The 109,454-nt window shown below is 46.0% G+C and overlaps 3 protein-coding genes and 4 long non-coding RNA genes across 9 annotated transcripts; 3 read left to right on the top strand and 4 right to left on the bottom strand.

Moving 5' to 3' along the window:
• The first annotated feature begins 1,152 nt into the window (after positions 1-1,152).
• LOC101833813 (cytochrome P450 2B1-like) lies at positions 1,153-12,101 on the top strand. The gene is made up of 9 exons (XM_040734577.1): positions 1,153-1,323; positions 2,925-3,087; positions 3,216-3,365; positions 4,545-4,705; positions 5,349-5,525; positions 5,963-6,104; positions 7,921-8,108; positions 8,282-8,423; positions 11,761-12,101. The coding sequence occupies exons 1-9, from the start codon at positions 1,153-1,155 to the stop codon at positions 11,940-11,942; spliced, it is 1,476 nt and encodes a 491-aa protein (XP_040590511.1). The 3' UTR covers positions 11,943-12,101.
• LOC121135552 lies at positions 11,483-20,970 on the bottom strand. Of its 2 annotated transcripts, XR_005872653.1 has the most exons (4): positions 19,766-20,970; positions 17,067-17,184; positions 14,742-14,978; positions 13,462-13,641 (listed from the first exon to the last, which is right to left on the bottom strand). It is a non-coding gene; the product is annotated as an uncharacterized LOC121135552 (long non-coding RNA). The 2 variants fall into 2 exon arrangements; XR_005872654.1 differs by lacking the exons at positions 17,067-17,184; positions 19,766-20,970 and adding an exon at positions 11,483-12,010 and having other exon boundaries at positions 13,496-13,641; positions 14,742-16,497.
• A 13,335-nt stretch (positions 20,971-34,305) lies between these two features.
• On the bottom strand, positions 34,306-51,348 carry LOC121135504. The gene is made up of 5 exons (XR_005872609.1): positions 50,648-51,348; positions 41,647-41,916; positions 41,331-41,379; positions 38,602-38,825; positions 34,306-35,301 (listed from the first exon to the last, which is right to left on the bottom strand). It is a non-coding gene; the product is annotated as an uncharacterized LOC121135504 (long non-coding RNA).
• A 2,362-nt stretch (positions 51,349-53,710) lies between these two features.
• Positions 53,711-66,275, top strand: LOC101827556 (cytochrome P450 2G1). The gene is made up of 9 exons (XM_005086588.4): positions 53,711-53,941; positions 54,590-54,752; positions 56,388-56,537; positions 60,189-60,349; positions 60,720-60,896; positions 62,573-62,714; positions 64,105-64,292; positions 64,402-64,543; positions 65,733-66,275. Exons 1-9 carry the CDS (start codon positions 53,762-53,764, stop codon positions 65,912-65,914), a joined length of 1,485 nt encoding a protein of 494 aa, XP_005086645.1. The 5' UTR covers positions 53,711-53,761; the 3' UTR covers positions 65,915-66,275.
• LOC121135503 lies at positions 58,785-80,935 on the bottom strand. Of its 2 annotated transcripts, XR_005872608.1 has the most exons (4): positions 70,963-80,935; positions 61,386-61,716; positions 60,215-60,955; positions 58,785-59,090 (listed from the first exon to the last, which is right to left on the bottom strand). It is a non-coding gene; the product is annotated as an uncharacterized LOC121135503 (long non-coding RNA). The 2 variants fall into 2 exon arrangements; XR_005872607.1 differs by lacking the exon at positions 61,386-61,716.
• A 166-nt stretch (positions 80,936-81,101) lies between these two features.
• On the top strand, positions 81,102-88,614 carry LOC101826941 (cytochrome P450 2A3-like). The gene is given in 9 exon segments (NM_001281610.1): positions 81,102-81,297; positions 81,520-81,682; positions 82,846-82,995; positions 83,309-83,469; positions 84,805-84,981; positions 86,080-86,221; positions 86,636-86,823; positions 87,252-87,393; positions 88,217-88,614. Coding segments are annotated over 9 exon segments (1,485 nt in total). The 5' UTR covers positions 81,102-81,117; the 3' UTR covers positions 88,399-88,614.
• Positions 88,608-96,811, bottom strand: LOC121135505. Its single transcript, XR_005872610.1, has 3 exons — positions 96,586-96,811; positions 95,912-96,026; positions 88,608-89,595 (listed from the first exon to the last, which is right to left on the bottom strand). It is a non-coding gene; the product is annotated as an uncharacterized LOC121135505 (long non-coding RNA).
• Positions 96,812-109,454: the final 12,643 nt, after the last annotated feature.

The following is a 109,454-nucleotide window of genomic DNA, read 5'->3' as shown; positions in this document are numbered from 1 at the left end:
ACCCGAGAAACTAAGCATACAGAGTACTCCCACAATGCAAGAGTGTACTTATGAACCACAGGTGGTGGCTCACACCTTTAATCTCAATATTCAGGAGGCAGGGGCAGGCAGTTCTCAGAGTTTAAGGCATGTCTAGTCTATAGAGTAACTTCCAGAACATCCGTGGCTACACAGAGAAATCCTTTCTTGGAAAACCAACAAATACAGACACACTCACACAACCACAACACACACACACACACACACACACACATACACGCATGCACGCACACACACACACAAATCTAGAGGAACATACAAACATAATAAATGTCCCTGCACAGGACTGATGAGCAAAGGGGTTAAGACTGGGCTGGTTTAACCCCCAGAAACAGCTGACCTGACAAAGGTTAACTCTTCAATCCCAGACCGATGCCTGGGAATCCAGCATGGGACTGATCAAGACCCCCTGAATGTGGGTGTCAGTGAGAAGGCCTAGGTAATCTATTGAGCCTTGGGTAGTAGATCAACATTTATCCCGGGTATACAAATGGACTTTGGTCACCCATCCAACAATGAGAGATGCACTCTCACCCTGGACTCTTGGGGGAGGGTCTAGGCCCTGCCCTGGATGAAATGAAAGACTATGGACACCCCCATGGTGGGCCTCACCCTCCCTGGGGAAATGAGTGGATATTGGGGGGTTGGTGGGAGGGTGTGGGAGGAGGGGAAGGAAAGGGAGAGGGACCTGGAATTGACATATGAAGCAACCTTGTTTCTAATTTAAATTTAAATTTAAAAATAAAAGTAATAAAATAATTAAAAAAAGAAATGTCCCTGCACATATGCAGCACACACAGAGATCCGTGCCTGAGTCAATAAACAGACAAAACTGAGCTGACAAGTGCACACTCACCCCCAGAAGTCAAGATGCAACACTCCCGATGTCCTCTTGTCTTGTGTATCCGTTTCCTTGTCCTTGCCAACATCTATGGAATAAGGAGTGAGCAAGTCACCGTCCTCCCAAGCAGGAAGTATGGTGCTCACACTCCTGGACAGTGATGAGACAGGAGGCGGGAACGGCTGAAGTTTCTCAACTGAGTGGAGAGGCGGATTCAGCATAAAATGACCTGCTGGAGTGTGCCCTGAAGTGGACGGTGACCAGATCGGACCATGGAACCCAGTGTCCTGCTCCTCCTCGTGCTCCTTGTTGGCTTCTTGCTGCTCCTAGTCAAGGGCCACACAAATGCCCATGGCCACCTCCCACCAGGACCCCGTCCCCTGCCCCTCTTGGGGAACCTCCTGCAGATGAACAGAAGAGGCCTCCTCAACTCCTTCATGCAGGTGAGGCATGCGCAGGCCCTGTGTCCTATGGCTCAGCCCCATATTTGCTCTTGGAGATCACTCAGCTGGGTAAACAAGGGACCCCTTCCAGGTCACTGGTTCCCATGGGAAGGCTGCTCAGCAAAAGGCGAGACGGTGATTGGTGATGGATGGTGCTCAGGTCATCAGGTGTGTCCTTGCTATGTTGGAATCATGTAGGGCACTATGCTTGGAGTGTGAAAGAGGCCGGGTATTGAAGTGTGCCTAAGGGTTTACAATTTTCCTCTTTAATGCTTCTTTGTTCCATAAGAGAAAGAACAATGGCAAAGTCATCAACAGCTAGGGTTTGCTTCTGCCAGCACAGGGGATCAGCCTGCTGCGTTCTGGAACAAAGGGAAGGAGAGGCAGGTCAGGAGGTGGGGTGGTAGGGAGCGCTTATCAGTTATAAACACCACGGACCATCCAAGCAGCCGGCCCTGGTACCATCTTTATCAGTCTTCACCAGTGATATTTCATGTTCAATAACTACTTGTGTATTAACAATCAGTCAGCATACTCAACCCCACCTCCCATTTAGACAGCTGACATACTGACAACAATGCCGACTTCCTGCTACTTCTTTGTTTTTAATGTATTCTTACCTGGACCAATTCTGTATTCATATATTTTATTTGGCTTTTGATACAAGACTGTCCTTGTTAATGTCAAACTTATGATCCTCCTACAAGTTTCATATAACATCTTTGATCTGCTCTGTAGCTTGTTAGTTCATTGTTGCATAAGATTCGATGGTGTAACCCAGCCTGAAAACATAAGTAGGTCAATATGAAACTTGTAGAACTTTTTCTTAGCATTGTCTCCTAAACAACATTGGGCACTGACCATTGTCATAGCATTTCCTTTCTGTTAGGTACATTGCAATCTAGAGTAAGTTAAAGGTTCCATGGGTGGGTTATGTGCAAACATTGCACCATTCTCTTCCAGGGCTTTTAGTACCTATTCCCTGTAGATACGTAGATGGTGGCACTGTCAGATATTTTCCCAACTGTCTGTACTGTAGTCATGACTCACATTTGGGATCACTAAACAGGTGACTATCACTTCCTCTGCCATGTAACCCATTGGGTGTGTCAAGGCCATTCTCTCTGAATGTTGTCAGCATGGTTCTTGATGGAGATGCTAGAGACAGATGCCCAGACTGAATGGTAAGAGCAAGGTCCTGGATCTATATCTGAATCAGTATCCATATCTATACCTAGATCCACATCTGCTCATTTTCTTTTGAGATATGGCCTTAGGTAGCCCAGGCTGACCTCTAACTAGATAGATACCCAAACATGAATACTGGTTCTGTGGCCTCTATGTGCCCAAGGCTAGGATTATAGTCATGTGTTTACAGCCCCACCCCCCAGCTCTACTGTTCTGATATACTGATTAGAATATCCAAACCATCAGTGTAGACCCTGCATCAGTGATTAATTAACCCTTGAATTCTTAGGTCCCCAGAAGGGGAAGGGTGGCCAGAGGAGGTGTTTCTATTCATCAGTCTGTATATAAGTAAACAGTGTAAAAACAACATCTGTACTGACTAACCACAAACCTGGTGCCTTTATGCTTGGCAGTTTCGAGAAAAATATGGAGAAGTGTTCACAGTGCACCTAGGACCGAGACCTGTGGTCATGCTGTGTGGGACAGGGGCCATAAGGGAGGCTCTGGTGGACCAAGCTGAGGCTTTCTCTGGCCGGGGGACAGTTGCTGTGATTGAGCCAACTGTACAGGGATATGGTGAGATACGGCACAGGGTGGAAAGGGATGTGGTCCAGGGAGGTGAGAGGTGGAGTCCAAGCTGTGGGGAAGGACTCGGGTTCTTTGAACTCTCATTGCAAGCCTTCCATGCTGCCCTACTTTCTTAGGTGTGATCTTTGCCAATGGGGAACGCTGGAAGGTCCTTCGGCGATTCTCTGTGGCCGCCATGAGAGACTTTGGGATGGGGAAACAGAGTGTGGAGGAGCAGATGCAGGAGGAGGCCCGGTGTCTGGTGGAGGAGCTGCAGAAATCCCAGGGTGAGGCTCTGAGAGTGGGCATAGAGGAGATGGTGATACAGGGACCTGAGTTCACAGTCAAAGGAAGAGAAAGAGACACACAAGGTTAGAGAAACAGCCAGCCAGTCACCCAGAGAGGCAGACAGACAGACACACATACACACACACGCAGAGAGAGAGACAGACAGACAGACACACACAGAGAGAGAGAGAATTAGAGACAGAAAAGTGATGTGGGGTGTGTGTTTGTGTGTGTGTGTGTGTGTGTGTGTGTGTAGACTAGTATGTATAAAGGTGTGGATAGAGAAATACGCAGACAGATAAAGAAATGTGGGGTTGATTTTGTGCACAAATAACTCAGAGTCATAGATTTATCATGGTGGTCACTTTTGTTCAGAAAAAAAATCAATAGTGGATTAATTTTCTATGCCAGTTGGGCACGGCAGTGCACACTGGTCCTCTTGGAAACAAGAAAAGGTGGTCATTAATTCAAGGGAAGTCCTGTCTACGTTGTGAGGAAGAGAAGCGACCTCTAAGTCTGAAAGTGAAGCTGAGGCACCCCAAGAAAACATCTACATGGGATCAGAGACCACAGACAAGCTCAACCTGAGGGGCAACAGTGGCGCAACACTGTTGGACTAACATCAGCCCTCCAACCATCAGGGTCCATGACTGAACCTGACACACAAGGGCAGCAGGCAGCAGGTGCTGCTGAGGGCTTCTGGAACACCACAGAGTCCAGAAGTCAGAGAAGGGATGGAGGAAGACTGGCAGATGGGTGTGAATTCTCACCGCAATCCCTGAATCAATCCTGCCAACGGGGGTTAGCTACCAGCTCAGAGTCAGAACGTTGTCCTGGGAGGAGGTGCAGGTGGAGACTGACTACATACACTTTACCTCTCTATCCTAGTCCTAGTCCCAGCCATGATTAGCTGAGTTGCCTTGGTGAAGCTAGCCTCCTTTTCTGTGTGTATGAATATCACCCCCTACTCTTTACAGTATGGAGAGAACCTAAATAAAGCATGCATTTCCAAGTGAAGGGTGTAGGCTGATTGTGCATCTCACGTGCAAATTTGGTAGTAGCTGTTGCTGTTTCTTGAGTACTGAGTGATGACGACAGCTTTACAGAGATGGGGATGCAGCCAAATATTCACCTAGTTGCATGCCCCCTGACCCCTGTCCTGCATCCTCATCTTCCAGGAGCCCCCCTGGACCCCACCTTCCTCTTCCAGTGCATCACCGCCAACATCATCTGCTCCATTGTCTTTGGAGAGCGCTTTGACTACAAAGACGGCCAGTTCCTGCGCCTGCTGGACCTGTTCTATCAGACCTTCTCACTCATCAGCTCATTCTCCAGCCAGGTCAGTGTGTGGGGAGAGAGGAGCATCCAGGGCAGAGGAAGGGGAAGATGCTCTGTGGGTGCAGAAGGGCGTGTCATAGTGTGGACAAAAAGCAGAGACAACGTGGAGAGGCAAGGATGTTGAGAGACAGCTGGTAATAAGGGCAGAGACCTGAATGTAGACATACAGAGCCATCGAGACACGAGAAAATAATGGCCTGGGTGATTCAGCTGTGCGTTAGAGGACATCATGTTTCATATATGAGGCTGTGACCTCGTGCCCAGGATGTGGTGTTACCCAACACATGAATTTCCAGCATTTTGAAAGTGTATCAGAAATTTGGGGTGATTCTTGGCTACATATTGAGTTTAAAGCCAGTCTGGCATAAATGTGTCCAAAATGCAATATCCCATAATTTAAAACAAATGAAGACAAAACATCAAGGATGATTGGGAGAAAGGGCATTGAAGAGGAAAAGAGAGATATAGAGAATGTAAAACAAAGGTTAGAGACAGATTTAGAGACACTGTTCAAAAGCATGCATGTGTACAGTGTATATGTATGAGGTGTGTGTTCCTTCATGAAATCTGTGGGTCTAGGAGCACTGCTTATGTCCTGTAACCCAATAGCTCTAGGTGACCGACTGGGTTCTTCTTTCTTACAGATGTTTGAGCTCTTCTCTGGCTTCCTGAAGTACTTTCCTGGTACCCACAAACAAATCTCCAAAAACCTGCAGGAAGTCCTTGACTACATTGGCCACAGCGTGGAGAAGCACCAGGAGACCTTGGACCCCAGCAATCCAAGAGACTTCATCGACACCTACCTTCTACGCATGGAGAAGGTAAGTCCCACGTGAATGACAGAGGGGATGAATGAGGGTGAAGCCTGAGGATGTGAGCAGAGGAAATGAGGCTAGGGGATGGGAAGGAGAGACAAGAAATGGAGTGGAGGAGATGTAGAAGATTCTAGAAAATGAAGAATAGAGAATGGGAGAACATGAAATATGGAGAAAGAAGCCCGTGGAAGAAACACAGGGCAAGGAAAAAAAGCAGAAAAGACCTCAGAGGAAGAAGGATCCTGGGTCACAAACTATGATAAACTATCAGAAAGCAGTGCAGAGAGAGAAGACAGAACACACAGAAACCAGGTGACATTGTCAAGGACTGAGAAATGTCATGTGGTCCAGAGTGAGACTGAAGGACAGTGCCCAGAATGTGTGTCATCTCCCTGCAAGGCTGCAGTCACCCTGACCCTCCCTTCTCCCCTCTCTGGAACCAGGAGAAGTCCAACCCACACACGGAGTTCCATCACCAGAACCTCATGATCTCCGTGCTTACTCTCTTCTTTGCTGGCACCCAGACCAACAGCACCACGCTCCGCTATGGCTTCCTGCTCATGCTCAAGTACCCCCATGTTGCAGGTGCGCCCCCAGGCAGCCAGTTGGGGGATCTTCTAGCTCCCTTTAGTCTGTGGAGGTTTGTGTGAATAAGAGAGACCTGGGCCTCTTCCACCTGGAAATCTGAAGGCTTGGTCTGCTTCTAAACTAGGGCAGTGCTCTTGGTGGTGTGTGAATAAACACTCAGCTGACCTCTCCCCTTTTTTTACTATAATTTAAAGGTTGATCCACCCATCCTTCTATCCATCCATCCATCCATCCATCCAGTTATCCATTTTTCTATCCATCCATCTATATGCCTATTCACCCACTCATGTAGTCATCTGCCCATCTTCTGTAGATTTGTAAATTATTATTCCTTGATTCTTTCATCTCTGCCTCGTCTAAGGACACACATTTCATTCATTTATTTGGATTAATTGGCTTGTGAGTTTTATTATTTTATCAGGGCTAGTTGAGTGAGACATCTGTCATTGACTCATTGGTTCATTCATATATAAATCTCTTCATTCCTTAATCCTTCCAATAGACTTTGAATTCTCCCTTCATGTGGCCATCAATTCCTTCGTGTGTCCATTTAATCACTCACTCACTTACCTGTGACTTATCTGTCACTCAGTACACCTGCCTGTGTATTCCTATAGTGACTCGTTTATTCTTTCGCATGCTCCTTTGCTAAACTGACCATTCACTTGATTATTGGTTAGTTGTGCCCACTGATTTATTTGTGTGTGAACCATTTGTTGATTCATTAATTGATTAATATAATGAGTGAGAATGGAAGATATCCATTCAGTTTTAGTTCATTTCATTCGCTCAGCAGTCTTTCCTGTCATTCAGTGGCTCACCCATTGCTTGGCTGACTTACATACTCGCATTACTTTTAAAACAATGTGATGCTATTGTGAATATGCTTGCCCCAGCTCCTGTGTGGAGGTGCGAGGACAACTTTGTGTAGCTGGGTCTCTCCTCCACCTTCATGGACTCTGGATGTCAAAGTCAGGCTGTCTGAATGCTAGCCAAGTGCAATTACTGAATGAGCCATTTCATTGGCCCACATAGTCACCATCGTATTCATATTTAGTATTCATTTATACATGGATTAATTTACTTCCCTTTATTCCTGAGCATGTAACCTCCGATTCTTAGCCTTGATTATCTTCACATTTATTTTTGGTTAATGCACATTGTTGTTTTGCCTGCATATATGTTGGCGTGAGGCTGTCGGATTCCCTGGACCTGGAGTCACAGACAGCGTGAGGCACCATGCTGGTGCTGGGAATTGAACTCAGATCTTATAAAAGAGTGGTCAGTTCTCTTAACCATTGAACCACCTCTCTAGTGCCTTGGATTTTTAAATATAGTTTTGGTTGTGATCCTAGCTTTTAACCACTGAGCCATCACTCCAGCCCATGGATTTTTAAATATAAATTCCATGCAAAGATGTCTGTCTGTCTGTGTCTCTTTGTGTGTGTGTGTTATGTAAGAATGCAATTTATAACATTATATTTCAAATGGGGAGAATTCTTACTGTCTCCTCCCCACAGCCCTCAGTTCAGATTGACAGATGACAATAGCTCTTTGCTTTAGGCTTTCCTTTTCTGTCTTTCACAAGCAAGGTTGGAATTTTGAGAGACACTCTATGCTCTAAGCGTGACTGGGGAGGCAGGTGCCTGAGAGAAACACAGGTGTGGTGTCTAAGAGTGCACTGTGTCTTTCTCAACAGAGTCGCCTGCTCTGCACTGTTCCTAGGTTATGGGCTCTCAGAAAACAGGGTCACTGTGCATTGCCTCTGTGAAAGGGGGAGAGGCACTGTTTGTTGTCTCCCATTTCTGTGCAGAGAAAGTCCAAAAGGAGATCGATCAGGTGATCGGCTCACACCGACTCCCAACACTTGATGACCGCACCAAAATGCCATACACCGAGGCCGCCATCCAAGAGATTCAGAGATTTTCAGATCTTGCTCCAATTGGTATTCCACACAAAGTCACCAAAGACACTTTGTTCCGAGGGTACCTGCTCCCCAAGGTGAGACTGGCTGTCACTCCACATCTCTACTCCATGAGCCTCCTGCATTCTCCTTGATCCCAGGACCAGCATGGTGTTCATTTCCCAGAATTCCTGCTGTCTTAGTGATGGTTTGACTCTGCATATGTGAGTCAGGGAATGCTAACACCCTTGTATCTCATAATGTCTCCTAGGACACTGAAGTGTACCCCATCCTGAGCTCAGCTCTCCATGACCCACAGTACTTTGAACAACCAGACACCTTCAATCCTGACCACTTCCTGGATGCCAATGGGGCACTGAAGAAAATTGAAGCTTTCATGCCCTTTTCAACAGGTGAGACTCACCTGTGCTCCCTTTCCCAGTCACTAGAGGGCAGGCTCATCCTCCAGGACACAGACAAGACTAGGTCCATGTTTTGAGTCTATTCCAGCTGCTCTGCCTGAACCGTCCCATTCACCCTGGCTACAGCCCCACAAGAGACTCTTGAACTAAAGGAGCTTCCTGGTCATGAGGACTTTGGGGACGTATTTAAAAGCCTCTAAACCTGAGCAAATCATTTTCTTTTTAAGAAACAGCAGCATGGACAACTGACATCATCTATGAACACTGTCATGAGTTGGGTAGGGTATTGATGGTTGGGGAGGCATTGACTTTAGCTGCGAGCACTGGGACATGTCTTGACACGTTTGCAGTAAATACCCTGGTTTGTTAAATTTTAAGAGAGATCAAAATTACTAGCATCTGTTTGAACCAAGAAACCACCTATGATAGATAAAATCCTAAACCAGAGAAAATTCAATTAGTAGTTTAGGTAGGAGGTAAGCCATATGGCACTAGGCATGCAGATACAATTTGACTTGAGCCAACTCTACTATCCTCTTACCTGGCCATGCTGTAGTAATTGGCATCCTGGAATTGGATCACTGCTGTGTTTGACTCTGACCCAGTTACTTGCTGGAAGAATAAGCTACTTGCTGGCACAATATAATCCTACTGCTAATGAAGTGACTTTTGTTGTGTATGGGCAGCCTTATGCCAAATTGAATTCATTTTAATAATCTCTAGCCATGAAAACCTTCATTCATGTAGATTGATTCCTTATCTTTGGGAAGAAGGAAAGTCAAAGAAAGGACTCCTTAGAACTTTTTGTAGGGCTTAGTAAATGTTAGGCAGGGACTCTACCACTGAGTCATGCTCCCAGCCCCTCATTGGGGGATTCTAGGCAGGGCCTCTACCACTGAGCCATACCCTAGTCCCTCAGTGGGGGATTCTAGGCAGGGACTCTACCCCAGTCCCTCACTGGAGAATTCTAGGCAGAGGCTCTACCCCTGAGCCACACCCCCAGCCCCTCACTGGGGGATTCTAGGCAGGGGCTCTACCCCTGAGCCACACCCCCAGCCCCTCACTGGGGGATTCTAGGCAGGGGCTCTACCCCTGAGCTACACCCCCAGCCCCTCACTGGGGGATTCTAGGCAGGGACTCTACCACTAAACCATATATCCCCAGGCAAAAACTATCTAGAGTTGAGTGTCATAGTGACTTCAGTATGGGGACATGTAAAGCAGTGGGATAAAAGGGCATTTCTCCATCCCATAGTTGTAAGTTTAGAGTGCAGCAGGAATGTGGAGAATTAAGTCTAGAAACATCTAGGAGATGGAGAGATAATAGAATTGAAACGGAGATCTTAACAAAGAGAGGCGCAGTGAGACTAGAACAAAACGTACTATTGAGTGTTAAGTGTCAACATGACAGTCTGGAATCTCCTGGGAAGAGGGTTTCAGTTGAGACATTGCTTATCTTAGGATGGTCTGCGGAAGGCTTTCTTCATTGGTAATTGATGTGGGAAGACCCAGCCCATTGTGGGTGGTGTTACTCCTTGTTTGGGGTCCAGACCCACGTAAGAGACTTGAGGTCTAAGCTGAGCTCCAGGGAAGTAGGCAGCATGCTCTTCCTGTGGATGCGAGTTGACCAGTTGTCTCCAGCTCTTGTTTCCTTCACTCCTCTGGCAGGAGAGTCAGTAATCAGGATGTGTCAGTCAAAGAGATGCCCTTTCCTCAACTCTGCTGCTTTTTTTTGTCTGGAGTTTTGTCACAACAGCAGGACTGAACTCAGGACACAGGAAGACCGAGAAGGAAGAGACATTTTCTGAGAGATGGAGAGTGAAATGAGGCAGCAGAAGAAGGGGAGGGAGAAAAAGTATAAGAGCAGGAGAGAGGGGGTGGTGGGAAATGAAGAGGGAGAGGACCAGAATAAGAAATAGATCAAAGGGACATAAAGAGGAAACTACTGAACGGACAAGGGGAGGAGAGGAGTAAGAGAGAGACAGAGACAGAGACAGAGACAGAGAGAAGGGAAGGGGAAAGGGGAAGGGAAAGAGAAGAGATAAACAATAAAGAATTTAGACACCAATAAGAAGGAAAGGAAGAAAGTGAAAGAAAAGAAGTGTCTGGTGGGTAAAAAGACACAAATTGACAGCCATGATGAACAAGGGGGAAAACTTGAGCCCCAAAGTGTTAAAGTCAAAGAGACATGAACAATCTCCATCACAGCTGCAGGCTTGGGGACTTCGTGCTCAGAGTGAGATGAGCTATTAAAAGCTGCTCTGGAAAATGTGGGTTGCAAAACCAGTTCTAGGTGGACCATCTCAGAGAGCTACTCCGTGGATTTCTAAGATCGTGCCATCTAAGTTCTGCAAAGGAGGTGCCCAAGGGGTAGGGTGCTTCCCCTGAATACTCCCACGGGCACCATTTCCCAACAACTGGTGAGCACAGGTGTGGCTGGGAAATCCCTCCTCCACTGGAGGCTCCTGGCAGATTAAGAATCACTGCAGTACAGGGCAGGAGGCAGAGCCTCCGCCTGGGTTTTCAGGTTCCCACTGCTCTGTGGTGCTCCATGCCTGAGGTGGCAAGCCAACAAGGAGTCCGGTGGGTGCTGTAGACCACTCACCATGTGCCCCTGCCCATTCTCAACCGTATGGACACATGTGTTCAGGAGTTCATTCATCTAGGGCTAAGACCAGAAATGGGTGGGGAGACCCAGAACATCTTCCTCCTCCTTCCCCTCCTCTCTCGCCCTCCCTTCTTTCCTCTTCCTCCCCCACCCTTCCTTCTCCTCCTGTTGGTTTCTAAGATGGGGTCTTGCTATGCAGCCCGGGCAGTTTTGAACTCATGATCCACCTGCATCAACGTCTTACATGCTGGGATTGTAGTCACGCACCGTCATGCCTGGCTCAGTAGAATTAGTAATATCAGCCAGGAGCCAACTGAAGAATCATTACAAACATTGACTTTGTGCTCATAATAACCTTATGAGGTGGGTGTCATTGTCCTCATGAGAGAAATTAAGAATACTAACAATATCGTGTTATAAATGTATACACACACACACACCTATCCATACCCAACTCCAACATGATCTTTACTTCCTCTGGGACAACAGGTGCTTTGGAAATCCAACTCTGTCACAAGTGAATACAGGCCATCCACCTAGTATTTACACCCATTTTTTTGAGGTATGGAGGACTTTTTTATAGTCTGTTAGAACTGCAAGCTAAGAGTCAAACACAAACTTATTCATTGCAATGGGCAGAGTTGTCTGGGTTTAGGGATGGGACAGTCTGAAGGTTGTTTACTGCCCTGGGGCTCACATGTCTCATCCTCTGTGCCTACAGGAAAGCGCATGTGTCTTGGAGAAGGCATCGCCAGCAACGAATTGTTCCTTTTCTTCACCACCATCCTCCAGAACTTCTCTGTGTCCAGTCCCGTGGATCCTAAGGACATTGACATCAGTCCCAAGGAGAGTGGTGTAAGCAAAATCCCACCAAAGTACCAGATTCTCTTTCTGCCCCGCTGAATGGGCGGAGGGAAGAGGGTCAACGGATTTCAATGCTCTCACTTCTGTCTGTGGTGTCATGTTCTCCCCTATGAACGGAATTGACAAAGAAAAGGAAAAACCAGTCCAGTGCCTTTCTTGAAGTATGAACAGAGAGACTTCTGGAGACCCCAGCTTGTTCTGAGTCACATCTCTCATGCATTAACTGCCACGGGCCAGCTGATGCACACTCTGTACTCCACCATCTGTGCTAAGGGACTGCATATGGTCTCTCTGGAGTCCTCTCCATCACATTCTCATGCATTGTGTTTAGGGTCACGGTCCCCTCTACTGGAGTAGCAGACACCATGCGGCAAGTGGGGGGGGGGGAGCAAGGTGGCACCGTGAGTCCAGAGAAAACTCTGCTGTGGCAGCTCCCCTCTCGCACGCACGTTAATTGAGATGAAACTTGTGCAACAAAATTGACCAATTGTTTAGTTTAGTATCTCGAGACAGAGTCTCACGTAGCTCAGATGGCCTCCTCAAAATCCTATATGCATCCAAAGATGACTTGTACTCCAGACCTTACGTTCCTCCATTTCCCAAGTGCTGGCATTATAGGCACATGGACCTACACCCAGGTTTTAAACTGACTGTATTTTAATGTCTACATTATAATGTCTTTTCATTTATTCACTACACTGTACAATTACAGTATCTAATTCCAGGCATTTTGTCACACTTAATGCCTCCAGACCCGATCTTTGGAGAAATTCTGCTCATATCCCCTGCAGAAGCTGATTTATGCATCAATGGGTTTGCTTGACTTGCGTGTCTCATAGAAATGAAACCAACAATGTGTCATCTTTTATGGCGGGTGTCTTTTATGCTACACCATGTCTTCCAGGTTTCTGTATGTTTCTGGGTACAGCCATACACATTCCTAGGCCGTCCCCAATCTCTTCCTTGGTATCACCTTCCTGTATCTTCTCTGTACGAAAGGACCTCCTCAACCTACAACTCTGGGCTGTGGGAGTCTACTTAGATTCTATTACATTTCCCTTTAAGAACTCCAAGGATCTCATAAACACACAAAGCCATGTCTCTGCTGTGTGTGTGTGTGTGAGGGAGGTCCTTGTTGTGTTTTGTTTTGGGGTGTGGGTTGCTTGTTTGTTTGTTGAGACAGGGTCTCACTATATGGCACTGGCTGGCCTTGAACTCATTAAAAACCATCTTCCTCAGTCTCCTGAGTGGTGGGATTAAAGGTTTGTGTCACCACATCCTCTTTAAACACTGCTTAGCTTTTTGTTTTGTTTTGTTGTTTGTTGTTGTTTTAGTGTGTGTGTGTGTGTGTGTGTGTGTGTGTTGGTGTTTTGTCTGCATGTATGTCTGTACAATATATGAGTGTCTCATGCCCATGGAAACTAGAAAGGGCATCTAATCCCTTGGGACTGGAGTTACAGATGGTTGTGAATACGGGATCTGGGCATTGAACCCATGTTCCCTAGAAAATCGGGAAGAGCAGCCAGTGCTCGTAATCACTGAGACATCTCTCCATCTGTGTTTTTGTATGTAACCTGTTTATTCTCAGATACCTAGGGATTTTTCCAGAAGGTCTTTCGTTGAGAAGGTCTCCGTCACAGCCGTGCCAGGCTTGCGAAGGGTCAACATGCTGCTTTGTTCACTGCTGTATTGTAAACTCTTGGAACAACAAGTGACTAATGCCGGATGTTCTAAATATCTGCCAAGGAAGGAATAGGTAAATACATAATGAAGCGACAAAACAGGCGTGTATTCAACTCACCGTGCATGGTGCATGGCCAGACCTATCTCCAGTCTGTCTCACTTTCTCAAGATGCCCAGAATTAATCCTTGTTCCCAAAGGGTCCAGGTTTGGCACGGTTCCTCAATCCGTTTACTCTTGATCCCTCTTGTCACTTTCTGACAGAGGTGGCCAGGAGCCACACGTTCATTGGAACCAACTGAAACTCTCAGCCTCCATACACCACACTGCTGGGACCCACAGGTTCCCTTGCAGGAAATCCTGTAGTCAGAAGTGCGTGTTCCACCTGGCCCCACAGCTGTGTAGCCCCAAACAAACACATAGAGACTTAGATTAATTAGAAACTGTTTGGCCGATGGCTTGGGCTTCTTACTGGCTAGCTCTCTCTTAATTACTAACCCATAACTACTAACCTATGTATTTACACATGGTCTTATCTTATTGGAGAACACCCGGCATCCTATCTTTCCTATCTCTCTCTCTGGTGGTTTCTCTCTCCTTCCTCTCCCCAGAGTTCTTGTCCGGAATCCCGCCTATACCTCCTGCCTGGCTACTGGCCAATCAGTGTTTTATTCATCAGCCAACGAGAGGAACACACATACAGAACTTTTGTTTAACATCCACAATATGATGACATTGCCACTCTGGCACTGGCCAATGGGTAGCTGGCTTTCAGCCTTAAAGGCAAGATACTAAATTTCTGCCTGGGCTCCTTGTAGCGCAGGAGTTACTAGGAGCTTTGTCGAGGTAGATTCCTGGCACACCGTCCTCCACCAGTCACAGAAATAAAACAACAGAGAAGGCTGCCCTTCAAGAAAAATAAGGGAATGTAAGAGGGAGAGCCATAAAGCTCCGGGTTCTCCTTTTTAAAATTGCCTTTTTACTTTTCGAGATTGTATTTGTATCATTTACACCCTTCCCTATTCTCCCTCCAAACCCTCCCATGTGCCCCCCTTGTTCAATTTTTTTCATTAATTGTTGTTACTTGCATATGTTTATGCATACACACACATATATACACACACATATATATATATTTCTAAATACATAACTCCAACCTTCTCTGTCTGTATAATGTCGCTTGTCTGTATGTGCTCAGGACTGGCCATTTGGCATTGGATGACTTGGTGTGCTCTTCCGTGGGAAGGCTACTTCTCCAGCTTCAGCGTTCCTCAGCTGCCTGTAGCTCTTCCTGCAGGGCTGAGACGTGTGGGTTTCCCCCCTTCCGCTATGGCACATCTGCTGATGTCCTTGTTCATGTTGGTGAGGCAGTATAGGTGTAGCTTCTGACGTTCCTTGGAGACACAATTTCACAGCAAGCTCCTCAAACCTCTGACTCTTAGGGTGTCCCCACCCCATCTTCCACAGTGTCCCCATGGCTTCTCCTTCTCAGTCTCCCTCCTGGGCATCTGGCTAGTCTGAACCTGGGGTGGCTCCAGCTCAAGGGGCCGTCTCTCTCAGGGACAGTGGCTTCTGCCTTTGCTGGAAACCACCTTCCAAACAGTTCCCACAAGCGTATGCAAATGCTTTCAAGGGGTGAGATGTGGAGGGGGTAGGGGTGAGGAGGCCGGAGGTAGAGATCGTGGCGAGGAGGCCGGAAGTAGAGATCGGGGTGAGGAGGCAGGAGGTGAAGGAAGGAAGAGATCCTCAGGCAACAAGGAGTTGCAAGTCCGTGGTTCAACAGGTGTCTCCAGGTCAGGTTGGGAATTTTCTTCCAGCCACGGTGTGGCAATAGAGAAGCTTCTAGAATTCTTAAGAGAACACGCAGTGGGAAGGGAGGGAGGGAGATGGGTTCTGGTAGAGGTCTCCACTGTGGAGAGCAGCACTTGCATGTGTGGAGTCTGTGAAACTCACGAGTCCAAGGCTGCGAAATTCTCAGCATAGCTGGGAGCAGGGCCCTCAGCGAATGGTATGTGAGAGATGGTCATGAGTTTGAAACCACAGAGCTCACGTTGGGATTCTTCCCTGACGAGACCCAGACACCATCAGAGAGAATGATCCAGTGAGAGGAAGGACCCATCACTAGAGGCAGCTTTTGAGGTCTGGGCCTTGACTCTGCGGCTGAGGGGGAGATACCGTCACAGTCTACGTGGGACCCCAGTATATTCTATTCCTGAGTGTATGTGAGCCGATACAGGAAGCCCTCGTGGGTCGTGCAGGCACTTTCCCTGGATACGGTCTAGCATTGCCATTTGTCCCGTCTTCCAGAAAAGCAGTGAGTGGGGGCACAGGACCTGTAGCTGCAGAAGGCAAACTAATGTGAGTCCTGGTGACCTTCCTGCTGTGCCAGGCCAGTCAAGTTTGCTCCTCAGCGGTGGAAAGCCTTGGGAGGCCCTTGAGCATGTCTGTCTGAGGGCCATGAAGGGTTTGGGATGGAGAAATGGAGTGCGGAGCAGTGAATCAGGAGGAAGATTGAGTTTGGTGGAGGAGCTTCAGAGTCTGGGCAAAGAGTTGGCAGGGGCACGGAGACAGAGAAGAGGGCTGGTAAAGACCCAGGCTGAGAAATACAGACAGCTGCTGTGACCCATTGCCTGTGGCTTTTCCTGTTGTTCCCATCCCTTCAGGGATGTCCTCTGCGCCTAGGGAGGGGGTGTGTGATAGAGATGTCCCATTTAGGGCTGAGCACTCCTCAGTCTCTTATTTTCTGCATCTCAGCCATTTGTCTGTCACTGTCAATTACCATCTACTACAAAACTTAAGCATCTCTTATCTATCCATCATCTATCTATTATCTGTCTCCATCCATCCATCTATCTATCTATCCATCATCTATTATCTGTCTCCATCCATCCATCCATCTATCTATCTATCCATCATCTATTATCTGTCTCTATCCATCTATCTATCTATCTATCATCTATCTATTTACTTACTCATTGTTATTGTTGCTGGTTTGTTTTGTTGAGGCATGGCCTCTCTACATAGCCCTGACTGTTCTGGAACTCCCACTGTAGACAAGACTGGTCTCTGACTCACAGAGATCCACCTGCCTCTGCCTCCCAATTACTGGGATTGAAGCAGTGGGCCACCATGACTAGCTAAGAAGCATCTCTCATGGCAGAGGGGAGACACTCTCATATGGGACTATACAAACAAATCTTTAGGAGTGGGTATAATACTATATCCAGTCAGAAGAACAGTGGTAGGTTCTCTCCTGGGCTCTTGGCATTCTTAATGGTGGTAGGCATGGGCTCTATCTTATGAAGTGGACCTTAAATCCAACCCAGAAAGTGTTCCAACCCTCCCAGCCACTCCCATGGCATTAGCTTTCCTGTTGTGCAGTTGGCATGTCTTTCCAGGCTGGTCATGGCTGTTGCACACAGATTCACAGCTGAGTAAGACTGATGATGACATTTCTCCTCCAGCAATGTGCACAGTAGTACCTCCGTCTGGTCAGTGTGCGTGAGGCATCCTGGTCAGTTCATACCAGCTTGATTCCTCCACGCTCTACGACGCTAATGTGGAGTGTCTTCAGCAGTAGGGTCTTACCATCCATCAAGCCTGGAGATTAACCAAGAGCAGCGGCAATAGCCTGCAATGTTTGGGGGTCTGTGGGACCCTTCTGGTCAAAGACTCAGAGAGATAACCCAATCTCATCACTTGGTGACATGGTTAGTGTTCTATTTCTGTGAGAAGACACCATGGCAAAAATTATAAAACATTTAATTGGACTGGCTTACAGTTTCAGGGGTTTAGTCCGTTATTATCATGGCGGGGGGCATGGTGACTCACAGGCAGACAGAGTAGCTGAGAGTTCTGCATCAGATCTGAAACTCTGGGCCTGGCATGGGCTTGTAAAACCTCAAGGCCATACTTCCTCCAACAAGGCTATACCTCCTAATCTTTTCAAATAGTGCCGCTTCTGTAGAGTTCAAATACTTGAGCCTACGGGGCCATTCCTATTCAAACTTAGCTTTTTATTTGATAGCCCGTGGTAGGGGCGTCATCTCCACTTAAGTGCTTTAGAAATGTATATATACTTCAGAAAGCTTCCTCTACACTGGTTGTGGCTTTTCTGGAGGCCTGCAGTGTTAATCGTACCTCTGTGTACCTCCTCCGTCCCCTGCTCTGACAGACCCCACTTGGCTGTAATCCTCCATGCTCCACTCCTCTGCAGTCTGCCACCACGCAGCCTGCGATGTCTCCACTGTCAGAGTCTGTGCTGCCTGTAAGCGGGGTCCTCAGATGGTAGGGTCCGCGACAGCAGATGGACTGTGCTACTTCATGAGGTGCAGTGACTGACAATGTGTTCCGGAAGTGAGGGCTTAGGTCAGCAGTTGAGCAGACAGACATGAGTGAGGTGCGCTGCTCTTTGATGCCCCCTGGTGGCAGGAACTGGGGTTTGCGGGAGAGCATTGGGTAGCCCAGAGGCAGAGGTGAAGAGATTTTTAAAGCAAAGGAGGGAAGGAATCCACGGAAGCCCCTCAGCTCCTTGATTTTCGCTCTTGATTGCGTAAAGTCTTCTCTATCCAGCCTAACGCTGTTCCCAGATCCCTCGGGACTGACCCCACCACGGCTGGCCGAGGAAGAAACCTGTAGGATTTCAGGGCTGAGAAACACTTCCATGGGCTCAGTGTTGGCACCTCCATTGCCATTAGCAATTCGGGGCTGGAGAGACAGCTCAGAAGGGAACCCTTGCTGCTCCGGAAGGGGACTGGAATTTAGTTCTCTGTACCCATGCTGGGCCGCTGGTACTGCCAGCAAGTAGAACTGCCGGGGATCTGGGCCCTCAACAAAGCAAGACCAAAAGAAGGAGGAAAAGGAGAGGGAAGGAGGGAAGAGGGTGGGGGAGGCTGGGATGATGGCGATGCTGGGGATTAGGTCATCTGTGGTGCAAGCGTGAGGACCTGACATGAAAACAAATCAATAAATAAAACAGCGCCTGCAGCGCGCACGCGTGCGCGCGCGCGCACACACACACACACACACATCACTCCACATACACGCTCACCGTGAACACCACACACAGCACGCGGCACGCACACACCACATATACCACATATATACACACAGCACACAACACAATCACCACACACAACACACAACACACAACATACACATACACCACACCCACTCACACCACACACACCAAGCACATCACACATACACACACCACACACAGACACCATACACAGACACACACCACATACTACACACACATACACACATCAGACAATCACATACACACACATATATATACACGCACATACTACACATACACACACACCACAACATCACACTGACACACACACACCACACCACACATGCACGCATACACAACACACACCCTACGCATGCACAGAGACACACATTGTCACACACAAATAAAAGTAAAATTTAGTAAAAATCTAGAGAATACTTTATAGTAAAAAGGAATTCAACGAAGATGAATTTATTAGATTAAAAAAAAAGCTATCAACCCTCATGCACCTGTCTGTTGTTCACAACAGATCACTCTATAATTCTGGTGTTTATAGAACATTTTGTGGTTTTAAAAGAGCTGAGAAGTTTACAAAGCCCTTTAAACTTTACAGTTCTAGATTATGCACAATACTGGATTCTTATAAATACCATGTGGCTTATAAAGTGTCTTACAAGTGACAAAGAACTTTTGTTTGCATAATTCCTTTGACAGCATTCATTCTTATAAAGAGATTTTCTATTTCACAAAGTAAATGTTTTGTTAATTCTTTCGTAATGTTCACAAAGAAGCTGCCATGAATAAAGGGCTTTATTTTGCCCACAAAGCACATTAAACAGAAAACCACTTGACCATAGCCTTGAAGGGAGGGAATTTTTTTCTTCCAACATTGATTGCACATGTTTCCAAATGTCCACTAGGGGGCAGGCAGGCAAGATGCTAAACGTAGGATTTGGCAGTTAAACCAATGAGACACTGTTCCAGTCGCAATTCTGTTGCCATGATAAAACGCCCTGGCAAACAGCAACACAGCACAGGAATGGTTTATTCTTCACACTATTCCAGGTTTCATTCCCTGATGGAGGGGAAATCAAGGCAGGCACTTCAAACAGGTTTACATCCCATCCACAGTCAATAGCAGGAAGAAACGAACACACTCACCCTTGCTCTCTTGCTCGTGCTTAGCTGACTTTCTCTAGGCTTGTGTGGTCCAGGTCCCCAATCCAGGGAGCGGTGCTGTCACAGTGGGCTGGGTCTTGCTGTGTCAGTTAACAACCAGGATACTCCCCACCCCAAAGAACCACCCAGTATAGACTCTCCCTCACTCAGCGATTCTACCAAGGAGACCCTGTCTCAAAACAAAACAAGCAAACAAAATAACCTGTCACATCCCTGGGTCCCTGGAAAATTTGCTATGGAGACGTAAATAAAGACAGAGCTGGGGTGTGTAAGTCAGGCTGTCCTAAAATGCCGCTGCCTCATACTCCTGGCTGCTAGTATTATATACAAGCCTGAGCTACCCGACTGGGCTTGGCGTGACCTTAAACTTTGCGGAATAGGTAAGATGGCAGTGGCACCTCAGGCCACATTCTCTTGGCCTCAGAACCTGCATTGCTGTCTCCAGAATCCTTTCTTCCCTCAGTTACTCTTTGAGTTCAAGGGATTGCCCTGCAGGGGAGCCCCAGCCCCGGGAGAACCCCAGAGGAGCTCAGGCCATCCATTCTCATCTTTTCACCACTATAGCGACAACAGCTGAGACAAGTGACTCACACAGAGAAAAGTTCACTTAAGATCACAGGTTTGAAGGCCCCACTCTGAGCAGATGGACCCTCGCTGCGGACCCTTGCTGTGGACCCCTCGCTGTGGACCCCTCGCTGCGGACCCCTCGCTGCGGACCCTCTGTTATAGAGCAGTCAGTGGTGGGACATTTGGAGCAGCAAATAGCTTGCTTCGTGAACAGGAAACAGAAAGAAGGGAGGGACAGGGGTACCCAAAGCTTCTTCAAAAATAACCCCTGGACTAAGGGCATCTCACAAGGCACCTCCTTTCCAAAAAGTTCCACCATCTCCAGTTAGGGTCATGCAGAGGATCAAGTTAATATATAAACCTATAGGGGAAATTCAACTCTCCCCACCCTCTAAAAACCTCACTGTCACGCACCCAGTTGCTATTTCTCTTGCCCTTCGTAGGCTTTGGGGAAGACGGGAAGACATTGGAATCTAGGAGAAGTAGAAACTGGGTAAGAGAGGCGTCTCTCAGGGTAGGGGTGTTTGCTATGCAAGCATGAGGACCTGAGTTCAAATCCACATCATTCATGCACATATCTGGGTGTGGCCATGTGACCATAACCCTAGTAACTGGTAGGGGGAGCAGAAACAGGGGCATTACTTTGGGCGTCTTCAATGGGAGACACTGTTTGAAGTGAACAAAGGGGAGAATGATAGCCTCTGCATATGTATGATGCACGTGTCTCTCTCTCTCTCTCTCTCTCTCATGCACACACACACACACACACACACACACACACACACACACAAATTGTTCAAAATTATTACCCTAACCGTTGGTGCCTGTCCTACCTTGCTTTTCTGTGGAGACCTCAATGAACACAGCTCTTTTCCTTTATGGTGCTGTGGATAGAATGAATCCAGGACCATGAGAATACTAGAAAGGTGCTCTACCACTGAGTCACACCCCAGCCCCTCACTGGGGGATTCTAGGCAGGGGCTCTACCACTGAGTCACACCCCAGCCCCTCACTGGGGGATTCTAGGCAGGGGCTCTACCACTGAGTCACACCCCAGTCCCTCACTGGGGGATTCTAGGCAGGGGCTCTACCACTGAGCCACACTCCAGCCCCTCACTGGGGAATTCTAGGCAGGGGCTCTACCACTGAGCCACACCCCCAGCCCCTCACTGGGGGATTCTCAGCAAGTGCATTCCCACTCTTGAAAATCACAGTACACATTTGGCCTATGCCTCCCCCTTCCTCCTTTTATGCCCCCAGACCCACAATGGTGCTTCCCTTCTCTAGCACGCCACATTCTCACTCTGGGAGAATCTAAACTTCAAATGGCACACATCTTAAAATAGATAGTTTTTAGAGTTACTTGTTTTTATTTTATGTGTAAGAATGTTTTGCCTGCATGCATGCATGCATGTATGTGCACCGCATGTGTGCATATTGGATCCCCAAGAACTGGGGTTACAGATGGTTGTGAGCCACCATGTGGGTGCTGGGAACTGAACCCGGGTCCTCTGCAAGAGCAACACATGCTCTTAACCACTGAGCCATCCTTCCAGCTCCATATTCACCTTTTTTTGTCATCCTGTCTCTACATTAAAATCTCCACACAGAGTTACAGAGGCTTGTTAATCAGGTCTTACTACAGTATTGGGTGTGGCCTCATCATGGCAAGCTGGGATCGGAACAGTGTTACATACCCAGCAGAGTGGCAAAGAACAGAGTTGGGAGCCAAGAATCTGAGTTTGCATCTGGAACTTGGCACTTTCTAGTTGCATTGAGTTGAAGCAAGTTTTAAAAAACTGAGCTGCTACTTTCCACATCTATAATTAATCTCTGCCTCCAATGGTCGTTGGGAGGGCTATATAGAAAAAATTGGCCTGTGTGCATACATGCCAAGGTGATAAAGATTGATTAAAAATGGTCTTTGCATAAAGTAAGCCCTACCCTGCTTGGTGGGCAAATAAAATGACAACCTAAGAATATACTCTGGAGTAACCAAGCAACTGAGTCTCAGCCAATCACAGACTGACAATTGACTAGACCAAATTTCCATAGGAAGCCAACTGCAGCCAATCAAGCTATTTCTTTTTTAAAAAATAATTTACTTGTTGAGAATTTCATTGTTACACCTAGCTCATCATGCACCATGAGGAAGGAGAGAGACAGTGCCTATGGGCTCCAAAGTTTTTATGAAATCACCCCATAAGAGGGTCGACCAGGGCTGCAGGACAAGGACTCCGGAGCCTTGTTTCTCCTGCCCCAAAACGAGGCAGAGGTGGGCTTTATAAGCACAAAAATCACAAACATTTGTTGCCAAGTTACAGTTACAATTTTCACCAGTCAGAATTTAGACACCAGGGACTTCCTTATGTGTTCCATCATTGCCAGCTGACACACAGTGCAAGCCTTTCAGTCCAACCAATCAGATTCTTTTGCTCCTTCTGTGGTTAGGAACAGCCACGATGTTTCTAGAGAACTAAAGACGCATAACCAGTTTCTATGGTGTAAGGAGGAGGTTGGTCAGCCACTAGAAAGTTCTCAGCTCCTCTGGGGCTTGGGAACCTGACCATTATTTCACCTTGCAGGTAAAATGGAGCCTGAAGTCAAAACAGCCAACCTGCTTTTGCGTGCTCCCTTCATTCATAAAGTATTTTGAAAATCATATTCTTCCCTGCCCACCCCAACCTCTCACAGACTTTCCTCCGTTCCCTACCCAACCAACTTCATCTTCTATCTTTAAAAAAAAGCCACAAAAAATGTGGGGTATGTAAGAGAGACATATATGGGTCCCCCAGTAAGGGGAAATAGACAAGCTCTCCTGAGTAAATTGGGAGCATGGGGGGTGGTAGGGTAGTGGAGAGGGGAGGAGGGGTAGGAGATCATGAGAGATTGGTAAGGTTCCATTGAGGGAAGGACAGAGAGGGAGAGCAAGGAAAGAGATACCTTAATAGAGGGAGCCATTATAGGGTTATCGAGAAATCTGGCACTAGGGAAATTACCCAGAATCCACAATGAAGACCCCAGTTAAGAATCTAAGCAATAGTGGAGAGGGTTCCTGGACTGGCCTTCCCCATTTATAATGAGATTGATGCCTACCTTAATTGTAGTCATAGAACCTCCATCCAGTAACTCACAGAAGCAGACGCAGAGATCCACAGCTAAGCACTGGATCAGACTCCTGGAGTTCAGTCAGAGAGAGGGATGAGTGATGAGCAAAGGGGTCAAGACCGTGATGGAGAAACCCACAGGAACAGCTGACCTGAGCTGTGGGCACTCACTGCGTAAGACTGGACTAGGCCCTCTAAACGTGGGTTCAGTTGTCGGACTTGGGCAGTCTATGGGGCCGCAGACAGTGGAACCAGGATTTATCCCTAGTGCATGAACTGGCTTTTTGGAGCCCATTCCCTATGGAAAGACCCTTGCTCAGCCTAGATACAGCAGGGAGGGACTCGGTCCTGCCTCAAGAGATGTTATAGACTTCGATGATTCCCCGTGGGAGGTCTCACCCTCTCTGAGGAGTTGAGTGGGAGAGGGGAAGAAGGTGGGGGGGGGATGGGAGGGACAGGGAACTGGGATTAGTATGTAAAACAAGATTGCTTTAAAAATAAAAAGTAATTTAATCCCAGCACTCGGGAGGCAGAGGCAGGCGGATCTCTGTGAGTTCGAGGCCAGCCTGGTCTACAAAGTGAGTTCCAGGACAGCCTCCAAAGCTACAGAGAAACCCTGTCTCGAAAAACCAAAAAATAAAAATAAAAATAAAAAGTAATAATAAAAATTTACAAATCGTGGAGTCTGATTTGGCCAACTCCCCCTGAGCATGGGGACAGCCTTAGAGAATGGCTGGAGCGTCACTCCATTGAGGAAAAGCCCTCTCCCAGAAGCCATTGTTGTGAACAGCTTCTTGGCTAGGGTGGGGTTTATGTCCACTGCTCCTCCTCCGTGCTGGGACTTGTCTGGCTTGCACAGGCCCTGTGCATGCTGTCACAGCCTCTGTGGGTTCATGTGTGCATCTGCCGTGCTGTGTCTGGAAAATTCTGCTTCCTTTAAGTCCCCTGCCACCTCTGACTCTTACAACCTTTGGATTAATATTGAGGAAATGGCTACCGTGCCAAAAGTGAATTGGATACAATTCAAAATTCAGATACAATTATTCACAGAAATTGAAAAAATCTTTTTATCATAATTTTTATTTAACTTTTTACACATGTTACTCCCAGTTCCCTCTCCCTCCTCTCCTCCCCTGTCCCCCAGTCCTCCCAACCCCCCACCCCACTCCATTCCCCAGGGAGGGTAAGGCCTTCCATGAGGGATTTTCAGAGTCTGTCATATCATCCCGGGTAGGGCCTAGGTCCTTCCCCATGTGTCCAGGCTGAGAGAGCATCCTTCCATGTGGAATGGGCTCCCAGAGTCCATTGGTATGCCAGGAATAAATACTGATCTACTCTCCAACATCCTCTCAGATACCCAGGTTGGGGGGGGTGGCCCTGAATCTTAAACTTCATAATAAAAGATTAGCTAAACTGAACACATTTTGGACTTTACTTTAATAAGAGATTATTGGATGTTACACATGGGAGGTGTGTGGTGTGCCTGGTCCTTTGTGAGGAATATTACACATAGTGTTTGTTACTCATCAGCCAATGTTTAGTAAGCACATGCTAAGGCAGTTTTGAGCAAGATCCAAGAGTAAGAAAATCATGTTCTGTCCTCTCATTCAGTTTGTAAACAACAGAGTTGTAAATACTATGAAGAGAGCAGCAAGGGCAGGCGATACTGTCTGGTCGTTGTCTTTTTAGACTGAACAGTGGGAAGGCATGGGGGAAACATTCCCTTTGTGTGGGGAGTCACAAGGAGAAGGCTCTGAGGTGAGATCACGGTAGGCAGCTTCCGGGATCAATATAATAACAACTCTTATTAACAATCAATTAACAATTAATAACCAATTAATAGTCATAGCAATTAATTAAATCAAAATAATCAAGCATAGTGTCTGACAGCACCTTCTGAAAAATGAGGACAGAGGTCCCCCCCCACCCCTGCCGTGTGTGTGTGTGTGTGTGTGTGTGTGTGTGTGCGCGCGCGCGCGTGCGTGCGCACTTACGGCAAATGCCTGTGAGGTGTGTATGTACATACCCTTGTGTATGCGTGTGGAGACCAGAGCAGGGCACAGTGAGTCTTCCTCTACTGCCCCCTCCTAGAGAGGGTCTCTCACTTTTTTAGTTAGGCTGCCTGGCCTGTGGGCTCGTGTGCTGAGATTACAGGCACCACACAGTCACGCTTTTCTGTGCATCGAGGGTTCACGCAGGAGGCTGACAGCAGGTTGGCCGAGGCTGACTAATACGATCTGAGGGCGAACAAATCAGTTCACACACCATCATTTTTCTCACGGCTCTTCGTTCTTCAAAAAATATTCTTTCCAAAAGTTCTCACTCAAATGCTGTCTTTAAGATTTCTCCTCAAAAGTTCTTTCCCCAAAAGCTCTCTCTTAAAATTGCCTTTAGAAGTTCTCCTTAAAATTTTTCTCTCCATGATTGATGGCTATCTTAAATGCCATCCCAGAGCCTTCATCCAGTGGCTGATGGAAGCAGAAGCAGACACCCACAGCTAAACACTGACCTGAACTCCTGGAATCCAGTTGCAGAGAGGGAGGAGTGATGAGCAATGGGGTCAAGACCAGGCTGGAGAAACACACAGAGACAGCTGACCTGAACAAGGGGGAGCTCGTGGACCCCAGACTGATAGCTGGGAAACCAGGATAGGACTGTTCCAGACCCCCTGAACGAGGATGTCCGTTTGGAGGCCTGGTTAATCTATGGGGCATCTGGTAGTGGATCAGTATTTCTAAGAGTTCTCTTTTATGCCATAAGGCTTCCCGTTTATATGTCCACACACATTTAACAACTCTCTGGCAATAGCAAGGATATCAGGCACATATATCTCTCAGAGCCAGGAAAGCAATAAAAGGTCTTGACAAAAACCCGGACGCCTCGTGTCTCAGAGGGAAGATGTAGCTTGCAAAACGTCCATGCAAACTTAAGTCTCAGAGGGGACGTGACCTGTAAAACATGCTGTTAACTGATTAAAGGGGATTTCTCAGTGCTGTATCAAACAGAAAAGCTAAGACTATGTAGTGTGAGATTGGGGGCTGCCGCTCTAACCGCTGATGCCCCGGGGAAAAGAAATTTCCTTTCTCTGGGGGCCTTATTAAGAATATAAAACACCCAGTATGTTTTCTCCATCAGAAGTTAATTTTGGTGGGTTGATGCTTAGAATATTAATTGCTACTTCTGTAATAAACGATAAAGGCTTCCAGCATTTATGTAGTCTCTGGGGATTTGAACTGAGGCCCTCATGCTTGTCCGGTGGGCATTTTGTCTTTTGAGATAGGGTAATTCACGTATCTCTGGGGGCTTCTGACCAGGCTGGGCTGATGGCCAGCAAACCCCAGGAACCCACCTGCCTCTGTTTCCCCAGCTCTGTGACGTAAAGATTGTGCCAGGAGTCCTAGCTTTTCTATGTGGGTTCTGGGGATTGAACTCAGGTCCTTATACTTTTGTGCTAAGTACTCTACAGCCTGAGCTATCTCCCCAACCCACAACAGGGTCATTTATGTATTGTTATTATTTTTATAGGGAAGTCCTGGTTGCTCTTGCAACTGTGAACCTGAATGCTGGTGTTACAGGAGTGTACCTGGCTCAGTTCACTAATTTATTGCGGTTTGCTTTTCCTTGTTTGCTTATGTAAACCTCTCACTGTCTAGAACAGTTCCAGCGCATGGTGGGCTCACAGTAGATATTCACAAAATAAGTAATAGCTATGTGCTTGAGGGATGTGAACACACTTGGACATGTGAACACACTTGGACATGGGAACACACTTGGACATGGGAACACACTTGGACATGGGAACACACTTGGACATGGGAACACACTTGGACATGGGAACACACTTGGACATGGGAACACACTTGGACATGGGAACACACTTGGACATGGGAACACACTTGGACATGGGAACACACTTGGACATGGGAACACACTTGGACATGGGAACACACTTGGACATGGGAACACACTTGGACATGGGAACACACTTGGACATGGGAACACACTTGGACACAGCTTTTCCAGGTGGGCGCAATAGTCTCAGGGAGTTCATAGATTTCTTTGGAAGATCTTTAGATTCTTGACTATCTCCCATGTCTACAGAGCAGGAGATCAGGCTATCTCCTACATCTACAGAGGAGATCAAGCTATCTCCCATGTCTACAGAGTAGGAGATCAGGCTATCTCCCATGTCTACAGATTAGGAGATCAGGCTATCTCCTACATCTACAGAAAAGGAAATCAAGCTATCTCCCATGTCTACAGAGTAGGAGATCAGGCTATCTCCCATGTCTACAGACTAGGAGATCAGGCTAGCTCCTACATCTACAGAGAAGGAGATCAAGCTATCTCCCATGTCTACAGACTAGGAGATCATGTCTCTAGCATTCTCAGCACAGGAGTCATGATGACAGATTCTACCTACATTATCTCAGTGTTGAATCTGAACTATTAAGTTAGGTCTCTTTGAGATACGATTTAGCCCCACCTATGTCTTATTTGGGCATTTGTAAGGTGGTAGAAATAACAGGGCTTACTTACACAGAAGAGCCACTCATGGGATTAGCTGCGGTGTGCGGAACTGCTTGCACGGATCTGGGATCCAGCCAGTGCCATGAAGAACTGGCTGTACCCATGGTGTTGAGGCCTGTTGTTGGGGTTAAGGGAGATTTGGTTCACGGTGACCTGACACTCAAAAGGAGCCAGAGAAACGACTGTGCTGGCTGCTCCCAGGGCTTCTGAGGTCAAGCTGGCATGGGACTTGCTCCTCTGATTGGTTTATGCCTCTCCTCCCTGATTCAGCCCAATTGCAATCTTCCTGCTTTCCCCATTCTGTCTTTCTCTAGTCCATTCAAATGGCTCTGGCATTTGAATCTCTGTTCCTTCCTGTCAAAGACTTTCCACAACTCCAAGTCGCTCTTTGTCTGTGTCTCTTTGTCTGTGCCTCTCCCCCTGCCTCTGTCTTTCTTTCCATCTCCACGTGTTCTCTGTGCTTTGTGCCTCCCTCCCTCCCTTCCTTCCTTCCTTCCCTCCCTTCCTTCCTTCATTCCTTCCCTCCCTCCTTTCCTTCCTTCATTCCTTCCCTCCCTCCTTTCCTCCCTTCCTTCTCCCTCCCTCCCTTTCACATGGACACCAGGCTTGCCTTGAACCCTCCATGTGGCAGAGGATGACCTTGAACTTCTGAACTTCTTGCCTCTCGCAGGAGTGCACTACCACGCCTAGTGTTTGCGGTGCTGGAAATGCAACCCAGGTCACGCACGCTAGACCAGCACTCTACCAACCGAGCCATAATCCCCAACCCTATGTTGTGTCTTTCTCGGGCTGCTTCTCCCTGTTTCTCTGGGGCCCCGTTTATTCGTTTCTCCCTCCCTTTCTCATGTCTTCATTCCCTACCTCCTCCACTTAACGTCTTTTAGCTTTTGAGCCAACAACCCGTTTCTTTCTCTTGCTCCCTGTGTCCTTGGAAGCCCTTTCCTCTGGTCTCTTCTAGCCTCCAGGTGTTCTCGGTCCAGATCCATCTCCTTCTGACTCAGTGACCATGGGAAGATTTAGGGGATGGTCATTATATGATGTCATGAATCTGGAGAGGGTTGGAGGAAGATGATGAAGGAGCCTTGGGAAAGAGAGGCCATAAAGAAACATTTTCTCCTCCCTCTTCAGAGCCTTCCCATTTTTGCTCAGTCCACTAAGCCAGCCTTATAAAATCTCCTTCAGCCAAACCCATGGTGCACATGGTATATGCATGTGATCCCAGATATTAGGAAGAATGTGGGGAGCCGCCCCCACATTCTCCGTTACAAGATGGTGCCGACACCCGGCCGTTATGCCCTGCAAACAAGTAGAGTGCGCATGTGCCTGGTACTTTTCCATCCCTTACTCTCTGCCTCTCCCCGTGGCGTCATATGGATTGACGAGCAGGAGCCAGTCAGGAGATGACACGTCCGAGGCTGGGACTGCTGGGCTATATAAGGGTTGGGTTTTTCGCTCCCCGGGGTCTCCGCTCTGTAAGCTTATGCTCTCCCTCTCAAGATGCATTAAAGCTGTTCTGCAGAAGGATCCTAAGTGTGCCACATCGTTCTTGCTGGAGAGACAGTAGCGCGGGACAGAAGAATGAGGCAGAGGGTTCAATGTTCAACACCTAAATGGACTGAAGAGAGCTCAAGGACAGAATTTGCTAAATGATTTAGCAAGAGAGCTTGTCTCAATGAGAGAGAATAGGAAGGAGAGGAAGAGAGAGATATCACTGTGACAGAGAGGACTTACCTAGCATGTGTGAAGCCATGAGGTGCCATCCCTAGGACCACAAACACAAAACAAAGACAACCCCAAATGGGACTGTGCAAAACCCTTCCCACACCTCTTATTCTTAGCCTGGGCAGAGAGATTGGATGACTAGCTTTCTCATGTGGGATATTCTGAAAAGGACCATCACAGGGCCAAATGTTCCAAGTTTCTAGCCATGTAGCCACGTAGAGCTTCCCAGAGGAGAAAGTCAGGGCTCCTCTCCAACTCCCAGCAAAAGCACAGAGCAATACAATTAAGACATCAGTGGAGATTGGCAGGTGCCCTCGGCATGGTCAAGGTCTACTTCTCCACTTTCTAAGTACCCAAACCAAGATGTCTGGAGATGTCTGGAGATGTCTGGCCTCCTCCTAGCACATTGCTGTTGGGTTTCAACAAGGAGAGAGTGTTCATATTCTCTCTCTCTCTCTCTGTCTCTCTCTCTCTTTCTCTATCTCTTCTCTCTCTCTCTCTCTCTCTCTCTCTCTCTCTCTCTCTCTCTCTCTCTCTCTCTCTCTCTCTCTCTCTGTGTGTGTGTGCTGGGGTGAAAGTCTCCGGAGGGACAGTCTGATGTGCTGACACCAGCTCTGCCCTTTGAACCCAGGATCGGGACGGAGAGATAGCTTAGTGGGTAGAAGTTCTTGCTATGTGAACACAAGGAGCTGAGCTCTGATCTCCAGGACACATGTAAAACATCAAGCATGCTGGTGGTATCTGTAATCCCAGTGCGGGAAGACAGAGACAGACTGACCACTGGAGCTTACTGGTCAACCAGCCCAGCCAAAGCTGTGAGTTCTCCATTCAGTAGGAGACCTGTCTCCAAAAATAGGGTGGTTGGCCAGGCATAGTGGTGCACGTCTTTAATCACCCCAAGGGGATGCAGAGCAGGAGGATCTCTGTGGCCAATCTGGTCTACATAGATAGTTCTAGGACAACCAGGATTAAATAGAGAAAGCCTGTCTCAAAGGAACAAATGAACAAAAACGACGGAAGAAATAAAGGAAGACACACCTATGGTCAACCTCTGACCTCCACATGCATACACCATACATGTACACACACACACACACACACACACACACCGAGCCAAGTGGCCTCAGGCAAGTCTCAGTGTATCCATATGTAAGATGAGACAGACACACAAATTCCTGTCCTAATAAGGAGGCTCACCCCTGCAGAGGCTGGTTTTCTTTCTCCCATCAGCCATTAGTTGCCTGTAGTTTTTGTCGTTGGACGTAACCCCATGAAATTTTCTCCTTCCAACTGAATATGCCCATCGATATTGCCCTTGCTCCTGTCTTACCTATGCAGCTGGGAGAGACTCCTTCACTGCAGACTTCCCGCCTATCCCAGCTCTTATGGCCCTCCCATCATGATGATTCTCAACAGGAAAGGCCAGTAGCATTTCTCTTATAGGGGTATGTCTCTGTCTCATGGACATTTCTTCTGAATTGAAACTCCCCCACTCCAGAGGAAAGAGGCATATCCATAAAATCCAGGAAGCCAACTGAAACTTACTAGACATGGGAAGTTCAGAGCCAGGTAGATTTCAAGGCCCCTCCCCCAAGGATATAGAATCAGTTGGAAGGGAGACTCGTTTAGTCTTTGCAATCAGGCTTGGACAGGGATGCTGGTGCTTGCTCAGGGTCTGCTGTAATTGAGGCTGACTTGCTCTTGGTCTCAGTTGTGAGCTTGTACTCTGAGCTACTGTGGCATGGGATTGCCTGGCACAGGGACCAATATTTGGAGTTGTGTCAGCACCCTTTTCGCTGACACCAATCAGGGAAGACAGACAAAGTGCTAGAAGGACTTCTTGTGCAAAGACGCTCATGCAAAGAGTGGATTGTGGGAACCCAAGCTTCTAGGTCCCAAGCTGAGAACTGACTGTCCTGAAGTTAGTTATCTAACTGCAGACTAAGATTATTATGGTACTCTGCAGGGTCTGGTCTCTCCCAACATCATGTAAGAATGCAGAAAGCCTTATAGAGTTCCAGTTGTTATCAAAAAGGGGTGTGTGTGTGAGAGAGAGAGAGAGAGAGAGAGAGAGAGAGTCAGAGAGAGACAGAGACAGAGACAGACAGAGACAGAGTCAGACAGAGACAGAGTCAGACACAGACAGAAAGAGACAGAGACAGAGAGAAAAAGAAAGAGAAAGAGAGAGAGAGAGATGTCACATTTGTTAATGTAAGTATCAATGTAACAGGACCCCAGGCCTTATCACAACTGACACCATATTAGAGGTACCCACACACCATTCTGACCTATGAGTCTGGCACATAGATCCCCACACCTTCCAGAAAAGAAAACAAACACCTACTCCATCCAAGTCCATAGTTCTGGGAAAGTCCTTAAAGGCGCTACCCTTGCTCTTTGGTTTCTGGAGCTCCACTTATTGCTAAGTGTCTTTGCTAAATGAAGTGCATCAACCAGGATATGGATTTTGTGTGTAAAGGGCAAAGAACTGTGAGGCGTGGGCTACACAGTTTGGGTAAGTTCCCCGCGTAGCCTGCTGGCCAGCAAATAAAACTTTCTAATGGCTTTAAGAGTCTGTGTTCGCTGAAGTTACCTCTCAACACCAAGATGGTACCACAGGACCTTCTGTCCTGCGTGTGGTCCACAACCTCCCTACATTCTCCCCCTCTCTCTTTCCCACTCTCTCCCTCTCCCTGTCTCTTCTCACTTCATTTCTCTACACAAAAAACTTGCACAAAAACATTTTCAACAATTTTATTCATAGCAATCAAACTGAAATTCCAGTACTACCACCACCTCAACAACAAAGGAGAGAAAAGCCCAGGTGTTCCTCCATAAGAAATTGAATAAACAAACTGCAATGTGTTTGGGCAATGGGCTCAGTCACAGTTAACTATTGATAAACACAGCATGAATGAATCCCAGTCATACTGAGCTGGAGACATTGTGTACTGGGGCTGGGGGTGCAGCCCAAAGGACGGGCACTTGTGTAGAATGTGCAAGGCCCTGCGTTCAATCTCAGCATCACCAAACAAAATTAAAAAAAAAAACAGCATTTGTTCATAACAGCTAAAATTAGAAACAATCCAAGGGATTCGGTGGGTGAGTGGGTAAATCTGGATGCAGTGTGCAAACACATTATTCTGCCTTAAGAAGGAAGGATCTTCTACACAAGCCAATGAACCCAGAAGGCTAACTGCTGGGTGAGATAAGTCAGTCCCAGAAGCAGAAATGCCACCAGCTGTGGTATAACAAGTTCAAGGTCTGCCTGAGTTATATGGTGAGTAAGAGGTTGACCAGATCACCATGATCAGACCTGAGCTACTTTTACAGTGGCATTATCTTATTTTTATCTAATAATTGGCAATCCATTCATACACACAATGTATTTTGAACATATCCACCTCCCCCTGCTACTCTCTCACATCCACCCAGACCTTCCTTCCCGACTGGTTCCCCTCCTACTTTTGTGTCTTGTTTTCACAGCTCCTGTGATGTCGTGGTTACGTTGGTCAATGTCATATCCAGATGTCAGCACTTTACAGCGGTCCTTCCCATCCTCTGGCTTTCACACTTGCCCCCTTCCCTCTTCTGCAATGTTCCTTGGGCACTGTGGGAAGTGATAACACAAACGTCCCATAGACTGAGCATGTACCAGTCACTCATTCTCAACTCTGACCAGTTATGAGACTCGGAAAATGCTGCTGCTCTGACTAAGGCTGAGAGCAGCACTGGTATTACGCCTTAAAAAAGAAGAGTAAGCCCGTGAAGCAGTAAAAACCCAGAGGTGGAAAGAGAACCGAGGTCTTCCAGACACTGAGGGGAGCCTGAGGAGCCATCATTCATTGGGATGCGGAGAGTGGTGTCCCTTGTACAATCAGCAGTGGTTTCGATTGTAAGCATTGTGTTAGCTGTGTTTTAGCATGATTTTTGAAGGCTTATGACTTACTACGTGGGTGGGGGGAATTGCACCGCTGTCCCTGGAAGGAGAGGCTGTGCTTTTAACCACTGAGGCGTCTCTCCAGCCCCGACTTATGACGTTCTTAGTCATCAGTGATGCGGCCTGTGAGAGAACGTTCTTCTTTTCCATGTAATATATCTAGAATTCAAAGACCCTGCTCCTTATTGCAGTAGCTTTTCATGCTTTATGTTGAGTTAATTCTATATCTGAGTATTAAGGAGCAAGCAAAACAAGGAGAATGGCGCCTCCTCCAGGAGCCATTGACGTCGCTACAACTGTGCCATCTGTCTATTTTCACATGCCGGATCACCGTAGCTGGGTAGCCAAGCATTGTGTCACAGGCTGTGGTTGCTTCACCCAGACTGAATCTAAAATACGGGAAACACAAAAAGCCACGTATGGGAGTGGCCTGTGGGAGGTGGGCACTGGAGGAGCTCTAGGGCTTCCTGGCCATCTGTGAAAGACCCCATTTCAAGAGAGTAAGGCAGAGAGTGGCCCAGCCTGACACGCGTTCTACTCCCGAATGGGCGCGCGCGCGCGCGCGCGCGCGCGCACACACACACAGAGAGAGAGAGAGAGAGAGAGAGAGAGAGAGAGAGAGAGAGAGAGAGAGAGAGAGAGAGAGAGAGAGAGAGAATAGAAAAGAAAAGAAAAACAGGCCAAGAATGTTAGATAAAATGGAGTTAAAATGGGGGGAACTGGGCACCAGCACCACTCTCAGGAGACTGATGGTGCCCTGCTGCCATGACTGACAACTTCCTGGTTGCATTTGTTTTATACCACATCATCCAGGTTGGAAATTTCAATATAAAATATCCAATATTTTAAAAATTAAAAAAGTATATTTGAGGGGAACCTTCAGCCAAGATATAAGATAGACAGATGGATGGATGGGTGGGTGGATGGATGGGTGGAGTGGGTGGGTGGAGGGACAAACAGATGGACAGACCACAGATAAGTAGTAGAGAGATAGCAAATAGATGATAGATGGATAGTAGATAGATAGACAGACCAACAGTAGATAGATGAATTGATAGACAGACGGACAGACAGATGGACAGATATTTGGAGGCAGTCCTCCTGCCTTGGCCTCCCAAATGCCTGGAAGTCAGGCACGCATTACCATACCTGGCTCCAGTTAGCCACACTCTTTTTTTTTCATTTTCATTTTTTTTAATTCTCTGAAAATTTCCCATGTGCATGCGTGTCCAGAATCATTTACCTCTCTCCTTAATACCATCTCTCATACTCCATCTTTCCTACTAAAACCCCTTTTCTTTCAACAAGCCTCCTCTGATTTTGAATTCTTTTTTGATCCACGGAGTTTAATTTCGCTTGCCGGCGTGAGCATGAGTTAGGGGGTTATTTTCTAGAATATGGGCAACGTGCCAGTAGCTACACAACTGAAGAAAGTGACATGAGCTCCCTAGCTGGTGGTTTCCCAATGGGAGGGAGGCCCCAGGAGCCTCTCCACCCATGCGTGATGACGTAATGGCAGGCCTGGAGGGTCTTGTGTGGTCAGTCACGGCTTCAGTGAGTTCGAAAGTTCGGTGGCAGTTGTCATGTGCAGAAGACGCCATTCACAGCAGTGCTCACCAACTTCTGCTCCTTCTTCTGCGCCATCCCCCAGCCTTGGAGAGAGTGATGCAGATGTTCCATTTAGGGCTAAGTACTACGCTGTCACTTTTAACAGTTCTGAGCATTTGCGTTCATCACTGCCCGTGGCCGTCAGGGGATGCTTTGATGAAGACTGAGAGCAGCGCTAATCTATAAGCACTAAGTCCTGAGAAGGCAGTTTGACACCATGTCCATTTAGCAAAACAGCAATAGTAAACACATCCCGGAGGCCTATAACCTCCAAATCCACAAGTTTTTTTCACCAGGTTTCCATGGTTGCACATGAATTCCCTCCTCTACAGCATGCCTCAAATTCAGACAGAAAGCCGTTGATTATCCCAAAAACAGCCATCACACCGTTGTACCGGTGAGCATACCATTATAGCTTATGATATCCATTCTCAATAGAGACTTTGATATTCCCACCCGCCCCACCCCCAGTGGCTTGCCCAGCACCTTCTGGCATTGTGAAAGCCCGCCAGAAGGATGGACCCCAGGTTAGTTCAAACCTTAGTTTTTTATGTCCTACAACCAAAATATTAGTGTCTTCATTAAGAGTGTCTTATAATCTAGTTCTGGAGGGCAATCATGGGCATTTGCAGTGGTAGCCTATAATGTTTTGGAGACCCCTGGGGCCTCCCTGACCCATAGTTCATAGGAAGGTATTCCATACCTGGTGCTGGAATTGCGTTTAATAACCTTTGACTTCTGGGAGGAGCATTGTCCATTCAACCAGGGTGCCTCTGTACAAACATTTTCACATAATGTTTCTAAATGGCCATACAAAGTGATAGATTTCTATATGGCTTTTGCATGCCTGCTTTGCTGTAGTTAGCTTACCCACCTGATTCCCTCTCCCCTGCCCTATTGTCTCTTAACCCTTTCCACCCCAGTATTTTCCCTCTCGAATTTTGTGTCACATGCAATTCTCCCCACTTCCCTTTTTTAATGGATTGTTTTCCATTTGACACTTTAAGGTTTTGTATACTCTAGACATGAATGCTCTGTCAAGTGTCCAGTTGGCAAAGGTTTGCTCCAATTCCTTAGGCACACTCTTCCCTCAGTTAACAGTTCTTTTTGCTGCACAGATTTTTGATTTCATGAGATTCCATCTGTTGGTCTTATTCCCTGAGGGAGCAGGGTCCTATTTACAAAGTCCTGACTTACACCTACACCCGTCTCAGAAGGTACTCTCTACTTTGTCACCTAATGGATCCTGAGGTTTAAGTCTTACCTTGAGGTCCTTACCCTTTTTTGGGATTGATTGGTTTGAGTTAAGAGGTAAGGATCTCATTTTGTTCTTCTACACATGGATATTGAGTTTGCCTGAGACCATTTGTTGAAGCGTCTGTCTTTCTCTACTGTGTGTATTTTTGTCCTGTTTGTCAAAACTCATGGGGCTGTAGCTGTATGGACTTCTGACTGCCCTGCTGCTCTATCCCATTACTCTGCACGTCTGCCTTGTGACAGAACCATGCTATTTTCATTACTATGTCTCTGCGGTATAACTTGACATTAGATATGGTGACATCACCTGCAGTGTTCACTTTGCTTGCTGTTAGTTTGAAAACCAGGGGCAGTGTTTTAAGCGATACGTGGGCATATTTCTAATAAATCATTGGTTCCCAGTACTGAGGGGTTTTCAGGGGTCTGCACAGAATCTGAAGAAGCAATGCCATTCATACCAAGGACAGCACAATGAGGTCATCAAACTCTTTTGGAAATACACAAATGCAGAACACAGAACAATGCATTCATTTACACAAACACATTAAAAAGAGTTTTAGTGCCCCCTCCCTCCTGTCAGTTTCTTTAAAAAATAGAAAAATTTGGGCCAGTGTCATACTGTCTTTATCACAACAGCTCTACAGCATATCTTGAAGTCGGAATAGCAATCTCTCCATTTCTTTCTTGGTTCGGGGTTGCTTTGGCTGTCTGGGTCTTTTATGGTTCCATGTGAATTTTAGGGTTTGTATATTTCTAAAAAAACATGTTGTAGCTGTTTTGACTGATATTATATCAGATCTGTGCATTGCTTTGGGTAGGATCTTCATTTACGTGGCATTCATTCTGCCAATCCATGGCATGGGATGTCTTTCCTTTTTTTTCAGTGCTTTTCTCAATTAGTTTCTCTGGAGATTTGAAGTTGTTGCTATACAGCTGTTTTGTCTCCTTTGGTGGTTTTATTCTGAAATATTTTGTTGTCTTTTATGCATGGGAGTGTGTTCATAAGTTTCTTTCTATGTTACTTTGCTGTTGGCTACCAGCTTTTATGTAAGTTGATTTTGTAGGCTGCCCCTCTCCTAAAATTGTTGATTGTTTCTAAAAGTTTTCTGTTAGTTTTTTTGGGGGGAGGGGGATCTCTTATGTATAACATCATATCATCTGCAAAAGAGGGATCATTTGACTTCCTCTTCCTATTTGTATCCCTTTAATTTCCTTCCCTTACTTTTCCAGCTAATACTTCTAGCCTGTATTGAAGACAAGTGGGAATAGTAGACAGCCCTGTCTCATTCTTGATTTTAACACTATTATTTTAAGTTTTTCTCCTCATAGGATAATGAAGGCTGTGAGTTGGTTATATGTAGCTTTAATTACATTGAGACATAGTCTCCCCTGGCCTACTGTCTCTAGGACTTTTATCATGAAAATATGTTGGATTTTGCCAAAGGCTTTTTGTGCATTTAGTGAGATGGTCCTGTGATTTCTTTAAACTTCATTTTATGATTTATTTATTGACTTGTGTGTGTTGAACAACCCCTGCATTTTGGAATGAAGCCAACCTAATCATGGTGAATGATCTCCTCAATATGTGCTTGTATTTGGTTTGCTGGTGATTTATTGAGGAATTTTGCATCTGTGTTTACCAGGGATACAGGCTTGTAGTTTTGTTGTTGTTGTGTCTCTCCCTGGTTTGGGAATTGGAGTGATACCTGCTGGTTTCATAGAACAAGTTTGGAGTGATTCTTCTGTTTCTTTCTTTCTTTTCTTAAAAAGAGTTTCAGAAAGATTAGTTGTGGCTCTTTGAAACTCTGGTAGAATTCTGCTGTAAATCCATCTGGGTCTGGGCATTTTGAGTTGGAGAATCTTCTTACTAATGTTTCAATTTCCTCTTTTGTCATGTGTGTGCTAAGTAGGACCATACAACAGGAGGGAAATCATGCCTGGTACTGGAAATCTAGCCAACTTCCTAGGACTCGTGGGGTCATGAACCTCAGAAAATAATCTACTCCCATTGATTTTGGGGACCAGTTCCTTAGTACATGCTGAATGTTCTCCTTTTGTCCACAGATAAGTGTAGCTATGGTACATACCTCATCAAAGAAGCCCCTCATCACAGAGAGTGGAGATCATCACAGAAAACCACAAAAGACACAACGCAAAGATGAACAGATCATGGGGAATCCAGCCCCCAGAGATGCATCTGTATCACAGTTCCTGCCTCTACGGCTCAGGGAAGATGGAGGAAGAAGAGGGCCGGAATACCAGGAAGTCCTTTGTGAAACAGTTTTTACTGGAAATGGCTGTGCAAACAAGACTGAAACAATACCAATTATCAATAGACTGATAAATGAAAATGGGAGAATCTCACTGGGCCCCACCCCCAGACAAAGAACCACAGGCAACTAATGATTACTTGGAAAAAGGGAATTTAGCCCATCCCAAAGATAAGCCCCCTTATTGGTTCTCCAATCCAGAGTGATCAGCCTTGAAATCATATACACACTACCAAAAAGAAGATGGACTAAGCAAATTGTAGTTGCATATATTTGTGCACGCACATAGATACACATGCATACATGCATATGTATGTGACAATAATAACCAAATAAAAAGAGGCAATCAACCTGAGAGTGGGGGGACGTATGAGGGGAGAAAGTGTTGTAATTCTGTTTGGATTTACAATTTATGTATTTATTTATTGTTTTTACAGAAAAACATATTTTTAAGTTAACTGAATAGGTTGATCGGGAGGAAATGTCTGCAGGGGCAAGATATGCCTACTGGCACAATAGTGGCATGCCTATTATGGAGTAACTACTACGCTTGGTACTGCAATCCTAGACAAAACCCCATGACTAGTGTCTTAGTTAGGGTTTCTATTGCTGTGATGAAACACCATGACCAAAGCAGCTTGAGGACTTCCACGTCACTGTTCATCATCCAAGGAAGTCACGAACCTGGAGGCAGCAGCTGATGCAGAGGCCATGGAGGGTTGCTGCTCACTGGCTTGCTCCCATGGCTTGCCTAGCCACGTTCTTATAGAACGCAGGGCCATTAGCACAGGGATGACTCCACCCACAATAAGCTGAGCTTTTCCCCATCAATCACCTTTTAAAAAATGCTCTACAGGCTTGCCTACAGTCTGACCCTATGGAGGGATTTTCTGGATTGAGAATCCCTCTTCTCGGGTGACTTTAGTTTGTATCAAGTTGGCATAGAACTATTCTGCACAGCTGGGGGTATCACAGGTCCTAAGGTAGAAAGTGATAGTGTTATTTTCCTGGATGGTCATGTTGCTGAATTGCTTCTATTGTGTGTATGTCCATAGTCCTGGACTGCTCCCCACATTGGTAAGAGACACGTCTTTCTGCAGTGAGCAGCCATCAGTGCAGAGATTCATAGTTGATCAAAGCACTGAGAATAAAAAGCTAAGTGCTCTGCAACACAGAGGCCATCTTTTTCAACTAAGGCTCATGGAAGAGGAGGCAGGAAGGATGTGGTAGCCAGAGGAAGAACGTGATGAATTGCAAACATTTGAACATGACATGGCTGTCAAACTGATAAACTTACAGAAACTATAGACAAAAGAGCTAAACAAAATCAAGCCACCCAAAATTGGACATAAGGTGCCTTCCAGGCCCCGTGCCTGACTGAGGAGCAGCTGGGGGTTGAGGGCTGCTGGGGAAGGAAAAGTCATTATCCTTGGGGGTGTGGCATGGTTTCCCATGCTCCCGTGGATGGCCCCACACCCATGTGCATATGAGCAACACTAATAGCACTTAGTAGGTTATCCAAAAAAAAATGAAGTTTTGAGAGATATAGGTTACCCAACTGGGGGATATAGAGGGAGCTTGAGGAGGAAAATGGACAGTGGATGTGATCGTATTTGGTGGAACATACGCCCATAATTCTCAAGAATAAAGAGAAACATTTCTTTAAGTTGCCTGACTCTAATTATAGCACCTTCCGGTTCGTTACATTAACTCTCCATGTTTGTGAGCAATGGGTTGTAAACTGGGAAACCAGCGTCAGCAGTGTGTACAAACAGAATGAAGTCTGACTCACACGCTATTGGGACTATGGAAAAACCAGTGTTGGGACCATTAGCCTTTCATGTTTATTTTACCTTTTTCCTGAAATAAATAATTTTGAATTGCATTTTTGTTCTTTTTGCTTTTTAAGACAGGGTTTCTCTGTGTAGCCCTGGCTGTCATGGAAGTCACTCTATAAACCAGGCTGATCTCAAACTCACAGAGATCCAACCCCCCACCTCTGCCTCCTGAGTGCTGGGATTAAAGGTGTGCGCCACCACTGCCTGGCTTGAATGATTTTTAGTTATTGTGTTTAAACGGTCTGTTCGTATGTTAGTGTGTGGCATGTACACATGGGTGAAATATGTGGGAGCACAGGACTTTCTAGAAGTCTAGTCCAGGCATTTGTGAGTTGCCCGATGAGGGTGCTGGAAACCAAATCCAGGTCCTGTGAAGGGAGCACATGCTCTCAACCTCTGGACCACCACCATGGTGATTTATGTAACTTAGGTTAAACCCTCAAATAGCTCAATGGATGCTTATTGTTGTAGGTCTTACGGGAATTGAGAAATAAGACATAGTAAACACAGCTGGTAATGCCAATACAGCAGTTACTAAGTACAAGGCCACGGTGACCCATTACCTTTTCGTATATGATGCAATGCAGCCTCCATAGAGCAGAACATTATTTACTATCATGGCTAACACTGTACAAGCGTAGAAACCAGGTCCCAGCTAGGTAAAGCGACTTGGCCTAATGCGCCATCGCTCATAGAAGGTGGACTCACGATTGTAAAGCCTGAAATGTGCCTCCATGGTCCCTCTCCCAAGTGTTTCCTGCATGGGAGAAGGTATAAATTCTGCAGTCAAAACAAAACAATGCAAAACAAAAAGTGCACACACACAAAACCAGGTAATTCGTCCTATTGGGTTGGTTTTTGGGGGAGGTTGTATGTTTGTTTTGATTTTCACGTTTTATTTTGAGAAGGAGAAAGAATATGAAGTCGGGTAGGGTCTGGGATGAGTTGGGAGAGGAAAAGATGATTAAAATATATTGGGGTGGGGGCTTGGGAGATGGTTCAGGAGTTAAAAGCGCTGGCTGACCTGGGTTCATTTTCCAGCACCCAGTGTCGTCTGTGGCTGCAGTTCCAGGGGATCCGACACCCTTGCAAGACACTCATGGAGGCAAAACACCAGTGTACATAAAGTAAAAGTAAAATAAATTATAAAAATATGTTGTATGGTAAATTTTTTCTTCCACCTTCTATTGAAAATATTTTTTCACACACACGATGTATCCGGATTACAGTTTCCCCATCTCTATTCTTCCAAGTTCCCTCTCGTCAGTATCTCTCATTAGAAAATAGCAGGCTTCTGAGAGACAACAACAAAAGAAAACATAATAAGATAAAGCAGCAACCATCAAATACAAGTTGGACAAGGCAAACAAGCAGACAGACAAGAGTGGTAAATTTTATTGTTAAACGCTTAAATAATGAAAGGTCTCAAGCAAAAACAAACAAATTTTTTAAAAACCTGTAACAAAAGAGAAAGGATTTAGAGAGACAACAATATGTGAACCCTAGAGTCCCACAGAAAACCCAGCTACGTTTCTCGATGCCTCTTCAAGCCTGTAGCCTAAATATTGACCCACAGCAAAAAAAAAAAAGCGTTGGATGTTGGATGCTGGAATGGAGAAATCCTAAAAAATACTTGGTGATTCATTCGAAGATAGCCATGATGAAAGAACTGCTTAGTTAGACAAAGACTATCTCAGCAGCCATGTGGAACATTTTTGATCTTGACAGAGAGATGAGGCAGGGTATTGGGTGGAGGGAAAGGAGGCAGAGGTTATCCTTAGGTAAAGTTCCGACTTGCTTGAGGATATAAAAGAAGTAACTGAAAGATAAAACTTAAAGAGTGAGCCATGCTCGGCTCTGATTATAGTTTCTAAGTCTCAGCAGAAATTGAGAAATGTGGACTGGAGGGATAATCAGCAGTTAAAGGCTAGGCTCACAACCAAAAATTGAGAAATATTGAAATGTTGACAGAGTGCGTTCAGCTTTGATGCTCTTAATCATTAATGATTAATGATCTGACCCATGTTAGAAAGGTTTTTTCTTTACTTTTCATGTAATAGATCCAAACATCAAGGGTTCTGTTCCTCACTAGAATAACTTCCCATGTTTTATGTTGTGTTAACTTGCAGTCTTCACTAGGTGTCATTTCTCAGAAATGTGTAGCATCTGGTTCTCTGATTTTTACCTCCCTAACGGAAGCCAAAATAAGCACATGAAAGCTTTGTGCTATCTTTTGCACTTAAAATCACTTTTGTAGTTTCCCGAAAGGGACCTGGGGTGGAGGAATCCCAGACTGGCTTTTTCAAGACATAATATTATACTAGAATTAGACACGTTTGAAAAGTTGCGTGTGAAGATGGGCCAAGTTAGGATTTAAGTCAGATCTTCCCTACTTTCGATCGCTAAGAATAAAGAATAAAGGTTTTCTGTGGGTAAAAGCATGTTGAAATTGTATATTTTATGGGGATCCCTTGATGCTGTGTCAGTGTTCTGTCCCAAGTATGCTGTCATCAAGATAAACACGTTATTATTCAACAGCTCTGTTCAGGTTTCCTGTGTCCATGAAGACCTGTTGGTGTTGTGCCTAACATCAAGGGAGGTTAGCATAAAGCTGCCATTCACAACTTCAGGCGTTATATGAAAGGCTTGGTTGGCCATGGCCCTTCTTCTTTGGTCTGTGTCTAGCATCTTCTAAAACTGTGTGTCCTAATTATTATGTAATGTGTCTTTTTTACTATTTGATAATTTCTTAAAATGTGTTTTGATAAAGCCCCCCATTCCTTCCCCTCCAATTTCTTCCCATCCCCCCGACTTCATTCCCTCACCATTTTATGTCTTTTTTTTTTAATCTTCTGAGTTCACTTAGGACTATTAGTGTGTGAATGAGTACTGGACCTACTGGATCATGGATAGCATCTCATGGGCTACAACCATAAAGAAAACCGACTTTTCCTCTCTTCCAGCAGACATCAGTTGCCAATAGCTCTGCGGATAGTGGTAGGCCTCTTGTGACAGCCTCCTACATCCAAGTTAGGTTTTTGTCTGGCTTGATCTTTTCATCGGCCTTATGCACACTGTAACAACTATCATGGGCAACTGCCCTGCAGCGTCCAGGAAACACTGTCTCATCGTAGTTAACCACTACCTTTGGCTCTTACGATCTTCTTACTCCATCTTTCACAATTATACCTGAGCCTTGAAAGGGGCATTTTACTGTGGAATAGTCCCTTACACCGTGTGAATATTTGTCAGTGTGGTTAGGTTAATAAAGACACGGACTGGCCAGTCGCTGGACAGGTAGAGGTTAGGTGGGACTGGCAGGCAAAGGGAGAACAAAGAGAGGAGGAAGAGTGGGAGAATGTTGAGAAGATGAGGAGAGAAGGAGATGAACTTGCCATACTGAGAAAAGGTACCAAGCCATGTGACAGAAGGTAGATAAGAAATATGGGTTAAGTGAGAGAGAGAGAGTTAGCTAGTAACAAGACTGAGCTATTGGCTGAGCATTTGTAAGCCTCGGTCTGGTTATTTGGGAGTGGCTGCTGGGACACAGAGAAACTCTGTCTGCATGATATAGATGCATGATTAGAGCTGAGTGAGGGAATTGACAAATGGAAACCCAGGAAACTAAAAAAATTTTCTGTACAGCAAAGAAGACTATCATTTCAGTAAAGATACATCCCACAGAATAGAAAAAAATCCTTCCCAGCTAGCTGTACATCTGATAGTGGTTTAGTGTCTACAATGTAAAAAGAGCTAAAAACACAAACACCAAGAAAACAGACAGTCCAATCAAAAGTTAGGATAGGAAGGAAAAGTGCAATGTGGAACTAAATGGAGAAAAGAACTACAAATGGCTAAGAAATGTTTTACTGGTTTTAGCTATCACGAAAATGCAGATTAAAGCTATTATAAGACTTCATCTTACCACAGTCAGAATGGCTCACATAAATGACAAATGCTGGATGTGAGCATGGGAATGTTTAGCCACTGACAGTAACAGTACAAACTGCTACAGCAGTCATGATGGAAATCAGTGTGAAGAGGCCCCAGAGAGCTAGAGAGGGGTTTGCTGCATGGTCCAGCTATCTGACTCTTGGGTGTATGCCCAAGACACTCTCCATTCTACTGCAGAGATACTTATTCATTCACGTACGTACATTTGCTGCTGTGTTCACAATAGTCCAAAAATGGCAACATCGGGTGGCCTGAGCAGAAACAATGGAGACCTGAGGACTGTGCACAGCCCGACAGAACTCAGCCCACCCAGAGACTGCCAGCTTCCAAGTCCCATTCTCCACCCATGGGACAGGCGAGACAAGGGTCCAGCCTACACAGAGTTTGCTAAGGTCCCGATACTAGGACGGCCCCCATCCACGAAAGAGGAAAGCCACCAGGGTATTGAACCTGCTCCTACACACTAGAAAGGAATCGTGGTCACATATCCACCAGGAGAGGAAGAGACTCCTGCACCCATGGGAAGAAATGATAGGAAGGAGACAATACAAAAACACACCCACCAACAGAAAAACCAATAGGACACCGCAAGAAACTAGAGAATCTACACCCGCAAGACCTGAACAGCCCATTGCAGATGAAGCACATGAGAAAGACCTTAAAAACAACTTCATGAAAATAATAGAGGCCCTCAAAGAGGATATGAGAAAACCCCTTAAAGACATGGAAGAAAAAAGCAAACCAAAAATACAAGAGATGGAGGAAAAAACAATCCAAAATGCAAGAATTGCAAGAAATGGAAGAAAAGACAAACCAAAAACTTCAACAAATGTAAGAAAGCGAGGAAAATACAAAGCAAAAATTACAAGAAACAATTCAAAAAGTACTGAAAGACCCCCCCAGAGTGGGGAGACCCTCACTCAAGTCTCGGGATAAGCTGACACCCCAATAATTCAAGAGAGACCATTCTTGATGCAAGCACAAGAGGTTTATTTGGGGAACCAGTGCACTGGGGCTAAGCTCATAACCCTCGCAGGGGCAGAGGAGTTCGACTCCCAGTAGCTGCAGTCAGGGATTTTTTTTTTGGTTTTATGAGACAGGGTTTCTCTGTCTTGGAGGCTGTAGGTCCAGCCTGGCCTCGAACTCACAGAGATCCACCTGCCTCTGCCTCCCGAGTGCTGGGATTAAAGGCGTGTGCCACCAACGCCCGGCTTACAGTCAGGGATTTTTAAAGGGAAAAACCATAAAGAATGGGGGAGTTTAGGCAAGCACCACAAAAAATGGGGAGATTAGGCAAACACCATAAAGAATGGGAAAGTTAGGTGATAACTCATGTCTTCACGGGAAGGTTATAGGTTATCTCGAGCAAGAATTCTTGGGGCGTTGTACAGTTAAACATTGAGCATCAGGAATATGGTGAGCTAGTTCCTGGATCAGAAAGTGTTATCTTTTAAGTTTATCTTGAGGTCACCGGTTTCTCGGGAGAGGGCAAAAGAACATGTTACTCTGTGCTGGGCTAGTTGATAGGGGTCTAAAAATGTTCAGTTGGGGTCTCTCAGTACAAGGGTCGAAAGCTGAAGTAATGCTGGAAATAGAAAGGCTGGGCAAATGGTCAGGTACTACAGATGCAAGCATAACCAACAGAATACAACAGATGGAAGAGAGAATCTCAGGTGTTGGAGATACACTAGGGGAAATAGATTCATCAACCAAAGAAAATCTTAAGTCCAACAAATCCCTAACACAAAATATCCAGGAAATATGGGACACCATGAAAAGACCAAACCTAAGAATAATAGGTATAGAAGAAGGTAAAGAAATCCACCTCAAAGGGGCAGAAAACATATTCAACAAAAACATAGAAGAAAACTTTCCCAACTTAAAGAAAGACATGCCAATGAAGGTACAAGAAGCCTACAAAACACCAAATAGTGTGGACCACAAAAGGAAATCCCCTCGCCTCATAATAGTAAAAACCCCGAACATACAGAATAAAGGAAGAATATTAAGAGCAGCTAAGGAAAAAGGTCAAGTAACATATAAAGGCAAACCTATCAGAATCACACATGACTTCTCCATGGAAACTCTGAAAACCAGAAGGTCCTGGATAGATATTCTACCAACACTAAGAGACCATGGATGCCAGCCCAGACTGCTATATCCAGCAAAGCTTTCAATCACTATAGATGGAGAAAACAAGATATTCCATGACAAAACCAAATTTAAAAAATACATATCCACTAACTCAGCCTTATAGAAAGTTCTGGAAGGAAAACCCCAACCCAAGGGAGTTAACTACAACCAGAAAAACATAGGCAATAGATAATCATACCTTACCAACAACCGAAAGAAAAGAGGTGGAAATACACATATAATTCCACCACCATCAACTATTCCAAAACAAACAAGAATGAGCAATCAATGGTCATTAATATCCCTCAATATTAATGGTCTTAACTCGCCCATAAAAAGACACAGGCTAGCAGAATGGATTCAAAAACAGAACCCATCTTTCTGCTGCATACAAGAAACACACCTCAGCCTCAAAGACAGACATCACCTCAGAGTTAAGGGTTTGGAAAAGATTTTTCCAATCAAATGGACCCAAGAAACAAGCAGAGGTAGTAATCCTAATATCTAACAAATTAGATTTTAAAATAAAATCAATCAAAAGAGATGAAGGAAGAGTACTTCATACTCATCACAGGAGAAATCCACCAAGATGAAGTTTCAATTTTGAACATCTATGCCACAAATACAAAGGCACCCACACGTTCATAAAAGAAATATTACTAAAACTCAAATCACATATAAAGCCCCACACACTTATAGTGGGAGACTTCAACACCCCACTCTCGCCTCTACACAGGACTACCAGAAAAAAAACTTAACAAAGAAGCAAAGGAACTAATAGAAAGTTATGACCCAATTGGGATGAACAGATAACTATAGAACATTCCACCCGAATAAAAAAGAATATACCTTCTTCTCACCACCACATGGAACCTTCTCAAAAATCGACCACTATAATGATATTCGATACTATATATGGAAAACAATATATTTATTTACCAGAGAGAGAGAGAGTCGCACAGACCAGGAGTTAGAAGTGTGTCTGGCTTCCAGGAGAAAAAAGGGAGGTTCCTTTTCCTTTCACTTCCTTTTATATCTACCTGCGTCAGTTTACATGCTCCAGCCCTCACGGGTGGATAGCTTTGTGGGGTTCACTCCTACAGACCACATACTTGGCAACATAGCAAACCTCAGCAGCTACAAAAAAACTGAATAACTCTATGCACTTTATCAGACCACCATGCATTACAATTAGAATTCAACAACAACACAAATTGCAGGAACCCTACAAACTCATGGAAGTTGAATAAAGCAAAATTGAACTATTCCTGGGTCAAAGAAGAAATAAAAAAAGAAATTAAAGACTTCCTAGAATTCAATGAGAATGAAGACAAAGCATACCCAAACGTATGGGACACTTTGAAAGCAGTGCTAGGAGGGAAGTTCATAGCACTAAGTGCCCACATGAAGAAAATGGAGAATAGACACACTAGAGAATTAACAGCACAGCTGAAAGCTCTAGAACACAAAGAAGCAAACTCACACCAGGAAATAATCAAATTGAGGGCTGAAATCAGTAACAGAAACTAGGAAAACAATACAAAAAATCAATGTAACTAAGAGCTGGTTCTTTGAAAAAATCAACAAGATGGACAAACCTTTATCCAAACTTACCAAACGACAGAGTGTCAACATGCAAATTAACAAAATCAGAAATGAAAAGGGGGACATAACAATGGACACTGAGGAAGTCCAGAGAATAATCAGGTCATGCTTTGAAAACCTGTGCTCCACAAAAATTTGGAAATGTAAAGGAAATGGACAATTTTCTGGATAGATATCACCTGCCAAAATTAAATCAAGAACAGATAAGCAATTTAAACAGACCTATAACACCTATGGAAATAGAAGCAGTCATCAAAAGTCTCCCAACCAAAAAAAAAAGCCCAGGGCCAGATGGCTTCAGTGCAGAACTCTACCAGAAATTCAAAGAACAGCTTATACCAATTCTTCTCAAAGTATTCCGGACAATAGAAGCAGAAGGGTCTTTGCCAAACTCTTTCTATGAGGCTTCAATAACCTTGATACCCAAGCCACACAAAGACACAACTAAGAAAGAGAACTTCAGACCAATATCCTTCATGAAAATTGATGCAAAAATACTCAATAAAATCCTGGAAAATCAGATCCACGAACACATCAGAAAACTCATTCACCATGACCAAGTAGGCTTCATGCCAGGCATGCAGGGTTGGTTCAACATATGAAAATTCATCAATGTAATCCACCATATAAACAAGCTGAGAAACAAAAAAACACACGATCATGTCACTGAATGCTGAAAAAGCCTTTGACAAAATCCAACACCCCTTCATGATAAAGGTATTGGAGAGATCTGGGATAACAGGAACTTGCCTCAACATAATAAAAGCTATATACAGCAAACCAACAACTAACATAAAATAAATGGATAGAAACTCAATGCAATTCCACTAAAATCAGGAACAAGACAAGGCTGTCCACTCTCTCTATACCTCTTCAATATTGTCCTTGAAGTCCTAACTAGAGCAATACAACAACAAAAGGAGATCAAGGGGACACAAATTGGAAATGAAGAAATCAAACTTTCACTATTTGCAGATGAGATAATAGTTTACATAAGTGGCCCAAAAAACTCTACCAGGGAACTCCTACAGCTGGTAAATGCTTTCAGCAAAGTGGCAGGATACAAGGTCAACTCAAGAAAATCAGTAGCCCTACTATGTACAGTTGATAAAAGGGCTGAGAAAGAAATCAGAGAAACATCGCCCTTAATAATAGCCACAAACAACATAAAATACCTTGGGGTAACGTTAACCAAACAAGTGAAAGACCTGTATCACAAGAACTTTGAGTCTTTAAAGAAAGAAATTAAAGACACCAGAAAATGGAAAGATCTCCCATGCTCTTGGATAGGTAGGATCAACATAGTAAAAATGGCAATCTTACCAAAAGCAATATACAGATATAATGCAATCCCCATTAAAATACCAGAACAATTCTTCACAGACCTTGAAAGAAAAATAATCAACTTTGTATGGAAAAAACAAAAGACTCAGGATAGCCAAAACAACCTTATTCAACAAAGCAACATCTGGAGGCATCACCATCCCTGACGTCAATCTCTATTACAGAGCTATAGTCCTGAAAACAGCTTGGTACTGGCACAAAAATAGACAGGTAGACCAATGGAATCAAATTGAAACCCCTGATATTAACCCATACATGTATGAACATCTGATTTTTGACAAAAAAAAAGCTAAAAATATACAATGGAAAAAAGAAAGCATCTTCAACAAATGGTGCTGGCATAACTGGATGCTGGCATGTAGAAGATTGCAGATAGATCCATGTTTTTCACCATGCACAAAACTTAAGTCCAAATGGATCAAAGACCTCAACATAAATCCAGCCACACTGAACTTGTTAGAAGATAAAGTGGGAGTTATCCTTGAAAAAATTGGTACAGGAGACTGCTTCCTGAACATAACACAGTAGCACAGACACTGAGGTCAACCATTAATAAATGGGACCTCCTGAAACTGAGAAGCTTCTGTAAGGCAAAGGACACAGTCAGCAAGACAAAAAGGCAGCCCACAGAATAGGAAAAGAGGACGCCCCTGTGGGAGTCAGGCTCTCCCTCCCACCCTCAGTGGGTTCTAGGGATGAAAGTCAGATCATCAGCTCTTTGCAGCACACCCTTCACCGCTAAGTCATCTAAGTCATCTCTCCTCTTTCCCGTCTTGAGTCCAGCTTTTCATCTAGACTTCTCCCCACCACGGTTGGTCTTATTCGGGGAGAGGAGGAGGGAGCTGGGCCCAGGCCCTTCTTGCATCTTTCCTCAGTGACATCACTTTAGTAATCTCGGAGTCATTTTTCCTCCCAATGCTAACACTACTCTCGGCTTCTTTGGATTTTCTCTTGGCTTTGTTTTGTCCTGTCTGGCGCTCATTCCTTACCCCTGGAAAAATCTCTGTTGCACGAGTGTTCTCTCTCAGTTCAGTTCATATCGCTCTGATATTTTTCTCGTGCCTCTTTCCTCTTGGCTTCTTCCGGTCTCCCTCACCGGAAGGCTTCCATAACTTCGCTGGGTGCTTCTGTTTCAGGTTTTGTTGTTGCTGCTGCTATAAGGAAGGATTTTGCTTTTGGTTTACAGCTCCAGGTCCCAGTTCATCACTGAGAGAAGTCAGGGCAGGAACTAAAGCAGAGATTATGTAAGAAAGTTCGCTTACTCGCTTGTCCCCCTGGCTTGTGCTCATTCAGTTTCCCTATACCACCCAAAACCACCTGCCCAGGAGTTACACCGCCCTCAGTGAGCTGGGCCCTGCTATATCAATTAGCAATAAAAACAAAACCAAAAAACACCCTCACAGACATGCCTCCAAGCCCATCTAACAGAGGCAATCCCCAAAACTCCTAAGACTCCTACAAGACAGCTCTGGACTGTGTCAAGTTGACAACCAATGCTAACTAGGAAGCAGGCATTCTACAATCATTATTTCTCTTTAGTTTGCCTTCTAGTTGTGAGTTCAAGTCCCGCCCAACCCCCACTCCTGGGGAGAGCCACGTGAAAGGTACTTTCTCTAGGTCTGTCTTAGTTAGGGTTTCTATTGCTGCGATGAAACACCATGACCAAAAAGCAAGTTGAAGAGAAAAGGGTGTATTTAGTTTATATTTTAGCATTGCTGTTCACCACTGAAGGAAGTCAGGACAGGAAATTCAAACAGGTCAGGAACCTGGAGGCAGGAGCTGATGCAGAAGCATGGACTTGCTCAGCCTGCTTTCATATAGAACCCAGAACCACCAGACCAGGAATAGCAATGCCCACAATGGGATGCCCCCTTCTCCATCAGTCACTAATTAAGAAAATGCCTCACAGCCAGATCTTATGGAGGCATTCCGTCAACTAAGGCCCCTCCTTTCTAACAACTCTAGTTTGCGTGTCAGGTTGACAGGAGAGTAGCCAGTACATGGTCCATTCATTTGTAATTGGGTAGACGAGACACAGCTGTCACTATGCACACCCACACACACTTCATCACCACACCATAGCAGAATTAAGAGATCATACCTGTGTGTGTGTGTGTGTGTGTGTGTGTGTGTGTGTGTGTGTGTGTGTGTGTGTGTGTGTGTTAGCGAGGGTCATGAGAAAAGGAGGCAAAATGTAACTAAAAGTCAGGAGAGACCCTAGAGCTGACTCTCTGCCCTATGAAAGGCACCCTAGGACCCGCAAGTGAGTTTTAGCTTCCTCTCTCTCTGAGCTTGTACAGCCTCAGTTAATATTGCATATTCTAAATCCATTCATTTCCCTGCAGAGTTTATGGCTTCATTTTTCTTTTAGAGCTGACCAGGATTCGATTTTAGACATGCGCTGGGTTTTCAATATCCATCCACCTGTTGATGAGCAGCTACGTTGGTTCCATTTCCTTGCTGTAGTGGACAGAGCAGAAATGAGCCTGGAGGTGCTAATATCTCCATGGTGAGGTTGTGGGGTTCACTGGGCAGGTAACCAGGAGAGAAACAGCTGGGTTATATGGCAGCCTGGCTTTTTTTTTTGTTTTTTGAGGATGGGTGTTTGTTGTTGTTTGTTTTTGAGGAACATCCAAAACAATTTCTATCATGTATGCATTTACATATGTAAACAAGTGTACATACATGCGTGTAGTATAGCATGTGGAAAGGGGATGAAGAAAGGGTAATATTCGGCGATGAGGAAGAGAAGAATGAAGCTAAGGGACACATTAGCCATGAAAGTGGACGAGAAGCTAATTGTTTCTCTTGTTTCTTCAGAAAGGTCTCCTGGCAGCAGACCTAAGACAGAGAGAGTGACACCTTCTTGTCTGCCTAGAATTCCCACCACTTCTGGACACAGGACACCTCAGCCCAGCCAGCTCAATCTTCATCATCCTCCCTGTCCAGTTCTTACCACATAGCCCAGCCTGGCCCTCAGTCCTGATTTAGCTGCTGAGACAACAGTCACAGGTGTCACGCCTGACTCAAGCTCTGTTCTTGGAACCTGCAGGTAAATAAAAAGAACTCCATTCCCAAAGGGGAGAAACCAGGGTCAGATCTGTGTGATGGTGCCAGAACGCGCAGAAAGAGAGCGGTAACCCGTGGATGTGTTTGCGGACAGGAAAGAAGTCTTGTAGGCATTTGGCATGAAAGATCTGGGAACGGTTGAGGTTCTTAAGGACAGTGAATACTAGTCAACAGCTCTAATGGTGACTCCTATCCATATGGCAGGGTCCTGGGGGGCTCTCTGCATCTTAGACATCACATCACGGAGTCTAGACAAATCAACATAATCTACTCTTTCATTATACAAGATAAGAACTGTATAAAATTTCGTTTACTTCTTCATGCTTGAATTCAATGTGTTTGGATCACATCCACGCCCCATCCTCTCCTCTCCAATTTCTCTCCTATGCCCTTACAGCTTTTACTCCCAACTCCACATGCTCTCTCTCTCTCTCTCTCTCTCTCTCTCTCTCTCTCTCTCTCTCTCTCTCTCTCTCTCTCTCTCTCTCTCTCACACACACACACACACCACAGTAGTCCTCATTACTGGGTAGGGAAGTCTCAGGGGCTGTTTTCACAATGCCCTTGGTTGTGCTAAACTAGGAAAGGAAACATCTTGCCCCTGGCATTCTTTGGACAGGTGAAAGGAATGCCCAAGGAAATAGCATTTTGTGGGCAAGAAAGGAAGGTCTGAGGGAGGAAAGCTCCCGTGGCAAGATAATGTAGGAAAGTCTATAGTTTGTGCAGATTCCCTATAAACAGATTGCTTCTCAGATGCCGCAAATAACATGACACTGAGGGACAGTTGGGAAACTTGAAATGGGAAGAAAAGAGATAACCCGTTGTAGAGTTTTTCTGGGTGAATCAATATACCTCTGAGCAGGTGAGAGATTAGAAGTTGCATAACTCCACACCCACCAAGTGATCTGCCTCCTTATAGCATAATCCAGGGATAGTGTGACTCCCACAGGATTCAGGTTTCAGTACAAATTGATCTCCTAGAAGCTATTTAAGCAGGATCTGGACCCAAGGATGCAAGCCCTTGACTCAGCACCATGGCTCTGGGAGGAGCCTTCAGCATCTTTCTGGCACTCTGCTTGTCCTGCTTGCTCATCTTGATCGCTTGGAAAAGAACCAGTAAGGGAGGGAAGCTGCCCCCTGGCCCCACACCAATACCATTTTTGGGGAACCTGCTACAAGTCCGCATTGATGCCATATTCCAATCCTTCCTGAAGGTGAGTGCGTCCATTTCTTCTTAGAGCAAATGAAGGCAGCAAACACCATAGCTGAATACACACCAGACCTCATGATTCCTAAACACAGACTCAGAAAGACTCTTCAGGAATCTTAAATTACAGAATCCTAACATCCAAACAGCATAGCTGAGTACACACCAGATCACATGATTCCTAAACACAGACTCAGAAAGAATCCTTAGGAATCTTAAATTACAGAATCCTAACATCAAGGGGGAAAAATATCTTAGATCCTGAGTTCACTAGAACAACCTCCCTCTTCTCAGAACTCTGGATCACACACAAGTCTAATGACTTGGGGAACTCTCACTTCTTTAAGCATAACTTTCATTTTCAAGTCGTCTTAGACTTTTGCGATGCTAGAAAACTAGCATTTCAAAGAGAGAAGGTGTAGACTGCAGAATTCAGCTATTCCAAGTCCATTGTTTCACAAGCAAGACTAAGATGTACAAAATCATGTCCAAGTCACAGGAATCGGTTTGATGGTTTTTCCCCCAGTAGCCCTTCCAAGCCCGGCACATTCCACCTTTTCATCCTCCTACAGCCTCTGCGCTCTGCATTTCCTTGATTGACAGTCTCGTCCCTCTCCAGTTTACTCCTTACCTCACCATCTTCCTTCACTCCCAGCTCCAGAAAAAATATGGCCCTGTGTTCACTGTGCACTTTGGTCCAAGGCCAGTGGTTGTCTTGTATGGGCATGAAGCTGTGAAGGAGGCCCTGGTAGACCAAGCAGATGACTTCAGTGGCCGCGGTGAAATGCCTACGGTGGAGAAGAGCTTCCAAGGTCATGGTAAGTGGCTGCACCGAGAAGAGAAGTGATTGCAACACGCTATGTGTTGAAGGGTCTCTGGTAAATGATTCATGAGTCACATACACTGAGTCCCCAGAGGGGGAATGAACACGCTGCTAATTTCAGAAGCACGAGCACTGATGGTGAGAAAGGTTAGGTAGTGTCACACGGTATGTGTGAGGGCTGCTCTGTTTTTGATTTCCAGAATTTGGGATCTAAAGTGCTTGCAGCGTTATCTCTACTCTTAGTGAATTACCGTGTGATATTATTTACGCACCTCGGGCGTTGGTGGCGCACGCCTTTAATCCCAGCACTCTGGAGGCAGAAGCAGGCGGATCACTGTGAGTTCGAGACCAGCCTGGTCTACCGAGCGAGTTCCAGGACAGCCTCCAAAGCCACAGAGAAACCCTGTCTCGAAAAACCAAAAAAAAAAAAAAGAGAGAGAGAGAGAGATTATTTACGCACCTCCCGAGAGCCTTCGCAGCCACGTGTAGTTCCTATCTGCCCGTATGCAGGTCACACAGGCCACCAGCACCTGCGTTTAGGAATATTCTTGCCTAGTGTTACCTATGCAGCCACCCCTACTTGCCTGCATTCTTCAAACGCGGGCAGCTCACGTGACTCTTTCTTTTCATCTGCCTGTCTGTCCATCTACCTATCTATCCTTATGTCAATACACGTTTTTCTCAAGTCTACCAATCGTCCTATAAATTCATCAAAATATATCCGTTATCCTCTGCAGGCAAACATCTTTCCACCCTATTATTCATATTTCTTTCAATGTTCTATGTATCCATGAATCCACTCATACTTTGGTTCACGCAGTGAATCCCTCACACGCTGTAAATTTTTACATCCACCTGCTCCTCCATCCATCCACCTTTTTTCTAGCCACTATCTGCTCGTCGTAACCCCTCTATCCGCTAACACTTCACTCAGAGTCTCTCATCCTCATGTCTAACCAGACAGAGAGGCGTCCACCCACCCATTCACCACACCATTGCAGTCCAGAGCACTAGCTGCTCATCCAGGGGACCTGAGTTTGGGGTTCACGTGGGGCTCACAACCATCCACATCTCCGGTTTCAGGGGATCTGATGCCCTCCTCTGAACCCCACTGTTCCGCTCTTCCTTTCATTTATCAATATATTCTAAAATGACACCATTAAATTTCCAAGCAATTCACCCATCCACACGTCAAGTGGTTTTTACTTTAGTCTTCATGCAAGGTAACTTCTTTTGTATAGTTGCAGTGATGTACAGTTGTGAGCATCTGTAAACACACACACACACACACACACACACACGTTTGGATAGTGCAATGGTGCCCAGAAAATAGAATTAACAATTCTATTTAGGGAATTCTCTATATGGCATCCCATCCTTACCTCCTCAGCTTTTCTAGGTATTAAACACGCAACTAACCCAGCCACAGCTCACTGGCCTATAAGAAAACCTAGCTCTCCCTGATTATTCTGAGCCTCATTCTCTTTTCCTGCAGTCTGGACTATTTCAGAGGGAATCTTGATTTCCCATTGAGTCTGGAAGGTTGAGCTTTCATTATTGTGTCTGCCACAGACTTTAGAGCAGAAAGCGGGAAGGGTGGGCAGGGGCCTGACCACTGACATTCCGGCAGGTTTAGCTCTGTCCAATGGAGAACGATGGAAGGTTCTTCGGCGTTTTTCTCTGGTTGTCCTTCGAAACTTTGGGATGGGAAAGCGGACCATCGAGGAGCGGATCCAGGAGGAGGCGGGCTACCTACTGGAAGAACTCCATAAAGTCAAGGGTATGGAGATCACATCGGGTGGCTGGGCGTTTACGGAGAGCTGAGTTCATGGGAAGACTAGGTGGGAGAAAGACCCGAAATAGGAAAGGATGGAAAGCGTTAAAGGTTCACAGGGATCGCCAGTGAGGTTCCATATGTTAAGAGTCAACATGGAAGATTCTGAGGGACTCTAGAAATGCTCGTCGGTGAACCTCAGCGGTCTGCAGCTCAAGAAACCATTCAGGATTCTAGTGTCGGGTGAACTGGCATCCTTTCAGAGGAAAGAATCCAATATTGCTATGTCACAGAGGCATCATTGTGATGAAGAAAACAACACAAAACTTACCATCTTCACCATCTTTAAGGGCAGGTACAGTTTGGGGGGCCGGAGAGATGGCTCAGCTGCTAGAGCACTGACTGCTCATCCAGAGGACCTGAGTTTGATCCCCAGCTCCCACACGAGGCTCACAACAGTCCCTAACTCCAGTTTCAGGGGATCAGATGCCCTTATCTGGCCTCCACGGCACCAGGCATGCATGGAGTCCATAGACATGCATGCAGGCAAAACACCTATACACAAATAAAAGTCAATTACAAGAGAATTCTTAAAAGAGTAGAGTTTGCCAGTGGTAGGCATACTCACATCACTGTGAAACAAATGCTTAGAAATGTTTCATTTTGAAGGTCTTTGCTCCCTCCCACCCCTGGTGTGGGGAGAGGGCATGTTTTCACTATGCAGCCAGGCCGGCTTTGAAATTGCTTCAGTTAACTCTCTCTCTCTCTCTCTCTCTCTCTCTCTCTCTCTCTCTCTCTCTCTCTCTCTCTCTCTCTCTCTCTCTCTCTCTCTCTCTCTCTCTCTCTCTCTCTCTCTCTCTCTCTCTCTCTCTCTCTCTCTCTCTCTCTCTCTCTCTCTCTCTCTCTCTCTCTCTCTCTCTCTCTCTCTCTCTCTCTCTCTCTCTCTCTCTCTCTCTCTCTCTCTCTCTCTCTCTCTCTCTCTCGCAAGTCAAAACACACAAACACCCCTAACCAAGAAGCTATTTGCAATCGATGCCTGCTGGAAAGGGAAAATTGGTTTTCTCCGATGGAGTGTCAGTGATTAATATCAACCACCCTCCAGAGAGGCCCCCATGCCCAGGAGTATACTGGTCAAAACACAAAACAGACTCTGAGGGTTTTTTGTTTGTGTGTGGTTTTTGTTTTATTTCAGGTTTTAAAAGTGTCTAAAATAAGGTATGGAGCCAATAGAGTCTAGAAAGAAAAGGCAAAGATTGAGCAATATAGAAACAAATGGATGAAGAGATACAGACAGATATACAGCTCTTTACGTCGGAAGTTCCTTGTCCGGACTTGGTAGATGAATAGAGTCCACCCATGGCTTTGCTTTGAACAGTCTTCTACCTCCAGAAGTTAGTTGCACATGGTGAATGTGTGCACAGCTCTGGGTAAATTGCTTGACCAGGAGCCCATTTTACAGATAACGCGTCTGAGACCTATCGAAATAATTTCTTTTTCCGTATGTATGCATGTGCATATGCGTTCACACGTATGGGTGCCCACGCACGCACCTGTGCTTCCACACGAGTGCACGTATGTGTGGAGGCCGGAGGTTGACATCAGTGGTCTTCCTCCATCCCTCTCACCTCTATTTACTGAGTTACTCGTGAATTATCACCGAATCCGGAGTGCTTCCATACCACAAATCTAGCTAGCCAGCTTTTCCCAGAGAACACCTGTCTCCACCTCTCGAGTGCTGAATCAGAGACTACACTTTTTAAAACGGCCCAGCTTTTTATCTGGGTGCTTAGGATTCTAACTCCAGTTTATGTGGCAAATGATTAGTCTGCTGAGCTCTCTTCTCCCCAGCCCCAGGAAGAATTCCTTAATAAGCTAAATGGATTCTTTTGGGAAACCAAGACTTAATTCAGGCATTCTTTTTAAAGTGTGTTATTATTCTATGTGTACAGATGTTTTGCTTGCACATATGTCTGTGTACCTTGTGCATGCCTGGTGATCCCAGAAACCAGATGATTTTTAGAACTGGAGTTACAGACGGTTGTGAGCTGCCTTGTGGGTGCTGGGAATTGAACCCGGGTCCTTTGCAAGAGCAGCCAGTGGTCTTAACCACGGAGCTGTCTCTCCAGCCTCCTTGGGTGATTTTTGGTTTTTTATTTGTTTGTTTGTTTTTCTTTTTTCAGATATGTCCTTTATTGCTTTGCATTCACCACAGATGCATTCAGGCAACAGTGACAAGTTCACGCTGAACTTCTCTAACATTTCTTGGGTGTTTATTCCAGGCCAGGAGCCATGCTACAAACATCATCATATTGAACACTCACAGATCAATCAGGAGATTTCCAAACCAGGTTGTAGTTTGGGAAAACTAGACTCAGATATTAAAACAGGCACTCATGCATACCACTAAACAGTAGACCTGGGGTTCTGTGTCAACACTGAGTGATTTTTTTTCTTTTCTCTTTTCTTCTTCTCCTTCTCCTCTTCCTCCTCCTCTTCCTCCTCCTCTTCCTCCTCCTCCTTGTCCTCGTCCTCCTCACCCTCCTCCTCCTCCTTCTTATTCTAACAAAACAAATGTTTTTATTTAAATTTTTTTCATTTTACATACTAGCCCATTTCCCTCCCTCCCCTTTTCCTGCCCCCCCATCTTCCCCACCCTACCAATACCCACTTCTCCAAGGGGTAAGGCTTCCCTTGAGGAGTCAACAAAGTTTGGTATGCCAAGTTGAGGGAGAAGTGATTATATGAGCGGGGGGGCTCAAGATCATGATGGAGGAAACCACAGAGACAGATGACCTGAGTTAGTGGGAGCTCATGGACACCGGACTGATAGTTGGGGATCCTGCATGGGACTGAACTAGATTCTCTGAATATGAGTGACAGTTTGTGTGGCTCCATCTGTGGGAGTGGGGAGGCTGGCAGTGGGACCAGGACTTAGCCTGGGTACTGTTTTCTTGCTCTACCTCACTTGTGACTGTCTCAACATAGTCCATGTCTACCTCACTTGTGACTGTCTCAACATAGTCCATGTCTACCTCACTTGTGACTGTCTCCAACATAGTCCATGTCTACCTCACTTGTGACTGTCTCAACATAGTCCATGTCTACCTCACTTGTGACTGTCTCAACATAGTCCATGTCTACCTCACTTGTGACTGTCTCAACATAGTCCATGTCTACCTCACTTGTGACTGTCTCAACATAGTCCATGTCTACCTCACTTGTGACTGTCTCAACATAGTCCATGTCTACCTCACTTGTGACTGTCTCAACATAGTCCATGTCTACCTCACTTGTGACTGTCTCCAACATAGTCCATGTCTACCTCACTTGTGACTGTCTCCAACATAGTCCATGTCTACCTCACTTGTGACTGTCTCCAACATAGTCCATGTCTACCTCACTTGTGACTGTCTCAACATAGTCCATGTCTACCTCACTTGTGACTGTCTCAACATAGTCCATGTCTACCTCACTTGTGACTGTCTCCAACATAGTCCATGTCTACCTCACTTGTGACTGTCTCCAACATAGTCCATGTCTACCTCACTTGTGACTGTCTCCAACATAGTCCATGTCTACCTCACTTGTGACTGTCTCAACATAGTCCATGTCTACCTCACTTGTGACTGTCTCAACATAGTCCATGTCTACCTCTAGGAGCTCCCATAGATCCCACCTCCTACCTGAGCCGCACGGTGTCCAACGTCATCTGTTCCATTGTCTTTGGAAAACGCTTCAACTATGAGGACAAATGTTTTCAGAACCTAATGAAGATGATCAATGAAACGTTTGTGGAGATGAGCAAGCCCTGGGCACAGGTACGTAGTGGCCGCCAGTCAGCTGTGCGCTCACCCTTCAGTCTCAAGCACGTCTTTCCTGTGTGCCAACCAAGCCTCTGTTCTGCATCCCTCGGAGGCGCTTTCGTCCAAGTGTTCAGGAAACAAAGGGTGACACCCAAACCTCAGACCCAACAGTAGACTATTCAGTAAAATAGGGTGTCTCTGTGTAGCTTGGGCTGGCCTTGAACTGCTGATCTTCCTCTTCAGTCTCCCTGGTGATGGGCTTGAGAGTGAGCTCTGCTCTGCCCTAGCTCCAGCCACAAGAGCCCAACTCTCTGACTTTAGAACTCGGTCTGTCTGGTCCCTGACACCCATGACCGACACATACCCCTTTGCCTCTGCCCCACAGTTATACGACATGTTCTGGGGAGTCATGCAGTATTTTCCAGGAAGTCACAACCACCTCTATAACTTGATAGAAGACCTTAAGGACTTCATTGCCTCCAGGGTCAAGATCAATGAAGCATCCTTTGATCCTTCAAACCCTAGGGACTTCATCGACTGCTTTCTCATCAAGATGTACGAGGTACTTTTCCTTTATGTCATTCTTTCTGTCCTCTGAAGCCTTGAAAACCCATCTTGCAACTGTTACAGGAAAGAGAAAAATATTATCTCATGTAGTTTACTTTGCTCTCTAGATAAAATGTAGAAACTATAGAAATGCAAGCCACTTGAACCTTTCAATAAACTCCCTTAAAATTAATAAAATCAAATTTATTTCAGCATAAACATGTAGTCAAGATTCTCTAGAGCTGTGGTTCTCAACCTTCCTAATGTTGCAACTCTTTAATACAGTTCTTCATGTGGTGGTGACCCCCAACCATAAAATTGTTTCATTGCTACTTCATAACTAATTTTGCTACTGTTATTAATCGCAATATAAATACCTGATATGTGACACCTGTGGGGGTCATGACCCATAGAGGAACAGAACTTACACAGTGTGTGTGTGTGTGTGTGTGTGTGTGTGTGTCTGTGTGTGTGTGTGTGTTTAGGATTTGTTAGGATGGCTTACAGGATGTGGTTCAGCTAGTCAACAATGTTTGTCTACCAACGGAATGTCCAAGAATCCAGTAGTTGTTCAGTTCATGAGGCTGGATGTCTCATCTGGTCTTCAGTATCTGCAAGGATCCTGAAGATGTGGGATCTAATGCCAGTAAAGAATGGACTTGCCAGTGAGGACCAGAGCAAACAGGCAAACAGAGCAAGCAAACTTCCTTCTTCCATGTCCCTTTAGATGGGCTGCTAGCAGATTAAAGGTGGGTCTTGCCACCTCAGAAGACCTGAATTGAAGGTTTATCTTCCCACATCAAAGATCCAGATGAAATAGGTCTTCCCACTTAAAGCTGACAACCAAGAATAGACATCACGTGTTAATTGCATATTAATGGGCTTTCATGTGATGCTTCCTTATACAGCATGCACTGGTCAAAACCAACATCCTTCATCTTTGTGAGCATGGTCTACGTTCAAGTAAATGTTTCCTAGCTTCTGTCTATAATAGAAAACATGCAGTAATTGCCTCTGTGCCTGGCTTGTTTCCAGTAACCTAATTCCCCCCTACTTCTACCCATTTTGCTGCAAAGGACAATATCCGTGTTCTTCACAACACCACGTAAATATACACCATATTTTTCTAAAACAGACTTTAAATCTACAAGGTGTAGCATAAGGAAACTTAAAATCTTACAATCTTAATACTATCTATACAACAGATGGCTTTAATGAAAATCAGAATGTGCCTTCAGAGTCTTGGAGCTGAGAATTTTGGAAGCTCACTCTCTAAATTGGAGTTTAAACTTCAAAATCACAAGTTGAATGTCGTTGAGATGAGATGTCGGGATGTATGCCGTCTGCATGCCTGTGTGTTGACCATTAGAACTCTAGGGAAATCATTGTGGAACCTGAGTACTTGGCAGTTGAAAACTATGTGCTCTAATGCCCCTCAAACTATCAAATTGCGTAAGATTCTGGCTTCCTCCTGCCTTACCTTCTTGCACACTGCGTGTACACCGGCCTTCTCGTGCCCTTCCTCCAAAACATCAGGCATACTCCTGCCTCAGCACCCGTGCTTGCATGGTTTCTTCTGGACTTTCTTAACCCATCTTTCCTTCTTTCACAAATGTGCCTCTTCTGCACAGAGGGAACGGGAAGATACAGGCTCCATGGGGCCATTCTGCTGACAATCCCCTTTACTTTCAGGATAAAAGCAACCCCAACACAGAATTCAACCTTAAGAACCTGGTCCTCACCACCCTCAATCTCTTCTTTGCTGGCACAGAGACAGTGAGTTCCACGTTGCGCTACGGACTCTTGCTGATGATGAAGTACCCCGAGGTAGAGGGTAAGTTTCACTCTGAGCAGCTCATCTGGTAGCTCCTGTGCCTCCTCAGAAGGATGGCAATCTTGAGACTGTACCATCCCGCAACCTTCGCCTTTCTTCCCTCGATGATCTCAGAACGTGGAGTCCTTCACCGCTCTGACTGTCCCTGTATTTGTTTCCTGTAGCTGTTGAGACATAGTAGCCTGTATTTGTCATCCCACTCTCCTGGTCAGGACTTCTGCTCAGAGTGGCTTCCATTAGACGAATGTCAAGGAAAACAGTGACTTTCTCTCTACCTTTCCAGTTGCCAGAGCCTTCTTTGAGTTCCTGGGCTCAAGCTTGTTTCCTGCATCTACAGAGTCAGAGCAGGGCACCTTCCCATCTCTTTTCTTCTGTTTCTTCCTCTTCTAACCCTTACCTACCTACCTGCTTCTCTATGATTCAGATACATGGCCAACATGCATAATTTGGCTAATCTCTTCATTTCAAGAAACTTAGTGAGACCTGCAAAGTCTCCTCTGACTTTACGCCATCTTTACATACGTGACATTGATGTCAAGGATTTGAAGATAGACCTCTTCCTTACCCTTTCTCTTGGCGATGGGACTTCACCATAGTCCAGGCTGGCCTTGGTCTCATGACCACTCTTCTTCAGCCTCCTGGGAAGCAGGGATGACACATGTGCCGTCACACCCAGGCAAGGTTCAGCTGACTACATTGTTCATATCAAACAGAACCTGATCTGGTTGGGGAACTCCAGTCATCAAAAGTCATTTGTTGCTGAAGAAAACTCTCTAATGTGGCCTTTTTCTGTGCTAGTCAAGTTCAAAACGAATCGTTGGCTGAGTAAAAACCAACACTGGTTTTACACAGTACAGCTTGGACTCAGCGTACTGTCCTGATCATTATCCTTCCATGGCTTCTTAGTATTTTTAAGTAAAAACCAAATTCCCATATGACATTTATGGATCTAGGCTGTGTACCTCCGGATGCCGGAAGAGTGTTCAAGTATCAGTGATGTCTGTTGTTAAATATAATGAAACAATCCAAACACATGCAATCCTCCTGGATTGAGAAACAGAGTCTACATCTCAAGATCCTTGACTTAATGATATCTGCAAAACTCAGAACATGACTTGCCCTAGCCTCTCAACACAGACATTCCCTGGCCAGACATGTACCTCACACATGCCATCCAGCAATATGAGGCTGAGTAGGGAGACAGAGTTTTTGAGCCCTATAAAATCTATTTAGTGAGTCCCAGTCCAACATGAACTACCTAGTGACGCCCTGTTGATAGACAGGCAAGCACATGTTCCCCCAACCACAAATAAAAACAAGGACTGAACAATTAAAACAAATGTCAGCCTTTCTTGTCACCTTTCCTGGTATATTGTCTTCCATCTTACAGCCAAGGTTCACGAGGAGATTAACCAGGTGATTGGGACACACCGTATGCCAGCCGTGGAGGACCGGGCCAAGATGCCCTACACTGATGCTGTCATCCATGAGATACAGAGATTGACAGACATTGTGCCTCTGGGTGTCCCCCATAATGTCACACGGGACACTCATTTCCGAGGCTACTTCCTGCCCAAGGTGAGGTTGTACCCCACCGTTGTCCTATCACCCTTTCCTGAACTCTCTGCCTGTTTTTGTACCCCCATTGCCCAACGCAGAATTCTAATGGCCTCTGGCTGTCTCCCAGGGCACAGATGTGTACCCCCTGATTGGCTCAGTCCTCAGAGATCCCAAATACTTCCGCTACCCCGATGCTTTTTATCCTCAACACTTCCTGGATGAACAAGGGCGCTTCAAGAAGAACGATGCCTTTGTGGCCTTTTCCTCTGGTAGGTAATTATGCCTAGGTTTCCCCCAGAAAAGTGCTAAAGTAGTCTCTCCAAGGTCTGTGCTATAGGATTATAAGAATCCTAAAATCCCAGATGAGGGAATATTAGGATCATTCACTTGAATGATGGTGGGCATAGTGGTGTATGCACTCAATCTCAGTATTCAAAAGCCAGCAGTAATAAGATTTCAAGTGGAAAGAAAGCCAGCCTGGGCTCACAGCGAAATCCTGACTTTAAAACAACTGAAAACAACGAAAAAAATTACAATGTTAGAGCAACAATAGCAGTGCACAAGCATTTAGTAAACTTAACCATGTTATGCTAAGGATCAAATTAAATCATGTTTTGTCAGCCATAGGAATATGTACCGTGGACAGATGTAGCCACTGAAAACACTTGACTGAATGACCATGTATGTGTGAAAATGTAAATATTCTCATTCAAGAGCACTGAGACATGAAACTCGTTTCACTCACACAAAATATTTTTTCTCTGAATATTCTCAAACATTCTAAAAGAAGAAAAGCATTCACACTCTGATACAAAACAGCACCATAGATTGGCCTCACAGGCAGAGGTTTGTGGGCCAGTGAGTGGCCTTGGCATCCTGTCATGGGACACCGGGAACCTTGGATGAATTATTCAAGTCTGAACCATGAAATGGCGATTAATCCCTTCCCGCTGTTGGAACAGTTTCTGGCCACCAGGAAAATAGCCTTAAATAGAATTCTTAGATTAAAAAAAAAATCTCCCTAGTATTTGATATCTAAGACATTTGAAATACCTGTGAGGAACGGAAATGAACAGTTTTGAAGTTATGTTGCTTTTTTATTGTTTTTTTTTTTCTGCTCTGGGGGTGGAATTCACAAACTCTGAGCAAATGTTTTATCACCGCATCACACACTGAAGTCTCTCACTGGAGTAATCCTGTCCATGCTCTGCTGATGAGTCACACCCCAGCCCTCATGGATCCTTTGGAACCGGTCTTTCTGGTTCTAACTCAGGTAGAATCTGGGCGAGCAGAAAAGAAGTTGCCACCTGTCAGGTCCCTCTAGGTGACAGCCAGTAGTTGAGCAGAAACAGTGGGACACCAGTGAGTCTTGATAACGTCCCCACATCGTGGGTACAGCTGAGATGCTGAGGAGGCCCTAGGGGCTGCCACACCCCTTTCCATCACGTGTCTCTGCAGGAAAGCGCATCTGCGTCGGGGAAGCCCTGGCCCGCATGGAACTCTTCCTCTACTTCACCTCCATCCTTCAGAGGTTCTCCTTACGGTCTCTGGTGCCTCCTGCTGATATTGACATCTCTCACAGGATCTCAGGCTTTGGCAACATCCCCCCCACTTATCAGCTCTGCTTCATGGCCCGCTGAGGCCAACACAGAGAGCTGAGAGCTAAGCTCTGCAGGAGCTCACCTACGCCTGCCCTCCCCTGCCTCCTCAATCCTCCCCACACTGAAAGAAGTCACTCTCTCTGCTGTGCCGAGGCCACGGGTCAGGAGAGGTGTCTGGAAACACACTGCTGGGTTTATAAAGCACATCTGTAGCCACAGTTTGGAGCGAAGCCTGAAGGTTTAATTAAGTTCACTGAATTTCTCAACCTTGGTCTCTGTCCACCCCAAACTCTTACAGACACTGTGTGTTTCTCCAGCCCCCGTAGTGACCAGAACGTACTCTGTAATTCTCTCCTGTTTGCTTGTGCTTCTCCACCCCAGTAAAGAACTGTTGTCCAGAGCAAGTTTACTGTGTTTTGTGTTGGCAGTTCTATTGCTGCAGGAAATAACCAAGGGATGAGAGAGGCAGGATTGTAAGCACAACAGGCCCAGGGGACATCAATCCAAAAACTGACCCCTGAGTTCAGTTGAACAGAGCTTTTTGTTTCCCCCTTCTTCCCTCCCGAAATAGCAACCCAAAGTGGCACATACTTTAGTTGGCTGTATTAAACTTGCCTGACATAATGTATTAAAACTGCCCCCTAAAACAGATGTCTCTCATGGGCAGAAGGGGATGGGGGCTTGTTACAGAAGAGACACAGTGAACTCCCACAGGGTGCTAACCTGGTCTTTTCTTTCTTTAGCATCCGAGGGTGATGTGTAGAATAGAAGCTGAAATGGGCTTTCTGGCTGTTTGTCACTGATAGAAATTCCCCCATGCCACCAACTGATTCCTGGCTGGTTTGGTCGCCCCTTGTGGCATCAAGCATCTTGCTGGCTCATTACTTGTCATCACTATCATCTCTCCTGCTAAACTTGCTCTTCTAGTGGCTCTCATCTCAACTCCCAAATCTACACACCCTGTATTCTATTTGGGGTATACCTAGGCTATTCGCAGCTGCTTATGCTTCTGTCTCTGTAGTTCTATCTGCGTGTTTGGTGTCCCTGAAACTCCCCCTCGTATTTCACTCATTCAGGTCAATATTTACCAAAGGTGCAGGTGTGCTGCTACCAATCGGTGAACGAAACAAGCAAACACTCTCCGTGGAGGAGGGGATGCTTTGATTCAATGGAAATTGCTAGGCAATGCCACGCCTTACACTGACTGGGAGTTCTTAAATGGCTGTGATTGCGTTGCGAGATGTAAGGAGCACCGAGGAACATCTAAGAGCTGAAGAACGGTGTTAGAGGAGAGCAAAGTGCCAAGAGAGGATTTTAAAGATGCTTGAGATCAAAACTCAACAGAAATTACCATTATGGATGTATTCAAAGCTAGATAGGCCCTATCTGAACAACAGCAAAAAAGATTAATAAGGTGTAAGATACATATCCAGAGAGCTCACCACACTGAAATAAAAACTGAAAACAAGTATATATTCTGTAATGTTTTTATTTATTCAATAATTTCATACACATTGTACTGGCTGATTTTGTGTGTCAACCTGACACGAGCTAGAGTCATCAGAGAGGAAGGAGCCTCAGCTGAGGAAACGCCTCCATGAGATTGGCTGTAAGGCATTTTCTCAATTAGTCATCAATGGGGGAGGGCCCTGCCCATTTCGGATGATGCTGCCCCTGGGCTGGTGGTCCTGGATTCTTTAGGAAAGCAGGCTGAGCAAACCATGGGATCAAGCCAGTAAGCAGCGCCCTCCATGGCTTCTGCATCAGCTCCTGCCTCCAGGTTCCTGCCCTGCTTGAGTTCCTGTCCTGACTTCCTTCAGTGATGTGGGAGTGTGAGCCAAATGAGCCCTTTCCCTCCCCAAGTTGCTTTTGGTCCTGGTGTTTCATTGCAGCAATAGAAACCCTAACCAGGACACATATATAGAATTACTTTAATGGTATGTACCTCCATTCCTCTCAATTATCTCCCTCCATGGAACGTTTTATCTTCTCCGTACCCTACTAAATCCCCTCCTCTTCTCACGTCTTTTCCAAAAATAACTAGGGTTACCTGCATGCACATGGATTTAGAGTTATCCACTGGATAACGTAAAATGGCCACAGCCCTGAGGGCAGGGGAAATGGCTTCTCCTTTCCCGGTTTCCACCACTACCCATACATAAGTTTTCAGCTAGGAGTGGAGCCTCCAGTGCCCCACCACCATCTATGCTGCAGTGTTGACAGGATCCAGCTCATGCAGGTAGCCATAAACGCAGTGAGTTTGTGAGTGCAATGGCAATGCCATGTGCAGAAGACAGCATTTTATAGCATTCCTCACAACTGCAATCCTAGGGCTCTTACATTCTTACCATCCCTGCCTCCACAATGTCCCCTGAGCCTTGGTGAGGGAGGGATAGAAACATCCCACCAGGTCTGTCTGAGTGCTTTATTCTCAACACATGAACGAAGTCTGACTCTCACCATTAACTGCTGATCACAGCAAAAAGAAGTTTGTCTGACAATGGGACTACACTATGTGTGTAAACACAAATACTCTGAAGGCGGTTTGACACCACATCCATTTAGCAAAGCAACAGGAAGACATCCTTCCCTGGGGCCCATGACCTTCGTAACCTTGGGTTTCTAACCAGGTCTACAGTACCAGCTATGCATCCCGTCCTGTGAAACGGGCCTTGAATTGAACCAGAAGTGGTAGTTGCTAACATAGCATGCATGGCACTATTGTACCAGTGGGCTCAACTTGCCTGGCAGATGGCTATTGTAGCACACAGGGTCCCCTGCAGGGTAAAAGACCGATGACTTGTCTACCCCAGCAGACTGCACAGAACTTTCCACCACCACCACCCCTAAAAACACCCAGCAGGGAAGAAACTCCCAGCCCTGCTCCAAACAGATCCTTCTACGCATCACAACATAAGTGTGTGATGTCCTCAGCAACAGGGTCTCACCATCTAGTTCCGGTAGACAACTGGGAACAAGGGCAATAGCTGTGTGGTTTAGGGGCTTCTGGGGTCTCCCTGACCAACAACTCCTGGAGAGTAGTCTATAACCCATGGTTACAGAACCATGCAGTGTTCCTTCATTTAAACTCTCTTTTCTTTTAAATTGCATTTTTGACTTATAAGATAGCAGGTTTCTTCACGTCTTCATAAATCCTTACTTTTTCTTGCCCCCTCACCCTTCCCCATCTCCTCACCCCACCCTGTTTAAGCCTCTCCACCCCTCTTGTTCACTCTTCTTTCCCATCACGGGCTTTACTATTTCATCCAATACAACTTTTTTACACACACACACACACACACCCATGGACCTTTTATTGATTCCTGGCCTCCTCCTGACAATCACACATAAATCTGAAATTTTAAACTAGGCTCCATATATGAGAGAAAATGTATGGTTCTTAATGTTTTCTAGTTCCATTCATTTATCTATTTTCATTTTCTTTAGCAATGGATAGAATCCTATTGCTGTTTTAACTTCTGCACAATGGCTACGCCTTAATCTACTACTGTCTCAGCCATCAATTGCAACTCTGCAGTTACCAGCCTGCTTCTCCAGAAAAGGTCTGGATGCTCAGGCTGCAGCCTGCTGGGAATTCTGTTCCTGAAGGCACCGGCTCTGTCACTGCCGCTAAAAGTAGCTTTAACTAAATCTTTATCATTATACTTATAAATAAGACTCAAGATTCAAAGGTTGGAGTGAACACCTGCTAGCTCAGAGAGGCTGAGTCACAACTAGCTAACCTTCTCTCCTTGCTGGTGTCTCTGAATGACCCATGCATCTGCTTCGCCAAACCAGAAAAACTGCACCACTCCAAACCCCTCCCTCCTCCTTCCCCTGGGTCTCTCTGTCTCTTTCAGATGCCCTCTGCTGCTCTATGATTACTTTCTGTCAACTATTTGTTAACCCTGCTTTCTGACCCAAGATCGATTTAATTTAATTAATGCAAATGCAAACTCCAGGTTGGCAGTGTGATTGATTATCCCCCATTGGGCTTATGAATCACATTTTCATTATCATTCATAAGCTGATAGATCCCCAGACTGGTTTCCATGTCCTAGCTAATTGTGAATAGAGCAGCAATGAACGTGGATGTACAGGTCTCTCTGTTGTGGCATCTGGAGTCCTTTGAGACTTTCCCCAGGACTGAAATAGCTGGGTCGTATGAAAGCTCTGTTTTTAGTTTTTTTTGAGGATCTCTACACTGATTAGAGTAAACTCCCACTTGTTAGTTCCCGTGCATTGGGCAGTGAGTTGCAACACTTGGATTGTAGAGGGGACACACACAGACCATTGTAAACTGTAGAACGTGCCCATTTGTCTACTTGAAATGGCCTTACCATGTCACTCAACTTGGAATGGAACTTCCGATCCTTCTGCCTCAGTCTCCTGAGGGCTGGCATTACAGGTGTGTGTTCCAGTGTCCACGCCATTTTTGGCATCTCTACCCTCTCTTTTTGTTGTTGATTATTTTGGTTTAGAGATAAGGATGTTAGTCCTTATTGATTTCTTTTTGTAAGCAGGTTCACATGTAGTTCAGGCTGGCCTCAAACTCACTATGTAGTTCCTGGTATCTCCACCTCCAACATGCTAGAATTACAAGCATGCACTATGACACCTAGGCTCCTCATGGTCTTAAGTGTGTGTGTGTGTGTGTGTGTGTGTGTGTGTGTGTGTGTGTATGTGTGTGTGTGTGTTTACTGTGGATTAAACTCAGAACATAATGAATCAGCGGCAAAGACTCTACTAATGAGTTAAATTCAGATTCTCTCTGTCATCTATGATTGTGTGCCAATGTGTATGCAGAGGTCAGAATGGGACACAAGGTCTTCATCAACTTCTCTCCACCTTAATGACTCAGCACAGGGACTCCCACTGAGCTGGAAGACCACCATTCCAGGAAGACTCACCGGCCAAGAAGGAAGCTCTTGGGGCCAATTTGCCTCTACCACCCAATGCACATGCAGCCATGCCTGGCTTTCTGTTTCGTTGACGGGGATTCAGATTCAAAGGTCATCTTGCTTACGAGGCAAATGCTCTTGCCCACTCAACCATTGCCTCAACCACCAGATTCCTTAATGTTTTACCTTTTTCCCAACTTCTTAAATAAAGCATGGATGTCTTCTCTGCAACTCGAACATTTATTTCTCTCTCTGACATTCGCATGTGCCTCTTCATGTCCTTGGACCTAGCAGAAGAAAAGACGTAAAGATAGAGAGGGACAGAACTCCTTCCTAACCCGTGAATCACGGGGAAGTGCCAGTTACATTGTGGGCGTGTCCCCAAGACTTAAGACCACCCTGCTCTCTTTGAACAAGGCTAGCTCAGAGTTGAGACTATGGCTTAGCACTGACTTGGTGAAGCTACTAGTTAAGAATTAATTGTTGACATCTCAAATCAGGTGAAAAGCCATTGAGACCAGAAGTAGAGTCAAACTCCCTGAGGCCTGAAGCCACCCTGTCCTCAAAAGTGGGTGTGCAGTGTATTCACTGATTAAAATGGAGTTTATCTGTCTTTTCCCACTGAGCATTGTGTGACCTGATTTTCCTCGAACTTCTTGTTCCTTTAACAGCTCCCCCTTGATGCTGGATGTGGTGATTGAGGAACCTAGCGTTGCAAACAGAGACCCAGGCTCTAATCTTGACAGCGTAGTTTTCCAAGTTGATGGCCTCAGTTTCTTCACTTTTAAAACCTGGATATTTTCACACTTCAAAAAGGTATCAACAGTCAGAGGCCAGAGAGATGGTTCAGTGGTTAAGAGTGTTGATTGCTCCTCCAGGGGAGCCGGATTCCATTGTCAGCACATACATGGTGGCTCACAACCATCTGTAACTCCATTTCCAGGCATCTTATCCCCTCCTCTGACCTCCAAGGGCACCCAGTCATTCACATAGTACACAGTCATACAGGCAGACCAAACACTCATACGTACGCATAAAATAAAATTAGGAGGTGTCATGCTTATCACCTTAGACACTAACGAATGTGGTTCATCATTATACATGGTATATGAATCATAATAGGGTAATCCGTAAAACTATCTGCTTTAATAATAAGTTTCTACCTTCTGACAGCTAAATCCCAACATTAAAGTCTCCACAGGGTTGATTTCTATCAGCTGCCTTTACTTTTGAGGGTAATTCATATTTCCCCATACCTTCATTCACCTGCTGTGTTTGGATTTTTACCCTGTGTACTGGAAATGAGACCTTGTAAAGACTCTGGATTCTGTTATGTTCTGCTGAAGAATATCGTTGCTCTGTTTTTGTTTAGAGAGTGGCTGACACAGCTAGAACTAAACACTCCGTACTGAGACCCTGCCTCAGTGCTTCTAGACTTAGCTGTGGTTCAGCTCATAAGTACCTACATAATCAGTCCGAAATTTGGGCAAGATTTATACATAGGACTTGGTCTTATCTTGTCTCATTTTCTCTGACTCTTTAAAGTTTCAACCATCACTACCAACGGCACTGCAGTCAATCACAATGAGCCCTGTTGTCTGTATCCAGAAATCCTAGAAAAGATGAGGTTTCTAGCTGGGTTTCTGGCATCCCACAGGTGCTGTTCATGGCCTGCCCTCAGAACAAAACCAACTAAGACCAATTCTTCATCCAACTCTTCCAATGTCTGCTTTTCTCTGCCTTCTAAAAATTTCTACCAATGGGTGGAGATTTTAAAATATCTTTTCATAGTGTATAGTTATTGTTGACTCGACTCAATATTGTTCACTCCTTCTCCTCAACCTCTGTCAGAAATGAAAATCCCCTCAGAGTATTTGCAATATCTTCATCCTCATTAAAAAAACTTATTTTTTGAAAGACAAACACATGATCTCCCCTACACGGGGAGACTTAGAAAGCTGAACTGTAGGAGAAGAAAATAGGCTAGCAGTGGCTGGAGGCTGGGAGAGGAGAGGTGTTGCTCAAAGGATCAGAATATCAGGTACTAGGAGACATAAACAGATCTATTGTCTAACACAGAGGCCATGGTTAAAAACAAGGTATCGTGTTCTAGAATACTGCTTAGATTCTGAGTGTTCTCACACAAGATCCTTTGTGACACAACATGTATTCTAATTACCCTGATTTAGCCATTCTCCAAAATATAACATATCAAAACATTGTGCTGTACTCCTTCAATATATCCAGTTGCCATTTGTCAATTAATAAGAGATCGTAAGTAGGAGAGACAGCAGAATCCATGTAACATGAACACAGACGTAGGGCTCTTAGGAGGAAGACCAGGGGAGTGGGTGAGGAGGAGGGAAGGGGAGACACAGGAGCAACCAGAACGAAGTGTGTATGAATGTTCTGCAAGAGGACCCTTTATGTTCTATGCTAATCATATTGGTTTTGAATCTTAACGTAAAAAACGTGACAAATGTCATTTTAAAAATACAAGACATCAGGAGTCCCCATGAGCACCTTCCAGTCCTACTTCAAGGAGTGGGTGGACTACTGGGAGGTTCCCTCCGAGAGACCAAGAGCTACAGTCTCAGCTCCCAGAGAAGATGCTGATCACAATGACAAAGAAGATGAAATCCCCAAGCAGTGACATATGTATATGTATGATATAGCTATATAGATATATGTATCTATACACACACACACATCTATATGCACATACATAAATGCATGTGACAATGATTAATGATAAAAGAGGGTATGGATTGTAAGGGAACAAGGGGGCCTATGGGTGTATTTGGATGGAGGAAGGAGAATGGGAGAAAGTGACGTCATTCTGCTATAATCTTGAAAATAAAAGAAACAGTGGGAGTGGGCAGAGGAGCTGACACTGAGGGTCTCCTAAGAATTGGAGCAGAAACTAAGGCTGCGGGAGATGATGAACACCCACCCCCCAGGTGATGAGAATCACGTGCAGAAAACCAGCTACGCAGTCCCCAGATGAAAGTTGTTCAGGTTAAACAGCAAGCTGAACACCAAGGAAACGAATGAAGAATGAAAGAAACGAACAGGATTCAGAACTCCCAGAGCCAGATAAGAAACAATAGCCTCCTCCTTTTTGACAGTGGAGGTGAAAATGTAAACACTTCGGACGTGGTTTTCTTTGACAGCAATGAGTTGGGTTTTTTTAAATAATAATTTCCTGTGCTTTTTTAAAGTAACATTTCCCCCAGTATGCTACAGGTTCCCTACAGGAAAGCAGGGAAATGAAAGAAACAAATTCCTGAAAGGCAACCACCACTGGCCCACTGGTTGGAAGTGCTAGACACGGTGTTGAGCTTGCTATCTCCACGTACATGTATGTATATGTGTGAACTATATATTTTTAACTGGAGTTATTAAATAAACACAACTCCATTCTTCCGGGCCGTTTCCATCCCGTGTGTCCATCAAACCTCCTCTCAGCATGCACACCCCCCACGCCCTGCGTTTTCCCGGTGGGAAGGCGTGCCTGGCCGAGAGTGAACGGTCAGACAGAAAGGAGCTGGATGACTTTCTTCAGTCCTCTGCTTTTCTCTGTCACGTGGTTTCAGCCAACACTTTCTCCGTCACATGGTTTCAGCCAACACTCCCCAGACTCTTCCCTAGTCCTTGTCATAACCATGAAATCTGAAATGCAAACACTTCCCTTCCCTGACCACAGACTTTTGTTCTCCAGGCTCACTCGCTACCTCACTACCTGTGGCCAGGGGTGTGGGGCCCGGTATACCCTGGTTGACCAGGTCAGGACTGGTTAAGGAACAAAGAATGCAAAGGAGACAAAAGGTCAAATATCTCTCTTATTGAGATATACTTGTGCTTGTCTGGCTCTGGAGTTGTTTTGAATGGGGCGTGTGATAATGGGATGTGGGTTTCAGAGTCGTAGGTGTTAAAGGGACACTTTTCTGGTGTTTCATAAAAAAAAAAAATGAACAACACCACCAAACCTCATACAGCAGACATGGCTACAACAGGCATGGAACCTACAGACACACAGGCCATTCCCAGGCAAACTCTCATTAGTGTAGACCCCAAAGTAGGTTGCCCCTACCTTTGGTTTACTTAGGATTTTCATTGGGAAACGTTTTGATATTTGAATAGGGATGGTGGTTGCATAACACCATGAATGTACTAAATGCCACTGAACTTTTCTCTGCGAACATTTAGTTCCTATGTTATTTCATCTCAATTTAAAATAAAAGGAGGAGAGGAGCTGAGGAGATGCCCCCCCAGGTAAAGGGCACGTTGTGTAAGCATGGGATCCCTGCCCCCCACGTCAAAAGCCAGGTGTGGTGGCACACGCCTGTAATCCATTTTGTTCTGTTCACCCCACAGCGCTGGCGTTGCGAGAGCCGGATCCAGGAGGATCCCTGAGCCTCACTGGCCACACAGGCTAGCCAGACTGTTACCCGCAAAGGCTAGCTCTAGGCTCAGAAAAAAATGTGTTAGGACTTAATGTGCAGAGCAACTAAAGAAGACACACTGTCCTTAGCGTGTGCACACATGCACACGTCCACACACACACCACAGCAACAACTGAGGAAGGGCTCATTCCGGACAGGGTTGAACATTCCAGGTACATTGGGGAGGAGCCATTTTTGTCCTGAAAGCTATCGGGTCAGAGCAAGAGGAGAAGACAGGCGGTAAACAGATGAGACTAAAGACTGAGTAGGGGTTAGGGTGAGGGAGGGCAACAGTCAAACATCCGATCTGTCCCACTCGTGTCACGTCTGAGACCTGGCTTGCGTGTGAGTGACTCCACTTCTCCCCGGAAAGCCCACTCTGCGAGAAGCGTTTCACACAGGGCTTTTCTAGGAACGTCCCACGCCTACGTGGTCCGTTATTACAAGTAACAAGAATAATAATACCATCTAAGGCTCCTTTCTCTGTGTTCGCTCTGCTTTGAGATCCCTGGCAGTGACTTGGCTTGGTTTGTCAGGATGTCCCATGATGTCCCATCTCCAATCTGATATTGATCTGGGCCTTCAAGTCAGAAATGGCACATTTCCATCTGTCACCCGCAGAGAAGAATCCGCAGAGCCAGCACGTAAAGCAGCAACAGAAATCGCCCCTCCTGCGATGTCTCCAGCCAGCCTCCACGCCCACTGCACACTGTCCCCAACTTCTCAGCCTCCACTTCTGTCCCATCCCCCAAAACAGAAGGATCTTTCTCAAACGCAAATGTGACCGTCTTTTTACCCTGGTTAGCCCCTGGCTCTAATCCCAGACTCCTCGCTGCCTTACGTAAAGCTGCAGGTGATCTGGCTCTCACCGGGGCCAGGCCTTGCCAGGGTGTCCAGTCTCCCGTCTCTAATTTCCCCAGGCATGCAGGTCCCACATGCGCGCTGTTGCTTCTGTCTGGAACACGGCCTCCTAACTGTCTCTACTCTCCCATGAGGCATCCCTACTTCTCCTTCTGGTGGCCTACCACACACACACAAGGCTGAGTCAGCTTCCATTTCTGACTTCCCACAGCTATTTTTTCTCTATTCAGCCTGAACCCCTGTGGCTTCCCTCCCTGTAACCATCCATTCTAACCTGTCACTGTTTGGTGATTCATTAGTCAAAAGTCCTCAGTGAGACCCAGGTCCAAGGCCTGTTGATCAGCCCTGCGGGCCCCGGCTTAGAACAGGGAACCGTTCGGTGACTACTAGCTGAATGACTGTTAAACATGTTGACTGGGCTAAAGATGTTGGGGGCCATATCCTAGGAAAAAATCTTTGGGAGAATATCTGAATATATTCACTGGAATATATTCAGTGGAATATATTCAGTGGGTAAAAAGTCTTGGGAATGTTCTAGGACATACCTGTCCCATGCAAGCACTTCAACTCTTGAAAATCAAAGGAGGCAAATATTCAAAACAAATGTGACTATTATTTATTTACTGAAGAGTAGACATGAAACTGGTCCAAGATTATGTTTAAATAGAAACACAGACAAGAATATGCAGGTGCCAACTGCTGACCTTCACACGCTATGGCTTCATATGGCTGCAAACGTATGCCAAAATAGACCCAAAAATACCACACACGCGTTAATGTGGAGCTAAGCACGCATGCGTTAATGTGGAGCTAAGCACGCATGCGTTAATGTGGAGCTAAGCACCGCACTGCACACAACATGCGCGTGGCAGCCATGCTGCAATGGGCACATCCTAAAGCCCGTGTGTATATAAGATGTTGACATGCAAGACTGATGGTCATGGACACACACATACCCTCAGATACGCAGATATGAAGATGCAGGCATGAACTGTATAACCACTGATTATGTCCCCAGACGAATCCAACTAAGACTGGCACGGATATGAATTAACCAATCAGCGTGGTCATTGTAATGGTGTCCTCCAGCCTTGGTGGCTCTGTTTGAGGAGGTTTAGGTGGCACGGTCTCACTGGGGAAAGTATGTCACTGGGCGTTGGATTTAATATTAAAAGATCACATACCACTTCCACTTAACCCTCTCTGCTTTGTACTTGGGGGTTCAAGAGCTGAGCCCTCAGCCTCCTGCTATAGTCACCATGCCTGCCACTAGCTACCATGCTTCTCCACCACAATGGACTATTATTCCTTGGGAACCGTGAGCCCAAATAAACTTCTATACATGTGTCTTGGCTATGATGTCTTATCAAGCAACAGAAGAGAAACTAATACACAAAGCTAAGCAAGTCAGAAGCACATGTCATAACTTACTACCAAAATGATAACAACACGAGGACATCCATACACACAGAGGACTCTTGGGGACAGCGGTGACTTGCTGGTAAGAAGAAAGAAAAAGAGGACTGGGCAGTCCAAGGTGAGGAGGGATGATTGACAGCAAGGCAAAGCCCTGTGCAGGCGTCAGCACCACCCAGAACAGTCTGACCATCTAACAATAGCCCATGCTTGCTCAAAAATTGCCCAATGGAGCACCAGCCCTCCAGGATAAACTTCCTATTCACAGCTCCGGGAGGGCGGGGGGGGGGGGACGGCGGGGGCATGAAGAGGCAGTCATGTTCGGTCTCGGTAAAGAAGTATTGGGGAGGGAGGTTTCTCAGACACCCTCTTCCAGTTCTGGAGACCCTCAAAACAAAACGGGCGATTGCCGTTTCTCTTGCTTGCCCACCCCCAAAACTAGATATGAGGACCCTGTTGATGAAGACACCACCAACTCTGGCTGCAGGACATAGGCACATCGGTCTTGAACTGACCAGCAAATTGTCTCCTTGATGACTAACCTTCATATTGATGGAAGGTGTGGGATAGAGACTTCCGGGGGCAGAACATCTACCAACGGCCTCATCGAGTGCGGGACCGTCTATGCTACAATGAAAACCAGAGATTGTAAAACAGTGATTGAAGTTGAGAGTAATAGCAATCCGTCTCCTTTTAGTTACGGATTCATAAACTGCAGTCACAAATGAATAAAATAGCCGGCATTTGTGGCTTTTATGCATTAACTCATACACTACTACCAAGAGGTACATGCACTCGGTCCTTGGGCCCCTAAAGCTCAGTTTGTCCATGAAGTCAGCTCCTCAAAGACTCAAAACAGAGGATTTTGGGGAGACTGACAGGATCACAGGGTGGTGGTGGGGTGGTATTTGCCCAGGATAGGGTTCTATTCCATACCTTGCCTTTGCTCTTAATCACTCAAGCAGGAAGGTAACTGAGGCCCATCCAAAGGGGATTTTCTGTGCCCACCACTAACTCACCCTGGAAGCCTGTCTTGAGACACTGCCACTCGCACATGTCTCCTCCAGGTGACAGCAGGCACTAATCCCTCGTGCACGTGCCTATGCCCTCCCACGTGACCAGTTTCTGCTCTATCATTCACGTGCCCTCAAGAAAAATCAATAAGAGCAAATACACTTGATCTCTCTCGAGCTCTTCAAGCTCAGTTCCCATTCTGGCCCTCCCCCGCCACACCCCCTTTACAGACCATGGGAGGCTGCCTGAACACTCGGGGTCTTTCCTGGTGCCACCTTTACTGAGAAACAAATTCTCCAAATCGCTCCCTTCCTCCTATTCAAATAGAAACAGGAGAGGAGAGGTCCAAGCTCGGGGCTGGTGCAGGTGCAGGCTGGTAATAAAGATTAAGGTGAGATTGCTACCTGCCAAACCTAGGCTAATCCCATTCCCCACCTCTTCCTCCTCCAAAATCAACAAACAGCTTTCCTCTCTTGGCTTTCTCCCCAGCAGGTCTCAGAGTCCAACAGCTCAGAAGGAGATGAGCAACATGCCAGTCATGGGAGTTCCAGCCCCACCCACCTCCACCTGTCTAAAGCTAGGGTACCACCATGAATGCTCCATCCATCAAAGCCTGCCAGGGTCCCCCTGAGGCCCCTCCCAGGGTCTAGTTGAGGCCAACCTCAGCAAGTTCCTCGTGTCTGTGTCAGAACGCGATGGAACCAAACCCAAAGCCCGTATGATGCCACATTTATACCTTCATTCGGGCATTTCCAGTGACAGCCTGCCTCCGTCTTAGCCTAAGAGGTGATTCTACTAAAGTCCCCTTGGCGTCCCGTTCAATGTTGACTTCTTTCTGGCCTCAGTGCTTCCTGAGGACGATCTCAATGCCGGCCTCATCCTCCTCCCTCCCGGGTCTGCTCCGTACTGACATAGCGACTGCAGTGTCTTTTGCCTACAGCAGCTCCCAATGTCAGCACCCACCCAGCCCCCAAGTGGCTCCCAGGATGAGCTGGGCTAGGCATCGAAGAGAGAACAGAGGGTCAAATTCCAGCTCCTTCATGATCTTGGCAATCTCAGTGAGGCCGATGATGTAACAACTCCACAATTACTACCGTGGGACACAAATAATCTTCCTGGAGGTACAGGAAGGTAACTGTCCTGGATATTACAGAAGAATTTCAATGTTGGAGAACAGTGGCCGCTCGACCCTTCTCCCCTTCTCCGTGGCCACCCTTAGCATCCCAGGGTCCTCTTCTGTTCCCCTTGCTGGGGGCTTAACTAGGTCTCTCCACCTCCGTTCCGCTCTTCCCACTTTCCAGCTGGCAATGCAGGCAGGCATCAGCCCACTTACCACACACCCCGATTATGAACCCCTCCATGCTCTCTTTCGAGTGGTGGGGAGAGAAGTCTAGAAAGAGAAAGCTGCAGATGTAGGCTAAGGCAGATTCTGATGCCTTTGGTTTGCAAGCCCCATGCCACCCTCTGTGGTCCATTCTTGGTGCATCCATACGTAAAATAGGGAACTTTTGTACATAACACCAGTAATGATCCAGTAAACCTAGTGGCCTTTCCTATGGATCTGGATAGGAACGGGGGGGGGAGTATAAATTAGATCTTTTCTACCATATTGGTGGTTGTCAGCGTCATTTCTCAAGACCTAGACAGACCCTCTGATGACGGGGACCCTAAGATGTTGTCTCTAGTGCTGTGCAAACTTCCATTGTGGAACAGGACTCTGTTCTTCCCACCTTTCCCAGATCCTATGTTCCAGAGGTCTAGCCTGGACTCGGGGACTTCCCCAAGGCTTCTGGGCATCAAGACATAGCCTGGGTCAAATCTGAAGTATATTCCCACCTGGGTGCAGGTGTTGACTCCTGTTGGGATCCCCTATGCTTCTCCCTGGCACGTCACATACACAGTCACTCTTGCCTTGAGACCCACGGCCCATAACCCTGAAGTCTCCCCTTCTCAGCCCCTTAAATTCAGAACTCTCTTCATTGAAAGACTCCCAGAGTTGGGTGTGGTGGTGTAGGCCTGTGATCCCAGCACTCAGGCGGCAGACACAGGTGGATCTCTGTGGTCTACAGACTGAGCTTCAGGCCCGCCAGGACTACATAGCGAGAACTTGTCTCAAACGAGGAAGAAAACGGGCTTTCAGGTTCATAGCTGTTTATCCTGTATCAAGCTAATGAGACACAGATTCCTCTCTTCTAAGACCCTAATGTCACATCACTTTGGTCCCTTCCCAGGGGAACACACACCCAAAGGTCAGAGGAGTGTCCAATATAGATGTTATGAAGGATTCGGTTCTATCTACTGTCTACCGTCCAATTCCTCTGCAATGCATAGCCCTGGAGTACTTCCTCCTTAGATGTCCCAAATTCTGTCTACTCCCTGTTAATCCTTCATGGGGGCCTCCTCCTCCTCCTCCTCCTCCTCCTCCTCCTCCTCCTCCTCCTTGATTGTTGGCTATGTCCCAAACTTGGCACACAATGGAGGGGGTAGTCTGGTGGTGAAATGAGACAATTACATAACCAAGACCAAAGGCCACCCTTCTGCCTCAGGATGTATAAAAGCAAACCAATTCAGCCATCGCCATCTGTCTAGCACGCTCATCGCCACCATGCTGGCCTCCGGACTGCTCCTGGTGACTGTGCTGGCCTTCCTCGTCGTCCTGGTCTTGATGTCTGTCTGGAAGCAGAGGAAGCTCTCAGGGAAGCTGCCTCCTGGTCCCACCCCATTGCCCTTCATCGGGAACTACCTGCAGCTCAACACAGAGCAGATGTACAACTCCCTCATGAAGGTGCCACTGGGCAGGGAGACGGGTAGAACGGGATGCCCGAATGTCATTGAGAGTATTGACCAGGTGGGAGTGTAACATTAGGCCAGGGGGATTCCTAGGCACGTGAGGTCACATCTTGGGACATCCCATCTGGTAGCTGTCACATCTCCAGACAAATGAATCCCAGACCTGACATCAAGGCATGGCTTCCCTCCTCTAACCCCGCCCATCCACCTCCATCAGATCAGCGAACAATACGGCCCGGTGTTCACCATCCACCTGGGGCCTCGCCCGATCGTGGTGCTATGCGGACAGGAAGCAGTCAAGGAGGCTCTGGTGGATCAAGCTGAGGAATTCAGCGGGCGTGGCGAGCAGGCCACCTTTGACTGGCTCTTCAAAGGCTATGGTGAGGGGCACAAAGCACAGGGGAATGTGGCAGGGGACGTTTAGAAGGCGTCCGTTTCCCCAGCCTTCTCCTGGACTCCTCCCCCTTCCCCCCTTCAAGGCTATCTTCTCCCCGCATCGCTGCCTGCGGCTCCTGTCTCTCTGCCTGTACTCCTGGTCCCCCACGCGGCCACCCATGTCTTCTCTGGCGCCTCGGGATAGCTCTGTCGGAATTGTGCACCTCTAAAGGGTTCGGGAGCTCCCCCCACCCCGCCCCCACGCCATCGTGCTCAGCTTCTGTGATTGCCCGGGATGCTGCCTCTCCTCCTCTGCCCTGCTTTCGTTTTCCACTGTCAGAGCATCCAGAACATCTGTCCCCAAGTGCAACCTTCCAACAGCAATCTCACCTCCTTTCCGGCTCTCTTGGTCTCTCTTCCCTAGCTCGGTTAGAAATCTTCCACAACTGTATCCACCGTCAGATCTTCACAGTCTCCATTATCCTGCCTCTGCCCTGTCTCTCTGTCTCTGCATCTGTCCTCTCTGTCTCTGTCTCTCTCTGTCTCTCTCTGTCCCTGTCTCTGTCTCTCTGTCTCTGTCTCTCTCTGTCTCTGTCTCTCTCTGTCCCTGTCTCTCTCTCTTTCTCTCTCTGTGTCTCTCTCTGTCTCTGTCTCTCTCTGTGTCTCTCTCTGTCTCTGTCTCTCTCTGTGTCTCTCTCTGTCTCTGTCTCTCTCTGTGTCTCTGTCTCTATCTGTCTCTGTCTCTCTCTGTGTCTCTCTGTCTCTCTCTGTCTCTCTCTATCTCTATCTGTCTCTGTTTCTCTCTGTGTCTCTCTGTGTCTCTCTCTGTCTGTCTCTGTCTGTCTCTCTCTCTCTCTCTCTCTCTGTCTCTGCATCTGTCCTCTCTCTCGGTCTCTCTCTGTCTCTCTCTGTCTCTGTCTCTCTCTGTCTCTCTCTCTCTGTCTCTCTGTCTCTGCATCTGTCCTCTCTCTCTCTGTCTCTCTCTATCTCTCTCTGTCTCGCTGTCTCTCTGTCTCTGTCTCCGTAGTTTTGTGGGGCTTTCTGCGCATCTTTCTCCCCTTCGGAGCAGCTCAGGGGTGGTCAGTGGCCAGGGGTCAGCCACGGCCCTCTTCTCTGACTTCTCCCGCCCCCCAGCCCCACCCCTACTCACCATTACTCACCTTCCCAGGCGTAGCCTTCAGCAGCGGCGAGCGCGCCAAGCAGCTGCGGCGCTTCTCCATCGCCACGCTGCGGGACTTCGGCGTGGGCAAGCGTGGCATCGAGGAGCGCATCCAAGAGGAGGCGGGTTTTCTTCTGGAGGCATTCCGGAAGACAAACGGTAAGCAGAGTCCCGCAAGTTCTCAGAACAGACCCAGGGGAAGACACCCTACAAAAAGCAGCGCTATGATCCAGGATGGGAACTAGGCTAGAAAAGAGTCCTGGTTCCCGCTGTGGGGCCTGGTGTCCGGGTTTTGGCGGACTCCGCTACGGCCAGCGCTCATTTTGAATTCTCTGATTCAAAGCACCGGACGCTAACTGCCCGGATGCTATCCCCCCCCGTGATGCCTTTTTCCTAGCTCCAAAGCCCCTCTCTCTCCTTTCCCTCCCCGCGCTCCAAAGCCCCTCTCTCTCCTTTCCCTCCCCGCCCACAGGTGCTCTCATTGACCCCACCTTCTACCTGAGCAGAACGGTCTCCAACGTCATTAGCTCCATCGTTTTCGGCGACCGCTTTGACTATGAGGACAAAGAGTTCCTGTCGCTGCTGAGGATGATGCTGGGAAGCTTCCAGTTCACAGCCACCTCCACTGGGCAGGTAACTTGTTCCAGCGTTGTCCCGCCACCCCCAGACTGCGGCTGCCAGCTCACTCCCTCCCAAACTGCCTGTCTCCATCCAGCAGGCACCTTCAAAGCCGCCCGGCAGCTGCTCCAGAACAGAAGTCAATATACAGTTTCGGCAGTGCTGCTTGAAATCAGAGCCAGCCGTGTACATGCGGGGGGAGGGAGGGGAAACAGCCGTCTCAGCTGGGCAGGCCTTACCACCACAATTCATTTAACTCTCTAACACAAGGTTGCAACAGAAAGGCCCGCGGAATGCAGTAGCCCCCTTCAGTTCCCTAGTGCTGCAAAATCCAGGTCGCTCAAATCATGTGCCCTCTGCCAAAATGCTCAGAGCCAGCCCGCTGGACTATGTAGATGAGTGTCCCTTACTCAGCTACGGAAATACCTAAACCCCTGCCCCTCTCAGCAAAATTTCTGTACAGAATGTCCCTCAAACCCCTCAGTTAAAGGTCTTCCAGCACAGACCGCTCACACACCTAAGTGGGGCCCTCTGTGCAGCCGTTTGAATGTGAACACGTGAATATCGGCACTATTTTAAAATACTTCCTTTTTAATTTTTTAACAAGCATATTTTGTGTATTGAGACTATTCACGCCATACCCTCTGCCTTCCTTTTTCTCACACCTCCTCCTCCTTTAGAGCTCTTTGTCTCCTGGGACAGATTTTCTTCTACTTCCAAGTGATACACACATGATTTAATGTATCTACATCACCAACAACAACAACAAAAAAGAATACATGAGCTTGCTCTCTCTCTCTCCCTCTAAGACTGGTTAAATTTGCTCAATATGATTATCTCCAGTTGGGCCCATTTTCCTGAAAATGCTGTAACTTAGTTTTTAATTGCTGAAAAACAATTCGGTTGTGTCTATAGATCACATTTTCCTTCCCCCGTTACCCTGTTTTTGGACACCTAGGTTGATTGCATAATTTAGTTTTGCTACTATCCAGAACTAGTTTAATGTTGCAATGCCTGGTAGAACTCACCAATCCAAATCCGTTAGTACGTGAACAGCTGTCTCCAGCTGAAGTCACCCAAGCACCCAAATATCTACATAGGCAACCCCTACCCAACGACTGGACGACTCCCACCCTGGCCTCATTTGAATGTCCGAAACCTGCATGTGTTCCCAAATCCATCTCACTTAAAAACTTGGACAATCGTCCTCATGCTTAAGCCATAAGAGGACCTGGATGCCTAAACTCCTGGACAGGTGACATGAACGTCCCTTCTTAAGACAGAAGCCACATCTGTTGGGTTTCGTCCAGCGACAGCTGCCTTGGTTTCTCCTTCTGTTCCCATCATCAGCTCTACGAGATGTTCTCTTCGGTGATGAAACACCTGCCGGGACCACAGCAGCAGGCCTTTAAGGAACTGCAGGGGCTGGAGGACTTCATAACCAAGAAGGTGGAACAGAACCAGCGCACCCTGGACCCCAATTCCCCAAGGGACTTCATCGACTCCTTCCTCATCCGCATGAAGGAGGTAAACCCAGAAGACAGGGAGCATGATGGAAGGTTAGAAGGATGAGATCAAGCTCACAGAGCAGGGGGTTAGCAGGACCACTCGTTGCTCCCCTCATTATAATCATCATTCAACATCAGTGTTCCATGCACTTGGACCTTATTCTCAGGAGGTGTGTACAGGCTGAGGCAGCAGCCAGGGAACAGGGCTGCCATGTCCAGGCACTGTTTTAAAGGCTTATGCAGTAAGCTTATGTAGCACCCACAACTCATGAGCGAGGTTGTATTTCAACTCCCATTTTACAAATGAGGAAGCTGCAGCCCGGCTAACGTAGGTGACCTGTCTGATATCACGGCATGAAGGCTGTACGTCCTGGCTCGGGCTGGTGCTTTCAGCTACCATACCCCCTGCATCTGTCGGTCCTCATGGCTGCTTACATCAGCGTGAGCCTGAGCTCTGCTGTGACCTCCTCCCATCTGTTCCAAACAGAGAGATTTTGTCATTGGTGGTTTTGAGAAAGGGTCTTGCTCTGTAGCCCTGACTGGCTTGAAACTCTCCTTGTAGGCCAGACTAGCATCAAACCTGTGGTAGTCGTCCTGGGTCTGCTTTCTGGAGGCTGGGATTACCAGGATGTGGTGTCTGGCCAGATGGAATCCCATGCAGAGGATTGAGGGATGGGATTCCTCTAGGAAATACTAAGGATTGTAATTAAGAAATGGGATCCTGTTGCCTCAAATTCATTGTTTGGGGGCTGGAGAGGTTGCTCAGTGGTTAAGAGCACAGGCTGCTCTTCCAGAGTCCTGGGGTTCAATTCCTAGCACCCATGTAGCAGCTCACAACTATCTGTAACTCCAGTTCCAGGGGACCCAACACCCATGACAAAACACCAATGCACATAAAATGAAAACTGACAACTAAACATGGTCGTTAGAGCTCAGACAATCAACTTAGTCATGAATGACAGGAGAGCACTGGATTAGGGCACTGGGGTCACTCCCAAAGTCTGGAACCTGGGGGGCACCTGGCATAGCCAGGATCCCTCTTCTCACCTTAGGTCTGGGCCAAAGAGAAGTGAATTTGGGCGGAAGTGGGCTGGACTTGAATACTTCCCTCCTGCAGGAGAAGAAGAACCCCAACACAGAGTTCTACATGAAGAACCTGGTGCTGACGACGCTGAACCTCTTCTTTGCTGGCACAGAGACTGTCAGTACGACCCTACGCTACGGCTTCCTCCTGCTCATGAAGCACCCAGACGTGGAGGGTGAGGCTGCAAGGGGTGGGGAGGGGTGGGGAGGTCACAGATCCTAAACTTGCTTCTCTGTCGCAAGAAACTGGACTCTCCGATAGCTCTCCCCTGCTCTGCAGAGACAGAGTCGGCTGGGGGTCACTGGTCTCTCGTTGTTGAATCAACTGATGCGTTCCTCATCTGAACTTCAAAGGGGCCACTTGCTGGTCCCCCAGACCCTGCCTAAATCTCCTTCCTCACGATTCCAACATAACTCTGCTGCAATCCAGTTGACAAGAACCTCATCCAACAATACCTATGACTCGCATGTACTGAAAATGACTGACGGTGTCATACACTGTCTCATGGCCTCCATTCAGTTCTATGTTTTTGCAGTCATTCCTCGGGTGAGGGTTCTTGGACCCCTAAACACATCTTTCTTCTTCTCAGCCAAAGTCCAAGAGGAGATTGACAGGGTGATTGGCAAGAACCGGCAGCCCAAATATGAGGACCGCTTGAAGATGCCCTACACAGAGGCTGTGATTCATGAGATTCAACGCTTTGGAGACATGATCCCCATGGGTCTGGCTCGAAGGGTCACCAAGGACACCAAGTTCCGGGGCTTCTTCATCCCCAAGGTGCTGACTCACCCAGCCTATAGCGACCTCCAGCCCTCTTCATGGGTCTGAAGGCCTCCTCCTCCTCATTAGAAACCACCCAGTCCCCTCACTTTCTCAGTGACAGGCTTTCTCTGCCACCACACCCCTCCACCCTCCTGCATAGAGTCTCCTATATCTTGGGAGTTTCAAGTCTGTGCTTCTCAATCATCGAGTCACAAGACACCTCAAATTAAACTCACTCATCCTGCCTCATATAATGTGAGCCCCACATCTCCTGTCTCAAGGATAATGACATCACTTTCCACGGAGCTCCTCCCTCAAGGCCCCCACCAGCTCACATACATCATCTTTATCTCCACCTGGGATGCCCTAAATCACCCCTCTAACCCCATGGGCCAGCAGGATACTCACCCAAATCTACCTTATCAAACCTTCCTCATTGTCAGGGCACTGAAGTGTTTCCTATGCTGGGCTCTGTGCTGAGGGACCCCAAGTTCTTCTCCAACCCCAAAGACTTCAACCCACAGCACTTTCTGGATGACAAGGGGCAGTTTAAGAAGAATGATGCATTTGTGCCCTTTTCCATAGGTAAGAGGTCACTGTATAGTACCAGGCCACTGCTCACACCAACAGAGATACCCCATCCATAGTGCACCTCTGGTGCAACCAAGTATCTCTCCATCTTGGAAGATTCTCTTGGACTGAACCCTCAGCTTCCACAGTTCCCAAACTCCATGTGTCTGAACCCTGGGGAAGTGAAGGTCAAACTGTAGTGACAGATGAGGGGAAATGAAAGCTCAGACTGAGTCAGAGGTCTTTCTGGGGTCACACAACCAGGGTGTGGCAGCTGGGTGTTGGGGGCGCACACCTTTAATCCCAGAGGCAGGAGGATCTCAGTGAGTGGGAGGCCAGCCTGGTCTACAGAGTGAGTTCCAGGACAGCCAGGGCTATACACTGAAACCCTGCCTCAAAAGAAAAGAAAAGAGAAGAAAAGAAAGGAAAGGAAAAGAAAGGAAAGGAAAAGAGAAGAGAGAAGGAAAGAAAGGAAGAAAGAAAGGGAAGAAAGAAAGAAAGAGAAAGGGAAGAAAGAAAGAAAGAAAGAAAGAAAGAAAGAAAGAAAGAGAAGGGAAGGAGGGAGGGAGGGAGGGAGGGAGGGAGGGAGGGAGGGAAAAGGAAATGATTATATGGCAGCCATATTAGAGCGTGCCTCTGTAGGGAAGGGAATCCACATTTCTCATTGTTACAGCCTGGCGTGGACCAACCTACCCCAAGTGTGAGGGAAACTGAGGCTCAAAGATTAGAGCCTTCTTCAGAGGTCTCAGCCCTTCCTCCCATGGAGAACACAGCCTTGGATTTGGTATGGGGCTGAGGGCAAGAGCTGGCTTCACCTTCCCCTGTCTCCTCTCTTTAGGAAAGCGGTACTGCTTCGGAGAAGGACTGGCGAGAATGGAGCTCTTCCTCTTCCTCACGAACATCCTGCAGAACTTCCACCTCAGATCCCCACAGGCACCCCAGGACATCGATGTGTCCCCTAGACTCGTGGGTTTTGCCACCATCCCACCAAACTACACCATGAGCTTCTTGTCCCGTTGATCCAGGGCTGGATGAGGGTAAAGGGAAGGATGGAGACCAGGCTAGTGTGGAGTTGGGATTTGGAGGGGTCAGAGGGACAGGAGAGACAGAGGACACGAATCGACTTGGTGAAGAGAGACTGGCATTTCAAGGTAGGGAGAGAGAAAGGAGAAATGTATACTATGTTGTGAATAGTAACAATAGTAATAATAATAATAAAGTAGACATTATTTATAGAATAAGTATTCTTTGTCAAGTCTATGTGAACAGGTCTTGTGGACTCACTTAAAGCTCACAAATGCCTGGTAAGGGAAGAGAGTGCATGTCCATCTTAGTAGTCAGGCACATTCTTGACTACATTGTTTCCTTAGGCTAAGTTTACTGAAGTCTCATGGATTCCAAGAGCTGAGTAATACTTGGACTAATATCTGTATGCATTGGCCTTGGGCAAGTTTTCAAATGTCACCACACTCACTTCATATAAAACAAGAGCTCAGTCTATTGCCACATCCTCCTGCCCAGAGGTATTCCAGAGCTTCAGGTGGGCGGCCAACCTGGCTTCACCTTTCAAGGCACCCACGCTTTGATCCGCTTTCGTGGAATTGATTGCCAGGGTATCATCACCCATGCCTTGCTAGTTACAGTCATTGTGTCGGACTCAAAATCCATCTGGGGAACTGGAGTTGGGCCTCTTAACGAGGTCGGTGGTAGAGAAAGACACTTTCCGAGATGGTCAGGGAAACTTAGGATCAGCACATTGACATGGGTTCGTGCTATTTCGTGGATGTGGGTGTAAGTGTGCCCTGTGGGGTTTCCTCGGGATGCGAGTGAGCACATATTCTGCCACGAGTTGGTTTAAGAGCCAGGTAAGAGTTTTAAAAGCCTATGCTCCGGTGGCACTAGTATAAATCCAATGAGTGGAGAGCAGAGCAATGCAGTCTTGACAGCAGTTGGTACATCGACTGGGAGTCTCTTCTTGTTTTTATGATGTCAGTATCAGGCCGGCTCAGGACTGAGGGGGTGGTATCAGGGCATTGAGATGACATTATTGGGAACTGCATGGCAGGCGCTCCCTGGCGGCAAACTTCAATCCTACAAGCTTCAGATAATTCCTGGGAGACTGAAGAGCGGAAGGGGGTTGGGGGAGCCAGCTCCATTGGATAAGTACTTGCCGAGCAGTCATGAGTTTGGAGCCCCAGCATCCATCGGAAGTCAGGCCTGGAGGCGAGGCATATGCTTGGGTACCCAGCAGGACAGGAGCAGAGACAGGAGATCAAGGTACTCTAGAGACTGCAGGCACCCCAACTGAGGTCACACTGATGGCCCTAACTGTAGGAGGGAACCACACTGCACACAGCCTTTAAACCCTGCATGGGAATTTCCTCTGAAATCGATTTTTCTTCCATAACGAGCTAACTTTAGAGAAGAAACTGATCACATTCTCCCCCCTGCAAAGAGGTGTGTGTGTGTGTGTGTGTGTGTGTGTGTGTGTGTGTGTGTGTGTGTGTGTGTTCAGGAGTTCTTTCACTGACATGTCACAACTCCGCATCCTAGGAGAACACAGCTCCAGGTGGTCATAAAAGTTATTGGAGGGAAGTGCTTGACCACAAACCTGCTTAGTGTCACCATTGGCTGGGGAAGCAGTGGGGTCTCTGGCTTCTGTGGTTAAGTAGCAACACTTGCCAGCTAAGATCAAGTATGGAGAGGTCTGGACATGGCCATGGACCGTTCAGCTCGTGTGACTCCCATGGAGCACTGGACCATAGCAGTGGTTTTCTTCTTTACTCCACTCTGAACTGTTCTGGAATATGCCAGATTCTCACCTAGTGTTTGATGTCTAGGCCTGTCCTTTGGGAAGCAGAGAAAGGAGAAAGGTTGTTTGTTTGCTTGTCGTCCCCCCCCCCCCCGGGGTGGGAGGAGGGTCTCCCTCCTTATCTCCCATGACTTAGTGAAGCTACGGAAGCTTTTCCTCTTGATGGACAGACAGTAAGACAGAAAGGAAGGTTGCATTACACAAGCGAAGAGGGAGACTGGGGAGGGAGGCAGGAAGGGCAGGAAAGAGAAACAAGGTTAATGAGGGACAAATACGGTCAAATGCATGAGGTACTGAAAGCCAATGGTCTCTATGAAACCAGAAACTATGGACAACTAATACACAGCAACCATAATTAATGGAAAGACTCAGGAGGTATTTGCAGCTGCAGGCTGCTGGGAAAGGAAGTGTCGGTGCCCATTAAGAAGATGGCAGCAGATAGCCCGAGCCCTTCCCAAGGCTTAGTCCAGCTGAATAATCAAATATTGTCCTCAAATATGAGGCACAAAGAGTTCCTGGGTGGGAGGGTGCCTTTCCACGAGAGTGTTCTGGGTCCGTGGGACTGCATGCCTGCTGTCCACACAACCCCACTCCGTGGAATCCTGTCAGAGGATGAAGGTCATGATCGGCATGTCGCGTGCTTACTCAGCTATGAAGCCATTGCTCTGAGCAGCTGACATGAGGGGCAGAAGCAGAAAGGGCTCAGTTGGGAAGGAGTTAGGGCAGAACGTCTGAGGCAACTCAGGAAGATACAATACAGGACCACCGCAGCGTGGACCAGAGAACGAGGAGAAAGGAACCATCCATGAGCCAGGCTTTTTCTCTAGGTACTTCATCCTCTTACATAATGACCATTAGCTGCTCGCATGTCTTATCAGGTCCCTGGATTAAAGCATCAATAGTTACAGAGAAAATGCTGGAGGAGAGAGGCTCTGGGTTCCTTATAACACAGTGACTCCTCCTGGTACCGGGCTAGGGGTGTTGTCTTGCTGCCTTCCCCGTTTTGAGGCAAACGCTCCAACACTGGGTAAAGAAAGGATGACCAAGGATAGATGACTGGGAAGGCTGAATGTCGCAACACTTTTCTCTCTCAAACCTCTGAGCCGTGTCTTCACTCCATACACACACATCAAGTGAGAAGCATTCGTCAGGAACAAGGATAAGAGGCACTATGGAGGAGGGGTAGGAAGGATCGGAGGAGCCAGAGGGGTTGGGGGCACCAAGAGGACATGGCCCACAGAATCAATTGACTGGGACTCAAGGGACTCGACAGAGATCAGGGTGCCTGTAGGGGTCTGGTCTAGGTCCTCCACATAGATGTTACGGCTGAGTAGTTCTTGTGGGATTCCTAACAGTGGGAGCAGGGGCAGTTGCTGACTCCTTTGCCTGCTTATAGGACCCTTTTCCACCTCGTGGTTGTGTCGCCCAGCCTTAATGTGATGTTATGTGCTAGGTCTTATTGTAGCATGTTTGGCTGATGTCCCTGGGAGGACTGCTCTTTTCTGAGAGAAGGTGGAAGGGGCGTGGATCTGAGGGAGAGGAGAGATGGAGGAAAGGCTGGGGGGAAGGTGAAGGAGTGGAAACTTCAATCATGTTGTAGTATACAAAAGAATAAAAAAAATAGAATAACAGATACGATGTAACCAACATACGAAACTTGCAAACTTCCCTAAGGGTCTGGGCAGTAATCCACAGAGAATCTGGAAGTTAGAAATCTTGGATAGGCAGGCTCATTTGCCATATTAGTGGCTGCTGTTACTGTTTTTAAAGACCTGGCAGGCCCTTCTGACAGGTGTAATCCTGAGTTAGAATGTCCAGTTCAGACGAAAGTCCTCCTGAAACATCACTCTAGTCCCACACTCCTCCCGGGGCTCCACGTGAGCCACAGAAGGGCTCTGTTCCAAAGTGCACATCCTGGACTCTTCTGAGGGACAGAGACATCATGGACAAAAGCCAAGCTGGTCAACGACCAGACCCTGTGGTCGGTTCTGGGATCCATTCCAGAGTCTTCAAATTCAGCAGCTGAGAAGCTGTGGTTTCTCTGGAGGAGTCCTGCTGCCTGGCCCTTTCGTATTTCTTGTGTTTCTGAGTTGCAATCTGCATACTTGTTGGCTTATGTCTGTCTTCTGGCTCCATTCGGGGATATTCTTAGAGAACAACTACTCTAAACACTCAGTTCCCAGTACAGGCATAACAGCAGCATCAAGAGCCACGAAGGAGCCGGGCGTTGGTGGCGCACGCCTTTAAACCCAGCACTACAGGAGGCAGAGGCAGGTGGATCTCTGTGAGTTCGAGACCAGCCTGGTCTACAAGAGCGAGTTCTAGACAGGCTCCGAAGCTACAGAGAAACCCTGTCTTGAAAAACAAACAAACAAACAAACAAACAAATAAATAAATAAAATATTCAAGTTAGAACAGCAAGTGTGGAAACCCTGACAGAAGTCTAAAATCCTGAAAAACTAAGAGGGGGGAATGCTAGTCTGGGCAGGAGAGGTCCCACATGGCTCCCAGGAAGCCTTTACAGCAAACTAGACGTTTTTAAATGTTGAATTTATTTATTTTATGTGTGTGAGTGGTTTGCCTGCGTGTATTTACAGGCAAACGTGCGTGCCTAGTGCCTGCAGCGGCCAGAAGGCACTTCTATTTGATCAAGCAGTCAGTTTGGTCCCCTGAACTAGAGTTATGGATGGTTGGAAGGCACTGTGTAGGTGCTGGTGGTAACTGGAGCCCAGGCCGCCACAAGAGACCAAGTCTTCTTAACCCCTGCTCCATCTCTCCAGACCCTAATTTCTTTTTTTTTTTCACTTTTGGCCCAACGTGTGTAAAATCCGTCCACCTTTTGTATGGATACTGGCTATCTGCCTAAAAGTCTGTTACAAAATAACGTGGCCAAATGTCTCCAAAGACGTTTACAAATGTTTCGGGGATAAACCTCGCTGCCTTCAGGTCAGCGCTGCATCCACCAGACGCCTCTGGTCTAGCCACTGTCTCTACGTTTGCTGACAGTGTCACTGCTCCCATCCAAGCTGCGTATCATACTACCCTTTGCTCTGCGTCTCGGTTTCGCCCTGACACACCTTTTATTTTCCGGTCATGTATCAGTAGACACGGTGACAGCTGTGCTACAAGGCCACCGGGTGACACCAGCAAAATGGCTGCACACGAGTAATTTAAGGGCCAAATGCAGCGTGAAGCGTGTTCATTTGTTGTTGTTTGTTTGTTTGTTTGTTTTGTTTTTTCGAGACAGGGTTTCTCTGTACCTTTGAAGCCTGTCCTGGAACTGTCTCTGTGGATCAGGCTGGTCTCGAACTCACAGAGATCCACCTGCCTCTGCCTCCCGAGTGCTGGGATTAAAGGCATGCGCCACCAACACCCGGCAGTATGTTCATTTTTAATGGCTGTTGGCACTTGCTAAGAGCAGACTCTGGGAGAAAGATGGGCTCTCTTGTCTCAGATTCTCTTAATCTCAAGTGTTCTCTGAGCCTCCTTGTCCTACAACAGGCTGACCCACAGCGCTGTGACAAGGACAACAGACATCAGCAAGCAGTCCAAGAATGTTTAAGACCCTGAGCCCTTGAGAACATCAAGAAATCAAAGCACTTCAAATTAGGTCTCTATCTGTTCATCCTGTGTCATTAAAAAAAAAAATGCCTGGGATTTGGGGGGTGGGGATATAACCGGAGAGATGGCTCGGTGGTTAAGAACACTGGATGCAATTCCAGAGGACCGGGGTTCAATTCCCAGCACCCAGGGGTGGCTCACAACCATCTGTAACTACAGTTTCAGGAGATCTGACACCTCTTTCTGGCCTCTGTGGCTATTACCCAGATGTTGTACACATGCAGATAAAACATGGGAATGCAGAAGCTTTACCTGAGGGGAAGCCACTCTCCCCTGGGACTCCAGCTAGACTGGTTCCGTTGGCTGTCTCCAGTCATTTCTGAGGGACGTTGTGCCTGATTATGTGTTCTCTTATTGATCTGTGGCTTGCTATTTGCTCTTTTACTTTTGCTTGCTACGCAGGTAACAAGCTGAAACCCAAGGCTACCGCCGATCAATCTGTGGGCAGACCTCTTACCTATGTCCATCCTCTCTAAGGATTGGTTAAAAATCCCCACACTGGGAGGGGTTCCCAAGGTCCCACCTTCTAGCTGAGGAGTCTAGCGGAAGTGGGTGGCCGCTGGGGGCAGGGGAGTTGTTTTCCTTCAGGAGTGTGGCCTCTGGTGGGTTCGTCATGCCCCAGTGGATGATTCCATGTCCTTGTGTATTTGGGCAGCACTAATTGGACTCAGTGGGTCAAATGAGCAAGTAAATAAATATTGTCAAAGGAATATGTGAAGCTGGGAGGGAGAAGTAAAGAAGATACTTGGGGGCAGTTGAGAGAGAAGTGAGGGGTGGATTGATCAAGATATATTGCACACATTCTTGAAATTTTCAAAGAATGAATGAAAAAAGTCTTTTTTCTCAAGGCAGGGTGCATCTGTGTGGTCAGGCCCTGGAACTCGATCTGTAGACCAGGCTGGCCTCAAACTCACAGAGATCCACCTGCCTTTGCCTCCTGAGTGCTGGGATTAAAGGCGTGCACCACCACTTCCCGGTGAGAATAATTTTTAAATGCCAAATGCAGAATGTAAGAAATGAGCAGGGCGGTGTCCCATATCCATTCTTATGCATTCTCTCGTATCCCAGGAAAATCCAAAATATTGAATTCTATTTGGATCCGTAACACTAGTCTTCCACATTCCTACTTGGTCTAAAAATCAAAGTTCAGGCACTTTCTCCATGGAACCCGTCTGCATTAGTCAACGGTGACTAACCATCATACCATCCAGCATTTTAAACACTGAGTTTTTCTATCTCCTAACCAGGGCTTTCAAGTCCTTAGATACTTTGTATTCCAGTGCTGTGGCCTTTTACTAGAGCTTGTCCGCCTGTGGAGCTGCCCACAGGACTCCTCCCCCTCCCAAGTTACACAATGTAGTCACAGTGTGTGTTAGTCAAAACTGGTAGGCATGGTATGGCAATAGCATAATCAGAACCAAAGGTCATTCCTGCATCCCAGGGGGATATAAAGACAACATCTCCATCATCAATATCTTCCTGTCACCCTTACTGCCGCCACAGTGTAGTCAGGGCTTCTTTTGGTGCCTATGCCTGTTTGGAAACAGAGGGAGTTCCAGGAACAACGCCTCCAGGATCCTCTTTGCCCTTGATTGTCAATTAGATGCAGTTGGACACGGGGAAACTGTACAAATCCCTTACGAAGGTACCACTGGGCAGGGAGATGGATGAAAAGAAATGGGTAAGGGAGGCTGCCCATTTTAGCTGAAAGTTTGCAGAAGGGAGTGGATCCAAGTGACTCTTAAAAGGTTATGGTGAGGGCAGGAGCATGTGGGGGCATGCAGCCAGGTACACAATGGCCTCGGGTTCCAAGTTTTGATTGACTCTTGGCTGACCTGTGTGATAACAGTTGCTCAGAACACTGAGTCCTGCAATCAAGTGCCAGCTGATTTCTTCCTTGCCTCTCTTCTTGTCTCTAGCCTGCTCTAGTGTTCTCTCTCTCTCTCTCTCTCTCTCTCTCTCTCTCTCTCTCTCTCTCTCTCTCTCTCTCTGTGTGTGTGTGTGTGTGTGTGTGTGTGTGTGTGTGTGTGTGCTTGCTTTCTCCCTGATCTTTCCATATTGGAATTCTTGTTGTCTCCCAGTCTTTAAAGATTTGCTTACCTTCTGTATTTTATCCATGTTTTGTCTGCACATACATCTGTAAGTCAGAAGAGGGCACCAGATCACATAAACAGCTGTGAGTTGACATGTGGGTGCTTGAAATTGAACTTTGACCCTATGGAAGAATAGCTGTGCGGTTAACCATTTATCACAGCAACAGGAACCCAACTGGAACGTCTTCACCTCTCAGAATCCTCCCAGGGTGTATCCTCAACCACCCCACACCTCCACTGAACCAAGATGACTGTCTTGTACTGATTCAGTGTCGCTTTCTGAAGTGGCTCAGTTTGTATGTCTACCCCTTTCTGGGTTTAGCCTGCATCTATCTTTCTCTCATTCCTTCTTTCTTAGTATGCAACATGACCCCAGTGGCAATCCCCTCAGAGGCGGTCTGTGGCCTCTCTCAGATCTCTCCCCACTCCCATGCTCATGTCAACTGAGCACAGCATCCCCTCAGACCCAGGCACGATCTTAAAAAGTGAACGATTACACCTGAACTGCCAGGTGAAGTCTCCAAGGGTGACTGAATACCTCCATGGGTGCCCCTAACACAGCCTTCTTCAGGCTTAGCTCTCACATCTGAACATGAAAGTGCATCCAGAGAAAAATCCAACAGCCCCACAAAGAGGTGATGAACTGACTTGGCCTGAAAACCTCCCTCCCTGCAGTTTTACCCCAACATGGAGTTCTGCAGGAAGAGGCCGGTGATAGAGACACCAGCCTGATTTGTAGTTACAGCCACTGTCACCAACAGTTTGTACTGAGGCTTCCTGCTGCTCATGAAGTCGCTCTGGGAGGACACGGGGAAATCGTCTTAGCCGCTGCCACCAGCTTCATGTCCCCACTTGCTCCCAAGCCGGGCTCAGAGCTGACCCTGTTGGTTGGCCAGCCCTGCCTGAGTGTCACAGTCTTGACTCCTGTCCGGCAGCAACAGTTTAGGGAGAGGCTTTCTCCAGGACCCACCCCTTTGCCTGGGGTGAAACCGAGTGGTTGTGATGTATGACCACGCTCACGTGTCCTTGAATTTGCTTTTCAAGTATTTCGTAACCTTTTTGCCCCTATTTCCATTACGACAATTGGTCTACAGTTTCCCTTTTATTTTGTCTTTCTCCAATTCTAGTATCAAGGTAACGCTGGCCTTGTAGAATAACTTGGTTGGCAGTGTTCTTTCTCTCTCCAGCTTATGAGACTGTTTGAGAAGTATTAGTGTCAGGGTATAACTCGCCAGTGAGTCGTATGGCACCAGGTTTTTTGGTTGTTGTTGCCGTTATTCTCTGTGGGAAGGCTTGCTTGTTCTTTTGATTGATGCATATTAATTTATGCTTTGGGACTTCACCCAAGCATACACTGTATTTATAATCTCCACCTCCACTACCCACCCGATCAGGGAAGCTCCGGCTGGCTGTAGATGGCAGTAATAGAGACATACTAACAACTGACCGAAGCACACAGAACAGAGTCTACGGGGGCGTGGTCCTAAGTGGTACTTCTGTATCACAACCCCTGCCCTTCCATGGCTCGGGGAGCATCGGGGAAAGGGAAGAAACAAACATTGCAAGAGCCAGACGCTGGTGGGGACCGCTGTGGAGCAGTGTCTTCTGCGCATGACAGGGCCACTGTACTCAGGGACTGGTAGCTACTATGGTTGCCCACACAAGATGCCAGTGTGCATTCCAGCATGGATTAAAGGGACTTGCAAGGACCACACCTAGTTGAGAAGTCACTGACAGTTGATGGTGGCTGGAAAGGGTGACTCAGTTTTCCTCAGTGATGCAGCCCCTGGCTGGTTGACCATGCTCTAAGTAGGGGAGGGAATTACAATGCTGTCCCGCTCTCATTGCTGGTGTGGGTCTGTTTTAATTGTTTACATAGTCTTGATTTGATTTTGGTAGGTTATATATGGTTAGGAATTTATCCATGTATTTGAGCGTTTGGAATGTAAGTTTTTGAAGCATTCCCTAACTTCTAGATTTCATCTGAATCTGTTGTGATTTCCCCACTCCTGAGTTCACATCAACAGACAGCATCCCCTAAAAACCTGTTTAGTTGAAAGCTCTGCTTTGGTCCACTCCCCTGATTCCAAACCCAGCCCCTCTCAGGAGGCCTGCCAAGTGGCAGCTCCGTCCCCAAAGCTCAAGACCGAGCTTACAAGTGTTTAAGTTCCAGTCCCTAGACCTGTGATTTTTACCCTGCTCCCCGCAGGGTCACCTGGGAGTGCTTTTCTCAGATTAAACATAGTTCTTTACTTTTAATTCGGCTTGATCTGGTTTACTGCCTCAGCGGAGAAACCCGCTATCGTGGTGTCCAAAATACCTGTCAAAACCAGGACACAATCTTGAAACAGAACTAAGAGAAAAGGTACGGGCACACAAAATGTGTATTGGTCTGTCTCTGAGCACTGTGTAACCCCATGGCTTTCCTTCCTGTTGGCTTCCCATTCTATGGTGTTGTAATCTGATCAGACACAAAGAATTGTTCTGATTCTTTGCTCCTCTTTAGGCCTTTTTGGGGTCAATAATGTGATCTTGCAGGTTCCAAGACCTCCTGAGAAAAGCGTGTATTCCCTCTCTACTAGACAAACCAGGCTTTGGCCACTCACGTGTCAGCCCAGAGGTCAGTGAACTGTACCAGCAGAGGTGGTGGCTGACCCCTCTACTACCCCAGGGGTCAGCACACTCACCTCACAGAAACTTCGGTCACTTGGACTCACCCCAAAGCTCAGTGCATGAGAGCAGAGAGCTTGCTGGGAAACTTTGCACTGACTCGTTCTACCAAGGCCAGGCTAGCTTGTCACAGGATGAGACAGTATGATGGCTGATGATAAAGAATAGTCATGAAGCCGGGTGGTGGTGGCGCACACCTTTAATCCCAGCACTCGGGAGGCAGAGGCAGGCGGATCTCAGTGAGTTCAAGGCCAGCCTGGTCTACAGTGCTGAGTTCCAGGACAACCTCAACTGTCACAGTGTGATAATATATTATTTATGATTTAGTAAAGCTTGTCTGAGGGCTCAGGATGCACAACCAGCCACACTAGTCAGCTATAGAAGCTGGGCGGTGGTGGTACACATCTTTAATCCTAGGACTCAGGGTTAAGAGGTAGATGGATCTCTGTTAGTTGATGGTTATACCGACTACATGAAATTGATCCAGCCTTACAAGAAACAGCTCACACAAAGCTGATTTCAGCTCCTGGGATCACACACCTTTAATCCCAGCACTAGGGAAGTGGAGACAGGAGTGATATGGCTGGGCGAAGGATGGAAAAAGAGGAGGAGACAGAAACTGAGAGCTTTTGCCTCTGAGGATTTGTGGAGACAGGATCGCCATTTTAGCTGGATGCTGAGCCTATCCAAGAGACTTTGGTCACCAGGAAGCCATGATTGACTTTTTGTTTTAGTTTTCTGGGTCCTCATGTGGATATATGTGGCTGGACACTGGACACTGGACCCCATGTTTAGTGAGTCTTTCTCTGTCTCTCCAGCCAGCTCCCAAATAATGACATGAACACTTCTTGCTAATCTACTGGCTTGGCTGCTTTGCTTCTCTGATCTTCCACTTGAAGCTTGAACCTCAATATCTGTCTCTGGGTCTTTACTTTTTTGTGCTACAATAATCCCCAATGTGGGGTACAGAGTCAGAAAAAAAGCAGGTTTGAGGCCACCAGCCCAGGTCAAAGCCTGAACTGCAGGCAGGATTCCTGCCTGAGTTCCTGACTGACCAGCTAGGTTTTCTTTTGTTTTCTCCTCAAATATTGAGCAAGTGTGGAATTTTTTGGTTGTAGCTTTTCTAAACAGTTTTCAGCTGCCACCCAAACTCAGGAGGGTTTCAGGCTTTTCTCACATGCCTCTCCTCAGACTGAGACTCTCAGGTCGCAGCTAGTTCTCTGATTCAGGCATGCTACACCTCACAGTTCACTGACATTGTCAGGAGATTTGGTAAGTCAGTTGGAAATTCTTAAAGGAAGGTATGAGTTAAAAAAGGAGAGAAAGAGAGAGAGAGATTTTTGCCCACACTAAAAAATGGAAAATAATATTAAAATGGAGAGAATTAAGCCTCCATAAGATTACATAATGATTGTTTTAAAAATGGAACAAATAATGAAGGGATCGCCAATTTAACCAGGGTTGACATACTGTTTATTATCATTTTGATGATCTTTGTTGCCAGTTTGGTAGCTTTTGAGACAGACGTAGTTACAGTCTTTTGTTGTTGTTGTTGTTGTTGTTGTTGTTGTTTTGAGACAGGGTTTCTCTGAGTAGCTTTGGAGGCTGTCCTGGAACTAGCTCTTGTAGACCAGGCTGGCCTCAAACTCACAGAGATCCTCCTGCCTCTGCCTCTCAAATGCTGGATTTAAAAGCTATTACAGTATTTCTTGTTACCAAATTTTAAAAAACTCACAAAAGAGATATAAAGAGTATAAGGCTGAGAGACACAAAAGCTTAAATTGTTTATCTAAGAAAAGTTTTGAGGACTCAAGAGATAGTTTTACATTGGTAAATACAAGTTATGATAAAAAATGGTTTAGGTATAAAACTTTGAACTCATCAAGGTAAGACAGATAAAAGAGTAATTTCTCCAAACTTGCCAAATACATATGAACTAAACATGGTAAATGTAATTCTTACCTGATAATTGTTCTTATAGTTTTGCTACATTAAAGCTAAAACCCCTTCCTTTTTATCTAGACAAAAAGGGGGAAATGTGTCAAGGTGTTTGACTACACTGTATAAAAATATGTTGCTGTGATTGCTTTAATAAAAAGCTAAGTGGCCAATAGTTAGGCAGGAGGTATAGGAGGGACTTTCAGACAGAGAAAGCTCTGGAAGAAGAAAGGGGAGTTGTCAGCCAGACACAGAGGAAGCGCAATGTGCATGAAGACAGGTAAAAGCCACGAAACATGTGGCAGCACGTAGATTAATAGAAATGGTTTAATTTAAGTTCTAAGAGCTGGCTAGAAACAAGCATAAGCTAAAGGTGGGCTTTCATAATTACTAAAAGTCTCTGTGTCTTTATTTGGGAGCTGGCTGACAGGACAGAGAAAGGGCTGGAGTATTCCTGTTCTGTAGCCACTCTCAAATAAACACACTGAGGCTTATATTAATTATAAATGCTCAGGCTTGTTACTAATAAGCTCTTGCTTATTAACCCAATCATAGCAACATATATTCACACAGTGTACAGAAGGACTATCCCACAGCAAGACCCACCACAGTTCCCTACCTGCAAGTTTCAGCCTGGTCTCTTGGGTCCCACACACAGCATCCCTGCAGTTGGTGTTCTGAAAGCTTGTGAAAGACCCTTCTTCCTGAGTTAACTGTTGTTGCACCGTCAAGATTCTGTGTGGTGTTCCAGCCTCACGTCCCACAACCCAGTGGGACTTGACCAAGTGGAGGAGTGATGGGGGATGTCCTTCTGTATATGTGTCATCTCTTATTGATTGATGAATAAAGCACTATCTGGCCAATAGACACAGGAATATAGGCAGAACTAGGAGATTTCTGGAAAAGGTAGGTAGACAGAGACCACAAAGAGAAGCCATGTAGCTGCAAAAGGATTAACAGGTCTGGACATTCTCTGGTAAGTCAAGACCATGTGGAGATACATACATAAGAAGCCTAGTCATCAGACAACAATTTCATAATTAATATATGTCTCTGTGTGCCTCTTTGGGCAGTCACGGGACCTGGTGGGACAAGAAATTCCATTTACAGGAGGAAAGCGAACCATCTTCTAGGATGAATAGCTCCTGGTTGCAGCTTCAAGTTTTCACACCACAGTTCTGTTTCTCTCTCCACAGCTGTCTCTGCTCCGCACAATCTCCACACATGTCTCACCAGCCTCTGGTTACATTTCTTTTTTTTTTTCTTCCTTTTTTATGTAAGTTAGAAACAAGCTTGCTTCACATGTCAATCCCAGCTCCCTCACCATTCCCTTCCTCCCCCCCCACCACCCCCCAGTCCCCCACCCAATCTCCACTCCGATCCCTAGGGAGAGTGAGGCCCTCCATAGAGGAGCTCCAGAATCTGTCATTTCAAAATCCAGGGCAAGGCCTAGGCCTTCCCCCAATAGTCCAGGCTAAGACAGCATCCCTCATTGTGGGATGGGCATCCAAAGTCCATTTGTATGCCAGGGATAAATATTACCCAAGGCCCAAAAGATTACTGAGGCCTCCTCACTGACACCCTCATTCAGGGGGTCTGGATCGGGCCTATGCTTTCACCACAGCCATCACTGGGGTCCAAGAGCTCCCCTTGTTCAGGTCAACTGTTCCTGTGGGTTAAACCAGCCCTGTCTTAAATCCTTTGCTTAACAGTTCTCCTTTTCTGTCACTGGATTCCAGGAGTTCAAGTCAGTGTTTAGCTGTAGGAGTCTGCCTCTGCTTCCATCAGTCACTGGATAAAGGCTCTGTTTCCCAGGCTCTCTGGCAGTGTCTAATTCATGTCTAGAATCCATATACGAGTGAGTACATACGTTTTGTGACTGGGTTACCTCACTCAGGATAGTTTCCTCTAGCGCCGTACATTTGCCTGAAAATTTCAAGATCCCATTGTTTTTGTTCCGCTGAAAAGTAAGTACTCCATTGTGTAAATGTACCACATTTTCTCTATCCACTCTTCAGTTGAGGGACATCTAGGTTGCTTCCAGGTTCTGGCTATTACAAATAATGCTGCTATGAACATAGTGGAACAAACGTCCTTGTTGTATGAATGCGCATCTTTTGGGTATATGCCTAAAAGTGGAATTGCTGGGTCTTGTGGTAGACTGATTCTCATTTTCCTGGGGAATCTCCATACTGATTTCCAAAGTGGCTGTACGAGTCAGCACTCCCACCAGCAGTGGAGGAGTGTTCCCCTCTCTCCACATCCTCTCCAGCATAAACTGTCATTGGTAGTTTTGATTTTAGCCATTCTGACAGGAGTGAGATAGTATCTCAGAGTTGTTTTGATTTGCATTTCCTGGATAGCTAAGGATGTTGAGCACTTTCTTAAGTGTCTCTGAGCCATTTTAGACTCCTTTACTTAGAATTCTCTATTTAGTTCTGTACCCCACTTTTAGATTGGATCCTTTGGTGTTTTGGAGACTTGTTTCTTGAGTTCTTTGTAAATTTTGGAGATCAGCCCTCTGTCTGACGTGGGCTTAGTGAATATCTTTTCCAAATCTGTGGATTGCCTTTTTGTCTTGCTGACTGTGTCCTTTGCCTTACAGAAACTTCTTGGTTTCAGAAGGTCCCATTTATTAATTGTCGATCTTAATGTCTGTGCTACTGGAGTTATGTTCAGGAAGCATCTCCTGTACCAATTCATTCAAGGGTGCCTCCCACTTTCTCTTCTAACAAGTTCAGTGTGGCTGGATTTATGTTGAGGTCTTGATCCACTTGAACTTAAATTTTGTGCATGGTGATAGACATGGATCTATCTGCAGTCTTCTATATGCCAATACCCAGTTATGCCAGCACCATTTGTTGAAGATGCTTTCTTTTTTCCATTGTATACTTTTTGCTTCTTTGTCAAACATCAGGTGTTCATATGTGTATGGGTTAATCTCGGGGTGTTCAATTTGATTTCATTGGTCTATCTGTCCTTTTTTACACCAGTACCAAGCTGTTTTCAGGACTATAGCTCTGCAGTACAGCTTGAAATCAGAGATGGTGATGCCTCCAGACGTTGCCTTGTTGAACAGGGCTGTTTTGGCTATCCTGGGTCTTTGTTTTTTCATATAAAGTTGAGAATTGTTCTTTCAAGGTCTGTGAAGAATTGTGCTGGGATTTTAATGGGGATTGTGTTAAATCTGTATAGTGATTTTGGTAAGATTGCCATTTTTACTATGTTGATCCTACCTATCTAAGAGCATGGGAGATCTTTCCATTTTCTGGTGTCTTCCTTAATTTCTTTCTTTAAAGACTCAAAGTTCTTGTGATACAGGTCTTTCACTTGTTTGGTTAGTGTTACCCCAAGGTATTTTATGTTATTTGTGGCTATTATAAAGGGCGATGTTTCTCTGATTTCTTTCTCACCCCTTTTATCAACTGTTTATAGTAGGGCTACTGATTTTCTTGAGTTGATCTTGTATCCTGCTTTGCTGAAGGTATTTATCAGATGTAGGAGTTCCCTGATAGAGTTTTCGAGGTCACTTGTGTAAACTATCATATCATCTGCAAATAGTGAAAGTTTGACCTCTTCCTTTCCAATTTGTATCCCCTTGATATTCTTTTGTTGTCTTATTGTTCTTGCTAGAACTTCAAGTAAAATATTGACAAGGTATGGAGAGAGCGGACAGCCTTGACTTGTTCCTGATTTTAGAGGAATCACATTGAGTTTCTGTCTATTTAGTTTGATATTGGCTGTTGGTTTGCTGTGTATGGCTTTTATTATGTTAAGGTAAGTTCCTGTAATCCCGGATCTCTCCAAGTCCTTTATCATGAATGAGTGTTGGATTTTGTCAGAGGCTTTTTCAGCATCAAGTAAGATGATCGTGTGATTTTTGTTTCTCAGATTGTTTATATGGTGGATTACATTGATGAATTTTCATGTGTTGAACCATCACTGCATCCCTAGAATGAAGCCTACTTGATCATGGTAGATGTGTTTTCTGATGTATTCTTGGATTCGATTTTCCAGGATTTTATTGAGTATTTTTGCATCAATGTTCATGAGGGATATTGGTCTGAAGTTCTCTTTCTTAGTTGTGTCTTTGTGTGACGTGGGTATCAAGGTTATTAAAGCCTCTTAAAGAGTTTGGCAAAGACCCTTCCTTCTGCTTCTATTGCGTGGAATACTTTGAGAAGATTTGGTATAAGCTGTTGTTTGAATTTCTGGTAGAATTCTGCAGTGAGGTCATCTAGACCTGGGCTTTTTTGGAGGGGGGGTTGGGAGACTTTTGATGACTGCTTCTATTTCCTTAGGGGTTGTAGGTCCATTTAAAATGCTTATCTGTTCTTGGTTTAATTTTGGCAAGTGATATCTATCCAGAAAATTGTCTGTTTCCTTTAAATTTTTGAATTTTGTGGAGTATATGTTTTCAAAGTATGACCTGATGATTCTCAGGATTTCCTCAGTGTTCCTTGTTATGTCCCCATTTTCACTTCTGATTTTGTTAATTTGCAAGTTCACACTCTGCTGTTTCGTTAAGTTTGGATAAAGTTTTGTCTATTTTGTTGATTTTCTCAAAGAACCAGCTCTTTGTTACATTGATTCTTTGTATTGTTTTCCTAGTTTCAACTTTATTGATTTCAGCTCTCAATTTGATTATTTCCTGGCATCTACTTCTCCTGGTTGAGTTTGTTCTTTGTGTTCTAGAGCTTTCAGTTGTGCTGTTAATTCTCTAGTGTAACTGTTCTCCAGTTTCTTCATGTGAGCACCTAGTTTTATGAACTTTCCTCTTAGCACTACTTTCAAAGTGGCCCATAAGTTTGGGCATGTTTTTTCTTCATTCTCATTGAATTCTAGGAAGCCTTTAATTTCTTTTTAATTTCTTCTTTGACTCAGGAGTGGTACAATTGTGCATTATTCAATTTCCATGAGTTTGTAGGGTTTCTGCAATTTGTGCTGTTGTTGAATTCTAATTTTAACGTATGGTGGTCTGATAAGATGCATGGAATTATTCCAATTTTTGTACCTGTTGAAGTTTGATATGTTGCCAAGTATGTGGTCGATTTTTGAGAAGGGTCCATGTGGCACTGAGAAGGTATATTCTTTTTTATTTGGATGGAATGTTCTATAGTTATCTGTTATCCCAATTGGTAGTAACTACTATTAGTTCCTTTGCTTCTTTGTTAAGTTTCTGTCTGGTAGTCCTGTCTATTGGTGAGAGTGGAGCGTTGAAGTCTCCCACTATAAACGTGTGGGGCTTTATATGTGATTTGAGTTTTAGTAATGTTTCTTTTATGAACGTGGATGCCTTTGTATTTGGGGCATAGATGTTCAGAATTGAAACTTCATCTTGGTGGATTTCTCCTGTGATGAGTATGAAATGACCTCCTTCATCTCTTTTGATTGATTTTAGTTTAAAGTCTAATTTGTTAGATATAAGGATTCCCTGCTTGTTTCTTGGGTCCATTTGATTGAAAAATCTTTTCCCAACCCTTAACTCTGAGGTAATGTCTGTCTTTGAGGCTAAGGTGTGTTTCTTGTATGCAGCAGAAGGATGGGCTATGTCCTTTTATGGGCAAATTAAGACCATTAATATTGAGGGAGATTCATGATCATTGATTGCTCATTCCTGTTTGTTTTGGAATGGTTGATGCTGGTGGAATTTTTTTATCATTTTTTATTTTAATTTTAAATAGCTTGTTTTACATGTCAATCCCAGTTCCCTCTCCCTCCCCTCCTCCCGCACTCCCCTTCCCCCCACCCTCCCACCCTATTGCCAAATCCTTCCACATAGGGGATATCTAGAGTCTGTCATTTCACTCTGGGTAGGGTCCAGGCACTCCCCTAAGAGTCCAGGCTGAGAGAGCATCCCGCTTTGTGCTATAGGCACATGAAGACAGTTTGTATACCAGGGATAGACACTGATCCACAGCTCAGGGCCCCATAGGTTGCCCAGGCCTTCTCGCTGACACTCACATTTGGGGGGTCCAGATCAGTCCCATGCTGGCCTCCCCACTGTCGGTCTGGGGTCCAAGAGCTCCCCCCTGTTCAGATCAGCTGTCTCTGCTGGTTTTGCCAGCCCAATCTTTGCCAATTTGCTCATCACTCCTCTCTCTCTGTCACTGGGTTCCTTGGGTTCAGTTCAGTAATTAATTGTGTGTTTGCCTCTGCTTCCATCAGTCACAGGATGAAGGCTCCCGGATGGTTATAGACATCAAGTTCATTCCTGATAATGAACTTGATGCTGGTGGAATTTATATGTGGATTTCCACCTCTTTTTTTCTTTTGGCTGTTGGTAAGGTGGGATTATCTATTTCCTATGTTTTTCTGGTTGTAGTTAACTTCCTTGGGTTGGAGTTTTCCTTCCAGAACTTTCTGTAGGTCTGGGTTAGTGGATATGTATTGTTTGAATCTGGTTTTGTTGTGGAATATCTTGTTTTCTCCATCTATAGTGATTGAAAGCTTTGCTGGGTATAGTAATCTGGGCTGGCATCTGTCGTCTCTTAGTGTTGGTAGAATATCTATTCAGGACCTTCTGGCTTTCAGAGTTTCCATTAAGAAATCAGGTGTAATTCTGATAGGTTTGCCTTTTTATGTTACTTGACCATTTTCCTTAGCTGCTCTTAATATTCTTTCTTTATTCTGTATGTTTGCGGTCTTGATTACTACATGGCGAGGGGTTTTTTTTTTTGTGATCCACTCTATTGGTGTTCTGTAAGCTTCTTGTACCTTCATTGGCATGTCTTTCTTTAGGTTGGAAAAGTTTTCTTCTATGATTTTGTTGAATATGTTTTCTGCCCCTTTGAGGTGGTTTTCTTCACCTTCTTCTAGGTTTGGTCTTTTCACGGTGTCCCATATTTCCTAGATATTTTGTGTTAGGGATTTGCTGGACTTAAGATTTTCTTTGGTTGATGAATCTATTTCCCCTAGTGTATCTTCAACACCTGAGATTCTTTCCTCCATCTGTTGTATTCTGTTGGTTATGCTTGCATCTGTAGTACCTGACCATTTGCCCAGCTTTTCTATTTCTAGCATTCCTTCAGAATGGGTTTTTTATTGTCTCTATTTTAGCTTTCAACCCTTGCACTGTTTGAATTGTTTCTTGCAATTTTTGCTTTGTGTTTTCCTCTCTTTCTTTCATTTGTTGAATTTTTGGTTTGTTTTGTCTTCCATTTCTTTAAGGGATTTTCTCATATCCTCTTTGAGGGCCTCTATCATTTTCATGAAGTTGTTTTTAAGGTCTTTCTCATCTGCTTCATTTGCATTGGGCTGTTCAGGTCTTGCGGGTGTATTGTCTCTAGACTCTGGTGGTGTTATATAGGTTTTTCTGTTGCTGGGTGTGTTTTTATATTGTCTCCTTCCCATCATTTCTTCCAGTGGGTGCAGAAGAAGCCTCTTCCTCTCCTGGTGGGTATGTGGCCACTGTTCCTTTCCTGGTGGGAGCGAGCAGGTCCAGTATTCTGGTGACTTTCCTCTTGCGTGGATGGAGGAGGTCCTAGAACCAGGGCCTTGGCAATCTTTGGGTAGGCTGGTCCCTGTCTGGATGGGATCTGCAGTGTGCAGTCCCCAGGTCTCTGGTGGTTCTGCTCAGGGCACTGGAAGTCAGGCTGGAAATAGTCCCACCTGTACCATGGGTGGAGAGTGGGACTTGGACACTGGCAGTCTCTGGGCGGGCTGGCTCCTGCTGGGATGGGAGCTGCAGTACACAGTCCTGGTTGCATTTCTTCAGCATGCCTCTCCCCAGATCTTGTAGTGCCCACCCCCCAAAAGCACTTCCACAGTGACACAGTTCACCCCCACCTGGCATAAATGGTTTGGTTCATCTGAAAACAGTGGCTTAGCTGTGTCTTTGTAGCTAAATTCCCGCTTGAGCTCGCTTCTTTTTTCTTTAGCTATTTCTCTTATAAGTATAGGGTCAACTGCTTTATATCATAATTTTAATGCAATTTCACTGACACAAGCAATTCTTTAATCCACCACATTAACTGGAAGTCTCTATTTCATTCTTTCTTTTCATCACTGCATTTTCCCTTTTTCTTTCTATTATTTGGTCATATTTTTACATTCTTTTGTTTTTATTTTTAAATGTATTTGGCTTTTTCTTCCCTTTCCTCTATCATCAAGTTTTATCTGCACATTTTTCATTGTCAGAGTTTTTAGCTCTTACTTACTCTCTTCTCTCCCATTCCCCATTCTCTGAATTCCTTCTTTTGTTTAATCTTTTCCCTTTCTGTTGTCACACCTAGAAAAAGATCTATCTACAGGCAGCTAAGGAATGCTGAGTGTGGGACAAAGGGTCCAACCCCAAATGCCCAGTCTTGAAGCAATAGACATAGGAGTAACATTGTATGGACTAAGCAGGTTGAAGTTGCATATTTAGATTTCTTAAGGACACACACACATCAGCAGCTAAAATAATACAATCCACAAACCTGAAGACGAGCAGGTGGAGTGCGTGGGAAGAGTTGGAAGGAGGAAAGGGGAGAGAGAAAAAATGATCCAATTATATTTTCATTTCAAATCTAAAAGCAAGTGAAAGAGGGCATGGGTATGGAGGGGCATATCTGGGAGGAGGTAGGGGAATATGATTTTGAATATGTATTATATAAAATTAATAGAAAATATTGTCTCAGGGTTACTATTGCTGTGATAAAACACCATGACCAAAAAAAAAGAGTTTATGCTTCCATATTACAGTTCATCAGAAGAAGTCAAGGCAGGAGCTGGCGGAGAGGCCATGGAGGGGTGCTGCTCACTGGCTTGCTCCCCATGGCTTGCTCAACCTGCTTTCTTATAGAACCCAGGACCACCAGCCCAGGGATGGCTCCACCCACCATGGGTTTGGCCTCCCCCATCAACCACTAGTTAAGAAATTGCCCTATAGGCTTGCCCACAGCCTGATCTTAAGGAGGCATTTTCTCAGTTGAAGATCCTTCTTCTCTGATGACTCTAGC

Source organism: Mesocricetus auratus, unplaced genomic scaffold, assembly GCF_017639785.1.
Source record: "Mesocricetus auratus isolate SY011 unplaced genomic scaffold, BCM_Maur_2.0 Super-Scaffold_100038, whole genome shotgun sequence".
NCBI classification, from domain to species: Eukaryota; Metazoa; Chordata; class Mammalia; order Rodentia; family Cricetidae; genus Mesocricetus; species Mesocricetus auratus.
The sequence above is the reverse complement of the archived record's forward strand: the minus strand, read 5'-3'. Positions and strand labels throughout refer to the sequence as shown.

Excerpts from the sequence above, each read along its gene's own strand:
- LOC101827556 (XM_005086588.4), top strand. The coding sequence starts at position 53,762 with ATGGCTCTGGGAGGAGCCTTCAGCATCTTTCTGGCACTCTGCTTGTCC. Across the intron at positions 54,753-56,387 it reads GAAGAGCTTCCAAGGTCATG|GTTTAGCTCTGTCCAATGGA; the intron begins GTAAGTGGCTGC and ends ACATTCCGGCAG. Across the intron at positions 60,897-62,572 it reads TTCTCATCAAGATGTACGAG|GATAAAAGCAACCCCAACAC; the intron begins GTACTTTTCCTT and ends CTTTACTTTCAG.
- LOC101833813 (XM_040734577.1), top strand. The coding sequence starts at position 1,153 with ATGGAACCCAGTGTCCTGCTCCTCCTCGTGCTCCTTGTTGGCTTCTTG. Across the intron at positions 3,088-3,215 it reads GCCAACTGTACAGGGATATG|GTGTGATCTTTGCCAATGGG; the intron begins GTGAGATACGGC and ends CTACTTTCTTAG. Across the intron at positions 4,706-5,348 it reads TCAGCTCATTCTCCAGCCAG|ATGTTTGAGCTCTTCTCTGG; the intron begins GTCAGTGTGTGG and ends TCTTTCTTACAG.